Raw genomic sequence first — 137813 nt, 5'->3', positions numbered from 1 at the left:
GATTCCTAATTCTCGTCTTATATATATTTTTTTCCTCGTCTTATATTGTTTCACAATATACTTTTATTTTTATAAAATCAATAAAGAAAAATTTATACTATAGCAGTGTTATAGTGTATAGCACTATTTTCCTATGACTCAAAAGTCTCATACAAAATGTTGCTTCGCTTTTTCACGATTCAAGTATTCTGAATAGTTTCTAAAATATTTTAACAACCATAAATTCAAAATACTACAAAACTGTGGTTACACGGTATAACGTATAGCAAGATTGCTCGTAAAAAGATATCAGTTTATCTCACATAGAAGCATACAGTGAATGCATACACGTGAATCAACAACATAAATACATAACAATTGATCATCACCGAAAATGATATAATCAATATGGTGAATTGGTGATTCGTCTGATGTTTAATGGTTTACGTAACTATGTGTATATCTTAGGTTTTTTTTTTTTTTTTTTTGACATCATGTATATCTTAGGTTTAAAATACGAACCAGACTAACAAAAATAAAGTTGCATGACAGAGATTTTAGTTGTTTGATGTTTTGTAGGCATTTTGCACGCACAGAATATAAATATACAATATGTCAAGTCATCGCATACGTATGATCCCATCGCATACGTATGATCCATCATAGGGTTTATGACCTTTCACACGTATTGGCTTTTATTGTTTAATTTCTTAGGTACTATTAATGTGTTCATCAGACAAGATAACTCATGAAATCGGATCCCATTTTCTTAAAGTAAACGAGAAAGTAAAGTATATATTTTATGGAGTGTGATTGGAGCTGAAGTGAAAAGGGTAGCCAATTAAAATATGGCATATCCTCGGAAGATTCCCAATTCTCAACCCATCATATTTTTTTTCCAAATATTAAATATTATCACATTTTACCAAAAAGTATTATCACATGTATGTAACTTTGCTAGCGTAGAAGGGACATTATAGATGTATGTATTTGTGCAAGTCTATAAAGAAAGCACAAAAGCATCATATGAAACCCTCTCTCCACAGCACCGAAACATGACGGTGGTGTTGGCTCTTGTCGTAGAGCCTCAGGAAGAAGAACCCAACCAGCGGGTTCTTCTATATATGTAGATTTGGGCAACTCGATCTGATCCTTTGGCATTTCCTCTATCTGATTGAAGAAGAAGGAGAAAGAAGATTATGCGTATCTTCTTCTTACTTTTGGGAGTTTTGTTCAACTTGTGTTGGTTCATTGTTTGTATAATTTGTGGTGTTGTGTCTTTTGATTATCTCTCTATCTGTGTGTTTGTAACCTTGATAATTACTATCCTATAGTTTTATGAGTTGATGCTGAACTCTATCGTATCTTAATACTGTATTTCACATCTATGTTACAAAAAAATTAATGATGAGATTTTTGCATAAAGGATGATTTCTTTTTTTGTTGTAGCTTTGCTTAAAACTCAGGATTAGAATGTGATGGCATGTAAAGATTTGAATTTAACACAAATCACTCAAAACCTAATTGTGTTGTACTGAAAATATATATGATTAAATTGATTCCACCAATTATTAGTTTTAACACTATTTTTTTAGAAACCTAAACCATACTATCATTAACCAAAAGATAATAACAGAAAAAATTGTCTACATATAACAAAAGACTAGATTTTGATCCGCGCTTGGAAGCGCGGAATATTTTACGATAAAAAATTCACTAATAATATAACAAATATTTTGGTAATTTTAAAGAGTGAATTTAGAATATTTTTGCATTTAAATCAGTGTTTTTTAATTCAACCCGATTGTGATTATACCGGTTAATCCGGAGATCTGACAATTCAATTTTAGGTTTTTAAAATATTCATATTAAAAAAAATCATTAAAATCCGAGACTAACCGATTGAACTGTTGGATGACCGATATGTAATCTAATTTAATTTAAATTAGAATAGTTTCATATTTGTAATCTTATAATCCAAATTTTAAATTTTATTATTTTGCAATTTATGAAATTATGACGTTTCTACAAAATTTTAAAGAGAAAATGATAGATATAAAATAACTAAGATTAATTATTGTATTGTTTGGAAACATTGATAGTAGTATAAAAAATATTTGTTTGGAAACATTGATAGTAGTATAAAGAAATAAGTATATTGTTTGGAAACATGAATAATAGTATAAAGAAAGGAACATTAATGATTTAATGTAGGTTTAACTATAAAGTATAAAAGTATATTTAATTTAAAAACTTACAAAATAAATGTTAAGTCCAACAGAATGTTTCTGTTTTAATAAGATAGATATGAATGAATCAATAGTGAAAAGATCACGAAAGAGGAAAGAAAACACATAATAGACAGTTAAGATCTTAATTAAAACCATAACATTATCTAACATAACATGAAAGAAAACAAATCAAACAATAGCAGAACATGTCACATTTTTATCATTTTTTAAGAAGAGAAATGTACTAACATTTGAAAATAGAGTGAAAGAACATTGAAGAACAAATCCAGAAAACAAATGTATGTTCCTCAACCGCTTCTGCCAAAGCTGTTAACAAATAGCAAACGGCAAAACATATAAACGCAATTATGTGCGTTGTAGTCAATCCGGGCCTTATTGGGCCCTGCTTTAGTTTCTTTAACAAACCACCCTTGTAAAAAATAATAATTACAAAAATTGCCACTGTAACTTGCTATCTTCTTCCCCCAATGGCTGCAAAGAGAGAGAGAGAGAGAGAGAGAGAGAGAGTTTGGTTTGGTTCATCTTCTTCCCTTACAGATCAGCCTCCCCCCTGAACCCTAATTCACTCATCGATTTCGAGATTCAAAATCAGATGCTATATCTCCGCCGATTCGTAACCAACCAGTCGTTCTAAGACTCTTCTAAGGTTCGCTTTTATTCCATAGTTTCTCCGATTAGGTTTCCATGAATCTGTTTCCTTCTCAATTAATCTCACCTTGATTCTCCTTTTATGCAGATTCGTTGCGTTGCTATGAAGGAAGAGTTCGCGCCCGGCGGTGGCGGGATCAGTTCGGTTAAACGGATGGCCTTAGACGGCGACGGCGGCGAGAGGAGTAGGAGGATTAGCTGTAAGCGAATCAAAACGACTCTGGTCAATGGTTTCATCGTTTACACCAGAACGAGGAGGACTAAACTTAACAATACTGTTGTTGAGAGCTCGGCTAGTCTTAATGAGTCGAAACCTAGCGTCACTGAGAGTTATTGCGTTAAGAATACTGTTGTTGAGAGCCCTGTGGAGAGAACTGCTGCGGAAGAGCGCTTAGTTACTGGCAGCTTAGCTGAAACTAACATTGCTGAGAGTTCTTGCGTTAAGAATAGTGTTGTTGAGAGCTCTGTGGAGAGAACTGCTAAGGATGAGCGCTTAGTTACTGCCATCTTAGCTGAAACTAACATAAGTGAGAGTTCTTGCGTTAAGAATACAGTTGTTGAGAGCTTTGTGGAGAGAAGTGCTAAGGAAGAGCGCTCAGTTACTGGCAGCTTAGCTGAGATTATGGCGGGGGATAAGTTCAGAGAAGTGGATAGTACTGCGAGTGGCAGTAGTTGTACATTATTTGATGTTGTGATTGATGATATACAGTTTGAAGAATTGTTACATGAAGCTGTTCCGGTAGAGATTCTTCCGGAAGGGAGTTTGGATTTTGAGGTGGCGAAAGACAGAACCATGGGAAACCCTTATTTGGCGTGGAAGGCGAATAGAAATGGATCTTTTAAGCGTACGAAACAGATTTATAAATCGTTTTCGAGACTGAAGAAGGTTAACAAGTTAGTGCCTAAGGATGCAGAGGTTCTGGCAGAGTCAGAATTGGATAGTGAGGGGTTGGATGAGCAGAATCGTTCTATGAGTCTGGCTGGTATACCCACTGTAGTCCGCAAAAGGCCAGATACAGTGAGGGAACTTTTTGAGACTGGTATACTTGATGGTGTGTCGGTGGTTTATACGGGTACTGCTCAGGTTGGGAAATTCTGTTTTGTTTTTGTATTTTGTGACCATTTCATTCTAGCATAATCTAAGTAGTTATTTTTTAATGTTTTAGTCTCAAGGCTTTGGTCTACGTGGCATCATTACAGATGGTGGAATTTTGTGTTCGTGTTCCTCCTGTGATTGGTCTAATGTAAGAATATGTTACTCTGCAACTCGTTATGCAGGTTGACTATTATAATCTCTAGTTATTCTGTCAGAAATATTCTGGTGTACATAAACACGTTCTTTTTGTAGGTCGTTACAACTTCCCAATTTGAGATTCATGCTAATAAGCAATACAAACGAGCATCACAATATATTTGCTTTGAGAATGGTAAGAGCCTGCTAGATGTTCTGAAGATTTGTAGGAACGCTCCTCTACATTCTCTTCGAGCAAAAATTCTTGATGCTGTTGATAGTGCGTCTAAAGAAAAATGCTTCACCTGTAAAAGATGCAAAGGTGAGTGTCATATTATTTCTCCCTAGCGTGTTCTTAAATGTAACGATTGCTTTGATTATGTGGTCATATTGAACTTAATGCATGTGGTTTCTAGGCGTGGGCCATTTTTCCTCTTTTGGCCATAGAGGGTTACTGTGTTTGTCATGCTCAGAGATAGAAAATTCTCAGACCAGCCCTACTGCTAAAAGGACCCCAACTAGTGCGCCTGCGTGCATAACATCTCTGGCTAAGAGCAAATGGAAGATAACAAGAAAGTTGGTAACCTTTATTCTATGTTCTCTTAGTCATAAGGTGTCTCTTCTACTATTTATATTTCCATCTTATGTGTAGGGAATTTTATTTTATTTTCTTCGGGTATCATGCATTAGTATAAATACTCATTCTCTACTGTCTTGTTTTGCTTTTTCAGACGATCAGAATCCACATTGAAGTCGCCTCTATCTATATCACCACTGGGAAATAGCACTCAGGAGATCACAAGAAAGTTGGTACCATTTTGCTGGTTTTTTTATGTTTGTATGTATTGCATCTTCATCAACCATTGCATTGATAGGATTCTTTTTGCAATTTTGTTGTCGCTTAAGCATATGCTATATTGTAATGTATGTCCTTTTTCCTTGAATCTGGTCATCAAAATTTAAATTACCACCTGCGTCTCAGGGCATTACGTCAAGCATTGGTTGGAAAGGCGCTCAGTGCTTCTACAAATATAGCTTCACATAATAATTGCAGATCTGAATTTAAGATGTTGGTATCTTTACTTAATGATGATATTAGCCAAACTAACGCTGCTGATGATAAAGAGTCGTATTTTGACGTGTCTGGTTCCTTGTATTTTTGAAGGTTAGCCCAACATTCTGTGACCCCCAAGGCTTTAAAAAGCGTGCCCCTTTCTGCTTCTTCAAAAAAGAGGAGTTGTAGAACAACGAGAAGGTTAGTATCTTTTATTTGTAGCAAACTTCTTTTGTTTATTTTTCTGCTGGTTTCGAACTATTATGTTTTACATATATCTCTTTGCATGCAGGGATCAAGGATTGCATAAGTTAGTGTTTGAGAGAGAGGGATTACCAGATGGGACTGAACTAGGATACTATGCCCGCGGACAGGTTAGCTACCTTATCCTACGTGTGGTTATATATATCTCTGGACCTGACCTTCTCTTTTAAGACGTAATATCACTGTGGGCAGAAATTGCTTGGAGGCCACAAAATGGGTGCCGGAATTTACTGTTACTGCTGCAAGTGTGAGGTACTTGATATTATACACTGTACATCATGATTCAGGCATTATCAATTCGTTCTTAATCTTGCATTTTTTCGTGCAGGTGAGCCCATCCGTGTTCGAAGCTCATGCAGGCTGGACATCTCGCAGAAAACCGTACGAATTTTCTCCTATCTCTTTTCTATTGGAGTTTTGCATTCCTTCAATGTCTTATTATTCTCTATTTATTGCAGTTATTTTTACATATATACATCTAATGGTGTGTCGCTTCACGAATGGGCAATGACTTTCTCACAAGGCCGGAAATATTCTGCTAATGAAAATGACGACTTGTGTGTCATTTGTGCTGATGGTGGAAATCTTCTGCGCTGCGATAGTTGTCCAAGAGCCTTCCACATAGGTAAAGCTGTACTTAAAACAGTTTTGCAGCATGCATTTCACTTTCTTTCTTTGCCTCTTGAATAACTTTTCCTATAGTTCAGTATCTACACTTGTTGGTTACATATTGCATGCAGCATGAGTTAATTGTATGATTATTTACTGATCTAGAAAAAGTATGAATATATCTATAGGCAGGATCACTTCGAAAAACCTTTACAATTTTAACTTCTTTTCTGTATGTCAGATCATGTCTCTCAAACAGTAGAGTCTGTTGATATTCTTATGTTTTGGATCATTCTGTTGAAATTCGATTATTTTTCTCAACTTATCTATCTGGTGTCTGTGTAGAATGTGTTTCCCTTCCAAGTATTCCTCGTGGTAACTGGCATTGCAAATACTGCGAGAAAAATTCCAAGAGCGAGACTGTTGGAGAGTACAATGTTAATGCATCTGCACCTGGTCAACTAGAAGGAGTTGATCATGCTGAGCAGTTAGCTGGACGATGCATTCGAGTTGTCAAGAACATGGAAGCTGAAACAAATGGGTGTGTACTATGCAGGTAATTATTCTGGGCCGAGTCTAATTTCTTCTTCTTTTGAATGTGCGGTATGCTTAAAATTATTTAACTACCATGTCCTTCGATTTAGTTGGGCATTACTAATATGTGCACGAACCCAGTATATTAAACATCTTAACTTATTTTTGTCCGCAGTGGTTCTGATTTCTGCAGATCCGGATTCGGGCCACGGACAATCATTATATGTGATCAGGTATTTCATCAATCGTTGCGAGATCCTTAATTAGATTATTTGCATGTCACACTAATAATAACTACTGTTACTTGTATTTACATTGCAACAGTGTGAAAAGGAGTACCACATTGGATGTCTGAGTAGTCACAACATTGTGGATTTAAAGGTGGACGGCATAGCTCTATCCCCAGCTTATAGCTTCTTCGTTCTTGCACATATTAGATCTTCCAGATTTTCAGCTAACACGATATAATATGATTTTCTGACAGGAATTACCTAAAGGAAATTGGTTTTGCTCTATGGACTGTACGAGGATCAACTCCACTTTGCAGAAGTTACTGCTTGGTGAGGCGGAGAATCTTTCAGATTCGTCTCTGGAAATAATACGCATGAAGCAAGGAAGAACTGATGTTGATTCCGTCAGTCATCTAGACATCAGATGGAGACTGATCAGCGGCAAAGTTACTTCTCCTGAAAGCCGGATGTTACTGTCTCAGGCATTGGCTATTTTTCATGTAAGCGGCTTTGCAGTTGTAACTTTATTTCTTAGCGATCCTTTTTTTTCCAATCTGATAAGTGGTACTGTAAGACAAAGTACGAATTGGCATAGCTTATTGCTACTTCTCTTTTCATTTAGTATTGGTTAGAAAATTATGGGGCAGGGTACCTAGCAGAGTGAAGGAAGGTTGCATAGGTCTACATTATCTTTAGTATAGTTACTTAAAAACTTAAATCATGTTTATTTTGTTTCATCTTAGATTTGGTTAGTATCTACGAACATCTCTATTTGTATATCTACAAGTTAAAAATAAAGTAAGGCATAACCTTTGTATTCCGTTGCATGGGTCATCGTATGACTAACGTTCCTTTAGTAAAGTTCCTCAAAACTTATACCATGTGAATGCTTTCTTTTTTCAGGATTGCTTTGATCCTATAGTTGATCCAGTTTCTGGACGTAATCTTATTCCAAGAATGGTTTACGGGTAAGGACTCTTCCATCATGCCTGCTTCAACTAGCCTGACTTTTGATTCCAATAACACTTTCATTAACAATCAAAGTGCATTTTTTCGTTTAGGAAGAGTATGCAAGGACAAGACTACGGGGGAATCTGCTGTGCTGTTTTGACTGTGAAGTAAGAAAGATCTTTTCCTCGATTTTAATATAAACCAGAAGCCATATATTTATTTTGCTGCTGCGAATTTATGTAGTGAAACTGTTGTCTCTGCTGGACTAGTACGAGTATTTGGACGAGAGGTTGCAGAACTTCCACTAGTTGCAACACGCATCTGCAGCCGAGAGAAGGTAAATGTCTTATTGTCCCATTTACAAATCATATCTAGAAGATTAATTGTGTTTCCTGATTGATGGACCAGTGAGGTTCCTTTTCCTGCTTAACCGAGTTTCATGGTTTTATGTAACACAAAACAGGGCTACTTTCAGTTGCTATTTTCCTGCGTTGAGAAGCTACTCTCGTTCCTGAATGTCGAAAGCATCATGGTTCCAGCAGCTGAAGAGGCAGAGCCCTTCTGGATTAACAAATTTGGGTTCAGAAAACTCGCACCTGAACAGGTAACCCCCCCCACCACAATGGATATTATTCATTTGTGAATTGTGTAGTTTCTGAAATTTGAATCTCATAACCAATGAAACACTTTATTGTTACAGCTCAGCAAGTATGTAAAGGTGAGCTACCAAATGGTGAGGTTCAAAGGAGCATCCATGCTGCAGAAACCGGTTCGTTCGCACCAGATCACTGACAAGAAAACCGAGGCGGAAGACAATTTTGATTTGAAACAACCTAAGGAGTCGTTAAAGATGGATGAAAGAGTGGATGAGTGAGTTTTCTTACGAACAATAGAGACATGTGTATATTTTGTAGATTAGAAACGAAACTCCTTTTGTTTTACCTTTTAGATTCAGATTTTACCTTCTGTTCTTACTGGAAAGAAATATTTTAAGAAAGCAAAATGTTATAATTTGGATTTTACATTAACATTGTTTCTTTCATTTTCTGCTCATTGTAGTCCACGTTTATTCAAATGCTACACCATAAGTATTGTAAAACAAAGTAATGGATGTGAGTTATGCGTTAATGACCACAGAATCTTATAGCTTTTGTTGAATAAAAAAGATCAATAAGGAAGATAGACTCTCACTCTCCAAATTTGGATAATGAGATGGTGATTTTATAGAGTTCAACTGCAACTTATCTTCCTAGAAACAATGGAATTTATGGAAAGAGGGTTTAGAGTCTAGGAAGATGGTAAAATTGTAAGGACAATCTTAATTATTGCATTTTCTTTTCATTTATGGAGATGGGTGAATAAGATGCAAGTTTTATTGATCAGATAAGTAGACTTTCAACTTAACAAATCAAATTTTTTGCCTCTCAAAAAGTGATCAGTACCAAATGCACAATTTAACCACCACACTTAAAATTTTCTATGAAGAGATCAGATTTACTTTAGGTTCCGAGGTCATTCTTCCTTACAGCTAGCTACAAACTTCTAACCTCTATTTTTCTCTGAATAAGCTAAGAGAAACAATTTTGACCAAAAAAAAAAAAAAAAAAAAGCTAAGAGAAACAACACAATTCATGATGTCAAGTGAACTGATTTTGATCTTCATTTCTTTTCTCTCTATCAATTCATGATGCCAAACCTTACACACTAGCACAATGCTTCACTTTTTCTTTACTGCTAGACAGACTCACTCTCCAAATGAGAGTTGGTATGAATTGCTAAAAAAATCTTTTTATAAAAAATAAGATGTATTGGAGTGGATCTATAAGTAGCCAATTTTATTCATTGGATGAGTATATTAAGTTTCATCCATAGCAATGGAAGATGAGTTTACTATGTAAATAAAGAAAAATATATGAGGATTCAAAATATAACAACTTGAAAATGCAAGCATGAACAGAGTCGTGTCCATGTGTTAAAAATGATAACCCGTGCCCAGAAAATTGCTTCAAATATCATAAACTGGCTACTATTTAAAAAATACATTTAATGATAATTATTTAGGGTTTAATATTTAGGAGCTGAAGTTGGATTTTTAAACCAATATATATTTTATAAATGATTCTTAAACATTTATAAATGATTTAGAATGACTAGATTAGTCGTTTTTCATCACAAATTTAAAGTATTTATAAAAATAATTCCTTTAAGGATAAATGTTAATAGTGATATCATATGGTAAAATTTAAATTCTTCCTTAATTTTGGGGCCCCTTCTCTTCCAATCAATTGATTTTAAAATACTTACATATCTACTTCTAGTAATAGTTTTCTGCAAATTTAATTGTCCTATCTTTTTCCAGTCCAAATTTTATATATAATTTTAGATTTTAAATATTCACTTATTTATATTTTTATGTATATGTTTTATTTTTCTTCTTATATTTATCATATAATCTTCTAGTTCATTTGGTATTGTAATGTTGAATAATTTTATAACTTTGCAATTACAGTTTTAATTTTTTTCTTATTAGCATAGGTGTGAAATTTTTGGGTCATAATTCTTTGAATATATGTAAACAATCTTAAATAAATAATTTTCATTAACTATTTTCATCCTTTTTTGTTTATTAAGTTGTCTTAACTCGCAATTAACTTCACAATCAGAAAACATTTTAAATTTCATTAGATCTCCAATTTTTAGAATTGCCTTAATCCCCATATAGTTTACGCACGGCACTTAACATGACTATACAATTAGATAAATATCAAACTGGAAGCATGTTGGTTACATCATAGATACATTGCTCTAAATTTGAAAGAAATTTGAAAAGAAAACTAGTTGAACAAGCATAAATTAGAAATTAACGAAGGAAAAATAAGCAAAATGTAAGTAAAATATAAGTAAACAAAAGTGATAACAATATTGTAAAACTACAATAACTGATAGTTAACCCAAATAAATAATCAAAACTGTAAGAGTATTAATTTTGAAACTATATGTCAAAATTTGGTATAACAATTTTCAAATTGTAAGTAGTATTGACGATTAGGTCCTTAGCAAAGAAGAGCACCTCATAGATTAGTGGATGTATTACAGCTCAGGATAGAACAACAGAAGATGAGAACACCTGATTTTCTTTTATAAAATGCAAGATATAAGGAACCGGTAAGGTGCGGTTGGGACGAGTCTGGAGAGCTTACGCTACTGTTGTCTTCTCCAACACATACATGTCTGCAGTAAAATCTGCAGATGGATGAAACGATATGGGAGATCCAAGCAACGACAAATAAGTGGAATACAAATCTCTTCTCAGATCAGACATAAGAAAATATTTCAAGTGATGTTCAAAATGTTTTTGTCTTCCAGGAAGGTCTATTTCGGAGAGGATAGATGCTTTGGAGATGGAGCAAACCACAAAGGCAGAGATTCATACAGTAAACAACTAACAGATTCTCAAGCTTCTCATTTCACCAGCGTATCATATATAGATGGTGATCAATGGCTCCATTAAACTAATGTACTCTACAACTTTTAGAATCCTGAGGTTTTGAGTGATTTGTACTAACTCCATCCCTATTGGTGTAGAAGATTCAAGCGCAGATTCTTTTCTATATACAAAGAGAATCAAGCACCAATATTGTTAGCGAGTAACTGAACAAGTCTACCCTCAGTGTGATCTTTTAAACCTCACAGCCACCGGGCATTGGCCTTTAAATGAAATTCTAGGAACATAAACACGAAGATAAACCTTCTCTCATTCTTTGTTGTCATGACCAGGTAACTATAATCTGAATGCTGTGGAAGTTGTGCATGAGAAGTTTCCAAGTTCGCCGTCTCTGTGTCTCTAGTAAGTCCCATGGAACAAATTATCACACTGCATATTATAAGAAACCAAATCAAGTATTAGTAAGAAAGACAGAGCAGGAAGCAAAACAGATAAGCAAGTCATAAATAGAAAACATAGAAGACCTCACAAGAAAGACCCAACCGGAAACTATATCACACATGTCTCTTCATCAGTGTGTATCAACTAAATAGGAAAAAATCCAAAAAAAGCAAGAAACTTGAGTACCAAGTCAATAAGCAAACCAAATATGAGTTTACGCGGGGATAGTAGAACTGGTCCAACTGGAATTATCCGCTTTGAATGAACTTTAAAAATGTTTAACTTGTTTCTTCCGGGACTATCCGAACTATCATGTGTTATCACTAGAATGACTCTTAGAATCTTACAGAAATAAGTTAATAAATCTATATATATTATAGTTTTTAATAAAATAACCATAAAATTAATTAGTGATCTATAGAAATATTTTTCTTTCTTTTCTAAAATAAAAGAAACAGAATTACCTACTATAACTTAAATATATATGATAATTAATGATTTTGAAAATAAAAATTTGATAACAATTTGTGTATCCTCTTCTTTTTGCTTAATTTATATTATAAAATAAATTAAACAATAAAATTTAGAATTTTTGTATATAATATATTTTAGATTTTAAAAACAAATAAAAATTAAAAAATTAAAGTGTTACATTGATTTTTTGTGCTCAATGGCTTAAATTCATAACAATATATAAATGATCATAAAATCATATGGTTATATAATTTCATTAATATAAGACTTCAAAATTTTAGTGATCAATGGCTTAAATTCATAATAATATATAAATGATCATAAAATCATATGGTTATCAAATTTCATTAATATATATATATATATATATATATATATATATTTAATCATTTAAATTAAACTGTATACCATTAAAATATATGTTATCCTATTTTGTATGCCTACAATGCATGTGTCGTTGAGGGATTCTTCCTATGTATCTGTTTAGACTGTTTTTTTTTTTTGAAGATATATCTGTTTAGACTGTTGACAGTGCAAACTCTCAGTAAAAGCAAAACAGAGTATTTCTATGTACTTCAGTACCAAGATTCTTATTAACAAAAGCTCTTATGCATTCTCATACTTATCAAAATATATATACATTTACATTGCAATTAGTAATTAAACAGCATTTCTGGAAAACTATGGTAAACTTTGTATGTTTAGGTAATCGTGAATGAGTAATTCTATAAATTCAAAAATGTATTTACTACGATGAATCCAACTGTTTCTTTCAGTTTCTTCTCATGTGGTCCACTTTTGTTCAAATACTCCATAAGGATTATAAAACAAAGAAATGAATGTGAATTATGCTACAATTCATGATGTCTAAACTCATTTTGTTTTCGGTTTATCATCCTCTCCATCAAAGGTTTACAAGAAAGATGTTTTGAGAATGGAAGTTCTTGTATAAGCTTAGAATCTTGTACCATGCTTCCATGCTTTTTAACGTTGACACAAATGGCTGTGGAAACTTCAACAGTATTCAGAGTGCTCTTGATGCAATCCCTGAATCAAGCCTTTCGACATCTTCGTCGATCCGAGAGTTTATTTTCATTGGTTTTTCTCCATCTATATAGTTAATTTTCCTACATTTGTCGCTTATGTTTCTACGTCAATAACCAATGATCAAACTTTAACAACACAAGCAATGTTCTTAGGACAACAATACATGATTTACGGAAAAATATGTCTCAAATAATGGAGGCCATCGTCGAAACTTAGAGACTTGTACAATGCTTCACTAAAAGAAATCTAGTTGAACAAATTTAACAAAAATGAAGAATTAATGAGGAAACAATAAGCAAATGTAAGTAAAACATAAGTAAGCAAAAGTGATAAAAATATTTTAAGACTATACCATAACTGATCATTTATTCTTAACCAAACAAATAATAAAAATTATAAGAGTGCTAATTATGGAACTATATGTCATTTTAGTTAAGAAATGAATTCAAGGCAATGATGCATTCAAACTATAAGAAGGTGTTATTGGTTTATGTATTTTAATATATTTGAAAGTTCAATTTAAAATGGAAAATCATGTTATAAAATAAATTTATGGAAAAATTATAAATAGAAGCATGTTGACTTTTAGAATATTCAATAAAAGCTTTAAAATTACAGTATTATTGATCTAATAATTTAAATAACTAATATATCATAATTATAATTTTAAAAGTATTGAATTACTCAGCAAAAGATGTTATAGTGAATTAAATCTGAATAATCTCAACAATACAGAAATCATAAATGTTCTATATAATGGTTTATGCAGATCTTAGGCAGAAAATCGTTTATAACTGAAACAATTTTCTTTAAACTTAATTTATGCAACTCTAGTCGATTTAAACAGTTCTAAACCAGTTAATATGGTTTAAATCAATATAAATTGACATAAACCCCTTAATTCAAGTAATAGTATTAGTTCAAATCCATAAATTTTACTAGTTTATTTTTGTATTTTTTAATTTTTTAAACCATCAAAACAAAATTTGTAATTAAACCTAATAACTAAATATCTAATATAAAAATAAATAAATAATTATTAATTACTAGGTCCTACCTAAACTTCTAATAATCCGCCTAGTTATTACTTCTCATTAAAATGCCTAACTACTATCTAGCGAGTTTTGAACTATGATAAAACTAAACTTAAAACTAAATTTTAGTAGATTTAAAATTTAGAATACTGATTAATCTTATTTTTCTATTGAGTAATATATTTAAATATGTACAAAATATTGATTTTAATATTTTTGTCTAAAATTAATTAAAAATAAATCTAAAGATTTTTACAATGTTTATCTTTAATATAATGATTTTAGATTATTAAAAATATTTTAAAAACTTTTCAAAATATCTAAAATGAATTATCCATGTTACTATAATCTAAATATTGTATACTAACTTTTAACTACAATATTTTTATTTTTTAAGAATATGGGAATGAAACTTTTACAAAGTAATATATTTTTGAAATATATTTTTGTCAGGATAGGTTAAATTTTGAAAATGCAAACCACATATAGTTTTACAGAAAATATTATTTGCAAAATTCAATATATTATAAATTCTAGAATATAGAGCACTTGTATTATTTACAGTATATGGAAAATTTTAATTATGAGATATAAATTTAAGAATGAAATGTTTTCTTATAATCTTACCATTTTAGATAGATTTTCATTATAAACATAAAAATATATATAAATATTAAAAATAATAAATAAATTTAATTTCTTTTTAATTAACTTGTTCAAAGTGTAGGTTAATATGAATTCCTTTTTTAATTTAAATTATCTTATTTATATCTTTAATTATGGTAATAACTATATACATAATATTTTAAAATGACAAAGCTAGACTTAGTAAAATTGAAAGCTACCCGTATATTGTTCTTCTTTTTTCTTTTTTCTTTTTTCTTTTTTTTCTCTTAACCATGTATGACGTAAATCTATAACATAATTTTGTTCACCAAAGAAGAAAATGATAATCTTTATCGTTCATTTTTTATGGTGAATCTTGCGTGATTCAAGAAAATTCTTCCACTTGGGTTCACGAGTAGATATATACTGAAGAAAAGTGGCAAAGTCAGTGTCCATGTACTGCGGTTGATTATATTCGTCAATGAGTTTTGGCGATGGCTTCACAACAGAAGTCAAAGGGAAGCTATGCAGTGATGCCACCGATATCCTAGGCTTTGTGGAATTCACCAATACCCTATGTAACACGCTTTTGTACCTCCCATTGCTAAATATCTACATATATAACGACAAATTGTTTAATTTTGATTATTCAGTCAAGCTTAGAATGATATGAAATTATTGTGATATGAAAAATAAAAATAAAAATATATTTAATGAAAAGCAGATTTTTAGATAGCACAAAAAATATTTATGGCAAAATAACACATAAATATAAAAATCTCCAAATTCACATTAATTAAAGAGTTAATGTTTCAATTATTCCAAACTCTAAATTTTTACATGATCCACCTCCTGAATCTTAGTCATTAGCAAACCCAAATATTAAATAAATATATAAATTTTTGATTACTGATATTTTATAAAAAAAAACTTTATTTCTTGAATAAGACTATGTTTTTAGTGGTAAAATATTTTTATTTAATGAGTTTAATTTCATAATTTGGTAAAGAAAATAGATAAGACAAGCTTTGTAAGAATAAGACAAGTCATACCTCGAGATGGTCGCCAACGTTGATGACAAAAGAGCCAGGGATGGGATCAATAGTGACCCATTCGTCACGGTACAGAATCTGAAGCCCTTCAACGTCGTCTTGAAGAAGAAGTGTCAAGAAGCCGTAATCGGAGTGAGGTGGCATCCCCAGCGTCAGCTCCGGCTCTGGGCACGGTGGATAACAGTTCACCACCACCATCTGACTACCTTCTTTCAACTCCTTCGCTGCCTCGTTGCCGTCACCGTCTATCTCAAGGCTCTCCATGATTGCTTTCACCATCATCTCGAACATGTCCTTCGTCTCTTTCGCGTAGGTAGCCGCCAAACTCCTGTTTTCATTTTTTAATGTTATAAATTAGTCATAAGTAATTATTTTTACAATATTATTTGCATAGATTTCAATTTATACTACACGTGATTTGTAACCCGTGACTGCTCTTATATGGTGGCGGTATACCTAGGATAAGTAAGTCGTAATATATTAGACCTTTTCTTTGTTATTTAGTAGTTTTTTATACCTAAGTAAAATCAGTTTTTTATTTTAAAATATTTTATTTGTATAAATTTTATAACCAAAACATAAGTAGATTGATTCAAAAATAAGAAAGAAACATCAACCTTGTTCCTTCAAAATCAAAAGAAAAAGTAAACACATCTATCGATAGAAATAAAACCAAATAAATGAAAGCATAAAGCGAAAACCAATTACTCATGAAATGAGAAATATTGTTCAATGAAAACAAAACCAAAATATAAAAACTTTAAACTTCAACCGCAATCTTCAACCATAAACTTCCATGTTATAAAACCTCCAGCCTTTATGTAATAGATAATAATTTAGATGTTTTTTTATATCTAAGTGTATTTTGGATACATATCAGGAATTGAAATCATGTTTGGTACAAGATTTTTTGGGATTTTGAATGTTTCGGGTTCTATCGGATATCCATTTAAATTCGGGTTCGGTTCGGATAATACCCATAACCCAAAATACCATAAAATAAGATCCATTCGGTATTTATGTCGGGTTCGGATCGGTTCGGATTTGTTTTGATCGGATCGGATTCGGTTCGGATTTTCGGGTTCGGTTAATTTGCCCAGCCCTAATTCCACCCATCAACTGTTTTACTAGCCGCCACTTACATATTTATTATAAAAATAAATCAAATAACACATCACCTGCCTGAACTTAGTTAATTGGGTGGTATTTCGTGACCAAAAAAATATTTTTTTAATATAAAAGCCTGCGACCAAAATATAAGAATTTGGATGTATATGCAGTTTCAAAGATTCTAAAATCGTGTCTAGATTAGTACTATTTTTTCTTTTTTTTTGAATTATACAGAGGTATCCTGGTCCTACAGAAGTGGTCCAGACTAGTCACGTGTTACCACATGTCGGTCCTCTGTCCCTGGCGATGCCGAAATGTTAATTCCCCAGTGGCCGGGATTCAAACTCAGGTGGCGGAACTCACAGCTGTGAACCCTTTACCAACTGAGCTAAAAAACCCGGTTTAATACTATTTTTTCACTTTTGACTAATTAACCAATTTTCAGATATATTTAAAATACTCATGTACTTAATATTGAACAACCTGTTTTTGAGTCTAACATTTGAAACACGCATGTGCTATATGTATTTTTGTGGAGTTTCTTGACTGAATTTCTAGTTTGAAATATAGATTTAGGGAAAAAAGCAGATATATGACGTTATAAAATTTGGGTAAGATCACCTGAAATCGGATGGAGAAGAAGGCCAATAAGGAAGATAATCAGGAAGAGGATGTGCAAAGAGCTTCAAGAAGTCTCTCCAACAAAAGACATTGTCTTTGTTCTGGTTGAAACTGGTACCGTACCGTACTGGAGCCGACATGTCTGACGACATGTACTTTGATCTCTCCTCGTACGGAAGCTCAAAGAATTTCTTACACACTTCTATCATGTTCTTGCTCACATCTCCCTCCATTCCATGATTTACCACCTGCATGCCCATGGCCATAGCTTACTTGCTTAGCAAGCGAGTATTATATATATATTTATATATATATATATATCAATTCATGTACTTAAGTACTTTAGGGTTTTGAGAACCAACCTGGAAGAATCCGTAGGTTTCACAGCCCTCGGCTATGGTTCGTAGGACATGAGGCCGGTTGGGTCCAAGGAGCTCAGCGAAATCTATGATGGGAAGCTTTAGGTTTTGCTTTGGTTTGATGAGCTTTTCGGATTTTGTAAATATGGGTCGGTCAGATTCAGGCCATATATATTTGGTTGGCACTTTGGTCAGACCATTGTCACAAAGATGTTTCACGCCTTTTTGGTATATCTTGTTCTTCTCTTCTACCACTGGAGCTATCATCGACGGCGACATTCTTCTCCGTTGCACTGCAAATGAGACATTGCCATGTATATCCGTCATGTAAGAAATCAATATATACAAAGAACTTTAAAAGAACGAAAACTCAAGAGATGTAGGCAATTTACCTGATGGATCTTGATGTTCTCTTTAAAAATATGCAGATATTAAATTCTAGGAATCGATGTTTCAGGACTTGGTAAGTTGTGGTGGGTTTTTCATGTTGGTGGGTGTAGGTATTTATATATACGTGTTTGATGAGACGTTGAAATGAATAGTCTAGAATTGATAGATTGATATTTTGACAAGTTAAACCAGCTTTGGTATTGTTCTGAGTCAAGTTCTTCGAGACTGACTTCTTCTTCCTAACTCGTCTCCTCACCAAAAACCGTTGACATATTATTAGTATCATTATTCTACAGTTTCTGGACGATAAGACCACGAGCGATTGTAGGGTCTAGCTCACAAGAATATGAAACATTTGAAAATGATAGAGAACAAATATTAATATTATTACAAAAGTCTACCTAGTTTGTGTATTTTGGAGTTGCCTCCTGAACTTTCATACAAAAAGAAAGAATTTGATATGTTTGTTTAAGAGAAAAATTATTGTATATAATGTTTGCTAAAAATGATGGACGTAGCGAGATCTTATATTAGCTTTGTCAAATGCGTAACAGCTATTCTAATGGGATATGATAATATAATACATGTAACTATACTTATTTACTCTAATTATATTAAGGCTCAAAATAAAATTATATTTAAAAATCATAACAATTTATCATAATTACTAAATGCCAAATGATAGTTTGATAATTGAGTATGTAGTGATGATTAAGATGATCTTCTAACAAAGTAAATTTAAAATACTTATCCTCGTTTTATTTTGGGCAGGAAAATAAATATAGAAGTACTATTTAAAATGATCCAAATTCAAAATTAACGCACATAATTTGGTACTCATATAAAGAGTACTACTAAAAGGATATATATTCAGTTTCATAGCAGGCATAATTATAGAATCTGTAGAAGGTATCATTATAGAGATGTTTCATAATATTATATCAATTAATCTCATGTTGTATTCTATACAAATACACATACTTTAAAATTTCAAAAATATACACGAAATATAAGCTTTAAAACTATTTAGATTTTTTTCTCAAAAAAAAACTATTTAGTTTTGACCGACAATTTTGACTACACTATTACTTCATAACTATCCATCTGTCTTTGTTAAGAAAATAGAAGAGGCTTGAGAATTCTGAAATTCTAACCTAACATAAATATTGCAAAACTTCATAGCATTTTACGGTAAAAGTCTAAAAGATCTAATATGGCGCGAAACTTCGTTGCTTGGGTCCCGTTGGGGATTGCGTCAACTCAATAGGACTTTATATATGTTGACTTTTGCAAATTTTGAAAATATAAAATTTTGCTTTAAAGTAAGTCTTTTGATTATATCTTACTATTTTTTTAAAGATATTACTTCTTATTCGATTTATCTTTTTGTGTGTTCGTCAGATGTATAGCAAGTCTGGACCAACCAGCAAATACGATCCCTCGGTTACACCTAAGGCATTGTCATAATGCACATGTTCTTTGTTCTTCGAATAGATATATAGAACATATGATATGATTAATTTTTTGTACAATAATAATAGATCATTCGAAGATTGTATACATAGTGGGCATGTATAAATTGATTTGTCAAAAGAAATGTATCTATATTGATTTCGCAAGAAGTTACCTATAAACATTTAAAACATGTCACTGGGAACAGGACCTAGCAATATTTACTAAATTTAAGTTGTAGGAATCTTTCTTAAACGTAAATTTCTTTTTGAACCTTAACTTAATTTTTTTTTTTGCGTTATGGATTCTAAGGTGTTTGTTTGTATCCGGTTTACTAGGTTATAGTTTTTCTGTCCAATTTTATTATTTTAATTATTTAACCAGTGCCTTTAGATGAATATTAATTAATATAATATTTTCTGAAAAAAATTATAACGTAGAAGTCAGCTTCCGAAACAGGACACGAATTGTGAGATGGTTTGGGCGGTATAAAAGAATTTAAATGTCTAAACAACGCTGGGCAATTGCTAGCGTCCAAGGGATTACGTGCACAAGACGGCCATAAAATACAGAATTAATGTAGCTAAATAATATATGTGTATTAAAGTTTATTTAAATAATGTTTCTATATTTCAAAATCTTTAATTTAAATGTTGTTCAGTTGTAAAATAGCTACATACTTACATATTTATCCATCTTAGATGATTTGTAAGATTGTGTTTTATTTATTTTATTGTTACTATTATATTTTATAAAATATTATTATGTACACTAATATTTTATAAAATATTATTATGTACACATTTTTATACATCTAAAAACTTATCTATGAGATTCCATGTAGGTGTCCGCATAATAAAACAATTGCAGTTATATTTATAGAACTAACTATTTATAAGACTCGTTTTGTGCTATTCTTAGATTTTCCAAAAATAGTACTGGAAAGGAAAACGCATGTTATAGTAAAAAAAACCGGTTGGACTTAAAAAAAGTAATAACTACGTATTGAAAGTCATATGTTAGTCCATATCCTAGTTTTAAAACTAGAGCTGTGGAAAACTTACCCATAATTAGAATCTCTTTCTTTTTTTTTGAATTATACCTAGATATCTTAACTTCTACAAAATTGATGAGTCCAAATTATCTACTAGTTAAAAAGCTTATATTTTCAGTTCACGTGTCGATTCCATATTTTCGATGTTATCAAATTGTCAATTTTCCAGAGATCAGGTCTCAAATCCTTATAATTTCACTGTATTTAATTTTATCCTCAAATTAATCACCACCAAAACCACACTCTGGTTTATAGTTAGAATTTCAGTAAGAAAAAGAAAAACTTACTTATAGTTTTTATAGCAATAATTATATATAATTTTATAAAACCGATCAAATGCCAAATCGGAATAGTTACAGGTGGTTTCGAGACACTGGAAAACAGCGACTCTTAAAGTTTCGATTTACAGACTAAAGATGAAAAATAACGATTCATAGGATTTCAATTTTCTGTATTTAACCTACTGAGTAACTCGTAGTTGAATACGTAAAAATGCTTACTAAATGTTCCTGTCAAGAAAAAAATGTTTTATAAGGAAATTATAATATATAAAAGTCTGATTCGATGAATCTTCCAAAATATATTAAGATTTAGTTTCATCCATGCATTCCAGTGGTTGATGATTTAGTACGTAGTTAAGATGAATACAGAAGTCAGCATGCAAAGAAAAATGAAAAGAAAAATTCATATGATCTTTTTGGCAGATTGTTCGAAGATTAAAATTTCCCTAGTAATGACAACGATATACTATATATTTCCTGTTTAACTATCAACATATAATATGTCTGACTTCAACGGATATTCTATTAAAGTCAAACAACATCTTGTACAAATTGGTTGGTTTTACGAAATCCATGTCACATCTGTCTATGAGCACGTAGCTAACTAGACTATTGGACGTAAGATAAAGCCATAGAAAAAAAAAAGATAAAGCCATAGAGTGCCCCTTGATGTTTACTTACTCTCTGTCATATATAAAATAAAAGTTCCGCAATATCTAGTATGAGACTCACATAAGTAATAATAGGAAAACGGAGTGTGAAACAAAATTCTCAAATCAAACATAAAAGTTTTATCATTCACGTGTGAAACAAGATTCTCTATAATCGTTAGTTGATTTCATTAAAATAAAAATAAAAATTTTAAAGAGTATTAAACATTTTCTGATTTTTTTGAAGTCTTTATAAATGGAGATGCAATTTTAGACATTTCTTCCCACGTGGAAATTTTAAGGCAATTTTTTTCCCTTTTTCGTAAAAGACTTAATTTTTTTGAAACTTTCCTAAAGACAAGGAAAGTGTATTAAATTATGTATGTAAGGTGTTTGGAAGTAGTTGTTGTTCAGAAAAGATCAATGGAAGTGATTTAATTTTCCACAAGGTTTAGATCATTTTGGATCTTATGAAAGTTACTAAAATTTTATTTAACTATTCCATCTAAAACTGAGAGATTTAAATTTATCTTTTTAGCTAAGAAACTGTACACAAACAATGTAAAATTAGTGAACGTCTTTTATTTGTAGGTGACGACATCCTCCTACTAATGCCGGGTAGTAATTGCATGTATTTAATTTGTTGAGTCCAACTGATCTATAGATTTGAAGTTGTTTAAATACATCATTACAAGGCAACTGATATATATATATGCAGATTAACAAATCATATGAATTTGATCGGATGGCAACTACATAAAATAAATGTGGAGTCTAGAGAAATTAGGAAGTTTAATTTATTACAATTTCAAATTATTAAAGTTTAGAAGACAGTAAAACTTGCGGAAAAGCAAGGAGCTGAAGGACGACCGGGCCTCGAAGTCAAATACAAAATCCAATATATTAATAGAATTGAAAAATAAAGTATATGCATGCATTTCGTCTTTTCCTCTCCATTCGTTGCATTGGCATTGTATGACACGTCAGGCTCTTTATTTATATAGATTACCAGTCCTTCGCATTAAATGTCAGCTTTTCACACAGAATAAAATCAGATCACGAAAAAGGGAGTAAACATTCAGATTTTTGTTTTTGGCATGTTTTACTCGTAGGGGTGGGCTGCGGGAGTTTGGATACTCGTTCGGGTTCAGATTGGTTATTTCGGATTTTTAGGTATTTCAGTATAGGAGTATAATATCCGTTCGGGTATTTTTCAATTTTGGATCGAATTTGGATACTTTTAGTTCGGGTTCGGTTATTTCGGATAGGGTTCGAATATTTAGATTTTGAAAGAAAAAATTTAAAATTTTCATTTTAAAGTTTTTGTGTTTAAAAATTTAGTTTCCGATTAACTGACTTTTTATTTCTTAAATAGATTAAATTATTAATAGATTTGGAAGTAAATTTCAAAAATAAATAGACATTCATTTGGATATTATTTTAAGAATTTGGATGTAACTTTTGTTAATAATGAAACAAAAAGCTTGATATTCATTTTAAGTAATATCAAATAATTTTTCTCCGTAGTTATATGTATATTATATAATCTTAAAGTATTTGTGACATCAATATAAATATTTTAAATAAAATGAGAGATGAAAACTAAAAATATAAAGGTAAGTATATATATATATATATATATGTTCGGTTATCTTCAGATATCCATTCGGGTTCGGGTATTATCCATTCGGGTTCGGATATTCAATCTCTCCTAAATCAATACTCATTCGGGTATTTTGTTACTTCGGTTTGGATTTCGGTTCGGGTTTTTTGGATCGGGTTCAGATGCCACTTCGGATATCGGATAAAGTACCCACCTCTATTTACTCGTATTGTTCTTTATTCTAATATTTTTGACTAAGTTTATTCTAATATTAAACTAGAACTTTGTTTGATCCGGGCACTTGTATGATATTTATTTTAATGAAATATATATTTAACTTTTTTGCAACACAAAAATATAATGATTGCACGAACATATATTTATATGAATATTTATTCAATTTGTAATATATAACATTTGTAATAGATCGACGATTTTTAATTGTATGTAATTTATCAAATTTTCATATTACTGTTAGATACAAAACCAATAAAAATAATATGTTACATAGCATATTTCTCAACTAATATTTTTAGTAATAGTTATTATTTTTAATTTATTTATTTATGAATTAAAACATCAATTATAATGTTTATGTATATTAATAAATTTATGTTTCCAAAATTAAATGAATCTTTGTTTTAGTGAGATATATGTTTATTTTTGAGAAAATATTAAATGAAAATTAATTTGTTTTATTCTTACTAACATATATTTAAAAATAACTCTATATGTTTTATTAGAAACATCTAAAGTTTATATTTGTATGTAACACTAAATAATATATACATGAAGATATAATATTTAAAGTTTGTAGTCATATTTAAACAATTTTTTTAGGTTTGTTGTAAAATTTGGTTAGAGAATAATCTGGTTAAAAATAATCATGAGTTTGGTATGTTTGGTTAGCGAGGAATCTAACAAAATAAATGATTTGTAATAAATAAATTAAGTTTGATAAGTCTATATTTATGTGCATGGGGTAGAAATGTTATAGTAAAGTAGTTATATGAAGTTAAAAACTAAGCGACACTAAATGTAATACATTTTATTATTTTAATCTTAATTTATTATTTTCACATAAACTATGCTTTTGAATAATGTGTCTGGCTATATATTTTTTACCGATTGAAACCAAAATATTTTTTTAGTAAAACAGATCAAACAAAAGTTTAACATATGCAAAATCCAATTATTTTGATTTTTATAATTAGCACAAAATTGATATTGATTAACTAATAAATAAAATCTGTATTATTATTATTATGGTAATATAATTAATGATGTATTATTGATATGGTAATATAATCAATGAAGGTGTTAAATTAAACGAAGAATGAAGAATGACAATTAATATAACAATTTGTTAAAAGAAATTCAATTTCTATTTTATACTTAATTTTAAATAGTATAGATTTTCTAAAAAAAATTTTCATATTAAAATGTATTGGAAAAAAATAATAACATATTTAGGATAATGACTAGTTTACCCGCTATAATCTGCAAATACAGTTTTTGCGGTTGATATTGATTATTCACATTTTGTAACAATTATAGAGAACGGTATAAATCATTTTAAACTGCTCTAAACATGTTAATTCAAAAGCTTGTTCCAACTAGCATTTGTGGTTATAGACGATCAGAAAGATAATTAAAAAAAAACAATTTTTTAAAAAAATTGATTTAATAGAAATAATAAAATGTATATATTATATTTTAACTATATTATAAAACTTTAAACAAAAATATTTTTTATAATTTTACAAATTAATAGTATAATTTTATATTTATTATATTATTATAATTTTAATACTGTTATAAAATGTAAATATTGTTAATTTATTATTTAATAACTGGTGCATTTGGTAATTAATCAGTTATAACTATCTCATAAATGTAATAATTTCTAACCGTTATACCGTTGTATAAATCTCTTAAAATACTTAAAACCGCAGTCACCTACATTGATTGGTAAACGCCTATAACCGCATCCGTAACTTTTGGGATTAAACCACACCCTTAAGAATTGACATCTATTTAGCGAATAGCTAATTAAAATAAATGTTTAAAATAATTGAAAATTACAAAAAAGTCAATACAGTTTCATAGTTATAAATTGACTATTATTTCTTTAATCAATTAAGCGTTCAATAAGATATATATATATATATATATATATATATATATATATATATATAAGGTGATACTTATCAACGATAAATTGGGATGTAAAAAAAAATCAACGATAAATTGGTCTATGATTTAGCATAAGGAATTGGAATAGTAGTTCGATTCTCATTGGTAAAAATTCTTTACACCATATCATTAAAACAATAGAATTTGGTCCTAATTCCTCTAGATTAACAAAAAATATATTACGTTAATTTTGACTTCAGTAATTATAAAGTTGTAACAAAAGTGGTAGAAGTTGTAAAAAAAGTTGTAACAAAAGTGAGAGCTATATTTTTAACATTTAGACCAGAAAAAAGCGGTAGCTATCTCCATTCTCCCCCATCGTGAGAAGATTATGAGACATCGACACCTGTATTAGTTGAATTAAATTAATGCACATTGTGACTTAGCATCCTTCAATTTTAGAATAAAATAATTCATGGACCTTTCCAAGCCCTGTCTAACAACAAAAGTTTAAATCGTGTATTTTAAAATTATCACTAGATTTTGACCCGCGCTTTTGAAGCGCGGAATATTTTACGATGAAAAATTTCACTAATAATTTAACAAATATTTTGGTAATTTTTAAAGAGTGTATTTAAAATATTTTTGCATTTAGATCAGTATTTTTAAATTCAACACGATTGTGATTATACCGGTTAATCCGGAGATCTGACAATTCAATTTATGTTTTTAAAATATTCATATTAAAAATCACTAAAACCCGAGACTAACCGATTGAACTGATGGATGACCAATATATAATCTAATTGGATTTAAATTGTAATAGTTTCATAATTTGTAATCTTATAATCGAAATTTTAAAGTTCACTATTTTGCAATTTATGAAATTATGACATTCCTACAAAATTTTAAAGAGAAAATGATAGATATAAAATAATTAAGATTAATTATTGTATTATTTGGAAACATTGATAGTAGTATAAAAAATATATTGTTTGGAAGTATTGATAGTAGTATAAAGAAATAAGTATATTGTTTGGAAACATTGATAATAGTATAAAGAAATAAGTATATTGTTTGGAAACATGAATAGTATTATAAAGAAAGAAACATTAGTGATTTAATGTATGTTTAACTATAAAGTATAAATGTGTATTTAATTTAAAAACTTACAAAATAAATGTTAGGTTCAACAGAATGTTTCTGTTTTAATAAGATAGATTAGAAGTCAAATAATATAAAACGGACAAGAGTTAATGACATTTAGCTGACGAACCGTTGCATCCGTAACGTTACTCAAACAATATTATAAAAGTGACAGGATGCGAAACTAACAAATTTCATGTTTGAGACTTTGCTTTCAACTATTTATGCTGGTGCCATCTTAGATAAATGATATTTAGCTGTCAATTTGATAATTGAACGTAAATATACTAAAAGTTCCTTAAACTACACACTGAAAAGTTGCAATTAACTAAATGGATTTCATTCCACTTGATCGATTATTGTTGTACTAAAGTAATTACTTAATAATGTATATCTAAACTAACGAAAGCCAGGGTCGTTAATTGTGTCACCATCACTACCATTACAACAAAACGATACTTAATTTGAAATTGTTTGTAAATTATGTCTGAAATGAAATTAATTATCTTTCTAAATTAGAAAACTAAAAGTTTAACAGAAACCAATATATTTAGGATTGTTAGATGACAAATGTTAACTTTGATCATAAAAAAAAAATCGTTTCATGGAAAAAATTCGTTGTGCAAAAATCACAATAATAGCATGCAATGGTTTCATTGAGTTTGACATGGGCTAGGTTAACAATCCAATACATGAACAAATATGTGTATTATACGGTAAGTTCTTTTTGGGTTTAAGACTATTATTTTGTCCCAAATGATTATTGATACGATCATGATATATGCTTTTATATATTTGATTTTATAATTAAAAGACTGAGTATGAAATTTGATATTGTTCGAATGTGGGATCGGGCTAATTAAACTTAAACGAGACTTAGTCATGTAAAACTACTACGCGGTGTTTAAATAAAAACAAAAAACAAAAAGTTACGCGGTGCTAATGGTCCTAATCGTAGCTAAACCGGCGTGCTGTTTCGGAAAATCAAAGAGTTGACCGTTGAAGCAGACAAGGTCTCCTGATTCATGGAGTGGTGTTTTAAAGATCTGGCCATGTCCGTAAGCGGAAATAGTGTACTTGAGTTGAGATGTACTTTGTGGACCCTTCGTGCTCTTCTTTCTCTGGTCAACTCCTCCTGTTCACTAAGAAATTGTTTTTTATTAAGAAGCTCAACGTAGCCTCTCTGGCTTTTGATTATTTTATTTTGTTGGATATTCTCTGTATGAGTTTATGTTAAGAAGTATTGACTTGTGGAAGGTTGAAGTACATTCTATAGGTATTCACGAATCTCCATGTCCCAAATCCTCTGTGCGTAAATACAGTTTATAACTAGAAGAAGTAAGGCTACTCGAGGGTCTTGCTTGTTTTGTTAGAAAAATGTTGCATCTAACCTATAGACTAGCGTGCAAAAGAGTTAAAAGATATAGTTGATATCTAAATACTTGATCCAATTCACTGATGATTGCATCTGCACTACAGGAAGCTCTTTTTTTTTTTTTTTTTTATATCAAGAGGTTCCAGAGTCCGTAATCTTCACATGCTCAATACCATATGTAATATTAGTTTCGTCTCAAATGTTACTCGGCAATCTTTCAACTTCTGGATTTTGTCTAAGATGTTTTCTGGTTGAGTTAACGACACTTGCTAAAAAGAGTTCCCATCAGCGAAATATCTTAACCGACAAAACAAACATGGAAAATCTCATTTGAAACTCTAGCTCAAAAAAAAACATAAACAAACAAGCCAGTGGAAATGATTATAAAGTGAAGTGAACCGGGCTTCACTTCGTAGTCTGGTAGTAAAAATCTCACAGTTGTGAGTTCGGCTACCTAAGTTTGAGTACCGACTACTGGTGAATTAACATAGGGTCTTCCTCGATGACTTTGGCGGGTTCTATGGAACATCTGGATATAAGGGTCATAAAAAAAAAGAGTGTAGTAGGCTGGTTCGTTTATAGCATCTCCAAATATTTCTCCAGAACGTGAAATCTCATTAATATATATGTATCATGAAATCTCTAACAAGCTATTTCATCAAAAGCGTTAACACGTGAACCTATGGCCTAACTAAACGAGAGGGTTCTAAGAAAAGCTATTTCAGTAAATTTAAAACAGCTGGCTAAAGCTTGATGGGGAGGGCAAACCACAAATGAATAATTGCTAGAGTCATCAAAACATTAAAAAGCCAATGATAGAAAAAGTAAAACACAAATGAATGAAATTGTCCTAAAGAAGATGATGCAAAATATACATGTTAATGAGTAATCACATTCTTTCCATTAGCACGTTTGGTTGGTTGGTTTGCAGTTGCACTAAGCTTGGAAGATATGAAGCGCACACCAGTGGCTCACAATATCTTATACGAGGATAAAAATCATTCTCGAGATAGGGAGCTTCTCGGATTCTCACAGATTTGAAGTATCCATCTTGTCCGATGACGTGAGCAGTTTGGTAACAACATGAATCTAGAACGAAAAACACAGCAAGTTTCTTCTCCTCGTCAGTGAAAAAGCTACCGGAATAAGGTCGCAAACAATAGTTAGTGACGAGTTTAAAAAACTTTGTCCAAGACACAACATCAGGACCAATCTTATCCGTCACAATAATCTCGACCGTCCCACGTGACACCCGGTGTTGATAAGACACGGCGAGCTGCTCCTCTCTAAAAACAGATAGAGACGTGAATAAGCCTCCTCGTTCATACTGAAACGGTAGTGGCAGAAGCGGTCCAAACCTCTCTGTTGTTAAATCAAAACAAAGGACTCTTCGTCTCTCTGTCCATTCTTCACTTGTGTTCTTATGTGCAGTAAAATAAGCGTTTCCTTTTAAAGAGACGCTGCGTACATCAGACAATATCTCCCACTGGGGAGCGACATCATCAAGAACCTTCCAAGAACTCGAGCTAAACTCGTAGAGTTCGAACCCGAAAACGAGTCTATCTGCAACTAGATCAATCTCGAATATCCTCAGGATCTTGTGGTTAAGGTTGTTGCTGTCGTGTCCGATAGCAAACCTGTCATCGCGTTGGAAACTGTGTCTGGGTTCGATCCACCTCGTTTGCCCTAAATAAGGATTCCATACCAAGAGCCTAGAGCAGTCCTTAAGGACGCATAGCAACAAGCCATTACACTGAAACACCTTAGATATCTCGATTTGATCGAGTACTTTTACTTTTTTTATAGATGGACGGTCTTTGCTGACGTCGAAGTTCGCTAAACAAATCCTCGAGTCCATCATCATGAACCGCTTCTTTGCTTCTGCTGCTTTACCAAAAAGGATCCGATTTTTACATAAAACGTTCCACTTTCTGCATGTAGACCGCACTGATCTCAGTGATGTCATCTGCACCCTAGAAAGTATCTCATCTACTATCAAATCTTCTGGAAGATCGAAAATTGTTTTCATTATTTCAAGCTTCGATTAGGGTTTCTTTCTCTGGCTCTGCTCTGCCTTGTTGATAAAGTCAGCTTGGTCACCGTTTTTTCTCTTAATGGGCCTATAAATATTTGATGTTGTTTGAACGTGGAATCTTGCTAATTAAACGAGACTTAGTCATGTAAAACTACGCGGTGTTATAATCAAAAAACCAAAAACAAAAACAAAATTACGCGGTGTTAATGTTCCTAATCGTAGCTAAACCGGCATGCTGTTTCAAAAAGTCAAAGAGTTGACCATTGAAATCCGACAAGGTCTCCTGATTCATGGAGTAGTGTTTTAATTTTTAAAGATCTGGCCATGTCCGTATGAGGAAATAGTGTACTTGAGATTTACTCTTTGAACCCTTCGGGCTCTTCTTTATATGGTCAACTCCTCCTCTTCACTGAGACATTGTAATTTTTTACTAAGTTTTTTTTTCTGTAAGAAGCTCAGAGTAGTAGCCTCTCTGGCTTTTGATTATTTTATTTTGTTGGATATTCTCTGTATGAGTTTATGTTAAGAAGTATTGACCTGTGGAAGGTTGAAGTATACTCTATAGGCATCCACGGATCTCTATGTCTAAATCCTCTTGTGCGTAAAAACAGTTTATTACTAGAGAAAATAAGGTTAGTGGAGGAGGGTCTTACTTTTTTTTTGTTGTTTTGTAAAACATGTTGCATCTAACCTAGAGACTAGAGAGCAGAAGAGCTAAAAGACATAGTTGATATATAAATACTTGATCCAATTCTCAGATGATTGCTAAAGGGATTCTCCCATCAATGAATTATCTTAGCGGACGATTATGCAAACATGGGAAAGCTGATTGTATCATTCGTAACACTCTAGCTCAAAAAACATAAGCAAACAAGTGGAAAGATTATAAAGAGTGTAGTAGGCTGGTTCGTTTATAGCATCTCCCAATATTTCTTCAGAACATGAATGTTTCTTAGTTATATGTAGCAGGAGTTTCTAAAAACCTATTTCAGTAAAACTGAAATAGCTTGATTGGGGGGACAAGTGACGACAACAGAAGCTCCCAGCCTATAAATATGAAACCATAACTGAGAGGCACAACGAGCACAGTAATCTCCATGTAGCCATGGTGAGTTTCACTGAGAAGATGTACAAGGCTTGACATAAAGATTTTATTACATATCACAAGGGACATGTAAACAATTCGAAAAGAGTCCAAAACATTCAAAAGACAATGAGAAAAAGAAAAAAAAAAGCAAAACACAAATGAATAATTGTCCTAAAGAAGATGTAAATAATTAATGTATAATCACATTCTTTCCATTAGTACGGTTGGTTGCCTTGATTTGTAGTAAGCTTGGAAGATATGAAGAGCACACCAGTGGGGCACAATAATTCAAAATATCAACATTCAGAGCTTCTCCGATTCTCACAGATTTGAAGTATCCATCTTGTCCAATGACGTGAGCAGTTTGGTAGAAACATGCCTTGCCCAGTTCTAGACTGAAAACCACAGCGACTTTCTTTTCCTCGTCAATGAAAAGGCTACGGGAGAAAGGGTTAACCCAAGAGCCAATGAGCAGCTTCAAAAACTTTGTCCACGACACAACATCAGGACTAATCTTGTCTGTAACACTAATCTCGACTGTGTTATCTAACTGTTGATACAACACAGCGAGCTGGTCTTCTCTAACACAAGACAGACAGATGGAAAATCTTCCATGTTCAGGCTGAGACGGTAGAGGCCGAAGCGGTCCGAACCTCTCTGTTGTGAAATCAAAACAGACGAAGAAACCTCCAAAACTTTTTATCGTATTCCCCTCCGTTATGATCTTTTGAGCAGTAAAATAAGTGTTTCCTTTTAAAGAGACGCTGCGTACATTAGACAATATCTCCCAGTGGGTATTGACGACATCAAGAAACTTCCAAGAACCCGAGCTAAGACAGTAAATTTCGAACCCTAAAACATGCCTACTTGTAACTGGATGAATCTCATCGAATATCCTCAGGATCTTGTGGTTAAGGTTGCTGTCGTATCCGAGAGAAAAGCTGTCTCTGAATTGGAAACTGTGTCTGGGTTCGATCCACCTCGTTTGCCCTGAGTAAGGATTCCATACCACGAGCCTAGAGCTATCCTTAAGAACGCATAGCAACAAGCCATCACAGTGGAACACATTAGAGATCTGGATTTGATCAAGTATGCTTTCTTGTCTTATAGACGGGTTGCCGCCTTTGCTGAGATCGAAGTTCATCAAACAAATCCTCCACGAGTCCATCATCAAGAAGTGCTTCTTTGGTTTACCAAAAAAGATCCGATTTTTACATAAAGTGTTCCAAGTTTTGCAGGTATATCTCACTGATCTCAGAGATGTCATCGGCAGCCTAGAGATTATCTCATCCTCTACCAAATCCACTGGAAGGTCGCAAATTGTCATCATTGTTCCAAAGTCCAATTAGGGTTATCTTTCTCTGGCTCTTCTCTGCCTTGGTGATAAAGTGAGCTTGGCCACCGTTTTTTTCCTAATGGGCTTTGATGTCCAAAAAATTAAATTAGATTTAATACGTTTTAGAGATGCCCTCGATCATGTCTATATGTATTTAGTTGTAACGATGTCTTTTTGTAACGATGTTTTTATGCAATAATGCTATATCATATGTTAACCATGCACAAGAGAGCTTGTAACAGCTCAAGCGAAGCTCAATGAGCTTGACAATCAAAGAGAAAGATCCTCAAATTCTACTTTTCGTCCTCTCTTATTTCATAGAGACTTAAAATGTGAAACATTAGTTTCTCTTACAAACGTGGTTAGTTCAACTAGAAAAATATCATATGCGAAACCCATAGATCATAGCGTGTGGCCTTTATTCTCTGTAAACTCTTGGTTCGTTTTTACTTTCATGTTCAACATATAGGCTATACATCAACAATCAGTTAGTTGTAAATTCCTCGCGCAGCTCGACCGACCATCAATACTTGCTTATGTCTTAAGTCAGGACCATGAAACACTGAAGATCCATGCATGAAAGGTCCACGTGCCATGGTACATCCCAAGAGGATAAACGGTCTATACGTGTCACACCAAAAGGCTACTTGGAAGGCAAGAAGAAAAGAAGTTTAAAGAAGCAAATAACGTGGCAGCTCTTGCGTCTGCCTATCTACCACGTGGAGTTTCTACATAAACAGAGCATTTACTATAATAAGCAACAAAAACACCTCAACTAATAACACCAGTCAAAAATATTCAAAGAAATCCACAAATCACTTGAAACTTTCACAAATCCGTAACACGGTTTTACTAGTTCTTAAGTAGAGAAGCGAAGCAATGGCGTCGGAGAAACAACGAAAGACGGAGAGAGCCGAGGTGGCGGCTAGGCTCGCAGCTGAAGACTTGCACGACATAAACAAACACCGTGACGATGACGTCACGTTGTATAAGGTAACGGAGAGAACAGTCGAGCATCCACCGGAGCAGGAGAGGCCAGGGGTGATAGGATCGGTGTTCAGGGCTGTGCAAGGAACGTACGAGCACGCGAGAGATGCTGTCGTCGGAAAAAGCCACGATGCGGCGGTGGCGACCAGCGAAGGAGCTAAGATGGCTTCAGAGAAAGCTGCTGGAGCCAAAGATGCAACCCTTGAGAAGGCCAAAGAGACAGCGGATTACACGGCTGAGAAGGCGAGAGAGGCTAAAGATAAGACGGCGGAGAAGGCAAAGGAGACGGCGAACTATACAGCGGATAAGGCGGTGAAAGCCAAGGATGTGACGGCAGAGAAGGCAAAGGAGACGGCGAACTATACGGCTGATAAGGCCAAAGAGGCGAAGGACAAGACTGCTCAGAAGGTGGGTGAGTATAAGGATTACACGGTGGATAAGGCTATTGAAGCAAAAGATAAGACTGCGGAGAAGGCAGGAGAGTATAAGGACTACACGGTGGAGAAGGCGGCTGAAGGGAAAGATGCTGGAGCGAGTAAGCTTGGAGAGTTGAAGGATAGTGCTATTGATACGGCGAAGAGAGCTATGGGTTTCTTGTCTGGAAAGACTGAAGAAACCAAACAAAAAGCTCTGGAGACCAAAGACTGTGCTAAGGTAATTTTTTGGGAACTATGTAAATACGAGACTATACATGATATGAAATGTTTTTGACGTGTATATATACGTGTATTTTGGTTGATAATATATAGGAGAAAATGGAGGAAGCTGGAGAAGAAACGAGACGTAAGATGGAGGAGATGAGATTGGAAGGTAAAGAACTCAAAGACCAAGCTGGAGAGAAAGCACGTGAGGCACCTCAAAAGACAAGAGAGAGTACTGATTCTGCAGCTGAAAAAGCCCGCGAGACTAAAGATTCTGCTGCCATTAGGTAAAACAAAAGGAAGTAAAATTTATTTACTGAAGGATGAATTTGACGTTATATAAATGATATGGATATAGGGGTAATGAAGCGAAGGGGACAATATTTGGTGCACTAGGGAATGTGACGGAGGCGATAAAGAGCAAGCTGACAATGCCATCGGACATTGTGGAGGAGACACGTGCGGCACGTGAACATGGAGGAACGGGGAGGACGGTGGTTGAAGTGAAAGTCGAAGATATAAAGCCTGGTACCGACGTTGGAAGGATGGATGAGGGTCGGAAAGACAAGGGAAAGCTCTAAAGCTCGTCGATCGGATGGATCTGTGTGCTAAGCAGACTAGCAGTTGACGTTTTCTGATTTTTCTCTCTTTGTTGTTTGTTGTTGTTGTTTTCTTGTTTTGGAAGGGAGAAATCTTTATATTTATGCAACTTATTTTAAGACTAATTTTAATGTGTCACTTGGCTATGGAAGCTAATCTTTATTTTGAATCTTAGAGGACTGATCATCAACTGGAGTAGCATTTACGATGGACTCAAAGCGCTATCTTCATCTGTCTCTGTACTGATTCATAATTTTTACATTCCTGATGATTCATAAGGCGTTTTTCTTCGCTAACTCAGAAGTGCAAGAGGTACTTCCACAAAAGTTTGAAGCCATCTAAGATTTTACGTGGATTGCAATATACCGAAAGCAACACAAAAAGGTCAAAACTTTCATGCTTAGTCCCTTGTTCTACTGGACAGTGATACTAATTTTTGTTGTTTTTTTCTCATCTTTTAGTCTCTTTCAGGACGCTGTACATGAAGCTGTGAAGAAGAGAAAACGTGCAACCAAGAGGATTTTGATGTTTCTAGTGATATTAAGGAGAGAATCAAGAAGACCAAGGACGAGAGAAGAAGACAAAGAAGTCAGAGTTTGCTTCGAAGCACAGACGTCTCAAGTGAAGGGAAATTTCCCCAAGTGTTGCACCCAAGGCTGCTAAAATGGGTGGTGGTGGTGGCAGACGTAGAATATAGGGTTATAGATCCTTTTGCTTTATGTTTTATCTTCGTTATATCTGATACTACAGAGTAAAATAAGAACTTAACTACAGTACATTGTTGATCTAGTTTTATGATCAGTTCATGGCTTGTAGTGTTCTTAAATGGCAATGTATTTGAACCGAGGGCATTTTATTGTAAATAACGTAAACCAATACCAAAAAAAAACATGGTCTGACTTTGGTTTATACCTGCAATTCTGTACAAGTCTTGAGTTGGAGTCAAACTGATATTGTCTGGCTGCAAGCTTTTTAACCAGTTATGCTTCTTCTTGCTCGAACATTCTCACTTATCAATCATTGTTTTCAGTTGTATAGGCTGTAAAAAGGGTGAAAGGATCTCAAGGTAAATGTCAATAATTGTGTACTGATGAATAAGATACATCAACACCTCTTCTTGTACTAAATTTTCAACTTCTTGCAAGGTTAAAATGTAAAATTTAAAAAACATAGGGAAGGAGATGAAAAAAGAAAACAGATGCACACCCGGTGGGACTCGAACCCACAATCGTTTGATTAGAAGTCAAACGCCTTATCCATTAGGCCACGGGTGCTTTTGTATATTTATCAATTATGTAACAATATATCTTGTGTTATTTTATTATGACTATACAACGTTATATTTAAATAAATACAGTAGCACATCTGTGAAATCTCTCTTATTAAAACAGAAACATTACAACTTCTTCTAGGTGGATTTTAAAGTTGGACCTTATGTAATTAATGCTATATTTTTTTTTTTAACCCGAAGAAAGTTGAGATACATAATGTCGATAAGAAATTAAAGACAAAGAACATAAACCAAACAAAATGAAACAAAGACATAAACAGAGCCTAAAACCCATATATGTCCACAAGTCTATTCCTTCCACCTTTCGAGAAGAATTCGATATCAATGGAGCTGACCTAAAGAACAAATGTCTTAAGCAGTCCCAACCATATCAACCAAATGTAATTAATGCTATATTAATCTACTTATTATTAAACATGCTTTTTAATAAATAATTAATATCAACCATTACCATAGTTTTTCACTTCTTACCTTATTATTATATCCACTACGCATGTTTCCTTATATTGCATATATTTTATTATAAGCTAGATACATCCACTAGCATATTATACTATAAGATAGATTATTAATAATATATCTACTAACATATAATACTATACGACAGATTACTAATAATACAATATATTATCTGTATTCATTAACTTGCATCTATCAATATTAGCAATACTATGAAGACGACTAACTCTATACTTTGAACCTATAAACCATGATATACTAATTTATAACAAAAATAATATTACTTTTACAAATTAGTTTTTATAAAAATTATTTATAGCAGTAATTTATTATATAAGATAAATTTAATCAAGACCCAAATCTTTTTTTTTCCTGTTCAGAAAAAAGAAACCTACGAATATATACCATTAAGTTAGCCAAAAATCTTCCGAATAAATAGTAAATCTCACCAACCCATAAAAATGAATTAAAAATATAACAAAAGATATTATGTTTGAAATTTAGCTCACTCGGTCGGGTATAAATTTGTTCATTTCATGTATGAGTTCTTCGAGTTCTCAACATTTGGATCTAAGTAGGTATTTGATTTTTTTTTCTCCGGGTCGATTTTTTTTTTGGTTCCGGATCATTCTAATTTTTTTATATTATAAATCTTAAATAATATACAACATGTATATAAAATATGTGAATCAAAAGATAAATCCGCGCAGGCGCGCGGGTCATGATCTAGTTAATAGCTTACAATCGAAATAGCATACATTTGAAAAACACCACCTTTTGAGTAATAGAACAGAATAGCTGTTCGTTGTAAAACAAAAACATACGAGTAATAGATAGAGAAACATAAAAATGGTTTTCTCAAAAAATAATCCCATAAAAATGGCACTTGTATGGAAAAAGAGATGAAGCTCTTATCCAACCTTCTTCTGTAACCTGGACCATAATGGACTGTACTAGCACAGTAGCAGGGGAGTAATCTGATCCAATATAGTTTGAGTTTATAGTACCGCAGCCTCATCTCACGGTGAGAGTGAAGTAGTTGTGATTGCAACAAGTGCAGTTATTGACGTTTATGTAGCCATAACCGGAGCAATAGGGCTAGTAGTAGGAGGAGATACTAATCTATGTAACGTCTATAACTTCACATAATCAGTAACAACAGTGGGGACTGGAGTAAACGAATCACCTGGATCAGTAGCATTTGGTGGAAGAAGAACTAGACATAATTCTTTGTGGTCTAAATGTACACATCTTTCACACTTAGTTGGAATACATGCATACTAAGCAGATACAACTCTTTATAGTTTTAACAATCTGAGTTTTTTTTTTTAAGTCAGTGTTTTAAGATCATGAGTCTTGCTAATATGTTGGATTCAGCTTTCCGACATTTTTTTTGTTTAAATTGCAAGCATATTACTAAGATGATAATACATTAACCTTTGTCAAAAAGAAAGAATTGTTAGTACACACTTTTAATTGATTTAAGGCTTAGAGAATTGGACTTGTTAGAATTTACATGAAAAATGGAAAATGAGGAGACTACCTCGAAAATTAAACGGGAAAATGCTCTTTTAGATCCCCAACTATTTGAAATCAGCACTTTTAATATCCAACTATCACTTGCGCAGATTTATTCCTGAAGTTATTATTGACTGCGCAAAATCAGACATTAAAAAGTCAAAATTAGTTATTACACAAAAAATTAAATTATAATTAAATAAAATATTGATTTGGCTTTCAAAAACCTAGAAATCTTTAAAATTGCTGCTATCTAAGTGACTCCGAGAGAGAACAAGCGAATATTATTGTTGAAGAAAAAAAATCATTTTCTTTATTTTCAGTATCAAATTTTTATATTTTCACTATAATTTTCTTTATATCATCGAAAATATAATTTTCTTTATATCATCGAAAATTATCTGAACTCGACGAAAATCTCTTTCATCATATTGCATAATTGATTTTAAGAATTTATGGGTTTTTAAAAGTCAAACCGATGGATTTTTCTAATTATAATTCATGTAATAATTAATTTTGTTTTTTAATATCTGATTTTGTGCAGTCAACAATAAATTCAGGAATAAATCTGCACAAGTGATAGTTAGGTATTAAAAATGCTGATTTTGTTGTAAACCATCCGGTTTAAGAATGCTTATAACCGACTTTGTATCAAACCGGCCATCCTTATGTGGATTGGGCCTTGTCTTATTTTGGTTTAATGATGGCGACTTCTCTTAATGTTTAAGAGAGTCCCACATTACTTATGAGACTTGTAATAGACGGTCTAAGCTCCATATATAAGGAGCCTCTTGTCTTTGATATTGAATAACACAACAACACCTTCACATCTTATTTACAACACGTTATCAGCACGAGACTCTAAACCCTAGCTAAAATCCGGCGACCACAAAAACCCTAATTTCGGCCGCAACTTCAAACCGCCATATCTCCCTAACCGTGAGGATCCAGACGACGAGCCACCCACCAAACTGAAGCTCTTGACGAGACGAATCCAGCGCCGCAGACCACGCAGTGATCGGACTCCAGACGCGCCGTCACCTTCCAGTGAAAGCCGCGCCGTCAACAAACTTGGAGATCATCCCAAAACCCTAGCCGCCACTTCCTCTCTCTAGATCTTCTTACATCCGATTTTCTTTAATCTTGATACTAATTCAACTTTGAATATTTCTTTGTTGAATAATTAAGGTTTCTAAGAGAGGAACCAAGGAGAAAATATCGGCAAAGATTAAGGTAAGATCTCAAGAACCCTAATCTTTACTTGTGGTTCAAGCAATTCGGATTCAAACTTCTCTTCATCTTAAATCCGATTTAAAAGGTTTTTCGATTTGATTTGGTTGATTTTAGTTCTTGTTTTATTTTAAAATCAAAACCCTAAACCATTGATAGTTTTACATGACTTTAGTTTTGTATGGATAACAAGTGATACCCCTTTAAGGATGACACGCTATATGTCCAAACAAAACTTAAGGTCAATGTTTAACCTAATCCTAAAACAGATTTGAATTTTAAAACCTAATCCTTAAAGTTTAAATCCGATTTTAAGAAACCATAAACCCTAAAATATAAAGCATGTGATTACATGACTTTCGTTTTGTATGGACAACAAGTGATACCCCTTTAAGGATGACACGCTATATGTCCAAACAAAACATAAGGTTAATGTTTTCCACATCTTTTGGTCGATGATGCACACCATAGTGTGGCTAGACCATGATTTTCTTTTAGGTCAATGATGCATACCAATAGGTATGACTAGACCATATAAAGTAAAGGTCGATGATACGTACTCTTAAGTACGATTAGACCATAAAACAAAATCAATGGTCGATGATGTTCACCCTCAGGTGCAACTAGATTTATCACCTGTGATTCACGGTGATCATCCACGATGATCCGCGTTGATCTATGATCCATGATGATCCTCGATGATCTTCGATGATCCGCGATGATCTACGATGATCAGTGATCCAAGGTGATACACGGTGATCCTCGATGATCCATGGTGATCCACAATCACCGGTGATGGATGATGCGCACCACAGTGCAGCTAAATCACGATCCATTTTATTTGGTCGAGGAAGTGTACTGAATGGTACTACTAGACCATTAAACCGCATGGGTCGATGTAGCATACCATATGGTATGGCTAGACCATGCACTCGTCCATCCCACTATTTTCAAGGGATTTATAAATCAAACAAGTTGATTAAGAGATGGATGAGTTATGAGAAAGTAAATTTCTAAAGAGAATGCAAACTGGCCGTATGGCCCTCTTATTTGTTTGCTGGCAGTGTGATTTAATTGTGTAATAGCCGAATGGCATTGGTCACACAAGCCATATGGCTTTATTGTTTACATACTGGCCGAGTGCCTTTTATTTCTTGGATAGCCAATGGCATCAGAAATTGTATGTACTAACACAAATCATTTTGATATGATTCAGATGTCGAGACTCCATCACTCGGATTACCCAGCCCTTGATCTCAATGGAGACAATTACCTTGATTGGGCGATGAACACTTCAGCCGATTTAAAGTCTAAAGGACTTGGGAAGTGTATCAAATACGGCAATGATACCCTTGCATATGAAAGGCGTAGAGCTGTTTTGATAATGAGAAAGCATCTCGTGAAGGATCTGTATGATGAGTGCAGTTACATCAACGATCCTTACGATCTCTGGTCGAGATTGAACACCATGTTCTTTGAGCCATTACTATATGAGTCCATGAAAGAATGGAAGGCTCTGAGGTTCCAGGATTATGAATCCGTGGATGACTATCACTTTGATCTTATGAGAATCACCTATAGTCTTAAACTATGTGGTGAAGTGATAACAAACTATGACTTGTTAAGCAAGACTCGTGACACGATCCATTCAAAGGAAGTGTTGTTATCACAGAAGGCTAAAGGTTTCACAACCTATTACGACCTTCTCTCATACCTTTCAGCTCTTGAGGAAAAGAAGCAGAAAAGGAAAGTCAACCTCGACAAACTCGACTATGTTATGGAGAGAAGTGCCGAGTATCAATGTGAGATGATATACGGTGATGCTGAAGAAGCTAAGAAAAGAAAATTCGGGTGGACTCATATAGATGATGAGATTGGTTTATTCATTGAATAGAAAACCAAATGTGAGCCACGTCCAAGATGTTATTATGGACTGGCTGGCTATTGTTTAAGCCTTTTGACATTCTGATTTCATACTTATGATTTGGTGTTTTGTTTTAAATATAATTTGTCATTCAAATTTCATAGCATTAATAAAAGTTTTTCTTTTATCTTGATTGATTTGCTTGAAAAATATTTTTTTTTGATTGACAAATGAGAATGAAAACTCGAGAAGAGTATGTCTAGATCACCACGCCTAAGGCATGGCCTTAAGAGGCACGAAATTTATAACCTAAGACCCATTGAGAGAGACCCAAAATCCTCACTGGCCGTGGACAAGGATACCACAATAACCGTGGTTGTAGATCCAATCATGGCCGAGGAGAGAGTAAAGGTCGAAATGGCATTACAAGCCACATCAAAATGGTTTCAATAATAAACCAATGGGCAAAGCAAAGAAAAAGGAAATGTTCCTTTAGCTTATGAAAATCGCCAAAGGCATACATATAAAAGAGGTCGAGACTACATTCTCCCTACTGATCTAATACTATGCTAAGGATCAGTGTGATAAGGCATAAAAGCCTAGGTAACCAGTAAGGTTCACCAACAAATTTATACACTTTATGGCATGACCGGATTAGCCATCCTGGTCCGAACTTGATTAATAAGGCACAAAGAGTTATCCCATAAGATCTCACGTTGTGAAACATGTACACAAGGGAAACTCAGTAGGCTTCATTGTTCCAAGCAACACGAAAGTATAATCTGATCATGAGGGTAGTGAGGACAAAACCCGTGATCATGACCAGACCACAAATTCGTGTATCATGGTCTAAAACCATGATGGCCGTCCAAGCATTACGTTTAAGTGAGGACAAACAAACGTATTTTATAGCATGTTCATGAGGGGGAGAATAAACACTCCGTGTGGCCCATGACCATACTATAAAACCCAAACATGATAAGCCTGGCCGAAGGCCATAAGGCATTATAGCTTGGCCGTATAAGGCATAACCTATAAGGTTGAGCCTTCAAAAGTCTATAAGCTTGGGTACACCACAAGAATACATGTATGAAAGATAAGATACATCAGACCATATAAAGTGAGCATAGATATTCCCGTCTAAAGATGATAAAGGGTCATAATCCAGATATAGACCATCCTAAGACTTTATGGATAAACCACCACATACCTATGTGCCATCTAGGATGGAATACCTCATCTAAGGATGAGATGAAAATCGGGAATATATGTTGGATAAGAGAACATGATCTTTCTCCCACGAATTCAATGAGACCATGAGCCAAACAAAGGTGATCATATTGTGGCCAAGGTACACGGATTACATACAAGATGAATCTGACTATCCAACATCATGGAGAAAGCTATAAGCTGGTAAATAGAAAGTGAAAATGGAATGGTTTAAACCATCCAAGTCTTGGCAAAGATCCTCGGACCAGATATATATGAACTGGACATCCATAAACAAAGAAAGAATGATAGCCAGACAGACCCGAAAGAATGACTAAGTCATACCAGCTTAGCACCACTATATAAATGTCCTAGTAGAGACATAATCAAGTTGCTGTAGAAGTCTATACAAGATAGACCAGTATGTTCCATATATAAGGAACCACGGATAGAAAAAGTTAAGGTGCTCATAATGATAGATCCGGGTTCATGAAAGAGAAACCATACTAGACAATGAGATAAGACCGGCCGGTCCTAAGGTACAGGTATCATACAATGTAGCCTTGCAAACTACAAAGTATTCAATGATCCTGATAATAATAAAATCTCAATCGATTGTATCATGTCTAGAACGCGAAAGAACGCGAGGGAACATAATATATAAAGTGTCGACACATACACACACTCATAAGTGATAAAGAGAAAGCACTTGAGCATAAGAGATATGCGAGGATCACTAACCCACGTAAGAGTACTCATAGAGAATAAAATGGGACGTGGAGTTAAACCCAAAGAATGTATGAGATGGGCGTATTGGCCAAATACATAAGATAGACGCCATCTAACCAGTGAACAGATGAGTCTTGTGAGGAAAAGAAAATCGTGAGCAGTAGAACATGAAAATACAGACAAGTGGTCGTACATGTTGCTACATAAAACATTCAAAAGGAATGGCTTGATCACACAAGGATACTCACAGGGACTAAGGAACAAGGAAATAAATTCCTAGGTGGTGAATGCTACTACCCAATATCGAAATTAATAAAGATCTGGACATCTAAGAAAGATGTAGTAGACATTGGATATATCACTGGATATAAAGGTAACATAAGATACCTTGAGAAATGAGAAAGAAGTTCTCATAGAACAACATCGTTCCTGCGTTGTTCATGGACTGAAATGCAGCTGCATGCGTATATGTACACACGATATGATAAGACTAAGTGATGCTTAGTAGAAAGTTCTATAAGAACGTTTCTGATCAGTCCATATAGTAGTCAATATATTCCTTGTGTTTATACTTAAAGAAAGGATGATTAAGATGATTGATTCTTGGAAAGGCTATGAAGAGACTATGATGATCTATAGTAGAGATCATTAGCCGTATATGAATGTTGGGATCTATGATCCAACGTACCAAGAATAGATTGATCAAATGGTCTGAGAATCCATCAGATTCACGACCAAAGGGAACCATACCGACTAGGATCATGTCCGACCTAGTTCGACCTTAATCATCATTGGTCCCGACCAATCCATCCCGTCCAGCTTGTTCCGACCAGTTCCTCTAGGTCTTAAATCCGACCTAAACCATCCAAGTGAGAGGAACGTCCTATTGACCAAAAAGTGGTTTAGTTTTGATTAAACTTCAAACTATAATACAATAGCCACTTCATGAACAGACCGTGGACATATACTAAAAGTTCATAAAGATTTTTGGTCAAAGAATATGAATAAGATATATAATGGACAAGAACATAATCCGGATGGATTATGGATGATGCCATGATCCGGATAGATCATGGACATACAAAGACATTCATGGTCGAATTTATCTAAGAGAGATAAACCATATGATCCGAATGGACCATGAATATCATGAAAGCATTTTGCTGATGCAGGTTACCAGTCCGATCCACACAGTGCTAAGTCCCAAACCGGCTATGTTTTCACATATGGAGGCACGGCCATATCATGGAGATCAGTCAAGCAGATCATATCAGCCACATCATCCAATCACTCGGAAATATTGGCAATCCACGAAGCAAGTAGAGAGTGTGTCTGGTTGAGACTCATGACACACCATATTCGGACAGCATGTGGGATCACAGATGGTAAGGATGGGCCGACCATTCTTTATGAAGACAATGCGGCCTGCATAGCTCAGCTCAAAGATGGATACATCAAGGGTGACAAGACTAAGCATGTTCTCCCCAAGTTCTTCTTCACCCACGATCTTCAGAAAGAAGGAGAGGTCAAGGTACTCCAAGTCAGATCCAGCGAGAACTCAGCCGACCTCTTCACGAAGGCATTACCAACTTGCACGCTCAGGAAGCTTATGTAGCAGATTGGTATGCGTTCACTGAGAGACCTTCAGTGATATTCACTTCAGGGGGAGTAATGCGGCTGTACTCTTTTTCCTATCCATGGGTTCCCTTTTACCACATTGGGTTTTGGGTTTACCATGGAAAGGTTTTAACGAGGCAGTATACCAAACGCATTACAAGCCCTAGATGGTTATGGCATTCAGGGGGAGTGTTGTAAACCATCCGGTTTAAGAATGCTTATAACCGACTTTGTATCAAACCGGCCATCCTTATGTGGATTGGGCCTTGTCTTATTTTGGTTTAATGATGGCGACTTCTCTTAATGTTTAAGAGAGTCCCACATTACTTATGAGACTTGTAATAGACGGTCTAAGCTCCATATATAAGGAGCCTCTTGTCTTTGATATTGAATAACACAACAACACCTTCACATCTTATTTACAACAGATTTCAAATAGTTGGGGATTTAAAAGTCCATTTTCCCAAATTAAACACATAAAAAGCCATTTAAGTTAAATATGGAAATTAATTGAGTTAATATTGGAAAAGTTATCTATATTCGACCCACAAGAAGCATCCAGGAATCGGTTCTTGGAGTTTTTGTGAAGATTTTTCTGATGAACTAAATGAAGAAGTATACCACTCTACTTAAAGACACAGAGTTTATTTTTCTATTTCTTAGGTCATAAACTAAGTTTATTCAGATCGAACTCAGTTCTGCTTCGTCTCTGTCACATGTGTATTAATCGTCGCTATAATCTTATCCAGTCAAACCTCTCTCTTGTTCTTTTCTTACGACACAGTAATTGTGAATATAAATTAAGAGGGTCAAGCCATTTCAAGTAGGTGGCGAGTTAGCAACACGAGATCAAACCTTTTTTATATGCTATGATTTCAAAGGGCATCCAAATGGTGGGTCAAAAAGGTTTTACCCTCTTAGATTCATAATCATAGTTATTGATATATAGGATATAACAAAATGATGGTAAACGACGAAGGTTCATATTTATTATTAGAAACTTATATTGTGAGTGATCGTTATTAAGCTAAAGAACTGCGTTATTGAAAATAAAAGTTCACGAAACATATTATCATGCTAGATAGGAGACAATCTTTGAGACCTTGCGGTAGAAGGACCAGTCAGGATGAGGAGAATCAATCATGAATTGTCCGAAAGAGTTCTCTTTAATATAAGCTTGCACGTCTGATGCATTTGCCAAATCATCCAAGTAAGAGCCGAACTCTCCTTCTGGATCTAGCGTGTGCGTAATCAAGTCACAAACAGAAAGATAGGTCATAGGTGATAAACATCAAATCCTAAAAATTGGTTGCATACCAAGAAAATCATCATTTTTTGTCTGTAGGATCATTTTTTGAGCAACAGAAACTTTATATTAGGAAATCAAACGAAGTGGGCTACAGGAGCTTTTTGGATACAAAGCTGGGCTTTTGCGATCGAGTCCGCAGGCCCATTAAAAAGCCTAGAGCAAAATGAAAAAAGACAGAAAGAGAAAACAGATGAAATCGACGTCCGACAGAACACCCTAGAGGTCTGTCGGTCTCCGCTTCGTGTTGATCGCTGCGATGAGTGCTTGAGCATCTGATCGAAGCCAGATTGAAGTGATCCCGAGGGAGAGGACGTGGAGGAGGGTTTCCCGTATAGCGAGAGCTTCTGCCATGATTGCCGAGGGTACACGCAGGAAGGATTGACCCCCTCTTCCAATTTCAGAAGCAGCGGATACATCAACTGCTTTGATGATCCAGCCAACACCTGCGATACATGAGGAGGAGAGCCAAGCCCCGTCAGTGTTACATACGAAGGTCCTCGGTGGAAGATCGGGACTCGGTGGGATCATAGCGGATCGCTGGACCGGGGGATCGGGTGGAGGTTGTGCTCGCTCCCATTCCTGTGCTGCCTGAAGCGCCTTTGTAACGATGCTACGCGAGCTTGAGAGTCGCTTTTCGAAGATAAGTTGATTCCGGTTCAGCCAGATGAACCAACAAATCCAAGAGAAGATGTTGACCGTGATGCCCACCGGTGGGAGGTTACGCCTAGTAGTGGAGTGAAATAGCACCTCCGCAAAGGAGTTGCTCAGGGACGGATTGAGGGCTGTTTCCCATGGAGCCAACTGCCATACTTCCTGCGCAAATTGACAGCGAAGGAACAGGTGATCTGTTGTTTCCAACTCCCCACAACGAGGACATAGCGTATGTGCTAATAATCCCCTCTTATGCAGGTTCTCTCCTGTCGGCAGCGCTCCTTGGATCATAAGTCACTCGAAACAGTCCTGTATTGTCCTGCATTCACAAAAAGATTTATCAAAGTTGGAAGTAACACCTAAAGTGATATATAACTTTATTTAAGAGATTTGGAGTATCTTACAGGATTAATAAGAGCTTTGAAGGGTTCATTATCAATGAGAATAGTGTTTGAAGCAGAGAACTCTTTGAACTTTTGAAACACTTTAGAAAGATCCTTGAAGAACATTTGCTCATCACTGTTTTTTAGTGTCTTGAATCCACTATTAGTACTATGTTTTTGATCCTACAGTTAACAAAGAGTGTAAGATAGTATATGCATACATGAATAGAAATATATCAATATTTACTGATAAAAAGAGTCTTACCCACACAAACAGAAGCTTGTTTTTCAGCTCTCCAAGAACGACGTTAAGGATCATATCGACATTACTCCTACAATCAAAACCATGAAAAATAAAATAAAAGTAATATAAGCTTACAGAATTTAACTTATATACTTATAAAGTTGAGAAATGAAAAGAAAAACTCGTTAGCAGATGACCATATCCCAACTTCGAATCTCTCAAGGCAAAACTTCATGAATTCTCCTACAAATGGCCTCTTATACACTAATAAACAACAAACAGAAAAAATCAAAAATAGAACATAAATTAAAACATGGTAAAATTGTAACCAAATAGCATTGAAATGTTATGTTACCAAGATTTGGCCCACAAGTTGCATCTGGAGATCGGTTATCCGGTTTCCTTCGCAAATTTTGCATATGGACTCTGTGTAGAAGTAGACCATTTGGATTCAAGATCAAGAGTTTCTTCCTCTCTTTCTTGGATCCTAAGCTAAGTTTATCTAGAATCGAACTCAATTCTGTCTGCTCTGAATCTTTCTCACTTGCGTACTCATTGTCGTCACTGTCATCAGCCGGATCAAAACTCTTAGTAGAATTTTCTCCTGCCATTTTTATTGCTAGGAAAGAACGTCAAGACTAATGGTTGTAGATTTATACTGTTATTAAGGCTGAAGATGGTTAAGGCATTTAATTGGTGGCGATTTATCTTCGCGAGGTCAAAGCCCATTTATTTGGCGTTTCTCTTCATGCAGTTGTTTGGTTACTACGTGTCATAAATTAAAACTAGTAACCAGAGGTCTTTCACAAAAAGAAAAAAACTAGCTAGTAACAGAGGATCCCACATGTCATCTGTTAATAACGAAACTCACTAGCTTCCTATACTTCTTCGTTTAAATCTGGAGTTGTTACATTTAGTCACTTACACGGTGACACCCACAGTACCAAACGAATGGGCTTTCACATCTACATGTCCAAGTCCAACAACCAGCAATGAGAGACCTTTCTCACTATGTGAACCGAGGTTTGGTACAAGTCATTTCAAGTAGGTGGCGAGTTAGCATCACGAGATCAAACCTTTTTTATATGCTATGATTTCAGAGGTTTTATCATCTTAGTTTCATAATCATAGTTATTTTTTTTTTGAGCAAATAATAATGGAAAAGACTTAGGTTCACCCTCTATGGTGAACCTTTAAATTCACCACACCATTTATGATCAATGAAAATGACATGTAGATAATTAAATAAAATATTATAAATTTATTTTAAAATAGTTAAAAAAGAATAATGCCAATTCTAAACCACAAATCTTAATTTTTAAACCCTAAGTATTAATTTCTAAATCCAAACTCTATACCCTAAACCAAAATCCTATACCCTAAACTCAAATCTTTGACCCTAAACCCAAACCATAAACCCAAATCTTAGACCTTAAACCCAAACCATAAATCTTAAATCTAAATCTAATACCTTAAATCCAAATCCTAGACCCTAAACCCAAACCGTATACCCTAAACCCAAATCCTAGACCTTAAATCTAAACCGTAAACCCTAAAATTTAATTTAAATTTTAGGGTTTACGGTTTGGATTTAAGGTCTAGGATTTGGGTTTAGGGTATACGGTTTGGGTTTAGGGTTTACGATTTAGGTTTAGGGTATAGAATTTGGGTTTAGGGTATAAGGTTTGGGTTTAGGGTCTACGATTTGGGTTTAGGGTACTTGGTTTAGATTTAATGGTTTAGATTTAAGATTTATGGTTTGGGTTTAGGGTTTAGAATTTGAGTTTGGGTTTAGGGTATAGAATTTGAGTTTGGGGTCAGGGTCTAGGATTTGGGTTTAGGGTATAGAATTTTGATTTAGGGTATAGGGTTTGGATTTAGAAATAAATGTTTAGGGTTTAAAAATTAAGAAATTGGTGGTTTAGAATTGGCATTATTCTTTTTTAACTATTTTAAAATAAATTTAATGTGTTTTATTTAATTATCTACATGTCATTTTCATTGGTCATAAATGGCGTGGTGAATTTAAAGGTTCACCATAGGGGGTGAACCTAAGTATTGTCCAATAATAATCATAGTTATTGCTAAGATATAACAAAATGATGGTAAACAAAGAAAGTTCATATTGATTATTAGAAACTTATTTTGTGTGCGATCAAATAGTAATCTAAAGAACAGCATTATTTAAAGAATTTTTTACTCTCTAGCCCACTTTCTTACTTTGTTATATCATCTGAAGCTACTTCTAGCTGGAGACATACTTTATAGTGTGACAAAGACTGTAGTGCCCTCTGATTAAAGAAAGAACCAACTTCCTGAAACTTTCTTCTTTATTTTCATTTTACGTTTTCAAAATTAGTGGACCCATATTTTTCTATCTGTTTACTTTATTATTTCAAAATCAACTTTCAAACCCTTATTCCTTATTTCATCTTTTCTCTCAGCCACCGAACTCATCTCTCTCGAAATTTTTTCTAATTACGATATTCCCAATCAACGCTTCATTGATTCTCTTCTTCTCTATTAATCACAGATTTGCTTTGCTTCCGAGTGTGGATGAGCTAGGGATTCGACGTCAGCGAGATCGGGTAGATGCAGTGGTGTTTCAGAGAGTGGATGAACTTGGGATTCGCAGTGGGTGAGCTCGGGATCTGCCATGGGTGAGCTCGGGGTAGCTGTGATGGAATTTCAGAGGGTGGATTGATGAGCTTAGGATTCACCGTGGGTGAGCTCAAGAACATATGTGAGTGAGTTATGGATCTGTCGTGGGTGAGATCGGGAAATGTCGTGGTTGGAGTTTGAGAGAGTGGATGAGCTGCAGGGTTGTTATCTCTGATTTGATTTGTCTAATAATCTTTGTCCACACAACCTTGATGACAGCTGTGGGCATGTGGCGACGAGGCTGTTTTCTCTGTCGTTGTCTTGTCCATGGATGACTTCAAGAGATGTAGTAATCAAAAGGTGGAGACGAGACTGTGACGAAAGGAAACAGAGTCTCCCCTGTAACCACCATGGTTGTGGAACCCCTCAATGCTGCGATTCAGATTCATCAATTGTGGGAACAGAAACCTAGTTCATTACTGATAATGGCGGAGAGCCAGAGACTTGTGGTGGTTACTCGTTGGCTAAGTACTACACATCATTGGGTTTGTTCGTTATTTCAGTTCCAGATCTTTGGTCTCTTATCAAACACTCCGTCAAATCAAAAAGGTTCGAACTTTGGTCTCTTACTCTGATTCACCATCAAACTCTTGAAACCAATGTTTGGATTTTTTTTTTCCAGATAGTGAGGAAGACCTTTGTTGTCAGCGATAGAAAATGAGTTAAGAAGGAGCCAAAGCAAGTTGCTTGAGAGATTTTTTCTTTCTTCACAAGGAAGAACTTCAACATCACTGATTGGGAGAAACAATCATGTAAGCTCAATCAGAAGAAAGTTTCAAATTTTATTTTAATAGGCCATGTTCACACATTTTCTTTCAAAACCTTGTCCACAATACATTTTATGCATCTTGTCCACAATTCACTTTTATTTTAAAATATTGATCTTTAGAAGATCATCACCAATATTTCTCAGAAGTGTACTGGAATCATCAAATCACTTTCCAATAAACAGCTAATTGAACTTACCGACTAATTGTATAATAGAAAATCTTGTCCACAAAGTTAAATTAAGTACTCCCTCTGTTTTTTAAAGATGTATGTTTTGGTGTTTTCACACATATTAAGAAAACACATTAACTATACATCATTTTTAGAAATTATTAAATTCCAATGCATTTTAACCAATAGTCTTTCAATAAATTTAATCAATTTTATTGAAATTTGCAATTTTTGTATAGAAAACATAAAAAATACATCTTTGTGAAACAATTTATTTTTCTAAAACATCTATCTTTAAAAAACAGAGGGAGTATATGTTTAGTCCTTTACAGGTTGTGTTCTCGTCTATAACTCATTTTTGTAACATTTGTCTGTCTATAACTTACATGTCCACTATTCTGTTGTCCACTTTTTTTTGTATCCATAATGTTCGTCCGTCACATAATGGTCGTCTACCCACATAATGTTTATTCATTTTTCTCCATCCACAAATCCGAAAAACCATAACATACTTATATGGACATGAAAGCATTCACAACCATTGAACATGTATTTGTGGACGCGATAGCATCCACATCCATGAAATATATGAAATATGGAAGCATGTCACATGCTATACGCTGATTTTAATATGAGCCGTCAGATTAACATTTTTTACGATCTTGTGGTCCTTATAAAAGTCTAACTTTCAAAAAACCTCGTAAATGTTTAAAAACTAACTCAATAAAAACAATACTAACAAGTGGGAATGGCAAAAAAGTCCAGAAGTTCTCTCAATTTCCGTGAAAATATGCTACAAGTGAGAAGTGGCTTAGGATGCAAACAAAACTCAAAAAGTGGCCTATTAAGTAATCAACTCTTATTTAAAATACTAAACTTCAAGAAACATTTTTTTTTTCAAGAAACATATTAATATTATCATGCTAGACCGGAGACAATCTTTGAGACCTTGCGGTAGAAGGACCAGTCAAGGTGAGAAGAATCAATCTTGGGTTGTCCGAAAGTGTTCTCTTTAATATAAGCTTGCACATCCGATGCATTTGCCAGATCATCCAAGTAAGAGCAGAACTTTCCTTCTGGATCTAGCGTGCACAAAATTACATAACCAAGTCACAAAGAGAAAGATAGGTGATAAATATCAAATGCTAAAAATTGGTTGCATACCAAGAAAATCATCATTTTTGTTTGTAGGAACATAAGTCACTGGAAAGACTCCTGTATTTTCCTGCATGCACATCAAGATAAATCTAAGTTCGGAGAAGCACCTAGAGTGATATATAACTTAATTAAAGAGATTTAGATTATTTTACAGGATTAATAAGAGCTTTGTAGGGTTCAGGATCAATGAGAATAGTGTTTGAAGCAGAGAACTCTTTGAACTTTTGAAACACTTTAGAAAGATCCTTGAAGAACATTGGCTTATCACTGTTCTCTAGTGTCTTGAATCCACTATTAGTACTATGTTTTTGATCCTACAGTAAACAAAGAGTGTAAGATAGTATATGCATATATGAATAGAAATATATCAATATTTAAAGATAAAAAGAGTCTTACCCACACAAACAGAAGCTTGTTTTTCAGATTTTCAAGAACAACGTTAAGGATTATATCGACATTACTCCTACAATCAAAACCATGAAAAATAAAAATCAAAGTAGTATAATCTCAAAGAAATTAACATATATACTTAGTGTTGAGAAATGAGAATACTAACTCGTTAGCAGATGACCATATCCCAACTTCGAATCTCTCAAGGCAAAACTTCATGAACTCTCCAGCAAATGGCCTCTTATACACTAAATAACAACAAACAGAAAAAAATGGAAAATAAAACATTTGAAACAAAATTGAAATGTTATGTTACCAAGATTTGGCCCACAAGTTGCATCTGGAGATCGGTTCTCGGGCTTTCTACGCAAATTTTGCATATGGACTCGGTGTAGAAGTAGACCGTTTGGACTTAAGATCAAGAGTTTCTTCTCTTTCTTGGATCCTAAGCTAAGTTTGTCTAGAATCAAACTCAATTCTGTCTGCTCTGAATCTTTCTCACTTGCGTACTCATCGTCGTCACTGTCATACGCCAGCACAAAACTCTTCTTAGATTTTTCTTCCGCCATTTTTATTGTTAGCAAAGATTGTCAAGACTAATGTTGTAGATTTATACTAAAATTAAGACTCAAGAGGCTTAAGCCATTTAAGTTGGTGGCGATTTAGCTTCACGAGGAGGTCAAACCCATCAATTTGGCGTTTCTCTTCATGCAGTTCTTTGATTACTACTTACTACATGTCATAAATTGACTTAGAATTACCAATCAGAGGATCCCACATGTCATCTGTTAATAACGAAACTCATAAGCTTCCTCTTCTTCTTCATTTAAATCTGGTGTTGCTACACAGCTTTTACCCGACGACACCGCAGTGCCAAACGAATGGGCTTTCACATCCACATGACCAAGTCCAACAACCATCAATGAGAGCCCTCTCTCACTATCTGAACCGAGGGTGTAGTCAGCGTTAAAACCCGAACTTAACCGGTACTCTCATCTCGTCCTCTTTTAAGATTGATTTTAGTTTTATTTTTCTAATACTAATTTATTTTTATCACAAATTATACGAAATATGAAAAAAAAAAAATTTATAACCGACATGCGTTCACGTTTAATGTTTCTATCTTCAGTTATCGTAAATCTCTTAGGGGCTGTATTCAACCTAGAGTTTTAGGTGATTTGTATTAAAATGACAAATCCACTGTTATTCAAATATAAATTTTAAAAACTCATTTAAAATCTACTGTTATTGAACTTGACATTTCGTAAAGTACTCTGAAATCCACTGCTATTGAAAATATTTTAAGTTGTGGAGTTTTAAAGTTTTGAGGTGATTTTAGAGTGTTTGGGTGGAATTTCTTAGTTAAAAAAATTAAAACTCAAATCCCATGGTTTTAGGTGATATTCTAGAGTAGTTTAACAAAAATCACCTAAATCTCTGCAACTTATTAAAATTATTTAAAACTCCATTAAAAATCAAATCACATCAAATGTTAAATTGAATACACCCCCCTTAATGATAATTCATCTGATGGTTCTACTTTTACTATGGAAAAATTTCTTTCATTTTTTTATGTTTTAGTTAATAACTAAAGTTGAACTCATTAATCTATAACAATAAAGTTGGGAAATCTGCCTTTTCCTGCGTCCACATCAGCATAGAAGAGGGGGCATTTTCCGCCACGTGGCTACTCTCGGCAAAGGCTATTCCATCGTTAATGTATCCCAAATGGGCTGACTTATTTTTCTAAACATTTTAATCTGAATTAAAAGTTCTACTGGGCCGACAACATATCGGGCCCAATACTTAATCTCACATTCGGTTGTCGTAATCCATACTAATAAATCTCTATAGATGATCCCACCCGTTGAATATCCTCCATCTTTCTTCTAAGCAGCTCAACCGTCGAAACCAAGTATCATCCGAGACTGTTGGTTTACCCAGACAGCCGATTCACCATGAGTAACGTCTTTCCATTCATTCAATCCAACCCTATAATGATCGCATTTATACCATTCCTCCACTCTTTTGCATTCATTATCTTACCAACTCCTCCAACGTAAAGTAGAAAACCTTTACCTATAAATACCATCGCTGGCTCCGATGAAAATCACCAATCTCACCAAATCATTTGATACTTTCTTTTCTAAGCCCAGATATCTACGATGGCCAAAACATGCTTATTTCCACTAATTTCAAAGCCGACGGTTGTGTAAAAAGCCCATCAAGGTGCGTCTGCTCAGGTTCTGGAAGAACATAATGTGAAAAAAAAACTCATGGGAATGGAGACGCTCTTCCTGGACGAACAGGTAACTCCGGTGACGTTACACAGTTTCTGATTACAAATTTATGATGAATTGATCCCACCGACCTCATGGTTTCATGTTTATCTCTTCAAACAGGTCACGCTTATCCAAGGTTCCATCAAATCCCACACTTATCCAAGGTTCCGTCAAATCCCACGCTTATCCAAGGTTCCGTCAAATCCCACAGATTGAACACTTTCAGTTCAGGACCTGCTCAAGGAAGGTTCAATCTCTCGATAAGTGGGTTTGACGTGTAACGGAGCAACAATAACTTCAAACTTTATAACTCCCCTCTTCCCATACGCTTCAGTGAGCTAACTGCATTCGAAGAGACACAGTTGCGGACACTGCCAAGCTGCTCCTAGAAACTTAGGCCCTGTCAATTCACATGAACCATGTAATTACAATGATTTATTCAATCTTTTTATGATATCTAAACACAAAACTATCATGGTACAATTGGAACCTAGAGCCAAAACAATAAACTAGCGGATACTTTGGAAATATGGTAATGAACTGCGGAAAAATCAAGACTAAGATCTTGGACTAAAAATGCTATGGACTAGACAATAAATTATCAGACCGCAAGTATAATGCTTATTTTCTTAGAACTTACATTAATGAGTTTATATCTAGACATCTATGGACGTCATATGAAGATTTATACAACAATGACATCTAAGTTCTTGGACATAGTACTCAAGAGGTAACAAATCATCAATGCTGTTTTCTTTTCAACAAATACCACCTCAGAACTATAGCGAACTGTATACGAAAGCATTAGACAAAGTCTCACTATTACATTGTGGAATATTTGCATGTTGAAAACAGAAGTTAAGCGGAGTAAGTACAATAATTAGTGGTTTAATCTATGGGCAGTTTAATAACAACGAAAAGTACAATAATTAGTGGTTCAATCATATGGGCAGTTTAACAACAACAACAAAAAGTACAAGAATTAGTAATGCAGTTTTGAAAGAATCTAACCATAATCGGATACAAAATGCAACGACCACAACCAAAGATTGGCCCATCCTCTAACTATATTCAAAAAAACAGCACGTGCACTATTGGAAATGATCAAGCACTATCAGATTCAAATTGTTGGTTTTTCCATCAGCAAGCTAAAGGCTTTAAACATGACCTCTCGAGTTTATTTGATTTCAAAAATATCATTTACAGCAGGTAGCTAATTGAGCTTGTGTCTCTCTTATTACCAATCTAACACCAAACAATCACCCCAAACATGATATGAGTCATTGTTATATTCCTCACCTAACATAGATTAGACATTAGACAAAATCTACAGGAAGAGACATAACACATAATTATCAAAATCCAATAAGAAACCAACCTTGATTAACCCATGTTGATGTTCCTGTGAAGAACTCTACCGTGACCAGTAACTCCGTCGTTAATCAGCTCTCTCAAATCCAAACTCTTCGCCTACTCCTCTTTTTCTTCCTTCTTCTTATCTGGACTCAGTAACAATGTGATTGTAGTATTTGTTTTTCTTAATAGGGGGAGAAAGTAACATAACAACTAAGAACAGACTATGTTGTTACACCAAAAAGAAACTGCTAGATGTGTTCACAATGAAAACAAAAACAGCAACAATGAACCACTAAAACATAAGAAAATGATGTCAGTAGACACCATAAAGTGAATGATAAAGAGGAAACACATGATAGTGTTGGGGTGAATTTTATTATTTGGTTTAAAAAACTTTTGAATAAAAAACATTGCTAGAGACACTTATAATCACGAATCATAAAATATATTCAGATATATTACAATTAACTATAAAACTCTAGCATACAATTAAAAAATACTAATAAAATACTACATATATAATCTCATGCGAGAAAACAAAAAATTAAAAATAATAATCTCATGCAAAAATATAACACAAAAGAACATATTCCCACTAAAAATAAAACTCGAAAAAATACTGAAAATAAAATAGTATAATGTCATAAAATTTAGTTGATAAGAAACAAAAATCAAAACATGCAAAAAGTTGTAAGAAAATGCCAAATGTTAATAAAATAAATATATAAACTAATTAGAAAATAAGTTATATTTATTCTACTTAATTTACAGTAAATTTAAAATATTTTGTAAAACTAAAATATATTTCAATATAAAATAATTTTAATGTAAATTCACCCGCCCGTAGGGCGGGCCGACCACTAGTATAAACATAATACATGCTAATTATAATTCTCTCGATTACATTCAACTTTGATTTTGACACAATATATTTACAATTTTATTATGTTCAAATATATAAAACGTCCTACTTTAGAAAATAGACAATACTATATATTCAACCGAGAGTTTCAGGTGATTTGTATTAAAATGACAAATTCACTGTTATTCAAACATGAATTTTAAAAACTTATTTAAAATCCACTGTTATTGAATTTGACATTTCGTAAAGTACTCTGAAATCCATTGTTATTGAAAATATTTTAAGTTGTGGAGTTTTAAAGTTTTGAGGTGATTTTAGGGTGTTTGGGTGGAGTTTCTTAGTTAAAAAAATTAAAACTCAAATCTCATTGTTTTAGGTGATATTCTAGAGTAGTTTAACAAAAATCACCTAAATCTCTATAACTTATTAAAATCATCTAAAACTTCATTAAAAATCAAATCACATCAAATGTTAAATTGAATACATCCTCCTAATTCTATTTTTTGAATATCAATACAAATGGAAAATAGTATATACGCAATTGAAAATGAAATAAAACTCTAGAAACCAAATATTTATTACTTGTTCAAAAGTCTAAACTAAACTAATCGCAATGATCATTACTTGGACAAGGATCAAAGGAAAATAAAAACCTCTGTTGACAAAAAAGGGAATAAAGCCTCTTATTATATTGAGTTCATATATTATATAATGTGGACGAATATGCGTATTACTGTTATAATATTTTCGAGTCCACTCTACTATCATATAAAATAGAATTTAACCAATCAAAACAAGACACGTAATAATTCTTCTCTTTAACTACACTATACCATATGGCATTATGGCAATTGGCAACTGCAGAAGGAAAAGAAAAACCTCCTGTTTGACTAAAAGGGCAAATAAAAACCTCTTCTCGTCTGCAAAAGGCGTGCAGCACATCGTTTTGTCTTCTCATAATCCAACGGCTGATATAAAAACAAATCCGACGGCTGTCCCTTGCACCATTCCTCTTTATATACCAAACCAGACCCACACATTTCACCAACTACTCGTAACCGTTCACTAAAACCCTCGAGCTCATCGCCTATCTCACTCTCTAGATCTAACTCGAACCATGGCCACTATCACCGTTGTTAAGGCTAGGCAGATCTTCGACAGCCGTGGCAACCCCACCGTTGAGGTTTGTTTCTTCTCACTTGGCTCTTGTGGATCTGTTTGTATGATTGAGTATCTGAGCTTAGGTGAATGAGATTTGTGTTTTGATCGCGATTTGTACTATAGATTTGCGTTTTGATCGCGATCTGAACTATATATCTGCGTTCTGATCGCGATTTGAACTATATATTGTGTTCTGATCATCATCGATCATCGCCTGGATTATTGTTTATGTGATTTGTTGCGATGGATCTGCTTTTGTCTTATAAGTTTTACGATTTGGATATGTTTCCATCGTTGGATCTCACGTTACTTTGTTTGTTGATTGACGTATATTTATGTGATGATTTGTTTAGGTCGATGTCCACACATCAAATGGTGTCAAGGTTACAGCTGCGGTTCCTAGTGGAGCTTCCACTGGTATCTACGAGGCTCTTGAGCTTAGGGATGGTGGATCTGACTACCTTGGAAAGGGTGTCTCTAAGGTGAGTCACTTCGTTTGTTGTCTTTTTGATTTTTGTGAATGAAGTGTTATGTGTTTTTTTTGTCTGATTTGTTTTTTTTTTTTTTGCTTGTGTCTATAGGCTGTTGGCAATGTGAACAACATCATCGGCCCAGCCTTGATTGGAAAGGTGAGTCTCTCTCTTTGATTAGTTAGTGCTTCAAATATTTTTCTTAAGCTGTCGTTTTTCTGACGTTCATGTGTCTTTTGGTTGTTTCTTACAGGACCCAACTCAGCAGACTGCTATTGACAACTTCATGGTCCATGAACTTGATGGAACCCAGAACGAGTGGGGTTGGTGCAAGCAAAAGGTGATTCAAGGGAAATTACATGTTTTATGTATTCACTCAATAATGAAAATACGTGTCTGATCATCTTGGTTCTTCTTTTTTTGTGTACAGCTTGGAGCCAATGCTATTCTTGCTGTGTCTCTTGCTGTTTGCAAAGCTGGGGCCGTTGTCAGTGGCATTCCTCTCTACAAGGTAGGATGATCTTGCTACACTAGTTAATAAGACTGTTGATGCTGCTTTGGCTTTTTTTTTCTGGTGCTAGATGTTCTAAGCTCTTACCTTTTGTGTGGTGTTTGGGTGCAGCACATTGCCAATCTTGCTGGTAACCCTAAGATTGTGCTACCAGTTCCTGCGTTCAACGTCATCAATGGTGGTTCACATGCCGGAAACAAGCTCGCTATGCAGGCATGTTCATTGTGGTTCTTTTTCGATGACATGTCATATTCTAAGCTTCTTCATGTTTTTAATAATTCTGATTGGCTATTGTTGTTTGCAGGAGTTTATGATCCTCCCTGTTGGCGCTTCATCATTCAAAGAAGCCATGAAAATGGGTGTGGAAGTTTACCACAACTTGAAGGTAAAATTCAGATTAATGTGGTCTTTGAGACGCCTTCATCAGTGAATACAGCTTCAGTTTATCCCGTTGCACTAACTTGTTTTCTTATGACTTTCTAGTCTGTGATCAAGAAGAAGTATGGCCAGGATGCCACCAACGTTGGTGATGAAGGTGGCTTTGCACCAAACATCCAGGAGAACAAGGAAGGTCTTGAACTGCTCAAGACTGCCATTGAAAAGGCTGGCTACACTGGCAAGGTCGTCATTGGAATGGATGTCGCCGCTTCTGAGTTCTACTCAGCAGACAAGACCTATGACTTGAACTTCAAAGAAGAGGTATAACTTCTACTCACTTACTAATCGCTTCCTCAGGATAAAACGCAAGATCTTTCCTAACTTATAGATCCTGCTCTGTTTGTTTCTCTGCAGAACAACAATGGTTCTCAGAAGATTTCTGGAGATGCACTCAAGGACCTATACAAGTCCTTTGTTGCTGAGTACCCAATTGTGTCCATTGAGGACCCATTTGACCAAGATGACTGGGAGCACTATGCCAAGATGACCGCAGAGTGTGGAGACAATGTTCAGATTGTTGGTGATGATTTGTTGGTCACCAACCCCAAGGTTTGTAACATAACCAGATGGTCTTACCACTTTTGACTGTTTTCATTAGATTGTCTCTTATTCAAAAGTGCTTATATCTCTGTTTTTACTGTTTTCTTCCTCCAGAGGGTTGCTAAGGCAATCGCAGAAAAGTCTTGCAATGCTCTTCTCTTGAAGGTATTCTCCATCCCAGATTATAATCCTAATTCAGTTAAAAAATAATTCTACAGTTACTGACTTAAATCTTTGGTGAACAGGTTAACCAAATCGGGTCAGTGACAGAGAGTATTGAGGCAGTGAGGATGTCGAAGAAAGCAGGATGGGGAGTGATGACCAGCCACAGAAGTGGTGAAACCGAGGACACCTTCATTGCTGACCTAGCTGTTGGCTTGTCTACTGTAAGTTTTAAACCGTTTGAAAATCAAACTTCTAAGCAACAAATCCTTGTTGTCTGATCCTCATTTGGCTCTCTCTTTTCAGGGACAAATCAAGACTGGTGCTCCTTGCAGGTCCGAGCGTCTTGCCAAGTACAACCAGGTAAAAGCATCAGCAAACCATAATGATCTTTGTATGCTTAACAAGAATCAAGAGCTTAGATTATTTTTATTGACTATTCTGTTTGTTGTAACTATTGACAGCTTTTGCGTATTGAGGAGGAGTTGGGATCAGAGGCAGTTTACGCTGGAGCTAACTTCCGCAAACCTGTTGAGCCTTACTAGACAAGTGCCAGCTTTTCAGAATCGAAGTGCTCTTCTTTGTGATGAGAAGATCAGAGTTGTGTTTGATCATTTTGCTTTAATAAAAACACTACGTTTGCTCTTTTTTTTTGGTTTATTTTGCGAACTCCCCTTGTTTGGGAGTCTAGTTGCTTTTTTTGTAAGAAAAAAAACTGAGATAGCTCTGCCTTTAAAGGACAGTAGCTGTTCTTTTATAATCTAATTTCGGCTTTACTCTTAATTACTCGTGTGATCACCAGTGACAACAAAGAGAATTTTACTGTTTGCTTTGAAGGTATACTTTTCCAAAAGATAACTACGCTCATACCAAACTGGATCCACCAGAATCGTTCGTCTTCCTTGTATCCTTCACGTAAACGTTCAAATAACCAAGCAAACTGAGATAGCTCTGCCTTTAAAGGACAGTAGCTGTTCTTTTATAATCTAATTTCGGCTTTACTCTTAATTACTCGTGTGATCACCAGTGACAACAAAGAGAATTTTACTGTTTGCTTTGAAGGTATACTTTTCCAAAAGATAACTACGCTCATACCAAACTGGATCCACCAGAATCGTTCGTCTTCCTTGTATCCTTCACGTAAACGTTCAAATAACCAAGCAAATGATGAATGGCTCGATTCTTGAATTTAGGCTGTGGTGTTACGTTTTTTTAATTAAAAAGCCCGTGGTAAAAAATGGTGTCTATATAAGGCATCTATACTACTAATTCAACAAGCAGGTTTGCCCGAGTGGTTAAGGGGGAAGACTTAAGTTCTTCTGCACATAAGTGCGCGTGGGTTCGAACCCCACAGCCTGCAGTTTAACTTTTGTTGTGTTTTTTTGTGAAAAAATAATAAATATCATTATACATGAACTAGTTTTACAATGGTTAATGGAAAATGGACAAATAAAACAATTTCCATTTTTAATATTATCATTTCTTGGAACGTTTCAAGTAAACAAGAAAACCTAAGCTCGTCAAGACGACAGCCCCAACCACAACTCCAGCCTGCCACCAAACCGAACCACAACCTTCACCACAACTTCCCTCAGACAAATCTCCACTTCTCTCAACACTCACCATTTCAGGAAAATCCACATGCAATCTCAAAATCTTTTGTCCCAAAGACCTAGCGAAACCAACCGCAGCAACAACATCACTGTCCCTACCAATCAAAACCTTGTCACCTTCATCATCCTCGTACATTATCTGTACCCCTACATCCCCATCCCCATCACATCTCTGCACCACACCACTCATCACCTCCTCAAAACTCTCACCCGTCGACTCAAACCTATGCACTCTCCCTTTACGATCTTCAAACTTAAAAGCAAACAAACTCACGCTTCCACAAGACTGCAGCTTCCCTGAGTCTACTCCTCCTACTCCTCCTCCTCCTCCTCCCTCCGAGTTCAACAACATAGTAGACGACAAATCGCTATGCGTCTCGTAATCCTCCGGTGGATGAGGGTCTAACGAGAGAGCCGAGTCCCAAAACTTTTGCATCATGGTGTTCGCCATGTCGCTAACAGCTCCTGGACTGCTCTCTACTGTCGATATAGCCGCGTTAGTTATCTGCAACACGTCAACGCACGCTACTACAAACCCTTCTTTGTCTAAAACCGGAAGGTGTAGAAACTTCCCGTCATGCATGACATGCAACGCGTCGACTATCGTTGTCTCCATACATGCAGTTTCAGGGTTTGGTGTCATTACTTTCTCAACAAGAGTTAACTCAGGGGAGAGATTCTTTGCCACGACTCTCATCAGAATGTCTTTGGACGTTAGAATGCCTTGGATCTTGTTTCCAACGGCTATGATCACCGAGTTAACACGCAGATCACGCATTTTCTTGGACGCTACGAAGACGGGATCCGAGGGAGACACGATGGCGACTTTCGAGTGTTCTGTAATGATCGTGGACAAGGCGGGCTTGAACATACGGTCTCTCAACGTTTCGACGAAAGGATACGGAGCGGAGTTGTTGTTGCTTCCCCATTGACGCTCCACGTCTTCAACAGCAGCGGCGGCTAACACGCTCCCTTGCTCCGCTGCTTTCTCCATGCGTGAGATCGCATCGTAGAGGCATTTCGTTATGTCTAAGAGAGCGATGACTTCGCCGTTCTCCACGACCGGTAAGTGTCTGAACTTCCCTTGGACCATCTTCTCGAGAGCCTCGATGGCGAGAGACTCCGAAGTGACGAAGATAGGGTTTCTTGTCATGACTTTGGAGACGAGAGTGTGTTCTGTTCTCAGCCCTTCCGCGATCACCCTCGTTGCTATGTCCTTGTCGGTGACAATGCCCGAGAGAAGAGCGCTTGAGTCGGTTAGAAGAACCGCGTCGACTTTTTTACGAGCCATTCTTCGACAAGCGTCGAAGACGGTGGTTCCCTCGGGGATGGTGATGGCTTTGGATAAGCGTAGGGTCTTGACGGTTCTCTCGGTGGTAGAAGAAACCGGTTCGGGGAGAGGTGAACCGGGTTTGGGGGATGGGTTCTCATTCAGGCTGCTGCTTCCGCTTTCTTGGGGTTGGAGAACTGGTTTCTTGGAAGATGATGATGATCCTCGCCTTATGCTTCTCTTACCAGATGAAGTCATGTTTAGGAGTATGTAAAGAAGGTTACCTTAATCACACATCAATCTACAAAACCAGACAATAATTTATAATTACAAAAACGTTGCAAGAATATGATTAGCTTAAAGCAAACATTTTTCTTAACAATTTGGATTAGATTTTCAATGACGGAGACAAAATAACAAAAGGAATGTATGTGTCCTTACATGCCATTCGGTGATTCAGACCAATGGATTAACGATGAGAATCCAATAATAAACACCAGATGATGATGATGAAAGGCTTCAGATTGATGTGGGTGTAATGGATATTTGGTAGGGTTGGTGTTCTTTTTTCAAATCAAACGTGGATGTCAAGTTTCATCTTCTATGAGCAAAACCATATTAACAGATTACAAAATTTATATGTTTGATCTTGAGAGAATCCATAGAGGCTTTCAATTCCAGAAATAAGATTATTTGTTACCTGTTTTTTCTTTTCCTTTTTAGCTATTTTCTATTTTTCTTAACAACTCACCCTGAAAGAAAGAAGAAGATCAAGACCATAATTCTGTTATTATTGTTAATCTAGCTATGTCAATATATTTTGGGTGTACTGATTGATGAAAATAGTAGATAATTAATTTTGGCTGACTTTGTTTGTCATGAGGATAACATTATGAGATGAAAGGAAAGGATAAAATTGTGAAAATAGTCCATATTTTATTTTCATTTTATCATAAATATGGTTTGTATAAAATAACTAAAATCAAGAACTTATTATTTAGTGAACTAGGGTTGGCCCGCCCTACGGGCGGGAAGTTATAACAAAAATATTTTATAATATACATTAATTTTTGAAATATTTAAAAAATCAGTGTAAATTGAAAACGATATTATGATATCATAAAAGAACACATAATGTTTAGAATTCTGAAACCATATTGTTATTTTTAATAAAATGTTTGTTCTATACGTTAGTTATTTCGGTGATATTTGTTTTTAGTTTTAGTTATATTGTTTGATTATATGTGTGAATTATAAATTTTCATGGGATCTTTGCAGAATGTAAGGAAATTGAATCTTAGAATCGTTGCATTTGGCTAAATTTATATATGGTACTTAAAATGGTTTGAAAGAAAGCAGTGTTCAGTTTTGATTTATGCTGGTAAGATAATTTTATTTGTTTCTTTTACTTTACGTTATAAATAATCATGTTTCATTTATGTATTTTTTGTCTTGTTGCTGTATTTTTTTTCTTTTTACCGAGTTCTTCCTAACTATGCAAATATTGATCTTTTTACTTCCATTTTTATAAAAGAATTATGGTAGAGTTCTTTTTCCCAATTATTATACTGTATAGATAAATGTCAACGTCATACAAAAATTATTGATGCTTGGCGAGATATTGTATCTACATGTCCGTGTTGTTATAATGTTTAGTTGCTCTTATTTTCTTGCTATAGGTTGTTTTTTTTGTTGCTTAATAGATTGTAGTAACTGAGCTAGTTATTGCTTAACCTACTATATATTTATTTTACAATTCATTCACTATGTTTGTGTACTTAACAGTGCTTTAGGGTGTGGGTTGTCAGTTGTTCTTTGATGGAGTGTTTTCAATGAGAAGTCTGTATTGGTGAATTACACGTCTATGGAATAAATTGTTTGATAATAAATTAATAACTTTTGCATATTTGAGTTTGATAATAAATTGTTTCAAAAATTTGCACCTAACGAAATCTATGGATATTTAATGAACATAGAACTGTAAAAGAAATTTGGAGAAAATGACGTGAAAAGTAATAGTTTGAGAACTCAGACATTGCTAGAATAACTATTTGCATTTAGGAATAGTTTGAAAATGACGTGAAAAATAATAGATCGATATTTACATTCTTAGCCAAAAATAATAATAGATTGAGAACTCAAACTTTCTTTTTGTTGCTTGAGTTGGGTTGTTTCTTTGTTTCTTTCAATTTCCAGTTGTAATAAGTTGCTTGCAACACTCAAAAGTTCAAAATGGTATAAATTTTAACATTTTACAAAAAAACACTCGAACATTGCTAGAAGGGAAAAAACTCTTGTTTAGCTACTTGGCTGTCTTTCTTTTGATGTTGGGCGAGAAGTTCTTTTATTTTTTTGGACTTTGTAGTTAACCAAGCAGCTAAGTCTGCAAACTTGTAACTCCCGTTATGAAACTCGAATTTCAAAAAAAAATTAGTTGCATTTAACAAAGTAAAAGAGTTTGTCTAGCTACCCGGTTTTCAGAAGTTTGGACACTACAACTTTGGGAACTTTCAAATTTCTCATTTCTCTGTGGAACTACAGCATGTGTCCAAACACGTTACTTAAAGGCTTTCTATCATGGAAACTTTATATACGAAGTGTACTTGAATCCAGAGATTAGGAACATGATTCCAAACCTGCAACTTGTCCATTTTTTAGTGTTGTGGTAAATGGGTTGTAATATATTTATCTTTTAACCATCGCCTTTTGCTCCATAGCCTTTGAAACAATAAAACATGGAGAACACAGAGAATCTTAGCTAAAGTGTTTGTGTATGTGTTTACTGAAGAAGTGGTTCAATAGCTCCCTCTATCTTCGCAAACCGTGAAGGTCCCGCTGACACATTCATGGATTGTTGCTCGTGTCGTGTAATTACTCTTTGTGGAAGGGTTGTCCGCTGTTAATTCTCTTCTCTTTTCTTTTTGTTCATCATCTCAAACAAAAGGCTGCACTGTGTTTGAGGCCAGACGTTGTTTGAGTTGTTCTCAGCTCTAGTCTGGGTGATGACTCTTGATATTAGCAACTGTTCTAATTTTTTATGAAGGTGATCTGCAGCATAATCAAATTCACTCTCACATCAACCGTATCCATGCAGAGTTGTAACAGTTTATAATTAGCTAAACTCCATTGACTAACCCAGAAATACAAACTTAAAACTTTGAAACCAAAGAATTTGGCTACCGTACCCGTGAAGTTGGATTGCAACTATTACACGCCTGATACTCATCTGCATGATTAATTTTAAACAAATGGTGACTCGGGAGGCGATAATTTCCATCCCAAAAAGTTAAAGATTAATAAAAACATGAGAAGTATGACAAATCCAGCAAGTCAACGTTTGTATTAGCTAAATCCATTAGCTGAACCTAAACTGCTAAGTCGGGATAAAGGCTGTTGTATCAGTAAGCTGGACAAACTTGATCTGTTCGTCAAAGCGAATAGAACCTGGTGATGCCAAAAGTTTGACGTGGCTATTGCTTCTTACGACATCAAATACGCTCAGTTCATTGACCCTCTGAACCAACGTCGACTGATAACTAAAAACCGATTCTCAGGTGGCTACTTTCGGAAAATGAATCACTAATAGACTTAAATTAACGAATGAATTTACAGAATAGTTACCTTTTCATCGAGGAAACCCGATCTACACCCATGAGCTCTCCACCCTTTTCACATTTGTAGCTTCCCAAAACCTAAGAATACGTGTTACGACGGTCTCTTATTGCAATGACCAACCTTCAGACCTGATAATTGGATCTTAGTGATCGCCATTCCTGGATATTTTCTGCTTGATATTTTGCACAACTATGATTTCACGAAGATTGTGAATTTGCTCTAGGATCTAGACATCTTATTATATAGTCAAATCACTTGATAGTGGATGTGAAAAATACGCATTGAAGAACATGTAGTGGAGTGAATTGATTGCCACCATGCATTAGGGAAAACTATGTGTATTTTTCACATCATCAATAAACCATCCATTAAGGAGACTGAAACTTATACTCAGCAAAAAGTGTAGATAATTTGCTTTCTTTCTTTCTTACCGGTGCATGAGGATGGTTGAATCGGCACTTAGGTCCATAGCTACACCGCCGAGTTTGTAGATATTGTCTACAATCTCTTGCACCTGGATAGGGACTCGGTTGCACCATTTCATGTCTCATCTGACTACTCTCAGGAAGATGTGGAGAAACTGGATAGGGACTCGGTTGCACCATGCCATATCTCATCTGATTTCGATGTACTAAAGAAAATAGACAACAGAGGATATCTTGAAACTAATAAGACACAGTAAAGTAATCTTTCTTTGTGTTTCCACTCACCGGTGGATGGTTGAATCTGCAACTTAGTCTAAAGCCACAACGACCGTTTTTTAGGTAATAGTAACTATCTCCTACACCGGTGCGAGCTGGATATTCACTCGTCTGAGTTGCATTCTCCTGAGAAAACCGTGTCGACACTTTTTTATCATAATGATAAAGAACAGAGCAGTGAGTTCTTGATCAGTACCTTTACCATCTTTTCTCCCGAGGATCTTGGATCTCTTTCTCGTCTCCGATCAGTCCTTCCATAAGATTCCCTCGTCCTCAAATCCGTAGCGTGTCCCTGAGAATCGAAATTAATAACAAATCATCAACCTTCGCAAGATGTAGATAGTTCAACTTTGTTTCCTTGGTGACTTTTACTTCTTCTATCATCGAATCTTTCTCTATATTACTATTATGAGGACTAACACCGAGTTCATTCATCGTATCAAAGAAGAGAGCAGATTATCGTTTAGATTCTTTATCTTACCTCTGTTTCTTCTATGGATGTCGACTCTGTTCTTGTATCAGTTTTTTTAGCCTCTTCGATTTCCATCACCGAGTTCTCTCCATCGCTCATTTCTGTTCTTTTCTATTGTCTCTGGAAATCAAATCGAAGAATGGGGGTGGGGGGGGGGGGTTTGATTCTTTAAATCCAAGATTGTTTCCTTATTAACTTCATTTGTTTTTTTTTGTTTGACATCACTATGCGTTACTCTGCCAAACTAATTGCAGAGAAACAGATCCGTCGAGGGTGACGCCTGGTTTCACAAAAGAAAAAGTAACGCAGATTGTTGGTGGGCCCAGGGAAAACCCAGCATAAACAAAACTTACAATCTATTTCTCAAAGACACATATAGCTCAAGATACAGAGTTTCATTTAATCCTATGTGTCACGTTTGTAGAGCTTCAGTTTATGACCTGGCATCCCATGTGGACATCCCAGGAGAGATTAAAACTCTCTTTTATATATAAAGATTCAATTTAGTATAACTGCGATTAAAATGTTCTTTCGGTTACTTATATCATCATGACGTTATATATGTAATTTCTTAAATATTAGCTTAAATTTATATTCCTTCAGTGGTTTTAAAGATGTATGTTTATGTATTTTTTAAAAGCACTTCTGAAATACAAAAAAACATACTAAAATCATATAGTAAAATCAAAATCATATGTAAATGTAACTTTATGTTTAATAATCTAAATACAAAAATCCATACTAAAGTCATATGTAAATTAAAATTATCTAATAATAAATATACAAAATTCATACCAAAATTAAATAGTATAAGTTATTTTTCATTTCAAAACTTTAAACGTAATAGTTACATGCAAATATTCAATTTTTAATAATATATCCCCCTATAAAACTAACACTGTAAATATATAAAATTAAACTAAAACCATTTATCTCATGTCTATTTGATTATTTCAAATAGTTAACATGCTAAGAGCATCCTTAGAGCAAGTGCAACGGTGTGCCTTTAGAGGCAAACCCCTAATAATAACTTTTAGAATATTTTATTATTTTTTTTTTTTCGTCCGAATTATAAAAAAAAAAAAGGATTGGCTAATCACGGATTCCCATGCGGCGGCCGAGCCTGCGCTCAGTTAAGAAATTGGCAGAGGATCAATCATTATGCAAGGGCTTTTTGGATTTAATCTGTCACGTTCTCCAACAGATTTAATATTTTAATATTTTTTTTTAAGGATCATGTTAAGGATTTGCCATTGCACTTGCTCTTACTGAGATAACCCTTAATATGATCTCTTAGCTAATATATATATTTAAAAAAAAACAATAAAACATAAAAGAAAAGAAGAAAGAAAGAGAGAGAGAGCGAGAAAAAAAAAAGAAGTTGTTGCTGCTGTGAAGACATGTTGTTTATATCTCTTAAATAAGACACATCATTTGTGTCTTTTTACTTTTTTTTTTTTTTTTTAATTCTACGGAACATTTAAAGGTGTTCCCGATAAAGATGGTCTAACACTATATACTAGAATCATATCAACCATATTGTTGTCATTTGCTTATATATGGTAGATTTAGTTTCTTTTATGAAAACAATATCATTTGCGTTGTTATTTCTTATTGTTTGGAGTTGTTCCAGTTTACAGTCACGTAAAAGGAATAGAAAACAGCGAAAGAAAAATAAATTATTTTTACAGTTTTAGCTTTTCAAATTTTCAAAATAAAATTGAAATTTACGAGAAAAAAATAATTAATCAAGAGACATAGATAAATGACCATTAAGCTATAAACTTGTAATTTTAAGATTGATAGATGAAAACTGATGATTACATTATTATTTTTCCAAATCATCTTTCCTATTGTCCAAAAGACTAATATAACAGAATTATTTATTTCTTATATAATTTGGCAGTTTTTAGTGCATTTTTAATTATATTAAATAGTCACAAGAGACAACTACTAACACCTCCAACACTGAAGTTCTCGATAAGTATCTAAAACAAAGATAATGTTTCTGAAAACATGAAAGGAAACACATGAGTATCTCGATCAATAATTTGGAAATCGATCTTCTATCATCTATCTATTTATCTCCCCCTATATTTATTTGTTTTTTTAAAATTAATTGTTTAACTCAATATAATAAAACACCAGCGTTTTATATTTTAGATTATCCAATTTGTTATGCTCGTTAATTTTTTTTGATAATTACATAATTAAATTTCCTACTTTTAATGTTTGTTCCCTTATAATTAGATTTTTTAGCATGCGTAGCTTCATGTTATGTTTAATTCAATTCTGGCATTACAATTGAACTGGTACATATTACATACCAACCAATGCCGATTTTTAGTAGGTGATATGTTGAGATCTAAGAGTGATTCACATTTTTAATTTTTTTTTCTATAATTTTAAAAACTTCTAATCATTTTATATTGATATTTTAAAGCTACATACAACAAAATAAATTAGACGTAGAAATTTTACTTACTAGATTTAATTTTTAGACGGTAGAAAAATATAAATATTTCCCATTTTTTTACCTTTTACAAGCTCAACACACACAACTATAATAAATACATTCACAGCTCAAATTGTACAACAAATAACTTAAACATACAGTCCAGCCCAATAGTATTTCACTATTTGCTATTGGTTACCTAATCAAGATTTGGTTCTACTGTGGTCAGTTTCAGATCACTAATGGGCCACTAACTGGGCCTAATATTCTCGATACCAGCTCCGATCTCGTCTCTTTAAAAAATCCCCAATTCTCAACCCTAATTGATCGGAGTTCGTCCCAATCTCTGCCATTTGTAACCGTTCCTAATCTTCACCACCTTCTTCTCAGACTCTCATCTCAGCTCTCTAGATCGCATTCTCGTTTTTTTTTCATTCTTCTTCTATTGATTTGTATTTCAAGCTACTGATTTGCTGTAATGATCTGCCTTCCGATTAGCGTAGTTTTTTTTTAATTGATATAGTCGTTAAGATGGAGAATTCGCGTAGACCTTTCGATAGATCCAGAGATCCAGGTCCTATGAAGAAACAGAGGCTCAGCGATGTGAATTCGAACGCGCGGCAGAGAGCAGCGATCGGTGCTACGGCGTCGTCGTCTTCGTCGAGGTTTCGAGCTGCTGCGGGGGGCAGAGAAACGGAGAGTGGTGTTGCTAGCGATCCGAGCGGGGAGGCTTATCAGCCGCAACCGGTTCATCCGCATTACGAGCTAGTGAACCAGTATAAGTCGGCTTTATCGGAGCTCACGATCAACTCGAAGCCGATCATTACGAACCTCACGATAATTGCTGGGGAGAATGTTCATGCTGCCAAGGCCGTTGTTTCCGCCGTTTGCAACAACATCCTCGAGGTGAAATCATGCGCCCCACTGTTGTTATTTGTTGTTTTACTCTTTTGCTCTCAGTTATTTATGATTTTTTTTTGTTTGATTAATTGTATAATAATATTAAGGTAAATATGGTGAAAGTGGTGATTGGGATTGTGATCTGTATACGAGGTTTAATGAGAAAAAAAAAATCCAATTTTGAAAAGTAACTCTTTGTGTCTTTTCTGAATTATATATATGCTTTCTTTTATTCCATCCCGTTCTGTAAAGTATCTTTGTTCCCGACAATATGGTGTTAACTAACTCAAATTAGTTGTTGCTCATGCAACAGTTTGGTCCGTAATTTTTTTTTTTTTGAGAATGCATATATAAGCTACTCATGTCCTTGTACTGAGTTTTGCTTATAGGAGTGTGTTGTCGTTTGTTCTGTTGTATCTCACTTTACCATTTGACAAAGAGCTCTACAAGCTCTGTTTTAAGTAAGGTTGTATTTTCTGTTAGTGGCTTCTGATTACGGATGCTCCCCAGAAAGTGAGAACAACTTTTGTTCATCTTTGGATAGCAGAGAAGCATTGGAGCTTGGCCAGTCAAGTTGGTCGGTGGGAAGACAAGGATTACTATTTTACTGCCTGTCACTTCAGCTTAATTGACACTTGTAATAGTGTTCCTCTGCCAATTTTTAGGCTTGTAGACTTTGCTGATGTTCTTTGATGGCTTTCTGTATCCATCTTTAGATTCCTTGATTGTCAGGATATATGTTAGTAGTAGCTTGAATATTAACATATTTATTCTTTAAATTCTAGTTAGGATAAGTTACTGATTTTTAGTTCTTAACCTTAAGGGCCCCTCAGGGTGGGAATCCTCGAGGTTACTCTCTATGTGATCAAATTGCCTTTTCTACTGGTTATCTGATTTGAAGTATATTATGCAGGTACCAATTGATCAGAAGTTGCCAACATTGTACCTGTTGGACAGCATTGTGAAGAACATTGGAAGGGATTACATTAAGTACTTTGCTGCCAAGCTGCCTGAGGTTTGTGTTTTTTTATTGGTAGTCATGGTTATATAATTTTTTTTTTCTGTAAACGACATCTCTGATCTTCCTCTGTTTTTTCTTATACTTCTGTGCAGGTATTTGTTAAGGCTTACAGACAAGTTGACCCTCCTATGCGTTCCAATATGCGGCATCTCTTTGGAACCTGGAAAGGAGTCTTTCATCCGCAAACTCTTCAGCAAATTGAGAAAGAACTTGGTTTTAATGCTAAAAGTGATGTCTCAGCTGCTGTTGTTAGCACAGGCAGAGCTGAGCTGCAGTCTCAGCGCCCACCAAGCAGCATCCATGTAAATCCCAAGTATCTAGAAAGGCAACGCCTTCAACAGTCAGGAAGGGTAAGCAATGTAAACTTGCTGCCACTGAAGTTTATATCCTGATATTTAACTTCTGTAAAAGTTTCCTGAGTTTCTATTATTATCATTTTTTTTTTTTTGAAATTTTGTGCAGGCAAAAGGATTGGTTACTGATGTCCCTGAGATCGCATCCAATTTGACTAGGGATTCAGATAGACTGGAGAGAGTTTCAAGCATAGCATCTGGAGCCTCGCGGGCAGGTCCAGTTAAAGTAAATGTAAGTAGATTTTTCTTTGACATGGTTACAGTTTTTAACCTATGTTTTATGTACTGATTGTGTGTTAAATTCAGGCCATTCGCCGGTCTCAAAGAGACTCACTCAGTGAACCCCTCTACGAGAAAGATATTGAGTCAATATCAGGTGAATATGATTATGCTTCTGAACTACCGTATAATTCTAGATCAGTGATTAAGAAGGTTGGTCCAAGGGTTACTGATGATGTGTATGAGGACCAGTGGTACGAAGCTGTGAGCAGGGGTCCTGATCAGATTTCTGACCAGAGGGATGTGTTACATACCAAAAGCAGAATTTCCAACTACGCGACTGCGAGACTAGAAAATTTGGAATCAAGTGGTCCTAGTAGAAACGCAGGTGTGCCGTATGATAGTTGGAAAAACTCTGAGGAAGAAGAGTTTATGTGGGACATGCACTCGAGGTTATCTGAAACAGATGTGGCCACTGTCAACCCAAAGAATGAGCTTCACGCACCAGAGGAATCAGAGAGATTGGTTAGCAATGATAGTCATTTGCATTACTTTTTATTATGAAGTTTTCTATTTAGTTTCTTGGCTTTTTAAACATTTCCCATCTTGTAGGAATCTGAAAATCACCTCTTAAAACGACCAAGGCTTTCAGCTCTCGACCCAAGATTTGATCCTGTCAGCGAGCAAATAGATCCAAGTGTTTTTGGCCGCTTGACGTCTTCTCCTAGGACTTTGCATGATCCAGAAGCTTTTCCTCCGACAACCTCTAATGCAGCTAGAAAGGGAATTCAGCCTCAATCTAAGGTGTCAGATAGACAGTCGCCTTTACATGATTCAACTTTTAAACAGAGTGTGGCCAAGCAAGATTCTAGAAGACCCCATTCCCTCCCTCAACGTGATCCTAGGGCTTCCCGGTTTCCAGCGAAATCTCAAAGTGTCCTCAGGGATGACTCTGTGCGGCCTCAGTTTAGAAAAACGAATGTGATTGAACGACATGATACATTGCAGGGTGAAAAGATTGACTCTAAGTCAACTATTGCTTCACAAACTACAGGACAACCCAACATGAGTGATTTGCTGGAATCAGTCATGAAGAGTGGAATCCTTTCTAATAATTTAACTAATGGTGCAAGCAAGGAGGAGAGTTCCCAGGTTAACCCAAGGGCACAAACTCTGTCAGCAGCCGCTAAGCCTAAGACTTCGCCAAATTCAGTGGCTGCTAACAAGTTATCAGCTCGTTTAAAAGTTGAACGATCCTCTGCTCCGCTTGGTTCGGGTGCAGTGTCTTTTACCGGTGTCACATCAGCACAGACATCAAAAGAGAGTAGTAAGGCCTCGGATCCTATTTCGTCTCTCTTGAGCTCATTGGTTTCAAAGGGATTGATATCTGCTTCGAAGACTGAGCTGCCATCCCTTGTACAATGTGCGGCTGCACCTTCTATATCGCAAGACCATAGTCCTGATCATTCTACCAATAGCTCTACGTCTGTATCTGTGGTTCCGTCTGATGCTCAGCCATTGGTTTTGGTGAAGAAGGAGGTAGCACCAGTTGAAACAGCAATTTCAGAACCCGAAAACCTCATAGGAGTTAAGTTTAGGGCAGATAAGATCCGTGAACTTCACACCTCGGTGATTAGCAGTCTCTTTGATGACCTTCCACATCTCTGCACCTCATGTGGCGTTCGCCTTAAACAAAAGGAAGAACTTGACAGGCACATGGAGCTTCACGATAAGAAGAAGCTTGAGTTAATAAGTGTCACAAACAGTAAATGTAGGGTTTGGTTTCCAAAGGCAGATGATTGGGTAGCAGGGAAAGCGGGAGAGCTAGAACCTGAATATGATGAAGTTCTGAGTGATCCTGAAAGTGAGGAAGGTCCAGCCGTAGCTGCTGATGAGAACCAGTGCGCGTGTATATTATGTGGAGAGATGTTTGAAGACTGTTTCAGTCAAGGAACGGCTCAATGGCTGTTCAAGGGAGCTTCGTACCTTACCATTCCTCCATCCAAAAGTGAGACAAATGGAGAGATCGTCCATGCAGTTTGTTTGACAAAAAGTTCTTTGTCGAGCTTTGGAGTTGAGAATGCAATAAAACAGGTATAACAACTTAGTACTGTTTTGTTGCATCTCTTAGGCTCTCTGATATCAAAAATCCGTTCTTTAATCCAGCGTGAATCAACCTTTATGTGTTCATTTTTCCATTATGCTAGGAAAATTATTGAGTAGAATATCCTTATGAAGGCCAAGAAACCTATGCTGGGGGAAGCGTTGGCGGCATCACAGGGGAAGCAGGTTTGATCCTCGTGATGCCTCTCGTTTTGTAGAAAAGTGTCAGTCAAAAGTTTTGAGTTGAGCAAAAAAAAGATGTGCAGTATTTTTAAAAATTATTAACATGTAATGCTTTTGTCTCCTTTTTTTTTTCATTCTATACAAAATACAAAAAGAGCAAAGAGGCTTTCCCAACATTGCACATCACATATACTAATGCTTTTCTTTCATATGTTACAAAAGAATATATGAGGGGGCACTGGATTTTCTTTCTTATGAACACAGATTTTGTCAGGGTACGTTTACGTGGCATGAACATCCACAGCAACACTTGCAACATCTTTGTACCTTAGCAATAAGTCAATAACTAATTTATGTTGAAAGATTGATTTATCATATTATCTCATTTGTGAGTGTCATCATGTGAATCCACCTACTAGAATGGAAGTTGGCCTTTGTCAGGGCTCTGGGTTGAAGTAGTGTTGATGGGCCTCTGGGCTGTAAGTAGTCAGGGCTCAAGTAGAGAAGAATGTCGTAGAAGTTACCCCCTCCTTGTAAGTCCTCCTCATAGTACATTGCCATAAAAACCGTTAAACTAGCCGCGGTAATAAGAAAACCGCCATCTCGACCCACCATCCAACGGCTGAAAACATTTTGCTTGGAGAAAGAGCAAAAAAAATCTCCCATCTTCCTCCTTAAAATAAACCTTTTTCTCGAACCTTCTCACCACTTGAGCTCTATAATAAAACCCACTTTCATCTACCATCTTCCTCAGTTGTCTCTCTATCCAATACTTTCCCCTCAAAAACAAACCATGGCTTCCTTCACTAGCAAATACGCCGGTAAGCAAACCTCAAGTCTCGTTATGCGTTAAAGTTGATAATCTTTTCGCCTTTTCTTTAAACAGTGTCTGTCTTGATACTCAAAGAGAATTTTGATAGACTTATCTGTTTACGTGCCTCAAGTCATAGATCAGTCATGCATCAGTTTGTTATTTGGGTTATAGGCCTTACGGTTTAACGATTCATGAGGTTTATTTATTATCTATGTTACATACATCACTCTGTAGCTTTTGACATAAAAAACTCTGTTCGGTTGTGTTCGTAACCGTCAACTACTCTACTTACTTTTCGGATCCGAGTTTTCGAATCTTGTTTCGGTTCAGGCTCTTATATTGTTTTGGAACACTCGCAGATGAGCTGATCGCTAACGCCGCCTACATCGGCACACCCGGAAAAGGCATCCTCGCAGCAGACGAATCAACCGGCACAATCGGAAAACGTCTCTCCAGCATCAACGTCGAGAACGTCGAGTCCAACAGACGCGCTCTCCGCGAGCTTCTCTTCACCACTCCTGGAGCTCTCCCTTGCCTCAGCGGCGTCATCCTCTTCGAAGAAACTCTCTACCAGAAGAGCTCCAACGGTAAGCCTTTTGTGGATATTCTAAAGGAAGGAGGAGTGTTACCTGGCATCAAAGTCGACAAGGGAACCGTCGAGCTACCCGGAACCAACGGCGAGACCACCACACAAGGTCTCGACGGTCTCGGAGACCGTTGCAAGAAGTACTACGACGCCGGTGCTCGTTTCGCCAAGTGGCGTGCGGTTCTCAAGATCGGCTCAAACGAGCCGTCTGAGCTGGCTATCCAAGAGAACGCTTACGGGTTAGCTAGATACGCGGCTATCTGTCAGGAGAACGGTCTTGTCCCCATCGTGGAGCCTGAGATCCTCGTTGACGGGTCTCATGATATCAAGAAGTGTGCGGAGGTGACGGAGCGTGTCCTCGCGGCTTGCTACAAGGCACTGAGCGATCACGGGGTCATGCTGGAAGGAACGCTTCTGAAACCGAACATGGTGACTCCGGGGTCGGAGAGCGGGAAAGTTGAACCAGAGGTGGTGGCGGAGTACACTGTTCGTGCGCTGCAGAGGACGGTGCCGGCGGCTGTTCCGGCTGTGGTGTTCTTGTCGGGAGGACAGAGCGAGGAAGAGGCGACGAGGAACCTGAACGCGATGAATAGGATGAAGACGACGAAGAAGCCTTGGTCGCTGTCGTTTTCGTTTGGGAGGGCGTTGCAGCAGAGCACGCTGAGGACGTGGGGAGGGAAAGAGGAGAATGTGAGGAAGGCGCAGGAGGCGTTCTTGGTTAGGTGCAAGGCTAACTCCGAGGCTACGCTTGGTGTTTACAAGGGTGATGCTCAGCTTGGTGAAGGTGCGGCTGAGAGCCTTCACGTTAAGGACTACAAGTACTGAAAGGATCCGTGGTTGTTTCATATCATCGTTTTGTGTTTGTGTTTCCCCTTGAAAACTACCACTACTTAATAATCTTTTTTCAGTCTTGTGTGTTTTGTGTTTTGTTTAAATTAGTGGTAACGTTTACAAGTTAGCTGACATGTCAAGGTTTGCTACTACAGACAATCCACCTGCTATGCTTTACATCATCATATTATACACAGTGCTATTTTGTATAATAGTGACACCAGCCCTGAGCCTAACCACAAGTTACTTTCTAAAACCTGTAAAAATGAATGTTTTCCATGTAAAATGTGTACAGTAGCCAACTATAAGCTTTGGGCGACTGAAACTATTGTGCACGATGGTGAATTATTTTTTTTCGTTATGCGCCTCTTCACCACTAAAGAGTGGCATGGACAAGCAGAGCTAACATTAGAGTGAAGTGTTTCCAACATTACTAACCACAAAATATCATATCTATAAGAAAAAAACTATAATAATGTGGAGCCTGACGTTAGTGTTGAATGTTGATGGGTCGCATGATATCAACAAGTGTGCAGCGGTGACAGAGCGTTTCCTTGCAGCTTGCTACAAAGCCCTGAGCGATCACTGTGTCATTCTTGAAGGAACGCTTCTGAAACCAAACATGGTTACTCCAGGTTCAGAGAGTGCTAAAGTTGCTGTTGCACCGGAGGTCATAGCGGAGTACACTGTCCGTGCCCTTCAGAGAACCGTTCCAGCCATACTGTTCTTGTCGGGAGGACAGAGTGAGGAAGAGGCGACGAGAAACCTGAATGCTATGAACCAGCTGAAGACAAAGAAGCCTTGGTCTCTGTCGTTTTGCTTTGGAAGGGCGTTGCAGCAGAGCGCGCTTAAGACTTGGGGAGGGAAAGAGAAGAATGTGAAGAAGGCACAAGATGTGTTCTTGGTTAGGTGCAAGGCTAACTCTGAAGCTGCACTTGGTGCTTACAAATGTGAGAGCCTTCACGTTAAAGACTACAAATACTAAAGAGTAAGACCACCGGTACTTATTTTTCAGTTTTAATTGTTTGTGTGTTTGTTTTGTTTACAAGAGTGGTAAAATGAAATGCCCTTGATAAACCTTTCACAGAGGTGTCTTGTTTCTCGTGAGACCTTTTATAAAGTGAATATCTTGTTGGGATTTGAGGTACTGTGTTTGTTTATCGCAAAATATCATATTTCTAAAGGCGGTCATAATAAGCTATTCACAAAGTTTATCAAACTCGTGAAACCAAGTATAAGAACTTGATGGGCTATTGCTCAAAAAAAAAAAAAATTTGATGGGCTTACAACTTAATTTGGAGCCCATGCTGTGAGCCCATAATGTAATTTACAGGTAGTTGACATGTCAAGGTTTGCTACTGCAGGCTACCTGCCATACTTGGCATATAAAAATACTGATAAGTAATAAATAGTAGACCTTTTGTTTTTTTTTATAATCCAGTATCCGACCACTAAGCATGATCGACTAGCCCACCGGGCTTATGTCCATGCCATTACAAGATTTTTAAGCGTCCACTTAAGGGTCCCTGGTTACGCAAAGTGGTCTGGAGGGCGAGAGGAGTCCGGGTAAATCCTCTCGTGGTCAGCGCGGATCGAACCCAGGACGGGCACTTCAGCCGGAGTTCCTTTACCACAGACCTTTTGTTATAACAGAGCAATAAGAAATAAATATTTCCTTTTAATTATATTTTAAACCTATTCTCATCATTGTACTTGTTTTATTGATCTCTTAAGCTAATGCATTATATCAAACTTTAGAGAAAATCCAAGATGGACAGGAATTAATAAGTTATGATGTTTTGAAACTCAGCAAAGGAACTGGGCCATGTTCATTTGTACATCTGAAAGATGCATCGAGATGGTCCATCTAGATGCCTTATCCAGATGCTCCATCTGGGTGTTGTTCGTCTCTGCATTTCGTTTATCCATCTAGATGAATCATTTCAATGCAAGTACGTTTGTTTTTTTTTTTTTCAACTTGCATCTACATCGAGATGAACTTGTTACTAAAATAATTAAAATAGACTTGTTTTAAAAAATTTGGCAGAAATTTGCATTTTCTAAATTCTGACGGAAAATTACGTTTTTCCGGTTTTGGCGGAAAATTGTATTTTTTCGGTTTTGACGAGAAATTGTGTTTTCCGGTTTTGACGAGAAATGACGATTTTCGGTTTTGGCGGGAAATTGCGTTTTCCCGGTTTTGGCGGGAAATTGCGTTTTTCCGATTTTGGCATGAAATTGCGTTTTCCCGATTTTGGCGGGAAATTGCATTTTCCCGGTTTTAGCGGGAAATACGTTTTCCCGGTTTTGACGAGAAATTGTGTTTTCCGATTTTGGCGGGAAATTGTGTTTTCCGGTTTTGGGGGGAAATTACATTTTCCCGGTTTTGGCGGGAAATTATGTTTTCCGGTTTTGACGAAAAATTGTGTTTTCCGGTTTTGACGAAAATTGTGTTTTCCGGTTTTGACGGGAATTGGTGGTTTTTGATTTTGGCGGGAAATTGTGTTTTCTCGGTTTTGCCGGGAAATTACGTTTTTCCAGTTTTGGCGGGAAATTGCATTTTCCGGTTTGGGAGGGGGGCGAATTGCGTTTTTCGGTTTTGGGAGTGAAATTGTGTTTTCTTGGTTTTGGCGGGAAAATGTGTGTTTTCCGGTTTTGGCGGAAAATTGTCTTTTTCCGATTTCGACGAATAATTTTGGCGGGATATTGCGTTTTTTTCGATTTTGACGAGAAATTACGTTTTCTGGTTTTGGTGGGAAATTACATTTTCCCGGTTTTGACAAAAAATTGTGTTTTTCGATTTTGATAGAAAATTGCATTTTTCGGTTTTGGCGGGAATTTTTGGTGAAGACTCACCTTCACCCAGATGCTCCGTTAAGACTCACCCTCATTTGAATGAGAATTTGAGCTGAATTTTCATAAATGCAGTTGGGTGATCCATCTGGATGTAGCATTTTAATGTACAAAACAAACATCAACTTGCATCTTCACCCAGATGGATCACCCAAATGAACAAACGAACAGCACCCTGGTGACTAGAAATTTACGAAGGTATTAGGAAATGCAAATGTAATAGATGATCGTTTTGCAAAATCTGCTAGATTAAGTCTTCAGAACTATGTTGTAACTTGGAATAATTTATGTATTTTGCAAGTTCAATGGAAATATGGAGACAAAAAAATCTACAATGCATTAGAAATGTATATACTAATTTAAGAGAAAAAATATCCGAAAGAAACGATTGTATATGAAAAGTTGTGTTATTACCTGTTTGTATCAGTTGAATAGTTTTGAGCTACTTGCAAACTTGTAGGTTGGAATCCTTAATTCCTTTTACATTGCCATTATTATTTTTATTTAGAGAGGATTTACCGACTGCTTTAATAAACACACTCTAGCTTTTAAGAGTAGTGTATAAACACATATGCATGAGAATTAAGATCAAATGAAAATTATTACAAGACAAGTCGATAACAGATGTATATTAATTTTCTCCAAATCTAACCTAAGTCAAAACTTAAAACTTTTAAGATTATTGGACTGACCGATGTCGATAGAGCTCAACCCACTTTTATACACAGAAAAAATGAGCGTGTTATTCTAATATATAAATCAGATTGGACTATTTTGAGTTAGAACACCTCCTCCAACAGATGATTCTTTCAAAAAATATTTTAATATACATACATGTATATTTATATATAAATATTAGTATTTAATTATAAGTTTCTAAAAACTACAGGAATTTTTCTTAAGTAGTCAGCCTTGTTTTTTTTTTGATCAAACCTTTTGAATTAATTCATGAAAACAAAGTTCAACACCTAAACGGTGGTTACAGGAAACAGGGAACAGGCTGATTTAGCAAGACAATCAGCCTCAGAGTTATTGATCCTAGGAACAAAAGAGAAAGAGATAGATTCAAAGGAACTACTCAACAAGAATATATCATGGAGGATTCCTTGAATTTCCACGGCTGAGCCGTTACTTGATAGGAGGGTGACGAGATTTTTTGAGTCAGAGAAGTATTCCAGCCTCTCAAATCCCGTCGACTTGGCAGCAATAAGAGCTGTCTTTACCGCTAAAGCTTCAGCCATCAGGGCCGAGCCAATGAATTTGCGGTTTGAAGAACCCTGTCCCACGGTGGAGCCAGAGCTTGATTTGAAGATCCAACCTAAGCCACCCACTTTCGTTCCAGCCATCCAAGAGGCATCAGTGAAATATTTAGTAGCGGTGGAGGTTATGTGAACAGCAGAGGACTTGACTTGTCTGTCTGTCTGGAACCTTACTAGGGGATTCTTTTTGAGCATTTTGCCATGACCTTGCCTCTTTTACTGCTTTATCCATGATGTCCTGAGCTGGAAAGATTCTATTCTTAAACACCAATTTATTTCTACAAGTTCAAAGGGACCAAAGAATTCAAGGATGGAGAAGAGAGACCACACCAGAAGGCGGGAGGCAAGTAACCAGTCTACAGACTTGGAGAAGCGTATTAGTTGTTAAATTTCTTTAATTACAATCGTAGTCAGCCTTGTTTAAATAAGACTTATTAGTTGTTAAATTTCTTTAATTACTACAACACTATACATGTTTGATTTTCTTTTTTTAAAATATGATCGAAATCATTGGTGTTCAACCTCTCAACTCAGATGTAAAAAATGTCACATAGATATTTGGTAGCAGCCTTGTAGATCAAGTGTCAACCCGCACACACCAACGCTCCGTACATGGTAAGAGAACATTTTAATAATATATATGGTTGATGCGCGGACAAATATTCCACGCCATACCGACACGTGAAGTGGATTTCTTACCCTTTTCGATTTGACATGCTTCAATGAGAAAAATCTAGAAAATCTATTGCAATATTGTAATGTTTAGTGGAGTGATAAAGCCTCAAAGAAATTGACCTAAACAGCGATCACACAGACACACACTAAATTGTTCTAAATAGCATTTCTTAAACACTTTTGGATATGTGATTATTATATAATTATCTTTCCCGAAGTCAACCATATATTCATTTCCATTATGAAATAACTATTAACCACCAAAGTAAGCAATACATAGGAAATGCATATATACATTAATGTCTGATTATGACTTCAAATGAGAAGTCGTAACTATGCCACCACAGACACGGAGTGGAGATAGCAAAATAAATGGATACGTTGATGAGCTATACAAATACAGTTTTACCGCAAGTAAATTACTCTTACACAAAAATGTGCCTGGAAACATGATTTACTCCTTTGTTTCACCCCCAAATTAAGGTTTTGATATAACAATTCAAAGTGTTAATTACATGATTTTGTTCAGTAGAATTAAACCATGTAAACTACATAAAACCATTATGCAAATTTTGCTATAACCAAGCTGCCACATTGAAGCGTTATCTACCTCAGTTTATTTTAAGCAAAAGTATAACTAGTCCAATATCTAAGTGATGTCAAGATCATGACTAAACATATATATTCACGAAACTGAGATGAAGAAAGCGACCACTTTAGATAAAACATATATACATGGGCGACTTTTTGGCCACCACCCAAATAACGCGATTTTACAACCAGTGAAGCAATTAAAATATGTCTTTACAGCTTTAACTTCATCACCTCCGAGCTGTAATCAATCCCCCTCCCAAACCCTAACCTCTTCATCCTAACTGGTTTGCACTTTCTTCACTCCTCACTACTTCACTCCTTAACTAACTTAACTCCCTCCATAAAATGGCTTCGACCCCTTCCTCTCATTCATCAAACTCATCACTAATCTCTCTTCAAAACCCTACTTCTCATTATCAACATGCCGGGAACCTCCAAAGAAAATGGTGGCCGACACCCTTTGTACAGGGGAGTGAGACAACGTAGGAACTCAGACAAATGGGTGTCCGAGATCCGTGAACCGAGAAAACCTACCCGTATCTGGTTAGGAACATTCTCGACCCCGGAGATGGCGGCAATAGCCTATGACGTGGCAGCTCTAGCTCTCAAAGGAACAGAAACTGAGTTCAACTTTCCAAACTCAGTCTCATCTCTCCCTGTCCCAGCCTCCATGTCTCCAGGAGACATCCAAGCCGCAGCCGCTTCAGCCGCCGCTGCTTTTGGTGCTGCAAGAGATGCGATTGTAAGGACCAATAATAACAACGCTTCAAGCAGCAGTGTGGAACGGAGTAATGTGAATACAAGTGGATACATGGACGAGGATTTGATATTCGACATGCCTAATGTGCTCATGAATATGGCTGAAGGAATGCTTCTCAGCCCGCCTCGTCAATCTACCTTTGATGCTGCTTCCGACGCTGATGGTTACACCGGAGGAGACGATTACTTGTGGAATTTTCAAACAAAATAATTACGATAAAACTATATGTGATTACGTGTGTTTCTATATATTATATAATATATATGTATGAAATAAAGAAACGGTGTCTAGTGATGCATTGCATGCATTGTTAGGCCCCGTTAAGACCGTAAGATAAGATCATACTGTATTAAAGTTTTTGTTCTTTAAATTAATGTCTTTTACAATCTAGTCTGATGTCTAGCAAATGTAATCACAGTCAATGACTTGACTGATACTCATTTGTTTTGTTTTACTGATGATAAAACTTTTTATAGAGTTGGTTTAATTATGGTTGATGTAACTGGTGTTAATTTGTTATAGATATTATATATCCCCTTTACTCTTTTCATAAAAGCATGAAACCATTCTGAACCGTGAACCATACAATTTATAGACCTTTTGTTTGAACAAAAAATCACATAACAGCCTTCAGTGCCATTGAATAATTCAGCTACGGTCATGAAAGGGACGAAGTTGCGTTGACTATAAAATCATCCTCTCTCTTAAAGCGAATAGGATGATCGAGATGATTCTCCTTTTAGTCAAGTGGAAGATCCCCACACTCTCTTTTCCGTGAGATGAATCTCAAATCATCAAAGCCTTTCAGACTAATCCTTATATCTTGTATAAGATGTAATTTTAATTTCTGCTTAGAAAGTCAAATGGAAATTTTTGTTTTACTCACTTAAGTTATTCTAAAACAAGTAGCTCACAATATTGCACTTGTTTCATTTCCATGTGTATATATTCTAGTATTGTGAGATATCAAACTATGTTTCATACTGGAAGATTAAACAAAAAAAATGTCTAATATATTAAGAGAAATTTAATTCTAATTCGTACGAGATATTTTGGGAAGTAAACTAAAAGTAAATCTATGCATGTCAATTTATTAGGTCTAAAGTGGATAATATCGAATCAAATAATGTAGAGTTGGATATAGGCTCAATAATTCTCAACAATTTATATCAAAACGGTTTGATGAAAAATTTATAAAAAGACAAAAATAACTTTTGAAATATGAATGGTACCTTTCGAATAATAAATGGGGGTATATGGCAAAAATCAAGTCAGAAGATCCTAGAAATCAGTTGTGAGATACGAGATTAATGTGGTTTTTAGTTTGAGGTGGAGAATGTGAGACATCAAACTATGTTTCCAATGGAAGATTAGACAAATAGTGTAATATATAAATATAAATATCATTCTAATTAGTACGAGACTTTTTGAAAAAAATAAAATAAAATCTATATAGACCAGCTTATTAGAGCTAAAATAGATAATATTATACTAATCAAATAATATAAAGTTGGATATGAGCTCAATAATTCCTAACATAGCAACCGGATAAAGAATTAAGAAAATATTTACGACAATTCTTTTTGGTTTAATTACCAGAGGATGCCTAGCTAGTCAGAAGACTGAAAAAGGTGCTAAATAGGTTTGGTGAGGATAACAACACACAAGCTGATTATTAGTCTTAATCGAATCATAACCTTGCTGATTTTTTATTCTGTGACTTATATTGTATAAAAGTCTACTTGAGACAGAGATATATTTAACTTTATTCTGATCAGTTATATGGTCCATTCAACATTGATAAAACATTTTTGTATTTTGACAACCTATAATTTGGAATTATAAATGCGGAATGCAAAAGAAGAAAAATTTATTTCAAAAATTAATGGATATTATTTTTAAAATATTAGAATTTCATTTATTTTTGCATACTAGTATAATCATTTTCTTAAAGTCCAAAGAAGCTAAGAATTTATATTTGTAGATAAAAGAGTCCAAACAACATACGCTATCTTTCCAGACAAATAGCTTATATAACTTAATACTTTACACAATTAGAACACTTTTATGTGGAAGAAATTGATGATATGATATTTTGTTTTGGAGAAATTCACTTGAAAATCCTCCAGGCTTGTTCTCTACCGCAAACACAAACACTTGGCAATTACTTCATCCTTATTCTTTTCAGGTTCCTTGGTTGAAATCAGTTTGGTTCAGCAATCCAAAAATATGTCTTCCTACATTGGTTTGGAATCGTTTTGTAACACATTTCATTATCTCCTCGATCCTTTGGATTTTTAGAATATTGTTGGTTGGTTTTTTTTTAGTTGCACAAAAAAATAAAAGCAAAAGAATATTGTGGGTTGGATTCTCTCTTCCATTCCATGTAAAAAAATTCAATTTGCTATGCAAGCTAATCCTCCTAGCAGTGATTTATTACTTATGGAAAGAAATAAATTCAAGACTCCTCGCGTCAACACCATTGACAAGCAAGTGAGAAAAGGATTGCCTTAGCAAAAGGAACAAGCCTAGAATGTACCAAGGAAAGTGATCTCCAAGTTTGGTTTGACTTACAATGAAGACCACAAGACCATTTATAGTATTTCAATCTAAGCAATTTATATTCTTTGAAAACTCTTGGTAGCAAATTTTCAATCTTGGTACAAAATGATTTTTTCTGGATTTGATTAAATTAACATTTAAAAAAAAATTCAAGACTGGATACATCCATCTCCAAACCGGCAACTCTTTAAGGGACAAGACTTGGGTTCACCCCCTATGGTGAACCTTTAAATTCACCACCTCCTTAATAACCAATCAAAGTGACATGTGGATAATTAAATAAAAAGTATTTAATATATTTAAAAATAGCTAAAAAAGAATAATATCAATTCTAAATTATAAATCTTAATTTTTAAACCATAAACATTAATTAATTCATAAATCCAAATCCTATACCCTAAACTCAAATCCTAAACTCTAAATCCAAATTCTAAACCCTAAACCCAAACCGTAAAACTTAAATCTAAACCTTAAACCCAAATCATAGACCTTAAACCCAAATCATATATTCTAAACCCAAATCTTAAACCCTAAACCCAAACCATAAATCCTAAGGGTTTATAATTTGGGCTTAGAGTTTAGGATTTGGGTTTAGAATATACGATTTGGGTTTAGGGTCTATGATTTGGGTTTAGGGTTTAGATTTAAGGTTTACGGTTTGGGTTTAAGGTTTAGGATTTGGATTTAGAGTTTAGGATTTGAGTTTAGGGTATAGGGTTTGGATTTATGAATTAATTAATGTTTAGGGTTTAAAAATTAAGATTTATAATTTAGAATTGATATTATTCTTTTTTAGCTATTTTTAAATATATTAAATACTTTTTATTTAATTATCCACATGTCACTTTGATTGGTTATAAATCAAGTGGTGAATTTAAAGGATCACCCCAGGGGGTGAACCCAAGTCTTGTCCCTCTTTTAAGTAAAGGAGCTTTAATTATCCCAAGGGCTAAACTTCTTGGGCTGTATAGAGAAACTTTATCTACCATAGACTACCACCTCCCAATCATATTTGGAATCATTTCTTCACAATGGAAGGAACATCAGCTACCATTTTTTCATATTCTTCATTCACTGCTTCAAGCATGGTCGTTCCTATTAGTCACGTATTAATTTTCATTTTTTTTTTTGAATTTTCATTTCTTTAGTTTAGTCTGTTATCTGAACGGTTTTTTTTTTTTACTAATGAATCGATATTCAAAATCATTGTTTTTGGATTCCTCTTTTATTAAAGGCTCGACTTTCTAAATTCTCTAACTGTTCTTGGTTTGTATTTGCATAAGATATATCTCTTTTTTATTGAGAAAAAAAATTGATGCATACACATCACGTTTGAAAGATCTAAACATATTTGAATATGTGTTTTTTTGAAACTATAAAAACCATGAAGCCCCAAGATTCGTGATCCCTTGCAGGCCCATATATAGGCTTGAAGATACAAAAAAATAAAACACTTTAAGAGCTCGACAAAAGAAATGAAGAGCTATTGACAGGTAAAGGTCTTATTGGTTAGGAATGAATGAATGAATTCAATTTTTTAAAGGTCTTCATTTCTTTTATTTCTTCTCTTCATCAGCTTCTCCTCCCACCAAGATGTTAACCGTACGTACTTTGAACCTTTCAAGCTTTTCAATGACCTCCTCAAGTAGACTGCCCCCTCGAGCGCGTGTCCTGTGAATATTAACGCCAGTGTGAAGCTTAGATTTAATATGTTGAATCATCCCTTGATTCTCTTTACGATCTAATATGCTGTCTAGTCTTCTAGATTTAGAGACCAACGTTTTGTCACTCATTACTGCGTTCGTGTAAATCGAGAATGATTCACAAAATAACGATCTTGAAAGCAATAGAAGGGAAATATCAAAAAAGAAATATGTATTTTGTTTGGTAATCAATGCGTAAAATGTATGTTGAATTGCTTGTTTATGTGATTATATATATGCAGTTGGGGGCTTAGGGCTTAAGGCAAGCTTTAAAAAAACAAAAGGAAAGGAATAATAAAACGACGACCGAGTCTTCTTCGAGAGATTTGGCCAAAAAAAATATCAAACATATATACTACAGACGTTGAAATTGTAAAGACCTTCAGTACTCGTACTATAAATTTCTGTGTTCCCCTCTTCGCACGTTCTTGTTTTAAACACCACTTAAAATGATTATATAAATATTAAATGATGGACAAAAATATTAAAATGAAAATAACATACATCCAGTCGTCCATAGACTTCTAGATATAAAAGTGAGTATAAAAAACTACATTTTTTAAAAAAATATTAATAATTATAATCTATATTCAAAATATATATATAAATTCTAGATAAAATCTAAGTACTAATAGGAAAATATTTTACATAAATGATTTTTTTCTGTTTTGCAAACACCAAATTCTTATGAATTTTGAAAAAAAAATCTTTAACAGAAATAGAAATTTAATTATCAGCATAAAAACAAATATCAAAGATAGCTCTGAAAAATTATTATAATTCTTATAATATTAGTTAAAATTAGGTTTGAACTCACTTGTACTTAACTATCCATGTTATATTCATTTTCATGATATACTTATGCCTTCCTCTTGTAGCTCGTCTGGTAACCGAAGGCGCAGTAATGTGAAACGCTACTTGTTCGAAGCTCGAATACAGTAATGTGAAACGCTACTGGTTGGAAGCTCGAATAAGGCACAAAACAGAAGAAGAAAAGAAGATATATATAATATCAGTAACACATTATCATGATAAATGATATTTTCCAAAATTCGATATTTCATATGGTTAAAAGTATCTCCAATTCATTTCTATTTTTGTTTCTATAATAACATTTAGACACAAAATCATTCTAACCTATCTATATTTTTTATTCTAAAATAGAAATTAATATTTTTTCTATTAAAAGATGAATAAGTAGTATTTTTTATATTTATTCTATATTTGAAGATTTCTATTTCCAAAAAATATAATAGAGTAAAACTCATTTCTATTAACAAGTTCCTATATTTTAAAATTTAAAATAGAAAATACATTGGAAATGGTCTAAAAGTATACACGAACTAGGTCAACTACAATCATACCATAATGTTTTCAAATACTATTAAAATAAAAATGGGTGGTATGTTTTTAGGTTATTACCAAGTCTATGGTTTTTACTACTCACTTTGATCGTGAAGCCTAAGAGCATCTCCAACTCCACTCCATAATTTATTCCAAAATTGAGAATGGAGTTAAAAATGGAGTGGAAAATGGAGTGATGACCAAAAAATAAAAGCATTACTCTATAAATGGAGTAATGCTTTTATTTTTTGGTCATCACTCCATTTCCCACTCAATTTCCAACTCCATTCTCAATTTTGGAGTAAAATAAGGAGTGGGGTTGGAGATGTCCTAAGCTATCATGTCGAATCAGTTGGTCCACGGAGCAAAGAGACGTTCGTATAAATTTTCTATTGAATTGACCATTTCCTACCGTTATGCTATCAAACATCTTGAATAGTTGTCATTTATATCAACAAAAACAAAATTCTAGATGCAATCTCGTCTGTTTCTCAATAAAACAATAACTTAATTCGCTGTTCCATGAAAACTATTAGTATACTCTGTATATATCATGACTCGAACACTATTTATGCATGTTTGGACATTAACACTCAAACAAACAAAACTATTGTAATTAGATACACTCATTTCACCACTCAACCATACACAAACAGATTTGCTGATTTTCAATATATGAAAATTAAATCTATCTTGGATAAACAGTGAAAATTGTCTGGACAATAGACAATATCAAAAGAATAAGAGCAGCAAGAGCAGAGATAAAAGACCAAGGAGAACTAAAATAAGTGTTCTTGAAACTAGCCCATGTAACGTGCCGACTATTATTGTAATACTCATTCACTTCTATAAACAACTCTTTTAGATAACACTTTTCTATGTCGAACGCAACGTCTCTGCCTAGAGTGTTCACGAATCCAGCAACCGCTGACTCTGTGCCAAAGTAGTTCTCTATGATTTTTTGTTCGCATAGATACTCAACGTCTTTGTTAATATTCATCAGACAGTCTAGTAGTGTCGCGTAGGTAGTGAAATGTTTTGAACACGCCACGTAGCACTGCTCGTAAGCCACGCAGTTCGGAAAGAAACTTCCCATGAAATCGTCGACTACGATGCGCGGCATCTCTATCGCTCCATGTCTGAATCTCACAACGAGGAAGCTCTCTTCGTCTTTCAGCTCCCTGATCTTGATCCCGGCTTGCCGGAGCTTGGATATGCTGTGGATGATGTAGGACGGTGTCTTCTTCTTCTCTGGATTAGTTGTCCGCTGTTGTTGTGAATAAACATGAATAAAAAAAAAGAAAATATTTAGAGAAAAAGCACTATTGAAACTGAGGCAAACATACTTAAAATATTTGTATATTGATTATGTGAATGTATTATCTACAATTTTTTTAGACTTATATTTATACAGTTTTAAAAACTAATATCCTTTTTTATCTAGTTCCTAATCATAAAGATATAACACCAAACGAATGTGGGTTTTTACTTTTTACTAATGCATAATGCGTTGAAATTTAAGTCACTTGTAGAATTAACATTACCGATTTCGCTGGAAGCTTACTCTCCGGGATTAAGCTTGACCGGACAAGGTCAAGGAGGTGTTTGGCTTTTAGGTCTTTGAACCTGGCGAGATCTTGTTCTGGTCTATCCATCGTGTTGGTAAAGAACGCAAAGGCTAGAGACTGTAAAGAACTGTTGCTCTGTCTTTCGTCATCATCGCTTCTTGTGAGGTCAAACAAAGCTTCAAGAACGAAGAAAGGGATTTGATTCTCAAGACGGAGAAAATCTCTGTTGAAGAAAGGAAGAACCCAAGCCATGGTCACGAGTGGATCATCCTGTTGAAAAGGAACAACGTCGCTGACTTTACGAAACAGCTCAAGAATGAAACAACCGTCAAGAACCATCATCTCGTTGAACTCATCAGAGTCCATGTGGATTGACTCGGAGTAAACCTCTCTCGCAGCTTCCTCAACATTCTTCGCGGTTTTCATGTAATCCTCTAGTGTCAAGGATTTTGTTTCGTGGGTTCGAGTGACAAGAGCATTTAAGTAACGCCACTTGTGTTCTTCCATCATCTTGAGCTGAGTTTTGCCTCGGTGGTATGGTCCCACCGAGACAACTCGTGGCTCATAGCATCTACCGTTGGAATCAATCATGGTTTGAGGTACCCGGAAGATCGAGCAAGTTGATTTTCCGGCGGTCGGGCTTAGCAACCTTGGTGGCTCCTTCAGCTTCTTATGCATCCTATCAATACGGATCTTCAGGAGGCTTTCTTCTCCATCTTGTACGGAGGCATTAGCCGACTGCTCCATTTTCATTGGGGTGGGATTGATGAGGAGGTAGTTTAGGAACTTAAAGAGTTTGTGATTGGTATTTTTCTCATGCTGGTCCACCTGATCCTCTCACAGCTCATGTTATGGAGGCTAGTCCATAAATATTTCAAATTTTTATTTGTCTTTTCCAATGAAGGTTTAATTAGCAGCCATGACATATGACTTGGTCCATCCATTTGATCTTTCCCCTCACCGAAGTTCCTCTGAAAAACTAGTAGTGATATTTATTGATTTTACTTTGCTATAACTGGTGACATAGTGAACCAAGGGGAATGATCCATTCTCATTCATTCCTTAAAAATTACACCATTTATAGGGAATTTTTGTTCCGTCTAATTCCTTGTCATTCCTTAAATTTTAAGGAACCATAGAACAAAAGTATTCCTTATCAAAATTGATATGGAACAAAAGTAATAAATATTCCTTTTAATTCCGTTGATTTTATTCCTATTCATTCATTTCCTACTCATTCCTATTCCTAATTTAATGGTCACCAGTTAGAACCAAAATGTACACGCTCGAGAAAATAAGATTTCCCATGAACATTATATTTAATAAAAATACTACAGAAGATACAAAATTAATATTTGGAACTACCGGTTGGTGTCAGTGTCACATAGGTCATAGGTGCCAATCTTAGTTTGCCACATTATTATCAGAACAACTTTGGAATTGATGGTAATTTTAGTACATGAAACATCGTTAAATAGAAAAGATATTTTGTATTACCATGTTGCGATCAAACACATGGCTTGCTGAAACATATATACACATATATCCATATATCAAACTGAAATCTGTAGAAGCACCATGACATATTGGTCAAGGTTTAAAGGTTTCTACACTTAAGTCTGGGGTTCGAATCCCACGCAACGCAATTTTTACAGGAGGAGGAGTACGGGTTTAAAAGAAATCTTCAGAATGGCGCAATGAGTACGTCAGAAGTAGATCTCACAGAGGCGACTCAGGGTAATGCAATGTAACTCGGACGTGGATTTTTGTTTTGATAAATATTAGATTTATTCGAAACAAAAAAAAAACATTTTTACAATGTGTCTTTTTTACATCAAAAGAGATGATATGAACAAAAGAAAACCAACCCTATTATATCAAGAGTTTGAAAGAGCCATATCGCCATGGTTCCTTCAAACTTTGTGTCCTGTCTAATCTAAGTATAGAAATTTTGTTTCGAATCTGTTTTTCAATGAGTTTTACTAACTGAATTGCACTTGTGGGGGCTTCTCCATGCCTTGGTCCATTTTTCTCTCTCCAAACTGAATGAAAAGTAACTTGAAAAGCATATTGAACCAGAAACAAAGTGGTTTTGTTCCTTGTTGAGTCTTGCAGAATGTCCAGAATATTATCCCAAAGAGCCGTATAGTCTGGATCCAGAAGCAGCGCCATCAGTCCCTCCCAAATGGTCTCGGAGGACGTGGATTCATTTTTTAGTCCTTCAATGTGAGTACTTTTAATTAGGTTTAAAAGTTGGATAGCTATGATCCGGTTGGTTTGGAACAATAAGTTTTTCTCAACAACTCACATAGATCAAACAAACAGAGATTTTGAATCCAGATACTAATGTGGTGTCAATATGAGTAAAAGCATTAGATTACAAATTATAGTTCAGGGAAACATTGGTGTGATAAAACTTTCATGCAATGTTATTACTTATTACCCCCAACTAAAGCAATCTATTGGAGAATTCATATAAACCTCATTTAATTTGAAATTTCTCTTCTTATCTTTGATGTTCATCTGTAGAGTATATTTCCAGTAAGAAAAGTTAACCATATGTAGGCCCTTCTCAAAAAAAAAGTTAACCGTATGACATTTATAATTATAAGCGTTCGAAGGGACAAGAAATGAATAAAATTTAGGATTTAAGTTATATAGGTTAATTCGGTTTATCAAGTCAAAGACACCTAGAAATCTACTAATTTTCCTGCGTCTAATAAAATTCATTTTCTGTTCAGAATGTTGGAGAAACAAGTTCGTGGGAAAATTCATCAATCAAGAACAAGAAGATAGAGAGCTCTAGATCAGCGACGGCCTCCTCCACTTCTCCACTGTGTCTTGTCCATTCTCCGGCCTCTTCTCTCATATCTTTTTGCACCACCGCGTCCACGTATTCATCCGCGTCCATCCCTACCCTCCACGCATTCATCATCCTCCACTTCTTCTGCCTCTCCTCTTGCATGCATCCGCTCTCTCGAGCCATAGCTTCATCCACGTCCTCATATTCTTCATCCCAATCATAAACCCTTGTGTTTCCGTCTTCCTCGCTCTCCTCCTCATAGTCTTCTTCTTCTTCTTCTGACATCTTCCCCTCAAGGTCTACTGGATCCATCCCTGCTAACTTTTCGAATCTACGAAGCTTCTTGAGTAGCCGCCTTTTGGCCCCTGTTTAGTCCAAAATACAACCATTTTTTAAAAACCCTTTTGGCCAATTTGATGTGATGGTAAATTAGTTACTCACGTTGTACAACTTCAATGCTGCACGAGTGGAGATTGAGATGGTCAGGCTCTAGTTGGTGGTGGTCCTCATCGTCCTCCTCTTCCTCAAGAGGGTCAAGTACAGAAACAGGGCTACATTGTTCCTTGTCTTCCTCTTCTTCTTCTTGTCCTCTCACTTTCTCCAAGCTCTCTGTCTCATCGCTATCTTGGTCCTGTTACAACTCATTTAATACACTTTTGGTTTCACCGTTTTTTTGTCGCTTACTATTTCTAGCTTTGGATCTAACTAATTTTAGCTCTTCAAATTTATATCCATGAAGGTTGTTTTTTAAGCTATACAATTGCATTCATTATTCTTCAGTTATATTTTTAACTTTGTACTGCCATTTTCTTTATACTGTAACCACAAGTAGGGTAAAATTTACATTTGAATTTTGTGAACATACGATTTAATACTTCCCTAAAAGGATTGCAACTTTTTGACAAAACCTTGATAGTTGTTGATGCTGACTTTGTTTAGCCATTTTAGCTATTCAAGATTATATCCATGAAGGTTGTATTATATGCTATTCTCCTCAATTAAAATTTTGTACCTTTTACTATCATTTTCTTTGTACTATAACCACAAGTAGGGTAAGTTTTACATTTGAATTTTGTGAACATACAATTTAGTACTTGACTAAAAAGACTGCAACCTTTTGGACAAAACCTTGATAGTTGTTGATGCTAACTTTTTAAGGCAGCCTAACACAGAAGGTTTGGTTTATATTAAAGTCTAAACCTACTGGATTAAAAAGGTAGAAAATGTGTTTTAGGTGACTTGTCAGAGAATTAATTGGTTGGAAAACTTTGAAGTTGAACTACCTAGTGAGATGCAATATTTGTCATAGTGTGGAAAATTAAATGACATAAGCAACCCAACCACACCAAGGCTCTACGACGTGTTAATTCGATGATTGGGGCGAATCTATCACTCTGAAGTAAAACACTAAACATATTTACCGTACTCCTGAAGAACTTACATGATTCAGTCATATCAACCAGTCATGTGTTTCTGTTTCAATCAGAAGATGTTTTTTTTTTCAGTGTTTCCATAGAATGTTTTTTACATTTTCTTTTAGTGGGTGGTAATTTATGACTGGTGTAGCCGTGTAGGTTAGTTGGCCAGTGGATTAATTTATTAATAATTGAAAAAATCTAAAGATTCAAAATAATAAGTTGCTAAATATTTTTCAAACAAAGGAAATATTCCATTTTATTTGTAATTTACCATTACAATTTTAAATATCATGGTTGTAGTTTGGATTTTATAATTTAGCATTGAGAGGACAGTTTGGAGTTTAGGGTTTTAATTTAAGAATATTTTGTTAATATGACATAAATTTTAGGCTATTAATAATTTTTTGTAACTTAGCTATTAATAATTTGCAGGCTTTAGATGTAAATAAATAATAATTAGCTGCGAGATTGAGACAGACCTCCGCACTGCGTCGCTCCGGAGAAGTAGCCGTCGACGTGAAGTGGGGAGTCCGGTGACCGGAAGTAGAAGGAGTTGTATGGAGAACGAAATGAAAAGGGCTCTCACAAAAGCACTTATCACCAATCTCCACAAAACGCTCTAGCCGACTGCTACCGCTACTTGTCGGTTCCGACAAAACCGTGGTTCCATCAGCGTTGTCCAAACGCGGTTTCTCTTTACGGTTAGTCAACCGCTTCAAAATAGACCCTAACATACCAAACGCGTTTCCTCTGTTCCGTGCTCTGTTTTTGCTCTTATTACTAGCGTTCTCCGTCTGCTGCTTCTGGATCCTCGCCGCCGATTCCAGTAGAATTGCGGCAGTTCTCGACGGAATATGAAGACCGTCGCGAACCTTCTTATTCGCTGGAGACCGTAGCTCAAAGAGAGGAGACTTGTTAGTATGAGTCGCGAAGAAACAAGAACTCTCGCATGAGAATAAACCATGAGGTAGAACGGCGGCGTTTTCGGACTTTCGTTTCTTGACACGCAAATCAGAGCAGCCCATCTGAGACCTAAGGTCGGAGATGTAATGGTTGAGATGAAAAGGTTCTTGGTCATCTTCAAGAAGCTCGTGTAAGTGTTTTTTCTTCTTCTTCTCAGCAGCCATGGAGACAAAGATACTTTAAACTTTTATTCGTTCACTTTTTATTTCTCTGTTCGTGTGGAATTCAGAATCATAGAAATAGTAAAACGAAGGAAGCTTTTTGCTCTTTCTTATAAGAAAATAGAGAGATTCGGTGTGGAGAGTGAAAGATGAGGGACAGTTATAGACAAAGGGTAAGACATTGGATAAAGAGTGTCAATGCTTGGATTTTGGCTATTTCCTAGCTTCTTGAAAAATATAAATATAAATATAAATACAAATAAAAATACAGTTTTCGTCTTTAATATTCTATCTTTCTAGAGTTAACTAGCCCAATATACCAAAACAAACCCAAAATTAATGATCTACCATGTACAGTGTAAAATTGGGCCGAGAAAATAAAGTGGTGCTAGCGAAAATACCGAAAAACCCTTTTCAACAAAACTATTATGTTAGGTTAGTGGAGCTCGGGGGGGGAGGCGGAGTCGGGCGTAGTGAATTGAGCGGAGGCAGCGATTGAGACGACTGAGACGGCGTGAGCTAGCCCCTACTTCTTTTTCTCCTCTCAAATCCTCCCCTCTTATCAAAACTAAACCCTAACCCCCCTATGGATTTATAAACCCCTTGGAGACGAAGCGGTTCGAGCGGCGGCTGGAGAAGTCGGAGAAGTCGGACTTGAGATGACGGCGCGGGGGTGGGAAGGGACGCGCTGCGGGAGCCATCGACAGTGGTCGGGGTTGAGTTGTCGGGGGCTCCGGGGATGGGTGTTGGTGGTCATGGACGTCGGGGTAGGGAAGAGCGGAGGGAGGACAGAGAGGTCTCGATGTGGAGAGGAGCTCGGGGGCGGAGCTGGGCGTCGAGAGATCTCGGCCGCCAACGATCTTGGTGGGTGTTGGTGGTCATGGAAATTGGGGAGGCTTGACGGGGGTGGAAGTCGGGGTAGGCTTGACGGCAGAGGAGTTTGATGGAGATTTAAAAGCGGTGGAGTTTGATGGAGGATTTACGGTGGTAAAAACCAGAGAAGGTTTGAAGGTGGAGGAAAGGAAGCAAGAGGAGGAGAGAAAGAAGGAGAAGGAAGAAACATAATAGGGATATAGTGGTCTTTCTATTTTGTTGTACAGTAGATAACAGTTGCATATGGTATATACCTAATTATGACATATGTTATAGGTAGACAATGCAAATATACATCTTTCTAATCTCAGTTTTTTTTCATACCTCAACAATAATAATAAAAATAGACCATACACTAGTTCAAATAATGTGCTAATAAATATTTAAATTCTCTGACAAATTTATTTAAATTCATTCTATTATTTAATTTATACCAAAATATTTTAATTTTATATTTTATATTTTATATTTTATATTTGATTCTAAATTTTTACATATACTATGTAATTATGGTAATGAAATATTTTTTAATCAAAAATGTATTTGAAATTTTAAACAAAAGGACATTGGTAAAATACCAAATCAAAATGAGATTAAGAACAATGTGTTAAAACTTAAAACCCATAAAATATATATTATCATTGAATAAACGTTTTAGACTAAACAATGTAATATTTTAGTACATGGTATCTAGATTCGCATATATATAAGTAAAACATGTACCACTGTTATAATCAAGTATGAAAAGGTAAAATTATTTATTTAGATATGAATTGAGTAATATGATATAATAAATGTAAATATTTATTAGCACAACATTTAAATTGGCATAAAATCTAACGTTTCCGGGAGGAAAAAAATTAGAAAAAATTGGCAAAATGGACAAATCGCAAGTTTTTAATTTGACAGTTGGGCGACCTCAAGTTTAAATTAGTCAATTGGGCAACTTTTTGCATTTGCCCATGTAAACTTATGTCTAAATATCCTTTGGGACCTTTGTCAGATTCATTATTTACATCTTTGCCATTTTAATTAAAATATATCTAAAATAAATTTTATCACATCATCTCTCTCATTCTTTTTCTCTCTCATTCTTTTTCTCTTTCCTTTTTTTTCACACCACCGACCATCATCTACGAAATCATCTCCCTCTTCTTCTTTTCCTCTCATCTTCTTTTTCTCTCTCATTCTTTTCTACACCACCACCTTTACAGTTAAATTAACTGAAGAAGAAGAAAGTGTTTTTTTTTAACTGAAGAATAAGAAACCATTACGCCCATGTGCACTCCAAGCCCCTGTTTATGAAATTTATACATATGCAACTCCTAATGACACCTGAATACAATATTTATACACTAAAAATGATTAAAATGAATGCTTAATATCATACAAAAATAATATATATATCATTGATTAATTATTAAAAGTATAAATACTAAAAATGTTTATTAAAATTTAAAAATTGATTTCTTAAAAGTAATCTGATGGGAAAAATTATCTAGGTTAGATTTCGATTTTATTGAAATTTATTGTAACTATATTACATATTACATTCTCTTAATTGTTTGGTTTTAAAAAAAAAATCTTTCATTATATTTCATTATCTTTTAATTGTTTAAATTACATTTCATTATCTTTTAATAATTTAGTTTTTAAAAAATCTTTGAATAATACAATATAATATAAAATGTCTATTTTCTATTAAAACATCTTATATCCATCTAAAATTCTAGTTTTCATGGCTGTGATTTTATTGAAAAAAATAAACAATTAATAGAAAATGTCTTTTTCTATTAAAAACTATCTAGATTTTATTTCGATTTTTTGATTTTTTTTGTAACTGTATTATATATTTCATAATAAAAATATGATGTATTTTTTTTAAATAAATATTTCATTATATTTTATTTTAGATGTCTTTAATGTCAATTATTTATTGTTTAATCTTTAATTTGTTTAGTTTTTTTAATTGTTTAGCTTTTTATTATAAAAAATATTTAATTGTTTAGTTTTTTTATTATAAGATGTATTTCACTTATTTATTTCAACATTTCATTTCTAAACAATCTTAAATTTTATATGAAAAATTATGTTGTCTAAATGAATGTGCTTCACATATATGAAAACACAATCAAACTAATATGTTAATTTATTTTATTGAATTTAATGAAAATATTTTGGTATATCAGCTTTCACAAATGAAATGTTGTTATAAATTATTTGATTGTTTTTACCACCTTTTAGTTAATTAGATCATTTATTATATTGAGATTGACAAAATTTTAGATTATAATACCAATAGGTTATTAGCAAAATATTTAAATTTTATATAGAGTAAAATGTGAGTTCTAAATAATTAACGTATAATTGTTTTGGAGAGCACTGTGCTCTCGTTGTATTCGTAGATGTATTTAAATTTTATACTTAATATGTATTTAAACTCTCCAATGCCATAAGGGATATAAACAAAAGGTATTCATAGATGTTATGTATTCGTACACCGATGTATTCGTATACCTTAAATATATGTATACTTAAGTATTCGTACACCTTAAGTATTCGATGGATTATGTTGGTATTCGTACATTTTATGTATTTGTACACCTTATGTATACTTATGTATATGTACACCTTATGTATTTGTACATCTTAAGTATTAGATGGGTTATGTTGATATTCGTACACCTTATGTATTCGTACATCTTCTGTATACCTTAGGTATTTGTACACCTAAGGTATTCGTACACCTTATGTATACTTATGTATACGTACACCTTATATATTCGTACACCTTAGATATTCGTACATCTTATGTATACGTATACTTATTTTTTGAGTTATAGTGAATTAGATTGTATTAAACGTTAGGCATAGGGTTCCGGATTTACTTAAGGGTTCCAGATTGTTTTGGATTCTGGATTTATCCAATGGTTCTGGATTTACCCAAGGGTTCTGGGTTTAGGATTCAAGGTTTAGAGTTTAGAATTTTAGGTTTAGTGTTTTGTTGATGATTTTTAATATTTAAGATAAATATAGAAAAATTTGTTCTTCCTACCATTTTGACAAAAAATGAAAGATCCATGTAGGTTTCCAAGTTTATTAAATTTATCCAAATTTATGAAAATTACCCATAAATTTATATAATTTTATGAATAATTTATCATTTATTTGGGTAAGTTTCATAAATATGAAAGTTTCTTTTATGAGTCAAAATGTATAATTTATTCGGATTCTGGATTTACCCAAGGGTTCCGGATTTACCCAAGGGTTCTGGGTTTAGGATTCATGGTTTAGAGTTTAGGATTTTAGGTTTAGTGTTTTGTTGATGATTTTAAATATTTAAGATAAGAAGTTTATGCGAGAGAATTTGGTCAAACTCAGGTTGAGTCTTAATTTCTTAAGACATAAAAATCACTAGATACTTGACATGGAGGTACCAAATTATCCTATATTTTTTGCACTTATTCTTGGGTTCACCCCTAGAGTGAACCTTAAGGTTCACCAACTAATAGAAATCATTCATTTCACAATTGATATCTTTTAAAAGAGTAAACAAAATATTGTCGAGTTATATTACATTTTCAAAATAAAAATATTAAAAAAATAAAAATAATAATATATGCAAAAAAAGATTTTTAAAAAGATTTTAATTTCGTCAACAAAATACTAAACCCTAAACTCTAAATCCTAAACCCTTGGATAAATACTAAACCCTAAATTAAAAACATTAAACCATAATAGTATTTTTAAGATTTAATGTTTTAGTGTTTAGTGTTTTTGATTTAGAATTTAGGATTATCCAAGTGTTTATGATTAATCCAAGGGTTTAGGGTTTAGAATTTAGGGTTTAGGGTTTAGAGTTTAAAATTATCCAAGGGTTTAGGGTATACCCAAGGGTTTAGGGTTTAGGATTTAGGGTTTAGGGTTTAGTGTTTTTTGACGATATTAAAAATAGTTTTCAAAAAAATCATTTTTTGTAACGACTATTATTTTTATTTGTTTTTATTTTATTTATTTTAAAAAACATAATATAACTTGACAATATTTTCTTTCCTTTTCTAAAAAATATTAATTATGAAATACTTGATTCCTATTGGTTGGGTGAACCTAAATGTTCACTCTAGGGTGAACCTAAGAATAACTCTATTTTTTGGGGTTAAATAGCATTATAGCGGATATCTTTTTCAATAGACTATAAGCACGACTCTACATATGACTAATCAAGAACTTGGGATGATTGGAAATCTGCAGGTTGTACTCAATATGGGATTATATTGGTTCTAGCAAGTAGATATGATCCTTGAAAATTAAAGCTATTAGATTACTTCATCGTGAAAAGTGTAGGGTTTGTCATTTTATTAACAAATTTGTCATTTCATTAACAATTTTTGTCATTTTATAAACATAAAAATTATAACGAATGCACTTTGCTGCCAAATCCCAATTTGTCATTTTATTTTTGGGAAAAAAATGTAGCATTTCGTGAGTGTTTCTATTTTTGGAAAAGCAAAAAGTGTGAGATCAATTTTGACCAAAAATGTAAGATTCACGTAGGTTTCCAAATTTATTAAATTTATCCAAATATATTAAAATTAAATGTAGACAAATTTGTTTTCCTGCCATTTTGGTAAAAAATAAAAGATTTATGAAGGTTTCCAAGTTTATTAAATTTACTCAGATTTATGATAATTATCCATAAATTTACATAATTTTATGAATTATCATTTATTTGGGTAGATTTCATAAATATGAAAGTTTCTTTTATGAGTCAAAATGTATAATTTATTGGGTAACTTTCATAAATTTTAGAGTTTACATCGATTTTATATTAATTCGTATAGATTTATGTTGACTTTATATATGAAAAAACATGTATTATATTAAAAGTAGTTGCTCATATATGATTTTTAAATATTAAATATGATCCATAAGTTTAATGAATAAAGAATGTTTATGGGGTCTACAAAAGTTAGTTGTTAAAAGTTAGTGGAAAAAAAATTATTTTTTATAGGCAAAGTGGATTTTGGGTCCCACGAAATTACTTTTCCAACTTGCCAAGTTTAATAGGCAAAAAGGTTAAAAATGTCATAAATTTATTCTCTCTCTACTAGATTGTCCAACAACCTAATAAAAACTTGGGCTTGCCCAATTTTCTAATTCAAACTTAAATTTCTAATTCAAACTTAAAAGTTGCCTAATTCCCTAATTCACCCACAAAATTATAGTCGACATATGTCTTCGTGCAAAGGTAATTTTGTTTGTTAAAGAAAGTTTAGTTGGCATATTATTTTCAGAGTGGGCCTTTAAAGATAATAGAGTTTCCGTGTAAGATTCGAAGAGTATATTAGTTGAATATTTTAGGATCCTGACATTGTTCTTCAATCAACTTTTATCAGCCAGAGAATTTCGACAAAGCAGTGAGTTCAATCAACTGGATAGTCTGGATTGTATGTAATGTTTTCATGCACTCGAGTAATGTAAGTACAATCAATTTCTCATAATGAAAGAAAAAAATTATGGTCATGATTTATGTACGTTCGGTCCATCTGTTTGTAGGAAGACGAGATTATGATTATTGGTTGCTCTTTTCTTTTTCTACATGTGTCTTCTTATGTTTTATCTGAATCTATGACTGGTATTTTCTTTTATTGGTAAGAAAGCAATATATAATACAATAGTTTCGATGTAAGTATAATCCACAAGAATTAATGCCTTCAGTAAAAAAAAAAGTATAATCCACAATGCTACTCAACGTGTGCTAGGACAAGAGAAGAAGATTTTGAGTTGAACTTATAGTCTTCTAACAATTTATAAGGGACCAATTTCTATATGTAATAAGATTATATTTTCCCAGTTCATCGTTCTTTTAGGAGCACCATTCTGCTACAAGAGATACCACTAGCATTTTCTATGATACTGAGCTTTCTAACTTTAGCTCGGAGCTGGTACGGGAGTATACATAGTTCAAACAAATTTTACAAGTTAGTGTTTAGTTTTCGTATTATGCATATTGAAGTCCCTATTGAATTATTAAATACATTGTTTTCCATTTTTTTTATAAATGGACTGACGTTAACTGGATTTGAAAGCAATTAAGATATGTTTTTAGTGTTAACAATTTGATTGGCACTTGACGTAATCCATAATCTGAAATCTTATTCAGTGATAGATAATTAATGAGGACAAACACACCATGTTCTACATTTATATAACGTTACCGGGCTTAACACGAAATCTCTCGTTAATTATTTATTTCAAGAAATCTCAAATAACAGTCGCCGGAAATTTAACTTATACTCATTCGCAAAATAGAATCTAACGATGTTGAAATCAAGAAAATAAATCATACACATAGTATATAAATATAACGGACCTTATTCTATTTCGTCTTCAAATAATTTTTGAGTAATGAACAGGTCTATTTTTGTCGTAATATATGTATGATTGTTATTCATAAATGATTACATTATCTTTGATCATAACAAACCCAAAACAAAAGCAAAATACTAGTACTTTATTTATTAAGGCAACTGTTGGCAAATGGCAACTACTAATCCAACCACTGATTGTCATTCGTGCACACGGTTCATTTGTTTGTATACGCCTCCTCTGAGTCGTATCTCGTATATAGTCAACACGTGAATTATATACACACAAGATAATACGCGTATATGTAGATCGAATTATCTTCTCCTTGAAAACTGAAATTATACAAATGAAATATAGTACTAGTTACTATAAAAATACATTGGGCAGGACCAAAAAAAGGTTCGCACCATAAATGAGATGATAAAAGTTGTAGGCTTTACAGCTGGGGCACCCTTTAATTAAATTCTCAACATCTGTGGACTTTAGGTTAACATATTTATATAGTATATGGTCCGGTGATATTTTTTTACTATGGTCCGACCTATAATTTCAGGTGACACCTGCTACAGTTTATTAATTGTTTAGTTTTGGCTTGAAATTTTAAAATGGATTTGAAGAGTTGTGGAATCATATGTTATATATAATTGGTTTTACTGTTTATCCACTCATACCTATTTTCAATTATTGGCAAAGCTGCGTATTTAATATCGTTGCTGCCCTCACAGTGAATGGTTTTCATAAAAAGCGAAGTCCACTAATTACCACCACTTTTATAAAAATAACTAATTGCAATTTAGTCATATATTACTGTGTTAAACATATAAAGAGCAGCTTGTAGGATGTAGTAGGCCAGTGGTTAGACGTATCTGTTGTATTTATAATTCGAACTAGATTTTGACCCGCGCTTCGAAAGCGCGGGTATTATTTTTCATTTTATGAAATATATTATTTGTTTGTAATTATTGAATTTATTTATTTTAATAAAATTTTCTTTATAATAAATTCGACACATAGAGTGTCTCTAATAAACTATATATTTCTCTAGTTTTGTTTTATTCGCTCTTCAATCAACATATTTATTTGATTTGTTGTTAAAATAAATGACTATAGACTTTGATCTCTGCACTTCCGCGGATGTATATTTTTAAAAATATGATGATATTTTGTTTTTCATGTAATTATTAGGGTTTGGCAAAATGAATCCGAGGAACAGAACTGATACCAATCCGTAAATATAGTACCAAACCTGAACATAAATTGATTAAATATTCGAATTATTCAAAATTTTGTTAGTTAGAGAATCGAATCGGATCCGAACCGAAGTATTCGTGTACCTGAATTTATCTAAAAATAGATTTATATATTTATATATTAATTATTTTTATATTTAACGTATATAAAACATCAAGAATGATACCTTTAAATTGGTTTAAAATACTTGAAAATATATATAGATAGTCAAAAACAAATATCTAAAATAGTTAAAGTATATTCAAATCACCAAAAATACTTAAAATAATTATTGATTTCATATCCAAATTTTTAAATCAAACCAATTGATATGTTAAGCTTAGGTATTCTGACATATGTTACTTAAATTTATAGGTAATATATTACTTTATTTATAGATTTTGAGAAATTTTAAATATATAGTGATTTAAAACTTTAAAAATAATTTAAATATGTTATCCAAACCCAAACCAAACCCGTAAAGATCCAAATCAAACTCAAACAAAAATTTAGAAACATCCTAATAGGACTGAAATCTTTGACCTCGAAAACCCGAAACGCAAACTGATCAGAACCAAACCCGTATGGATGTCTGAAAACCCATCCTTAGTCATTATTATATATCGTATAATTGCATCATATAATTAATCGTATTTTATATGTACCATCATATAAGTAATCATATAATTAATAGTATTTAATATGTATCATCATATAAATAATTACATATATTATATTTTAAAATTTTAATATGAAATATAAAAACCATGATTTGAGTTGGTATTTCAAATTGGGCTTTGTATTGTATTTTTCTTATATATATTGATAACATTCTTTTATAATGGACTTAATAACTTAAGCCCATTACCTTTTCTATTTAATACTACTATCTTTGTTTCCAAACAATTTTTTTTTTAAAAGACTACAATCCATGTTTCCAAACACACCAAATTTTTTTAATACTCTTATCCAAGTATCCAAACACACCGAATTTGTACTTCAGCTTTAATAAGATAGACTAGATTTTGACCCGCCCTTGAAAGGGCGGGTATTATTTTCACTTTTATGAAATATATTATTTGTTTGTAATTATTGAATATATTTATTTTAGTAAAATATTTTTTATAATAAGTTCGACATATAGAGTATTTCTCGTAAACTATGTGTTTTTGGCTTTGTTTTATTCTCTCTCTAATAAATATATTTATTTGGCTTGTTACTAAAATAAATAATTTTAGAACGCAAAATGTATAATATTTTAATATTGATATTTTGTTTAAACAATGTGACATATTTCTATATTAATTAAATTATTGTATTTTCATTTTTTATACAAATAAAAATATTTGTGTAGTTTGTTGTTAAAAAAATTGATTTTGAATGCAAGTATACAGTATTTTTATATTAATATTTTGTTATGTGCAGCCATTATATTTTGTTCAAATATAAATCATTTTCAAATACTTTCGTTATTTGAACATTTTTAGTTTCCTATACATTAGAACAAAATTCATACAGACCCGGGGGATTCAATTTGAAACTCACACATAAATTTATATCCAAAAATGGCCTAATATCAAAACCAAAAAAATCTATACCCGAAAAAATTGACCAGTACTTAAATGGGTACCCAAATATTTATTTCTAACGGATTCCGTAAACAAATAAAAAATATTTTATGTGTTTGGCTAAATTAAGTGAAATATAAAATTTTATTCAGTAATATTTGTAAAATATTAATAATGATCAATATATGAATATCGATTTGTTTCAGTAAGTTTTGGAATTGTAATTAATGAATTTTAATTGATTTGAAATGCAGTGGTATAATCTGTAAATAAAAAATACAAAAAAGGAAGTACCTAAAAAGAAATATCAAAACCCAAAAAATATATACCCGAAAGAAACGACCCGTACCTAAATGGATACATGAATGTATATGCCTAACTGATTTTGTAAACAAATAGAAAATATTTTTATGTGTTTGGATAAATGAAGTTAAATATAAATTTTTATTTACTAATATTTTTACAATATTAATAATGATCAATATATGAATATCGATTTGTTTAGATAATTTTGAAATTTTAATTAATTAATTTAAATTAATTTTAAATGCAATGGTAGAATCTATAAATAAAGAAAACACAAAAAGAAGTACTAAAAAGAAATTTCAAAACCCAAAAAAACTATATCCGAAAGAAACGACTCGTACCTAAATGGGTATCCGAATGTTTATGTCTAACTGATTTTGTAAAAAAAAAATATATATATTTTTATGTGTTTGGTTAAAATAAGTGAAATGTTTTTTTAATAGTAATTTTACATATTAATAATGATCAATATATGGAGACATCAATTTGTTTAGATAAGTTTGGAATTATAATTAATTATTTTCAATTGAATTTAAATGTAGTGGTAAAATCTGTAAATAAAAAAATTACAAAAAGGAAATACATAATTTTTTATAAATGCAATGACTAAATCTGTAAATAAAAGAAAGTAAATATACTGCTATTCCTTTTTCCAAACAATTCTCATTTAATATTGTTATCCATGTTTCCAAACAAACTTCCTTTTTAAACTCTTATCCAAGTATCCAAACACACCGAAATTGTACTTCAGCTTTAATAAGATAGATGGTGGAAGAAGTGTTTTACGCCATGTCGTTGATAATGATATCAACAAAGATTGATTCTTGAGAAACAATTAAATTCAGATCTCAAACTTCTCCTAATTAACTAAAAATGTTTTTTTTTGTTAAAAAGTGTTGTTCCAATAAAGTTGTAAAGGCGAATGGCAGTAGAAATAATTGATTATCAAAACAAAAATAGAAATACATTCAAATAGTTATAAATAACACTGTGTTTCAAAAATACACACAAGCAAAAGAATTTGTAAATAATATTTATTAAAAATAAAATTATTTTTATATAATAACTGAGTTAAGAGTCTTGTGATTAGAATTTTAAAGTTTCGTATTTAAAGACTGAAATCAGGATAAAATTTTGAATTTAGAAAGATTTAGTTATTTATCATTAAACGTTATTTTAAATTTTCAAATCTTTTTGAACTAGTATTTTTTTGAATAATATTTTATGATAAAATTAGAAAAAAATGTATAAACATAATATGCTTACATAACGCAATTCGCGCCGTACCGCAATTAAAATTTTTACGTTCCATATAGTTTGAGAAGATACAAGGTTTAGAAAACCATATCAAAAGAAGAAATTCAGATAAAATCTATTTTTAATTATACAAAATAAAATAATACGATCTGTTTTTTTGTTCTCTTTTGACAATTTTTCCTAGATTATATGGCCTATTCGAAAAATAAACTTTATTTTGAAATTATTTGAAACCAACTTTTGTCGGCAACTATTAACAACCACCGTGTGCATGTACTCGATCTGCAAACCTACTTTGTTTTTGATTGTTCTCTCATTACTTGCAGTTGATTGTACTTAATCTCCTTCTGTACTTATCTTAGTGCTATCTTATAAAGAAAATCTAATTGGTGGCTATAAGAATGTTCTAGTTCATTAGTATATAAATTAACAGTAAGAGAGAACTTCAAATACTCAAGTTTAAGCTCTTTAAAATTAAAACAATTGGTAAGTGTAGAAAAAATGAAAATATAGTACTCAGTATTTTCTACAGAACTAGTCTTTAGTGTATATAAAGAGCCATCGATATTAAGTGACAACATGTTTTTAAATGAATGTAACACTATCACTCATTCAAAATTAAATTTAACTTATCCATGGTTCTTCAGAATTTGTCTTACCATTAGACCGGACGGTTGCAGATTTCTTTCTTAGCATGCTTCCTTGATCTCCATGCTCCCTTAAACTACCATGCCCATTAAATTCATATTAAATGTTATCAAATACAATATTTTATTTATTTTGTTATAAAAGAAAAGAAAAAGTTATACATGTATTCTCATGTAGTATTTAGTAATAAAAATTTCATTAGTAATTAGCAAGAAAACAGTAGCCAAAATCATTTAGAAAATACTTTATTAACAAATAGTATAACGGAAAATTGTAATACAATAGCTTTTGGATAAAGATTTGGGATTGACTCGTATCTATAGATACTAAATAGTCTACTTTCAACTTATGGCAAAAATGATAGGTCGGTGAAAATTATGACTGCCTAGTTAGTGAACCTGTTTTGGAATTATTATTAGCTCGACACATTGTTGCCAAACTATAGAGTTATAGACGGTCCAATGATTCTAATTTGTTGGATAGTCCATACATAATAAAACATTGATAAACATATGGAAATCCATCTTCGACGTTTAATTTTGGTCCACATTTCAAATCATGACATCTTCAAGACTTCTTTTTTTGATCAAACACATTCATTCATAATAAAGTCTACACTCCATTACTAGAGAAAGATGAATTTAGTAATAAGAGAGCTGACTTTGCCACCTAATCAGCCAAAACATTACTCAAACGTGGGATATAAGCAAAAGAAACAACATCAAAGGTATAAGATTATCTTCAAGACATCTTCAGGACTTCATGCTCAGAAGTATAAGATTATTTGGGAGTTATCTGTCTTACCAAGAAAAATACAAAAAAATGATTTATGTTTCTTTCAAGCACCTACCGTCTCATGATACCTTAATATTCTGCTCTCAAGTAAGTAGAAATGTTTGAAGGGTCAGGAAAATCTTATTTAGTGAAAAAAGTTTGTCTTGAAGAGAGAATAATTGACATCAACGTAGCAGCCAAATTGTCAATTTATTAGAGGCGACCAAAGCATAAGGTCATGAGATTCGTTCAGAATCCTAAGGACAGGTTCCTTTTGACATGAGTGTAAATGGCCTAACATAACAATGTGAAATAAAACGAAATCATACTTTTATAATGTGCCAACATAAATTTAAAATTATAAAATCAAGTTTTTCTTAGTATTTCAAAATTACAGAAAAGGTGAAAAAAACATGGATGAAAGCCTGGAGTTTTGTGAGATAAAATTCCAAATAAGATTGACCAAAAAAGAAAAAAAAATCAAATAAGACAAATGAGTTTAGTATCACTTCACCTAGTTGACAGATAACCCAAACAGGTGTACATGGGATTTATATCGAAATTGCATCATGGCGAGAAGACTCTTATCAACGAGTTCAGATGGACTGGCAAATCACAGCCAGATTTCAAGATTTTCCTGCTCATCTATTGTTCCTCTGGGCATACAAATGTTCTACAGACGTAGGCCTTGGTGAACATGTTCCATTCTTTTTTTTTTGGTGTAAATGTTAAGAACCATTATATTTATCAAAATGATCATGTTTCGAAACTGTAAATAGACCTTTTTGTTTGTTTCAAGCGTGAGTTTTATACTCAACTGAAATGAAAACATGGTAGTTTCTAATCCTTTTGATTGAGAATAATACAGTTTTAGCTAAGTGACAACAATAATCCAGGAGTTGTCTCACGTAACAACTGTAAGGTCGTTCCGACAGCTTTAGATTCAAAAGCGCACGCGGGATACACTAAATTCTTGGAAGAAAGAAAAGACAAATTCAGAAAAAATTACCGAGAAGCAAGAACATAATGAAAAACAAATTCACTGTGATGAGTTTCAGTAACCTAAAGAATCTCCCATTTCACACTCCCTAACTTGGTTAATCAAAAAATAAGACAACCCACAAATTTTACAAACCAGCCCCCAAAGATTTTTCAAAACTAACAAGATAAAAATCACCCACAATCACACATGTTACAAAATGAAGAGAAAAAAATGTAAAAGCTAGGTAGGTACACCACACAAAGAACCAAGCCGATCCTAAACCCAATTAGTATCATAAACCACATTCACACGGTTTCTTCAATGCTCTTGCTCAGCTCCTCCAACTTCTTCATCCTCAACTTCTCGCTTTCTCCTACCAACTGTTCCATCTCCCCAAGGAAGAAAACCAAACACCATTTATGTATAACATGCGATAGAAAAAACTAATCTCTGCTAATCAAGAATCTAAAGATGAGAGAGAAAGAGAGCTCAGAACTAACCTCCATGAGTTTGGTGATCAGCTGCACTTTCTCCCTGTTCTTCTCGTTGAATGTATCAAGCGCTTCTTTGTATTCCCTTTCCTGTTTTATCCACAAATGCACAAATATAGTAAGTTGTTAAAGTTTCTGGCTTTAAAAGATCAAATCTTTGGTGTGTGTGTTACCTTCTTTTGAACAGTGGAACCTAAAGGTTTGAGTTCTTTGTTAACACTATCAATCTTCTTACGTACCACAGATACTTCCTTCCTCATAGGATCTGGCATAGACTCAAGCTCCTGCATAATAAGACCCCCACAACATAAAGTAACCATCTTTTACATTAACCCACATCAAGACCAAACTGTTCATGTCCAAAAGTCAAAACTTTGACCAATCCTAGATCTTGAAAACAGAGAAAACAGAGCACAGCAAAGCAGAGCAAAGCAGAGGAAACAGAGTATCCAAATCTCTAAAGAAACGTAAAGGAGACAACTTTCTGTAGAAAACTAACCTCGCGAAGGGTGGAGAGTCGTCGGGTTTCTTCCTCGACCCGACCCAACTGAGCCTGGATCCGTTCACGAACCTCCATCCTCCTCTTCTCAATCTCATCCTCTTTAGCCCTAAAAGCAGAGAGAGCAGAACGAGTCATCTCCTCGTCTTCTCTCGACATGTGGCTGCTGAAGCTCAAGCTTCCCGTGTGCAACACCATCTCGTTTCTCTGCGGCTGAGGAGGAGGAGGAAGCTCCGTCGTCGTCGCGGCGGCTCCGGTTGAAGCTCCGGCGTTGGTCTGAGTCATCTTCGGTTTCTCCTTGGTGCTATTCTTCTTCCTTAACCCAAAGCAGGAGCTCGAATCCTCGGGGGAGTTACGGTGGGGCTCTTCGAGTAAACCTATTGTCGCTGATTCGAAGAAGAAGCTTGTGTGGTGTTTTAATGGCGGAGGCGTGTCTGGATTTGTTAGTGGGTTTGTTTGGTCTTTGTGTAAAGGTGGTTTCTGTGTTTGGTTTTAAATGATTAAGCACACCGTTTAATTGCATTATTAACCTAATCTTCTTTTTTTAATCATGTTATTAGTCGTCTTACGACCGTTTTTTAAGGAATCGAATTATATTCTTCGTTAGGATATTTTAGTTTAATGGAATTGAAATATACTATCTTTAGTAAACAAGAGAGACGCCTGTAAAGCAAATGATGAGTAAAAAAAAAAAAGATTATATATAAAAATTTTGATGGTATTTTGGAATATAATTTGCTATCTATCTTATTAAAACAGAAACATTCTGTTGGACCTAACATTTATTTTGTAAGTTTTTAAATTAAATACACCTTTATACTTTGTAGTTAAACATACATTAAATCACTAATGTTTCTTTCTTTATACTACTATCCATGTTTCCAAACAATATACTTATTTCTTTATACTACTATCAATGTTTTCCAAACAATATACTTATTTCTTTATACTACTATCAATGTTTCCAAACAATATATTTGTTATACTACTATCAATGTTTTCAAATAATACAATAATTAATCTTAATTATTTTATATCTATTATTTTCTCTTTAAAATTTTGTAGAAACATCATAATTTCATAAATTGTAAAATAGTGAACTTTAAAATTTCGATTATAAGATTACAAATTATGAAACTATTACAATTTAAATCCAATTAGATTACATATCGGTCATCCATCAGTTCAATCGGTTAGTCTCGGATTTTAGTGATTTTTTAATATGAATATTTTAAAAATATTAATTGAATTGTCAGATCTCCGGATTAACCGGTATAATCACAATCGGGTTGAATTTAAAAATATTGATTTAAATGCAAAAATATTTTAAATACACACTTTTTAAAAATTACCAAAATATTTGTTAAATTATTAGTGAAATTTTTCATGTTAAAATATCCCTAATAATATGTAGTTGTTAATTAAGCAAAGCCAAGAAATGATCTAATCATATGTCAAGTGACAACCATGTCCGACCAATCATATGTGGAACTTTTGTTGTATTTTTTTGCATACCTGTAGTTTATAGTATAATCAAATGTAAAATATTCTCTTGATTATCACCACCAGAAACCAAAATATCTTAAAATCGGATTCTAGTCGAATCACTTTTGTTTGGATTAAACAATAAACGTCATAGCTGTACATACAAAGCAAGCACGACTCATCAAATCCTATTAAGCTTTTTTAAAAAAAAACTTCAACTACTTTCCATCTCATCAAAACAAAGCTAAATGTTTATTAATCTTTTTTTAACCACACTATAAACCCAAAACATAGTTTCGACTTTCAACTAAAACAAAAAAATTAAAATACATAACATATAAATGTATGCTTATTCTAAATACATCCCATATGTAGGCTGCTTCTGAGCTCCCACAATATTCACACACAAAAAAAAAAATTAAGCAAAAAAAAATATATATATATATATATTCACATACAAAAAATTCCACCATTTGGTCCATTTTTATCGTACAGGACTACAAGTCATTGATATTTATTTTAAAGCTAATAATTTGTTAGCTGATAAAAAAAAGAGAGTTAATAATGTGTCTACAAATCATTGAGAATTTAGTCTCATGTCCTACCATTGACTTGACCATAGCTATTGCGTCCAAAGACTTCTCGTACAAAATTCATTGCTTGTCAAATATGATTACATCTCGTATACTAAATATCATATTGATGGACTATGCTATATTCAAAATTAGAAAATTTGTAAATAAATAAATCTTAACTAAACAACAATTTAAAATTATGTAATTACCAAAAAAAAGCCAGCTTGGTTAAGTACATTTGTTGGGCCATAACAAAGGTTCTATTGGGTTCGAGGAGATAAACATTTGTTGGGTTTACAATTTAAACGTCATGGACAAGAAACTTTTCCTGCTGTCGTATAACGGATAAACACAAGCCCATAAAATGGATGACACATTTTGTATTTAATACCTGATAAGTGAGAACATTCTGATGGCAGTATCTAGAAATCCAATGTACTATGCTAGTTTAGATTGCTATATGCCAGCTTGGTTAAGTAATTTTCACATAGTTTGTGCGAAAACGCTTGCTCGTATGTACCTAAGTGTGAAGGCCACGAAAACTTTCTCGCTAGGTTTGGTTCCATTTGTTATTGAGATGAACAAATAATTTGTACCTATGTGGCTATGTGACTATGTGTATGTATTTATCGATTAAGTATGCATAATAGCGTATAAGTTGTATCGCTAGCTGGACATTAATATTAAATTCGTTCTAAGCTACAGTGAAACTTAAATAAGATAAATTAATTTGTTTGTTTGCATGGGGAAGACGACTGAAACATAAGTAATATCCATGAAAAGGTGCTGTGAAGATTTATGTAAGAATGACAACTTTTTTACATACAAGTATGCAGTATTTATAAATTAAAAACACACCCACAAATTTCACATTTTTACAAAAGAAGAGAGAAGACACATCACAGTTCACACAATGAACCAAGATCCAAGTTCTTGATTTATCTTTGTCATGCATGTGTGTTGTGACATTCTAAATGCTCTTGCTCAGGTCTTCAAGCTTCTTCAACCTCAGATTCTCGCTTTCTCCAGCCAACTGTTAAGAAAAAGACCATTTATGCAAAATAGGCAAATCAGTACCTTCGATAAAAGCAAGAAACTAACCTCCATGAGTTTTGTGATCAGCTGAATTTTCTCCAAATTTTTTTCGTTGAATGCATCAACTGCTTCTTTGTATTCCTTTTGCTGTTTCATTCCCATACAAGACAAGACAAAACAAATATTTATGGGGTTTATGGTTTAGTTTGGTGATTTTAAACCAAAGTAAAATTGAACATATAATCTTAAACGAATAATTAATGGTTATTCACCTTCTTTTGAACAGAGTAACTTAATGGTTTGAGCTCCTTGTAAACGCTATCAATCTTCTTGCGGACAATCAAAACTTCCTTCCTCATGGGATCAGCAAGAGATTCAAGCTCCTGTACAAAACACCATCGTCATTCATTACACAACCGACACAACATAACGTCCTTTTTATAAAACATAGACTAACCCTCCGAGTATGTAGAATGATGTGTATTCATATCATTTTAGGCATCTAAGAGGGCTAACGAACATAATTAAAATGATAGTATAATCCACGAGTCTTGGTCTCGTGATTTTATGATGAGTCTTTTAACTATTGGACCAACTTATTGGTTCATAAGGGTCAAACTTTTATATATAGGAAAAAGTAAAGAAACCTCGCGGATTGTGGCGAGGCGGCGGGTTTCTTCTTCGACACGACCAAGTTGAGCTTGGACACGTTCACGAACCTCAAGCTTCCTCTTCTCGATCTCACTCTCTTTAGCTCTAAACGCGGAAAGCGCTGTACGAGTCATCTCCTCGTCTTCCTTTGAAAAACAGCTGCTCGCGCTCTGGCTCCTATTAAACATTATTTCGTTGTTCAAAGGAGGCTCTGCCATTGCTGTGGCTCCTGCTCCGTCTCCGCCGTTGGTCTGAGACTGAGTCATCTTCACCTTCTCTTTGCGAGTAGTACTATTTGTTTAGATTATTTGTCTTTAGAACACCTTAGCTTTTCAGGAGGTATATAATGGCCGAACCAGCTATCGGGGTGATTGCTTGTTACTTGTTAGAGCATCCACAACGGTAGATTCCATTGTGGAGTCCTTAGGATTAGTTTAGCATTAATTTTTTTTGTTTTTTGTTTTTTTGAATAGTTAAGGACTTAATCAAAATGATCAAGTCCAATGGTGTTACTCTAATTAGAGTCCTTAGCTAATGGCAAATTTCTACTACCAACAAAATCCAAACCTAAAAGTTTCATCTTTTGGTAACAAAATGTAGAAAAAGCAGAGAGATGTCACCGGTTGAATAGTGAAGCAGACTTGCGATAACATAGAAGACTAACCAACCAGAACAAAAGAACATCAAAGCCACACACAGATGCTAATTTACTAATTTCAAACAAGAAGTCCTGATAATGTTTAAAAACCAAACGACATCATAATCATCAACAAGCAAAAGAGTCATCATGACCTTTAAAAAAACAAGAAACAAACTAACAATTCCGAAAGGGACGATCGGTTCTTTGTGCTCAGAGCATGCACTCAGTTCTTACAGGAAGCCTCCTGAAGAAATTGAGAGGAACTGACGGCAGCCTGTACCTAAACCTCGGATGTCTCAGAACATAGATCCCAACCAAAAGCGCCACAACCTGAAACGGCGTCACATACAGAACAACCGCAGCGATCAAACAAAACAATACAAATAGCGCCGTTGCACGCGGATCACGCCGTTGCACACCATTAAAGTATACTCAGTCCTCGCATTGACAAACCGCCACTGAAGATAACGGGAGGAGCGGCGGTGGCTTCCTTCTTTTTTCTGCTGGGAAGGGAAAAGGCTTCGCCTTGGAAGGAAACCGAGAGGCTCCTGGTGGAGGTGATGAGCATCTTCGTGGCTGCGGACATTTCGGTGGCCGGGGAAGGCGAGGGACGACGGCGGTCGACGGATTGGGAGCGTTTAGGGAGAAACGACGGCGGTTTGTTCGAATTCGTCTCCATCTCTCCTCCAATCAAAAGCTGTAAAAAATCAAAAATCCGATCGAATAAGTTCAAATCGACGGTCAGAGGAAGAAGAAATTACTCAAAGAAGAATCAAAGAGGAATCAATTTACGGTGATGGAGGGGGAGAGAGAGAGCTTATCTCCCATGGCTTCTTCTTCTACGGCTGAGTTTGGTGAGAGAGAGGAGAGAGGAGAGACGATTAGTTACGCGACACGTGTACTAAGGACTCGATCCTTCTACACCTTATTTACGGACCGATCCGTGATAATCTTGGCTCAAATATTAATATTATATTTAAAAAATTCTAAGGATTTGGGCTATGGACTCCTCTTGAACCTCTGTTGCAGATGGTCTTAGTTGTTAGAATGAATCATTATTTAATGAGACTATTTGCCTTCTTCTAATATTTAGTTTAATTTATAGAAAAGAAGACAAATCTATATTTGAAAAAGGATTAGATAGTTGGACGGGCAAAATTATTTTGTAATTTTTTCTCTCTCGTGATTTTTATAGTATAAGATAAGATCTTTATTTATTTTCAATAAGAACTAAAGGTTTATGAAAAATCCATAAAGCAAGGGAAACAAAAATAAAGTTGTAGAACTTTGATTAAATAAGATTTGTAACATGTTCTATCATAGCATAGCATAGCATGGCATGACATCGCATATCTCTTGGCATAAAAGAAGACGCTGTAAATATTAGCTATATTTAGCTTTTCTTTTCTTTTTTTTTTCTACTAAGAGAATGTTTAAGAAGCAAAACTGATATTCATAGTTTGTTGGACAGAAGAAAGCTAGAAAACAAAAGTAATAAGAACACTATATTGATTAAAACAGATAGTCTAAGTTTTGCTGCTTTACTACGGCATGTATTATGTATATGCAAATGCTACATATCACTGTTTGCTTTATTAATTTAGAGAAGGCTAAAATGAGTGAACTAAGTACCAAGTGCCACCCAATCATAACTACCTGATTTGAAAACTTTAATTGATTTTGGTCGTCTTTCTCCAATTAAATATACATATAATACAAACAGCTTCAAATATTTAAACATAGGACATGGAATATCAAGAAAATTTGACAATACATACAAATATGAACGTTGGCAAAAAAATATACAATATGAACTTGCTGTTAACATCTATTCTTCACTTCTGATAACGAATCCATGTCACCGCCAAAAGAGAAAAAAGAACATCCCCTCAAATGCAGTGACATAATTTATAGTTTTATACATTCACTAATTGCAGCACCAAAAGAGAAAAAGAACATCCCCTCAAATGCAGTAATATATAAATCCACAATGGAACACATCAGCACCCTCTACTCACTAAAACAAGTCATACTGACCTACTAGAGCGATGGAAAAATTTATACTCACATTTTTCCAATTATGATAATTTGTTACTTAATAATGTTTTCACGAACAAAAAAGATTAAGTGAAAACAATATACTCGATCGCCCACTTGGTGAGAAAGAAACCCAGCCCCTCTGATGTAGAGATCATATTCAAATAAAACAAATCTATAAACGATCCGTGAACATGTGGACAAAATATTCTTAAAACGAAAAAGACTACGATGACTATACAACGTAGAAGAATTCGGCTGTAGAAGGAGCCAAACAGAAACTTCCAAACATCTGAATTATAATTGGACGTTTATAATGATAGCTCAAAAAGGATATCCCAAGGCATTAAACAACGGTCTTATTGCGGATTACGACTAAGCTTCGACAGTAATACTATTTTGTGGACTGGGCTATATAATGCATGTTCACTTATAAACCATATGGTCTGTGAATGGGCTGAAAATGACCACTCATCATTAGCAATCCTATAACCTTAAAACCCAAATATGCTTTTATCATTGTTTAAAAGAATGAAATAAGCCGGTCCAGATCATTATGGTTTACACCCAAATAAGTTTTTACCATATGGTTTATGCTATCATATCATATGTTTTTGGCTCAAATTGGTTGCTGCACAGAACATTAACCTTCTCGAGTAAATTGTTCTGTAATTGTATTCGTGACATGAATTGAATACGACTCATGACATGCCGCAGTTTGACAAAAAGCTCGCAATGTAATTTTCACTCTCTAACCAATATTCGTAAAGCTTACAATCGAAGTAAATATTCTTTTATGTACATAGATTAGTGTGTTTTCCAAACATAGTGCATATCTTAAGTTCGACGTTCGCTGATACATAGTGAATTAGTTAACATGTTTTTGATCCTTGATCTTGAGGAATTACGGGTCTAATACGTTAAACTTCTTGTGTAAAACAAAAGAAAACAAAAAATGCTCTTTTTGGAATAAATGCACATGATAATTTTGATTTATATAACTCTCAAGTAGACCTACTAGATGGTTGATCTCTTTGCGAAACTACTTGTTTTTTCAATAATACACTAAACAATTTGCAAGCATGAAGGCAAAGTAGTCTTTTTAGCATTGGATTCTTTTTAGTTTTTTTTAAACATAAATAAATATCAAAATATTAAAAGATCACATGTTAGCACTTTGCATGTTGACACGTGCGGTCATGCCCTTAGATACCTTGTGTCATGTGTGTGTATACTCTCACCGGAAAGATCTATTCTTTACTTTTTGTTTCTTTTTCTCTTTCAAATTATTAAAAAAACAGGTTCTGGTCCAAGTTTGGTAAAGCCTTTTTATTTTGTATGTGTGATTAATTTATATTAACAAATAGTCGATATTAGGATTTACATTTACATTTACAAATCTAGGTATATGCTTAGGTAATGTTAGTAAACACAAATGTTACTCCTATTTATTTGCAACCATGTGATTCTATAAATGAATGGCATCAAAAGTATAAGTGGACCGCTAGAAATGTTTCGCAGGCGTCTAGATTCGTCTTTCATAATATCATATTTTACAACACGTGAGAACGAAAACGAAGAAGATAGCAGGTAACATTAGTAAAGTAAGAGAGAGGAAGAAAGAAAGAGAAAGTAGATCTAAGCTTGGGTCCGGCGAACGGCCGGCGCGTGAGCGTGCGTGCCGTCGCCGGAGCCCCTCCAGTTAATGCATAAGGTTGGTATACGCTTTCATCTCGTCCCCTCTCCTCTCCGCCTTGCTTGAGCTCTGGAAATAGCGCCCCCGCGGTGGTTCCAAAACTGGAGTAATGGCGCGGTTATGGAAGGTTGGTGCGGTGAAGTTTCGAGTACGGCGTGATGGTGTTTTGTCTCCGAGAGGCGGAGGCTCCGACAGCTTCGTCGCCGTCGGTTTTTGTGCCCGCGACGTGGAGGCTTCGTCAGATCCGTCGTCGTCGGTTTTTGTCGCCGGAGGGTTAGGGTTTCTTCAGTCTAGCGCTGTCGGTTTTAGTTGGTCCGGGTTTCGGTGGACCTTAAGGGAGGGCGTCGTTGGCCCGTCGGTAATTTTCTCGGTTCTCGGTTCGTGGGTTATAGAGACCACCGGTTGGTTTATCTGGATGAAGCTCTCGAGTGATGAGAAGATGCTCTCCGGTGAACGATGGTGAAGCTCTGAAGAAAGTTGGTGGTGCCGTCGGAGGCTAGTCAGTCTCATGAGCTCCGACGGGAAGAGGTGTGCGGTGGAGTAGGTCCGGCGACGGTTTCCAGGTGGTGTCGGTCGAGTTGAAACTACAGTGACGCGTGTCGTCCAGCCGGTCCAGATCCTTACACGCGTCCGGTTTCCTCGACGGTTCGACATGCGGAAATCGCCCGGTTTAGTCTGGTTTGATTTACAGACCCACCGGTTTAATCTTGGTTTGGCCCTTTGTTGTTTTGGTTGGGTTCCAGCTTCATGGGCTTTTGTTGTTTCTTTTAGTTGTTGTAACTGGGCTTGACCCTTTTTATTTAATATCAAAATCTTGACGGAAAAAAAAAAAGAGAACGAAAACGAAGAAAAAAAAATACAAAAATTTTAACTTTAAAAGATGAATCAGTAATTAGTTTCGATAAAACTGAAACTCTTTACTTTATCAAACTAGAAAAAAAAAAGCAAAGAAAGAGATATAGAGATAGAATAATAAAGCACGTGGGATCACGTGAGGCCTCGCGTGCCGGCGTGACTTGCCTTTTACTACAAAAGTAATTAGAAAAACTTATGTCCAAAGAAAAAAGTAGGACCAACGTGGACTGACTCGGACCCTTCTGTTTTTATAATATTAATACTATAATAATATACGTTTCTTTCTTATACAACAAAACATAAAATATTAGTTTTTTTTTTGTAACAGAACATAAAATATTAGTTATATAAAATAAATTATATACAAAATAAGTTCTGACAGATTGTGTCAGGAAAACGTATTTGTCTTCTCTTGAACATGTGAACTCTCGCCCTCCTTTGCCTCTTCTTTCTTATTCTGTGTCCTTCTTCCTCAAATTTTTATATATTTCGATTTCGTTTTCAGATATATCATATAACAATAATTTGTTTTGTCAATTTTAATTTAATATACCAATTTTTAAAATCAATAGATTAAATCAAATCATTGACGTTAAAAAGAGAGGGCTACTTTACTTTCCCGAACTTTTTTTATCTGAAATCAACAAATTTTTTCTTTTCGTTTTTTCAGAGAGAAAATTTTTTTTTTTTTTTTCCTTAAACCTTCCAGAGAGAAAATATTGATTGGTTATGTTTTTACTTCGGTAACTTATATAGACGATATAATTGCATGAGCGTATTTTATAGTTGAAAGATCTTTGTTTGCACCATAATAAGAAGATCGTAAGATGGGGAAATGTAGAATAAACCCTAATGAAAGAGTTGATTAACAAACAAATATGAATGACGTTAGGGATATGAATTAGCGAATAATTTTATATTTTTGGGTGGGAGGGAAGTGATGTTAAAAGATTTAAACAGGTAAAACTAAAGAAACAAAGGGGGTAAAAATAAAAAAGAGTACTAAGAGTAGTCAAATCAAAGATGAGTCACAGCAATAGAGAGAAACCCTCACCACCCACTTGTTTACTACTCACTTTTATGCTTTTTTCTCACTTCTGAGTTTTCTGACACAGCCACCTGCGTCTTCTTCTTTTTCTCTTCCTCATTATTATTGAGTCGAACCGATTGTACAACCTAACTAAACCCCCCCAAAAATTGAATTGTATATAGAAAACAAAATCAAACCGTTGACAAACCCCGGCACAAAATGAACCAAAACTTTGCCAAACTTTTAACCTACAATGTTGGTTTTGGTTCCAAAAATGGCAACTGCATAAAGAGTAAGTAACTTACATAACTCACATAGGGTAGTGTGAAGCATTCTTATTGAATAGTTGTGATCATCGAGTTTGAACAAAATAGATAAAAATTTAACAAGTAATCTGGTTGGAGTTTTCAAAGTCCATACAAGGATATGGCTTTGCAGTGAAGATGCTTTGCTTGGGTCCGCAAAAGAAAAAGGTTGTCTACAGCATATAAGCCTATATGGTTTCTCACTAATAAATTTACCATTGGTTCGATCTTAGTACTCTTGTTCGAGAATTATTTTAAATATTTGGTGTTTGAGATTAGCCAAATAGATATCCTTTCATCAGTTACAAAATATAAACAACCGGATTTTGTCTCAGAGACCAACTTCAATACTATTTTTCTTCTATAATTTAATATATTTTAAACTAATTCTATTATACAGTAATTTTTGCTTTAAAAATATTATTCTATAGTATAATTAATCTATTACAAAGTAAAATACAAAACAATATTTTTATTTATTGTAAAATAGAATAAAAAATATTATTTTATATTTCAATCTATAATAGAATAGAATAATACTATTGAAGTAAAATTTACTTCATAATAGATTTATTATATTTTATAGTAAATTATATAAAAATAAAATGTCACTGGAGATGTTTTAATCTAAAAAGATTATAGATTTAAGTCCAATTTTTTTTCGAACTAAAAAAAAATCTAAAGAAGCGAATTTTTGATGTAGTATTTCACCAAGTTTTTTTAACCAATTTGTTTTGGCTTAGTGGTGAACGAAATCACCTGAACTCGGATTTCCACGGTTACAAAAAAAAGATTTTGCATGATCTTAAGTTTGATGCCATCCTATACAACCGACAAATTTTTCTACGACAATACATCGTCCAAAAGTTAAAATTTTCAGTCGGTGAGATCTTTTTTCTTCAACAATCTAGAGTCTAGATCTGTGGATAGGAAACATGGACTAGAGAGAGGGTACGCAATTTAAAGGTCAAAACTAGATTTTGACCCGCGCTTTTTAAAGCGCGGGATAAGTTTTTCTGACAAATTTATTAATCCGTTAGTTTTTCACTAATATATTTAGGTTTGAGTGTGGTTTCAAATTGTTTTTTTTTTTTTGGTTTTCGGTTCGATTATATTTTGGATTTCTGGTTATTGGTTCATGAGATATATAAAATGTTCGGTTATTTATGAATTGAATTTGATTTTGGTTTGATTATTTTAGTCCGGTTTGATTCGGGTAATAATGATAATAATCCGATAAAATTTCAAGTTCAGTTATTTTCTGGTTTAGTTTTTGCTTTTGGATAATCTCAAATACAAAATCATATTTTATATAAAATGTTGTATAGCTCAAATAAATTTTAACATACGAAGAAAGAATTCTTGTGTTTCAGTTCTTAAGAAAATTAGGATAAATTTATATATTTCGGGTAAAAGTAATATGATACTCTTTTTGGATAATTTGGTCTATAATTAGGATTTTTAAAATATTTGATAAATTTAAAACTAAAATATAATTAATATTTTCGATCAAAAAATAAAAATAAAATGAATATTTAAGATACATATAAACTGTATTTTGGATCTTTAAATATCTATTTGGTTCTCGATTTGTTTCTGATTTTGTTTTAGGTTTAGTTTTTATTTTTATTTTTTGTTTCTTTTTTTTTGTTCTGCTTCAGTTCGGTTTACGGTTCTTGATATTTCGAAACTTAAATCTTTTATACAAATATATCTTGGTTTATAGAAATATATCTTGTGTTTGATAACTGACTGATTTAAATATATTTTTAATGATAGATTTATAAATAAAATATTATGATTGTTATCATCTTAAAACCGTTTTAAATATACACGATATTTAAAGAATAAATGAATGAGATATCATGAGTTATAAATATGGTGGAAGAAAAAAAGAAAGAAGAAAACCATACAGATGTTAACATATTAGATTGTGTTTTAGTAATTTCCATGACTCTTTGAACTAAAACTCTTTTTTATTAAAAAAATAGAAGTCTACGAATTAGAGAAGAAAAGAATTTACTTATTTGATAGGCCTTTTATCGTGTGTTGCAATTTAGTTTCCTTATAATTAGGAACAAAATCTCAAAAATAATTCAAAGGTCCGATTTAAATTAGATGGCAAGTAACAATATGCTTACCTATAATTTAGGAGTGGCACTGTTGTAAATATTTTAGAAAATCATGGGGATGTCAAAAAAATGGCTGCTGTTTTAATTGTATTGATACACACAGTGGAAAGTACATTCAGTTAACAAATTAATACCATCTTTGACAAAAAAAAAAACAAATTAATACCATCTCAAATTTAAAGTAATTCGGTTTGTCGTCACCAATGCAGTTGCAAATTATATCTGACGTAACGCTCTCACTCATTTAAATAATCTCTGAACAAAATCACTTTAACATATCAGATATCTCATTAATGACACCATTATTTTTGTTAAATAAACTAATTAAAAGGAGAGCATACTAATTATTAAAGGGAGATAATTATGCAAGTGGTATTTCCAAGACAGAGAGACAGAAAAACTGCAGGTAATTAGCTCTCCATCTTCATATTACAGTGTGGTTCTTTCTGGGTTTCCTGACTTGCTTTTAATATATAATTAATAAAATATGAGATTGATGAAGATTAATGAACCCAATTAATAAAGTTATATTCTTGTTTACTGCATAGTTTTTCTCCCCATATGTCTTGTCTCACTGTCTTTTTCTCTCTCAAGTCCCTTAATAAAAACCTTCTTTCTTCCTTCTCTCTCTCTCTCTACCTGCAGAAGAAGCTCAGATATACAGAAACTGACTACAAAGAACAAAGCTGAGAGGGAAAAAGTTGTTCTTTTCTTCTGCCAGTCACAACCCCAACAAGACTTTGCTGTTTGTTTTGCATAGGCTATTAAATCATACCCTGGAACACAATACAAAAAAGGTTGAACCACCAATAATCTCAAAAAGCAGCCAACTCTCTCTCTCTCTCCCATGGATTTGCAACTGAAACAATGGAGGAGCCAGCAGCAGCAGCAGACAGAGCCAGACGAACAGCCTTCTGCAGCAAAGATACCTAAACATGTTTTTGATCAGTTTCAGTCACACAGTGCAGCTTCTACTGCTCTTCCACTCTTTACCCCTGATCCTACACCTTCCAAACTCTCCTCTCTGTCGTCTGATTCTTCTGCCAGGTTCCCCAGTGAGTCTTTCTTGAAACTTGGAGATGGACTTTTCACTCGATCTTATGATATGAGTGTTGTTAATTTTGAAGTGTGTTTTTTTTTTTTTTTTTATTTTTTTTTTTTGAAGAGATGGGGAGCTTCTTTAGCTGGGCACAGTGGCAAGAGCTTGAACTACAAGCACTGATCTACAGGTACATGTTGGCTGGAGCTGCAGTTCCACAAGAGCTCCTTTTGCCCATCAAGAAAAGTCTTCTCCATCTATCCCCTTCCTACTTCCTTCACCAACACCTCCCTCATTACCAGCCTGCTTGTGAGTCCCTCTCTCTCTCTCTCTCTCTCTCTCTCTCTCCCCTTCTTGGTTTCATCTCATTTTTTTTTAAATCACTTCTCATTGTTTAAAGAGAAAGTTAAATATATTTTATTAATAGGATGCATGTGTTTTGTGCTGTTGGAGTTGTGTTCCCAAGATTCAGACTATTGATTTAGTATTATCTTGTTTTTGCAAATCTTGAACAAGCATGTGATGGGTTCTTGCTTTTTGTCTGACATGGTTTGTGTTCTTGATCTGATCTGTTATGTGGGAAAACAGGGTATTTGGGGAGGGGGGCTATGGATCCTGAGCCAGGGAGATGCAGGAGAACGGATGGCAAGAAGTGGAGATGCTCCAGGGACGTCTTCGCTGGCCACAAGTATTGCGAGCGCCACATGCACCGTGGCCGCAACCGTTCAAGAAAGCCTGTGGAAACTCCAACCGTCAATGCCACCACCACCACCACTACCATGGCTGCTGCTGCTGCAGCCGCACCCGCCGCAACAACAACTTCGTTTGCTTTTGGCGGTGGTGAGGAAGTGGGTCAAGGAGGATCTCCTTGTTTCTTCTTCTCTGGCTCTTCCAACTCTTCATCTGAACTTCTCAACCTTAGTCAAAGGTAATAAAGAGACACTGTTTTTTTTTTCTTGTCTGTTTTGAGTTGTTGGTCTTGTTAGTCAAAAACATTAAACACATAATAAAAGACTTGAGACAGTTTGTTTTGGTTGAGACTTGAGACAGTTGTGTTTGAATGAATGATCACTGGTTTTCACTTTTAAAGATTTAAGAGTAAAGCTATTATTAACTACGATGATCAGGATATCACTTGGGGTTTGTTATGTTCATAAGCTGAATGTGAAGTGTGCTGTTGTGGAGAGAGGGGTAATGTTGGAAACTGAGAGACATCTTTTTATCAATTTTAGGGTTTTTGTTTGTTAGCTTAAGAGATAATGATGACATTGGATTTGATAGAATCTATTATTTCAAGCTAGCTGTTGAGACTTTTCAAACAGAGAAAATAGAAAGAAAGAGAGAGAGAGAGAAAGAGGTACAGTATTAGGTAATTAGGTACAGAACAAAGGAGAATGGTAGGACCTTAGTGAAAGCTGACCCATATATGTCTCATATCTTTGCAGAAAAGTTAAAGCTTTTAGATTCTTCTGCTGCACCCACCTCCCCTATCCACACACACACACAGACACACATCACATTCATACAAAACTCATAAATAAATATCTATGAACTACTTGATCAGCTTTTGAAAACTTTTTTTTTTTAGCTCTTGAAAACTTGCATTAGAAAAGTGCTTTTGAGTCCTAAAAACCATTTAAAAGGGTTTATTTAATTTATTTTGCTTTGTGCTTTGTTTTTCTTTATGGGTTTGATTTTGTTTTAACAGTTGTTCAGAGATGAAGCAAGAAAGCAACAACAAGAGGCCGTATGAGTCCCATGGATTCGGCAACAACAACACATCAGACGGAGGCCACACTTTAAGGCACTTCTTTGACGACTGGCCTCGTTCCGAAGCCGACAACAGTTCAACCCCTATGACCTCGGCTACTTGTCTCTCCATCTCCATGCCCGGAAACTCTTCCTCAGACGTCTCTCTGAAGCTGTCCACTGGCAACGAAGAGGAAGAAGCTAGGACCAATAATAATAATAACAATGGGAGGGACCAGCAAAACATGAGCAGCTGGTGGAGCGGTGGTGGAGGAGGGTCCCATCTCAACAACAACCACCAAATGGGTGGACCGTTGGCAGAAGCCCTGAGATCTTCCTCCTCGACTTCTCCAACCAGTGTTCTCCATCAGCTCGGTGTTACGACACAAGCCTTTCATTAAACAATGTAACAACCAACAACACAACTTTGCAGATTTTTTTTTTTACTGTTTTGTTTTGGGTTCTTCTTATCCCTTTTTCTTTTAAGCTGTCCACTGTATCTGTAACAGTTACTCTACAGATTTGTCTCTAAAAAATTGTCAGTTTATTTGCAATGACTGAACAAAGAGTTATCGTTTCTTTGTTTAGTTAAATGAGCTTTTTACAGAGGTGAAGAACTCAGCAGAGTCGTCTAGCCGATTGAAGCCATTGAATAAAGAACAATAAGAGTACAAAACGATCTTGTACTCCCCGGGAACAGAGCAAACCAATACGGTGGTTAGAGTAACTGTTGGTCCAGTGGAAGTTGAATGACAAAAAGACCAAGTTTACCTCTCTCAATCACAGTTTTGTAAATTGCATTCAGTGGTAGTGCATATATAGTTTTGAAAAAAGAAAAAAAAATATTCCATAGATCAAAAGCATAATTTGGTAACGTAAGCTGTTAAAATTGTTGTTAACTGACCAAATAAAAACCAATATGATAAATATAAGAAAATTTACATGAATTTCAACAACGTCCAAAACACACTATGCTACAAATGTTATTTCTTCTTCTTCTCCTCCATCATCACCTTCTTTGAAAGTTGAGGAACTTGATACCATAAGCAAAGACAAAGACAAACAGCAGTATCCATCCGATGTGGACAGCAGCTACAACCGGCAAGAAGTCATGTTCGAACCCGAACCCATCTTTCAGCAACGTTCTGAGGCTCATGTCTCCAACACCAGCGATCTGCACCGTCGCATCTTTGTCTCCTACTTGAGATGTGATGATCCCGTACAACGTCCATGCCACTGGTGTTGCCCAGTAGTACCATCTCCACCATATCGGTATTTGCTGCGTTTGTCACCAAAACTTAAACGTTAGTCAAATAGGCTTAACTCTAAAATGACATGTTAAAAGTATTAATACTATATTTAAAAATAATAATATAACTAGATTTTGACCCGCCCTTAAAAGGGCGGGTATATTTTTTGTTTTAAATTTAATTTTTGATATTTGTTTTTTCTTTCCGATTATATTTGCATGTTTTTGTAATCATATTTGTGTATAAATTTTAATCAAAATATATTTGATTAAATAATAGCAATAAAATTGATTTGGTATACGCACGGTTAAGGGCTGCGGGTCAAATTCACCCCGCTGACCCGCCAACCCGCGAGTTATAGAGATATTGTCTTAACAAATAGAATTAGCATATCATTATAGAGAAATATGTCAATAATGTATGTTTACGTAATTATATAAAATAACATGTTATATTAATTAAATAAAAGGTTAGAATTCTAAAAAGTAAATATATTTTGTAACATATAAAAAGAATAGAATCAGTTACGTGATGCAAAATACTTATTAGCATATCTGAAAGTGGCAAAATTTTCAAAGAACCATAAAAGATGGTTATATTTACCTTCCATTAGAAATATAAAAAGTAAATATATGAAATATATAAAAGAAATATATGTTGTTTAACAAAAATAAACACAAAAAAAAAAAGTGACCACCGAAAGTTTTGGTCATGAAGTTACTATTGGTGGTTATGAAGACACGGTTTGTTTAATTTCAATGCAGTTAGTAGATATATAATTTATTTAAGTAGATAAAATGAAAAAATAATTGTTGGACCCAACTTCATATCAATTGGACATGTTGAAGAATTAATAGAATAGATTTTAAAAGTTAGTAGTTCCGTTTATATGTGCTTAATTTTTCTTTTGAAATTATAGACCAAATTTACAAATATAATAACATAGTTTAAAGTGCTTTGATAAAAAAAACACATAATTTAAAGTGCTCTGGTTAGTTAGACTTTCTTAATTTAATTATTGGTTATGTAAGTTTAGGTGAAGAATGTTACCGGTCTTGGGATGAGGAAACCGGAGAAGAGATTCCAGAGACTGAGGAAGAAGGACATGCAGATCCCAGCTATTTGATAGTTTGGTGTCAAGGCCACAAGCATCATACCGTATAGAGTGAAGTAGATGAAGCTTGTCAACATGTAGTAGTAGAACCACAAGAACCTTGCCACGGTCCAGTCATATCCAATCATCGAGTAAAGGATTAGCGTGTAGACTGCTGTTTGTATCGTGTTGTACATGATTTCCACCGCCACCTGCATGCGCCAATTTTAAGCCCTTGATCAGTTTCTCATTGTGGTGTTAACAAAACTTTAAGATATAATAACATAAGACAAAGAGTGTTAAAGAATGGTTAATTTACCTGAGAGATTGCATAGGGTATGGCTGAGTACATTCCAGCTGCTTTCTCACGGTAGAACACAGTTCTCTCAATGGCTATTGCTGGTTGAACTGTTGCAGCATTGGTGGCACCGAGGAACAATACCGCGGCGAACATAGCTCCAAAGAAGTTATTTAGGTCTTGCTCTTTCTCACTGTTTTTGGTTTTTTGGGATGAATCAGTGACGTTTTTTGATAATAAGGATAATATAGTTTAATAATGGAGCAAAATGAAAGAAAACAATTACTTACATTTTCGTTCCTGTTTGCCAAAAAATCAAACCAAAACAGACGCCAATGACTATTGTCATGAGAAACCTGATGGCATTGTACTGAGGGTATCTCCAGTTAGACCAATACTGTTTCCAGAAGCAAGCTTTGATTTGAGTCGAGAACGGTTGTGAGTACTTAGTTGGGAAGTAGAGATCCTTCGATCCTGCTGGTGGAGTACTTAGCTCTTTGATGAGTTCTTGATTTCTCCTGAAGTTAGATATCAACGTTCAGATTAGGACAGTGTTAAGTAACATTCTGTTCTAACGTTATTCTTTTAGCATACCGATAAAGAGAGGAGTTGGCGAATAGTTGAGCAAAGTCCAAGTTCATTTGTGACTCCATTGAAGGAGTAGTAACGTCAAGCATCCATGTCGCAGGATTGTATCCGTCCTTGATCTTTGGAACCCCTTCAACAGCCTGCAAAACAATGCTTTTAGTTTAGTTCAATGTTCTAAAATCGGTATAGCTGACGCCTAACCGTCCACCTAGGCGGTAAACCGGCATAAGGATTTATTTTAAAATCGCCTAACTACTACCTATAACAGTTTTATTATCATTGGTTTGGTCACTTGAATGGATATCCAAATTCATATATATATGGAAAGAAAAAAAACAGATGATTCACCTCAAAGTATTCAACAAGTTTTTGTGAGTGATGACCTAAACTTCCAGCATATATAACTTGACCTCCACGTTTCATCAACAGAAGCTGCATTAAACCAAAGATAATACGTTAGTTTCATTCCACAACAGTTTCCATGAGACCAACCAACGGTAGGAATCCAAACCTCATCAAAGGACTCGAAAATGTCGATGCTAGGCTGGTGAATGGTACAAACAACAGTTCTCCCTGTATCAACAGTGTTCCTAACGGTACGCATGACAATGGCGGCAGCTCTTGCATCAAGACCAGACGTAGGCTCGTCCATGAAGATTATAGAAGGGTTAGCAACCAACTCAACCGCAATAGTGAGCCTCTTCCTCTGTTCTGTTGAAAGACCATCGACCCCAGGAAGTCCAACTATAGAGTTTCTTAGAGGTTTCAGCTCAACCAACTCCATCACTTCTTCAACAAACATCTATCAATCAAACACGAGTAGGCCAAAACAGGTCACCTCACTACTTTTATAATAAGACAAACAATGAAACTTTGTGATTAGTAAATCACTTACCTCTCTTGTCTTAGCATCTATATCTGCTGAGAGACGAAGCCAGGCTGAGTAGATGAGCGATTCATAAACGGTAACATGTGGAGAATGGATGTCATTCTGTTCACAGTAGCCAGAGACTCTAGCGAATGTTGATTGGTTCTTTGGGTAGCCAGATATGCTAATACTCCCTTCCACGTATCCTCCTGTTTTTCTTCCGGCCAAGACATCCATTAATGTTGTCTTGCCTGCACCACTCACACCGACCAATGCAGTCAACACCCCTGGCCTGAAAGCTCCACCAACGTCTCTTAGTAGCTGCAGACGATCCCCTTCAACCCCTTGAGCCTTCATTTCCTGAAATGTTCAAAGAAAACAATGATTGTAGCGAAGTCTAACATAGAGAAAGATGTATGAGACGCAGTTTACTTACTGCAGGCATGTCCACGTAGTAGTTCACATTTTGGAATGCAAGAGAAAGTGGTTGGAAAGGTAAAACCATTCCCCTCTTTGGTCCACTACTTGAACGGTTACTGAGTTCCACAATAGAACCTGCAGCTTCACACAAGAGTCAGAAACATATATGTAGAGACCATTAGTGGTGAAGTAAAAGAGTTCACCTTCTGTTCCACGGCTATTCCCTCTATGTTTGTCTTTAACTTCTTCCACAGCTGTAGCTTTAGAGTCACCAAGAGCTGGAAAAGAAACATTATTCAAGATCTTGTCAGCTACAAAATGATTCTTTGTCGAAATTTCAGAAATAAGAGGAACACTTACGGTTCAAATACATCAAGGCTATGATGTAAAAGAGATTGAACAACAAAGAGAAACCAAGAAGCGCCACAATACAGATCCAAAACCAGTGTGGCTCTGTAAAGAATCCCCTGCTCTTCAGAAGGACTTCTCCAACTGTTTTCGCGTCGATGCGTGTATCATTGTTGGGCTGTAACATGTAAACAACAGGTTTTTTTTTTTGCATCAGAATAGGCAAAAGAGAAGCAAAGAAAAATGAGGACTTGGTGAATGAGAAAACTTACAGCTCCCCATCTCTCATCAAGAAACTCATTCATAACAATAGCAGTTTGTCCATACATCATAGGGGATATGTAATAGGCCCAAGTCATCCATGATGGGATGTCATCTGTCCAAAAAAAAAAAGGAATATTAAATATGGGTTACAAAAAAAAAATATGGGTTTCATATAACAACCTCATAGAGAGCAGAGTATAGTTTCTTGTTTTTTGCTTTTACCTTTAGCAATAATGAAGCCTCCAAGAGTAAACACAATGAGCAATGTGAAGGTACCAACCGAGTTGGAGACGACTTCTGTTCTTCCAACCGCTCCAAGGAATCTAAACAAGGAAAGAGCCATCTGATTCACACAGAAGTATGCCAGCAACTGTTTGAAAAACCTAAAAAATGGACACAAGTTTTGGTTTAGTTCAAGAGAATATAAAAGAAGGTTTCATTCGTAAGAAAATGTACCTGGAAGCAGCAGGAGCAAAACCAACAGTGTAGTATGTAAGAACAATCCATATTCCAGACTCAATAAGAGACAATGGAATCTTTAGAAGCCAAGCTGGTAAGGCAAAAGCCCATGGAGGATAGAACAAGAAGTCCCTCTGCTTGTAGAAAACTGGGAGCCTCATCACTGTGAATGCTAGTTCAGCCATACCATTAAACATCACATTGATCAAGCTGAAGAACAAAACACCATAGAACTTTTGACCGTCTTGCACCGTGCCTACGTGCATCTCTGTCCTGAGATAGACCGTCATAGTAATCAAAGACATGATTGTGATCTGGACGGTCTTGAACACATACACAAAGGAGTTGCGCTTCATTAGCAGCCATTCTCTGTCAAAGCATGCCTTGAAGAGCTCCCAGTTTGATATACCATACTTTTCTGTCACTAACGCAGCAGGATGGGTTTTGGATTTGTCATAAGGAGTCCTGATCTCTGAAGCGAGTTGTTGTCCGGTGTGGAAAGATTTGAAGCCGTTTGAGAAATCACTCACTGAGACGTAGCTGTAAGGTTGTTCTCTCCTGTTCCAGTACTGTTCTTGGTCTTTCTTTGAGGTGACTTCTTGCAGAAAGTCTGCAACACCTTTCCTTTCAGGACATTGGAACCCCATGTACTCAAAGAACTCAAGAACATTGTCTCTTGGGCCCTGGTAGACAATTTGACCCTCTGAGAGCAGGATGATGTCGTCGAAAAGCTCGAATGTCTCCGGTGCAGGTTGGAGAAGGGAGATGATCATTGTAACATCTGAGATATGAACTAGTTGCCTCATGAACTTGCAGATCTGGAAGGTTGTGGAACTATCCAAACCTGTCGATATTTCATCCATGAAAAGAGCTGTTGCTGGTCCTACCAACATCTCTCCTGCTCAGTTTAGACAAGAGTCATCTGAGTTATGGACATTGTAATGACATCAAAAGTAGTGAGCATATGTAATACTTTCAAAGTTTTTTTTTACCTGTTGTTAGACGCTTTCTTTGTCCACCAGAAACACCTCGTCTCATCACATCACCAACGAGTACGTCAGCACAAATGTCAAGACCAAGTATCTGTCAAGTTAGAATTTACCAAAAATGAGCACAAAAATACTTAAAATACTTTGTTAGTACTAAGAAGATGAAAGAGAAGCTGTACCTTAAGTACATAATCAGTAACCAAACTAGTTTCTTGCCCTGCTATGGCAATAGATTTCATGAATGCATCAATTTCAGGGTCTGGCTTTATTCCTGCTTCTCTCTCCCTCCTTGAGAGCTCAGTCAGCAACTGGTACCGTGTCCCAACACCTAGACAGCGTCCAGAAAAATCCAGCGTCTCTCTTACCGTCATTTCTCCAAAGTGAAGGTCATGTTGACTGATGTATGCACATGTCTTTTGAGGAACAAACTCTCTGAACTCATGACCACAGTAAGTTATCTTCCCTGACATCTGTTTAACACTTTCAATGTTAACTTAACAACAATGAGCGCATATATATAAAAGATAGAGTCATAAAGAACAAACCTGGAGAGTGTCATCAAGCTTTCCAGCCAAAACTTGTAACAAAGTTGTTTTCCCTGAACTTGGTGGACCAAGTAGTAAGGTCATCCTGTAAAATTTCAACAAACAATGTAACTCATGTAGTCTCCTTCCTCTAAAAGTTTCAAATATAATTATATACCAAAGATCATATTGTTGCATTTTGGTTTAATATTTACCTTGAGGGTTTAACAATGCCACTTATATCTTTAAGTATCTGAATCTTCCTCTTTTTAGATGGAAGGAGGTGGCACATACCAAGAATGCTCTATATTTACAAAATAACAGAAGTAAAACTTCAAAATCAACCAACAAAAAAAAAAGAAGAAAAAAAAAAGAAGCAAGTTGGCAACAAAATGAATATAGTATCTCATAGTCGTTATTATTACCTCCATAAAGTTAAACATATGTACACATAAACTTTGAGTTTTTTTAAAAAGAAAATATTCTAGTTTTGGACCAACCAAGTTTCATCCCAAAAAAGGAAACATTGATGTCCAAGAAGCAAGCCGCAAAGTTAGGTTTTGACTTTTTGCTGAAAGTTAGATCTTATTTTCTCAAAGACATCGAACAAGATAAAGTACGAACCTCGAGTGTATTCAAAGTGACGTTGAAGAGAGTAGGAAGCGCTCTGCTTGCACTACGCACATCTCCTTCCACTGATATGTTCTCATATCTTACTTCAATCTTCGGAACTTCGATTCCCACTCTGTTTTTAATTCAACAAAAAATAAATAAAATCAATTTATTTTCAGACAGTGACATAAAGACAAAGAGATTGAGATTTGTAATAACGATGTTTTTGTAGTTTTGTAATAACTAAAAACCTGTCTGTTCTTTCTCTCAACCGACGGAGAAACTTCTCGTTGTCTTCTTCGACGAACTTCAAGATCATCTCCATGAGATGTTTCTTCTCCTTAGGTGCTAGATTCGCCAAGTCAACCTCCTCAAGCCTACCCTTCCCGTTCACCGTCGTTTCTTGCGGCAGCATCCCTTTCCTCAGCCTATCGAACGTCGGCAGCCTCTCGATCGCCGCCCACCGGAGCTCCACTTCATCGTCCTCCCTCCGTTTGCTGCTCCCGAAAACCTCGTCTGCCGCCGGAGGAGCGAACACGTCTCTGAAGCTTCCGGGTAAACTCCGGTGACTTGTGGAACCTAAACTCCCTCTCCCGCTCATGGTTCGGACATGCAGATCTTCGTCTCTTCCTAACATCGCGGAGACTGTTGAGTAGTCGTGTGTTTTGAGATATGAGTAGAGGAGGTGGAGAATGGTTTAGTTGAGATCCGAAATCTCAGGCCGATTCAGTTCCGTCCGGCATTAAAACGGAGAGAGAAACTTTGAGAGGGGAGACAAGAGGCGGGTGAAAAGTTTTGTGGGCTTTCTCTATTTAACATTTCTTTTTTTTGAAGATTGAATTTATAGATGAGGATTTTGTAATAAAATAATATGCTATAGTGATCTGTTATATAAAACTTCAGATATTGTTAAATATTAACTGAAAGTGAAACTAACTGCGACTTTATTATTCCGAGTATTTTATTATCTATTCTAATCCTTCGCTTTTATAAAACTGCATATTTAAGAAAGAAAAAACTGGTTTAAAAGATACATTTTTATTTCTAATGCATTTTTACCGCTTAGTAATAATTAGTCGTAAACTATAAAAAATTAACTAAATTTTTAATATTTTAATAGTTTAAAATTATACTCTTTCCGTTTCATAAAAAAGATCACTTTGATATTTTTCACACATATTAAAAAAATTATAATATATTTAAATTTTATTAATTACATATATTTAACCAATAATATTTGAGACAAATTAAATTATTTATAAAATCATATTAATATTAAGATCAAATGTATTGGATTAAAATGACAATTTTTTGTAACAAAAAAATAATGTTATAATGACACTTAGAAACAGATGAAGTAAGAAATAAATAATAACAAAGTATACATTTATAACTAATTTTTTAAATATATTTTATTAATATGCGTGAAAGTTTATAAACATTATATTATTTTAAAAATATAAAGAGTATTAAACATTATTTTCTACGTATCATTTTAAGTGGTGTTTAAGGTTTTGTATGAATATTAAAAATACAAATTTTTATGTGGTTACATAAAATAACACTGAACAAAATAAGTCAACCAATAAAAAACTATGGTATTTTTATTGGTCACAAATTTCTAATGATATTAAATTTTATTTAGAATATTGATAATATTATATGAAACAAAATAAAACATTTGAAACACCATTTAAAGTGACACGGAGAGAATAGTAAAATCTAGAAAGATTGGTGGATAATTAAAAAGAGTAGAAAGTATCTAAAATAATTTTATTTAGAAATATTAGAAAGAATAACGGAAAGCTGGAAAAAAAAGAAACAAAAATTGGACTTTGATGGATTTTACTAGGATTATAATAACTATGTGTAACTCTAACCTAAATGTTACATTTTCCCATCACTGTTGCCACATTTGTAATTATGCAAAAACAAAGTTTTGAAAAAAGTTTTGAAATATAGGTAGGAATCGGATGGACTTTTGTGGTGTATATATATAATTGTTTTTTTGGTGAAATGGTTTTGAGGAATCGTTTGATGTAATTTTTAAGCATCGTACGAGATTATTTTACATCATGAACGAATGTTATAATCATCATTTATAATAGGATTCCAAAATATTAAAGAGTGAACGACAGTACTAATTTTGCGATCGCCACCATAACATGTTTGTGACTTTGTGATAAACATTAATAGTAATACATTATCATTGCGGACATATCACATCTCATTATGTATGTGTCCACATCTCACTGCATTTTCCGTCAATGGTGATCCGTGACGGTGATAAATAATTATAAAAACTTTACAATTAGGTGATAATTGTTTAATTTTCTGTACTGATCTTTTAATTTATGGTCCAAATCAAATATGTCAATATATACGCAATGAACGTGTTTGCAATATCCGGGGTGATTTACGTACGTGCTTGTGTCATAAATCAAAGAGATCAAAATAAGCTGAAAAATAAAGTAAAGTCAAATAAAAACAATCAAAGCCTTTGCGTACATCATTTGGATTATCATGTGGCCTTTTCAACAATATTTATTGTTGAACTACCACGATTATACAATTCTACATAAAATAATCATGTCACAAAATAGTAAGAAAAAGTGATATGGGACAATTAGACTATCTCCAATAGAACACAAAAACTTACTCTATAATTGACTCTAAAATAAAGTAATTCTATTATAGAGTTAGATTTGCTCCAATGGTTCACTCTATAATAGAGTTACTAGAGTGAATTATAGAATAATGTTGATTTTCACTCTATATTTGGAGTGGAAAAACAACATTACTCTATAATTCACTATATTTATAGAGTAACTCTATTATAGAGTGAACCATTGGAGCAAATCAAACTCTATAATAGAGTTATTATAAAAAATTATAAAGTAAGTTTTTGTGTTCCATTGGAGATGCCCTTAGAGACACAAAACAGTAAGAAAATAATATTTTACACTGTCAGAAATGGTGAAACATTTTAAAATAAAATAAAGTATCAATGCATGACAGTTTAGTTATAACTTTCTAGTTAATAAGATATGATATTGTTAAACTTTTTTTTTGCCATCTGCTATTTTATTAAACTTCAAATGTATAGCATGGAACCAGAATGTTTGAGAAAATCTAAATATTTTTCTTTCAGAATTTTAAATAAATATACTATTATGGCTTATTTACCACCTCAAAATGATAGAAGTAACCTAAGTTCATCTTCCTTGGACGCCAGACGCACTTGGCAAATCTTGTATAGTTTTCCACATTACGTTTGATATTTTTTGGTTAGCACCATTTCTCATTAATATATATAATAAACTGTTGTCTGATAGTGCATTTGGAAGCTGATAAGTGACAAAAACATGACCTGAAATGCGTTCTCTCTGTTTCAATTGGAATAGAGTTGATGTGTCAAGCTTAAAACATCGCACCTTGACCTTTTGATTTTAGGCAGCCATGCATCGAACACCATTGTTGACCGATTACATCAGTCTTATGGAGTTTGAATCAAAACTGATCGATAAAACCATTCATATATAAACACTAAATGGCAAATCTCTTCAGTTATGTATTCAGATCTTTTTTGTTAACAGTGTAGATTCTGATCTATAAACCCATAATTTCTCCTCATTTCCGGAGTCAATTTTTATGTTTCAATTTAACAAGTAATTCTCTGTCTCGAAAGTGTTTGAACCCATGACACAAGGAAACTAACCTTATACTACCTACGCTAGTAGGGGTGGGCGTTCGGGTACCCGTTCGGGTTCGGATCGGGTATTTCGGATTTTCGGGTATTTCGGTATAGGAGTATAATACCCGTTCGGGTATTTCTGAACTTCGGATCGGGTTCGGGTATTTTTAGTTCGGGATTCGGTTATTTCGGATCGGGTTCGGATATTTAGATTTTAAAAGAAATAAAAATAA

The 137813-nt window shown here is 34.4% G+C and overlaps 21 protein-coding genes, 1 long non-coding RNA gene and 2 other non-coding genes across 41 annotated transcripts; 11 read left to right on the top strand and 13 right to left on the bottom strand.

The window, feature by feature from the left end:
• Positions 1-2711: 2711 nt before the first annotated feature.
• Positions 2712-8780, top strand: LOC108855414 (uncharacterized). The gene is made up of 21 exons (XM_018629225.2): positions 2712-2877; positions 2968-3963; positions 4046-4123; positions 4228-4432; positions 4527-4686; positions 4842-4916; positions 5093-5179; positions 5276-5365; positions 5457-5538; positions 5621-5680; positions 5757-5809; positions 5887-6053; positions 6383-6593; positions 6747-6804; positions 6896-6952; positions 7056-7301; positions 7705-7769; positions 7863-7919; positions 7996-8089; positions 8216-8356; positions 8453-8780. The coding sequence occupies exons 2-21, from the start codon at positions 2983-2985 to the stop codon at positions 8624-8626; spliced, it is 3141 nt and encodes a 1046-aa protein (XP_018484727.1). The 5' UTR covers positions 2712-2877; positions 2968-2982; the 3' UTR covers positions 8627-8780.
• Positions 8781-14935: 6155 nt separating this feature from the next.
• Positions 14936-18445, bottom strand: LOC108851884 (probable 2-oxoglutarate-dependent dioxygenase SLC1). Its single transcript, XM_018625359.2, has 5 exons — positions 18334-18445; positions 17945-18234; positions 17583-17830; positions 15852-16179; positions 14936-15411 (listed from the first exon to the last, which is right to left on the bottom strand). The coding sequence occupies exons 2-5, from the start codon at positions 18218-18220 to the stop codon at positions 15157-15159; spliced, it is 1107 nt and encodes a 368-aa protein (XP_018480861.1). The 5' UTR covers positions 18221-18234; positions 18334-18445; the 3' UTR covers positions 14936-15156.
• Positions 18446-28608: 10163 nt separating this feature from the next.
• LOC108850974 (F-box/kelch-repeat protein At3g13680-like) lies at positions 28609-30128 on the bottom strand. Its single transcript, XM_018624414.2, has one exon. It carries the CDS (start codon positions 30055-30057, stop codon positions 28918-28920), a length of 1140 nt encoding a protein of 379 aa, XP_018479916.2. The 5' UTR covers positions 30058-30128; the 3' UTR covers positions 28609-28917.
• A 1072-nt stretch (positions 30129-31200) lies between these two features.
• On the bottom strand, positions 31201-32529 carry LOC108853341 (F-box/kelch-repeat protein At3g13680-like). The gene has a single exon (XM_057007341.1). The coding sequence runs from the start codon at positions 32478-32480 to the stop codon at positions 31341-31343; it is 1140 nt and encodes a 379-aa protein (XP_056863321.1). The 5' UTR covers positions 32481-32529; the 3' UTR covers positions 31201-31340.
• Positions 32530-33316: 787 nt separating this feature from the next.
• Positions 33317-34839, top strand: LOC108826802 (late embryogenesis abundant protein ECP63). Its single transcript, XM_018600155.2, has 3 exons — positions 33317-34127; positions 34223-34401; positions 34473-34839. Exons 1-3 carry the CDS (start codon positions 33366-33368, stop codon positions 34693-34695), a joined length of 1164 nt encoding a protein of 387 aa, XP_018455657.2. The 5' UTR covers positions 33317-33365; the 3' UTR covers positions 34696-34839.
• A 1076-nt stretch (positions 34840-35915) lies between these two features.
• On the bottom strand, positions 35916-35988 carry TRNAR-UCU (transfer RNA arginine (anticodon UCU)). Its single transcript has one exon. It is a non-coding gene; the product is annotated as a tRNA-Arg (tRNA).
• Positions 35989-38832: 2844 nt separating this feature from the next.
• LOC130510644 (uncharacterized) lies at positions 38833-41117 on the top strand. Its single transcript, XM_057007154.1, has 2 exons — positions 38833-39215; positions 40429-41117. The coding sequence occupies exon 2, from the start codon at positions 40429-40431 to the stop codon at positions 41104-41106; it is 678 nt and encodes a 225-aa protein (XP_056863134.1). The 5' UTR covers positions 38833-39215; the 3' UTR covers positions 41107-41117.
• Positions 41118-45703: 4586 nt separating this feature from the next.
• LOC108850973 (uncharacterized) lies at positions 45704-47829 on the bottom strand. The gene is made up of 5 exons (XM_018624413.1): positions 47574-47829; positions 47398-47482; positions 46996-47158; positions 46858-46910; positions 45704-45875 (listed from the first exon to the last, which is right to left on the bottom strand). Exons 1-5 carry the CDS (start codon positions 47827-47829, stop codon positions 45704-45706), a joined length of 729 nt encoding a protein of 242 aa, XP_018479915.1.
• A 3907-nt stretch (positions 47830-51736) lies between these two features.
• On the bottom strand, positions 51737-52935 carry LOC108850972 (uncharacterized). Its single transcript, XM_018624412.1, has 5 exons — positions 52683-52935; positions 52529-52614; positions 52129-52290; positions 51983-52043; positions 51737-51900 (listed from the first exon to the last, which is right to left on the bottom strand). The coding sequence occupies exons 1-5, from the start codon at positions 52933-52935 to the stop codon at positions 51737-51739; spliced, it is 726 nt and encodes a 241-aa protein (XP_018479914.1).
• A 4955-nt stretch (positions 52936-57890) lies between these two features.
• On the top strand, positions 57891-60931 carry LOC108855429 (bifunctional enolase 2/transcriptional activator). The gene is made up of 13 exons (XM_018629246.1): positions 57891-58049; positions 58381-58509; positions 58609-58656; positions 58751-58837; positions 58928-59008; positions 59120-59221; positions 59313-59393; positions 59492-59707; positions 59801-59995; positions 60101-60151; positions 60232-60372; positions 60455-60511; positions 60613-60931. The coding sequence occupies exons 1-13, from the start codon at positions 57984-57986 to the stop codon at positions 60691-60693; spliced, it is 1335 nt and encodes a 444-aa protein (XP_018484748.1). The 5' UTR covers positions 57891-57983; the 3' UTR covers positions 60694-60931.
• Positions 60932-61425: 494 nt separating this feature from the next.
• TRNAL-UAA (transfer RNA leucine (anticodon UAA)) lies at positions 61426-61508 on the top strand. The gene has a single exon. It is a non-coding gene; the product is annotated as a tRNA-Leu (tRNA).
• A 116-nt stretch (positions 61509-61624) lies between these two features.
• Positions 61625-63324, bottom strand: LOC108853373 (CBS domain-containing protein CBSCBSPB2-like). The gene has a single exon (XM_018626789.2). It carries the CDS (start codon positions 63287-63289, stop codon positions 61625-61627), a length of 1665 nt encoding a protein of 554 aa, XP_018482291.1. The 5' UTR covers positions 63290-63324.
• Positions 63325-65896: 2572 nt separating this feature from the next.
• LOC130494266 (putative zinc finger CCCH domain-containing protein 9) lies at positions 65897-68136 on the bottom strand. 17 transcript variants are annotated; one of them, XR_008944831.1, is made up of 7 exons: positions 67829-68136; positions 67544-67639; positions 67357-67493; positions 67078-67277; positions 66653-66774; positions 66217-66257; positions 65897-66079 (listed from the first exon to the last, which is right to left on the bottom strand). XR_008944831.1 is itself a non-coding variant. In XM_057007830.1 (3 exons), the coding sequence occupies exons 1-3, from the start codon at positions 67916-67918 to the stop codon at positions 67428-67430; spliced, it is 252 nt and encodes an 83-aa protein (XP_056863810.1). In that variant the 5' UTR covers positions 67919-68136; the 3' UTR covers positions 66860-67427. The 17 variants fall into 17 exon arrangements, 2 of the variants coding, with proteins under 2 accessions (XP_056863810.1, XP_056863809.1); XR_008944818.1 differs by having other exon boundaries at positions 67357-67473; XR_008944819.1 differs by having other exon boundaries at positions 66653-66815; positions 67078-67473.
• A 2442-nt stretch (positions 68137-70578) lies between these two features.
• Positions 70579-75229, top strand: LOC108854422 (polyadenylation and cleavage factor homolog 4). Its single transcript, XM_018627979.2, has 7 exons — positions 70579-71180; positions 72088-72189; positions 72288-72545; positions 72658-72780; positions 72855-73292; positions 73380-74861; positions 74975-75229. Exons 1-7 carry the CDS (start codon positions 70806-70808, stop codon positions 74984-74986), a joined length of 2790 nt encoding a protein of 929 aa, XP_018483481.2. The 5' UTR covers positions 70579-70805; the 3' UTR covers positions 74987-75229.
• Positions 75230-75714: 485 nt separating this feature from the next.
• LOC108854423 (fructose-bisphosphate aldolase 6, cytosolic) lies at positions 75715-77411 on the top strand. Its single transcript, XM_018627980.2, has 2 exons — positions 75715-75874; positions 76227-77411. Exons 1-2 carry the CDS (start codon positions 75847-75849, stop codon positions 77276-77278), a joined length of 1080 nt encoding a protein of 359 aa, XP_018483482.2. The 5' UTR covers positions 75715-75846; the 3' UTR covers positions 77279-77411.
• Positions 77412-77553: 142 nt separating this feature from the next.
• Positions 77554-78427, top strand: LOC108854424 (fructose-bisphosphate aldolase 6, cytosolic-like). Its single transcript, XM_018627982.2, has one exon. It carries the CDS (start codon positions 77760-77762, stop codon positions 78267-78269), a length of 510 nt encoding a protein of 169 aa, XP_018483484.1. The 5' UTR covers positions 77554-77759; the 3' UTR covers positions 78270-78427.
• A 4633-nt stretch (positions 78428-83060) lies between these two features.
• LOC108846551 (ethylene-responsive transcription factor ERF024) lies at positions 83061-83861 on the top strand. The gene has a single exon (XM_018619778.2). The coding sequence runs from the start codon at positions 83087-83089 to the stop codon at positions 83633-83635; it is 549 nt and encodes a 182-aa protein (XP_018475280.2). The 5' UTR covers positions 83061-83086; the 3' UTR covers positions 83636-83861.
• A 5766-nt stretch (positions 83862-89627) lies between these two features.
• LOC108849804 (UPF0481 protein At3g47200) lies at positions 89628-91436 on the bottom strand. The gene is made up of 2 exons (XM_018623409.2): positions 90579-91436; positions 89628-90301 (listed from the first exon to the last, which is right to left on the bottom strand). Exons 1-2 carry the CDS (start codon positions 91353-91355, stop codon positions 89723-89725), a joined length of 1356 nt encoding a protein of 451 aa, XP_018478911.1. The 5' UTR covers positions 91356-91436; the 3' UTR covers positions 89628-89722.
• A 1797-nt stretch (positions 91437-93233) lies between these two features.
• LOC108848396 (uncharacterized) lies at positions 93234-96127 on the bottom strand. The gene is made up of 3 exons (XM_018621753.2): positions 95303-96127; positions 93847-94036; positions 93234-93770 (listed from the first exon to the last, which is right to left on the bottom strand). The coding sequence occupies exons 1-3, from the start codon at positions 95948-95950 to the stop codon at positions 93340-93342; spliced, it is 1269 nt and encodes a 422-aa protein (XP_018477255.1). The 5' UTR covers positions 95951-96127; the 3' UTR covers positions 93234-93339.
• Positions 96128-109996: 13869 nt separating this feature from the next.
• On the bottom strand, positions 109997-111229 carry LOC108835714 (uncharacterized). Of its 2 annotated transcripts, none has more exons than XM_018608935.2 (4): positions 110945-111229; positions 110619-110729; positions 110455-110535; positions 109997-110343 (listed from the first exon to the last, which is right to left on the bottom strand). In XM_018608935.2, the coding sequence occupies exons 1-4, from the start codon at positions 111227-111229 to the stop codon at positions 110260-110262; spliced, it is 561 nt and encodes a 186-aa protein (XP_018464437.1). In that variant the 3' UTR covers positions 109997-110259. The 2 variants fall into 2 exon arrangements, with proteins under 2 accessions (XP_018464437.1, XP_018464438.1); XM_018608936.2 differs by having other exon boundaries at positions 109997-110334.
• LOC130510416 (uncharacterized) lies at positions 110343-111540 on the top strand. Its single transcript, XR_008944056.1, has 2 exons — positions 110343-110563; positions 110690-111540. It is a non-coding gene; the product is annotated as an uncharacterized LOC130510416 (long non-coding RNA).
• A 2234-nt stretch (positions 111541-113774) lies between these two features.
• LOC108852327 (uncharacterized) lies at positions 113775-116348 on the bottom strand. The gene is made up of 5 exons (XM_057007296.1): positions 116123-116348; positions 114687-116027; positions 114312-114422; positions 114106-114186; positions 113775-114037 (listed from the first exon to the last, which is right to left on the bottom strand). Exons 2-5 carry the CDS (start codon positions 114954-114956, stop codon positions 113975-113977), a joined length of 525 nt encoding a protein of 174 aa, XP_056863276.1. The 5' UTR covers positions 114957-116027; positions 116123-116348; the 3' UTR covers positions 113775-113974.
• Positions 116349-123963: 7615 nt separating this feature from the next.
• On the top strand, positions 123964-126752 carry LOC108853921 (growth-regulating factor 3). Its single transcript, XM_057008828.1, has 4 exons — positions 123964-124440; positions 124551-124733; positions 125013-125352; positions 126133-126752. The coding sequence occupies exons 1-4, from the start codon at positions 124233-124235 to the stop codon at positions 126572-126574; spliced, it is 1173 nt and encodes a 390-aa protein (XP_056864808.1). The 5' UTR covers positions 123964-124232; the 3' UTR covers positions 126575-126752.
• A 240-nt stretch (positions 126753-126992) lies between these two features.
• Positions 126993-134710, bottom strand: LOC108854779 (ABC transporter G family member 34). Its single transcript, XM_018628436.2, has 20 exons — positions 134138-134710; positions 133899-134019; positions 133490-133578; positions 133296-133380; positions 132930-133220; positions 132754-132844; positions 131759-132659; positions 131525-131685; positions 131311-131414; positions 131051-131216; positions 130894-130968; positions 130707-130825; positions 130298-130630; positions 129914-130204; positions 129751-129834; positions 129409-129542; positions 129105-129332; positions 128836-129007; positions 128474-128728; positions 126993-127452 (listed from the first exon to the last, which is right to left on the bottom strand). The coding sequence occupies exons 1-20, from the start codon at positions 134521-134523 to the stop codon at positions 127183-127185; spliced, it is 4356 nt and encodes a 1451-aa protein (XP_018483938.1). The 5' UTR covers positions 134524-134710; the 3' UTR covers positions 126993-127182.
• Positions 134711-137813: the final 3103 nt, after the last annotated feature.

Source organism: Raphanus sativus, chromosome 4, assembly GCF_000801105.2.
Source record: "Raphanus sativus cultivar WK10039 chromosome 4, ASM80110v3, whole genome shotgun sequence".
NCBI lineage: Eukaryota > Viridiplantae > Streptophyta > Magnoliopsida > Brassicales > Brassicaceae > Raphanus > Raphanus sativus.
This window is presented reverse-complemented; position numbering and strand designations above follow the sequence as displayed.

Excerpts from the sequence above, each read along its gene's own strand:
- LOC108855414 (XM_018629225.2), top strand. The coding sequence starts at position 2,983 with ATGAAGGAAGAGTTCGCGCCCGGCGGTGGCGGGATCAGTTCGGTTAAA. Across the intron at positions 4,433-4,526 it reads CACCTGTAAAAGATGCAAAG|GCGTGGGCCATTTTTCCTCT; the intron begins GTGAGTGTCATA and ends TGTGGTTTCTAG. Across the intron at positions 6,594-6,746 it reads AATGGGTGTGTACTATGCAG|TGGTTCTGATTTCTGCAGAT; the intron begins GTAATTATTCTG and ends TTTTGTCCGCAG.
- LOC108851884 (XM_018625359.2), bottom strand. The coding sequence starts at position 18,220 with ATGTCGCCGTCGATGATAGCTCCAGTGGTAGAAGAGAAGAACAAGATA. Across the intron at positions 16,180-17,582 it reads TCTTCTCCATCCGATTTCAG|GAGTTTGGCGGCTACCTACG; the intron begins GTGATCTTACCC and ends AAATGAAAACAG. Across the intron at positions 15,412-15,851 it reads ACGTTGGCGACCATCTCGAG|ATATTTAGCAATGGGAGGTA; the intron begins GTATGACTTGTC and ends TTATATATGTAG.
- LOC108850974 (XM_018624414.2), bottom strand. The coding sequence starts at position 30,057 with ATGAAAACAATTTTCGATCTTCCAGAAGATTTGATAGTAGATGAGATA.
- LOC108853341 (XM_057007341.1), bottom strand. The coding sequence starts at position 32,480 with ATGATGACAATTTGCGACCTTCCAGTGGATTTGGTAGAGGATGAGATA.
- LOC108826802 (XM_018600155.2), top strand. The coding sequence starts at position 33,366 with ATGGCGTCGGAGAAACAACGAAAGACGGAGAGAGCCGAGGTGGCGGCT. Across the intron at positions 34,128-34,222 it reads AGACCAAAGACTGTGCTAAG|GAGAAAATGGAGGAAGCTGG; the intron begins GTAATTTTTTGG and ends GATAATATATAG. Across the intron at positions 34,402-34,472 it reads AAAGATTCTGCTGCCATTAG|GGGTAATGAAGCGAAGGGGA; the intron begins GTAAAACAAAAG and ends ATATGGATATAG.
- LOC130510644 (XM_057007154.1), top strand. The coding sequence starts at position 40,429 with ATGTCGAGACTCCATCACTCGGATTACCCAGCCCTTGATCTCAATGGA.
- LOC108850973 (XM_018624413.1), bottom strand. The coding sequence starts at position 47,829 with ATGGCAGGAGAAAATTCTACTAAGAGTTTTGATCCGGCTGATGACAGT. Across the intron at positions 47,483-47,573 it reads AACTTGTGGGCCAAATCTTG|TGTATAAGAGGCCATTTGTA; the intron begins GTAACATAACAT and ends GTTGTTTATTAG. Across the intron at positions 45,876-46,857 it reads CCAAGGAGCGCTGCCGACAG|CACGCTAGATCCAGAAGGAG; the intron begins GAGAGAACCTGC and ends CTTGATTACGCA.
- LOC108850972 (XM_018624412.1), bottom strand. The coding sequence starts at position 52,935 with ATGGCGGAAGAAAAATCTAAGAAGAGTTTTGTGCTGGCGTATGACAGT. Across the intron at positions 52,044-52,128 it reads ACAAAGCTCTTATTAATCCT|GAAAATACAGGAGTCTTTCC; the intron begins GTAAAATAATCT and ends ATGTGCATGCAG. Across the intron at positions 51,901-51,982 it reads CAAAAATGATGATTTTCTTG|ATCCAGAAGGAAAGTTCTGC; the intron begins GTATGCAACCAA and ends TGTGCACGCTAG.
- LOC108855429 (XM_018629246.1), top strand. The coding sequence starts at position 57,984 with ATGGCCACTATCACCGTTGTTAAGGCTAGGCAGATCTTCGACAGCCGT. Across the intron at positions 58,657-58,750 it reads GCCCAGCCTTGATTGGAAAG|GACCCAACTCAGCAGACTGC; the intron begins GTGAGTCTCTCT and ends TGTTTCTTACAG. Across the intron at positions 59,708-59,800 it reads ACTTGAACTTCAAAGAAGAG|AACAACAATGGTTCTCAGAA; the intron begins GTATAACTTCTA and ends GTTTCTCTGCAG.
- LOC108853373 (XM_018626789.2), bottom strand. The coding sequence starts at position 63,289 with ATGACTTCATCTGGTAAGAGAAGCATAAGGCGAGGATCATCATCATCT.
- LOC130494266 (XM_057007829.1), bottom strand. The coding sequence starts at position 67,918 with ATGAGCGATGGAGAGAACTCGGTGATGGAAATCGAAGAGGCTAAAAAA. Across the intron at positions 67,640-67,828 it reads CATCCATAGAAGAAACAGAG|GGACACGCTACGGATTTGAG; the intron begins GTAAGATAAAGA and ends TTCGATTCTCAG. Across the intron at positions 67,474-67,543 it reads CGGGAGAAAAGATGGTAAAG|GAGAATGCAACTCAGACGAG; the intron begins GTACTGATCAAG and ends CGGTTTTCTCAG.
- LOC108854422 (XM_018627979.2), top strand. The coding sequence starts at position 70,806 with ATGGAGAATTCGCGTAGACCTTTCGATAGATCCAGAGATCCAGGTCCT. Across the intron at positions 72,190-72,287 it reads TTGCTGCCAAGCTGCCTGAG|GTATTTGTTAAGGCTTACAG; the intron begins GTTTGTGTTTTT and ends ACTTCTGTGCAG. Across the intron at positions 72,546-72,657 it reads GCCTTCAACAGTCAGGAAGG|GCAAAAGGATTGGTTACTGA; the intron begins GTAAGCAATGTA and ends AATTTTGTGCAG.
- LOC108854423 (XM_018627980.2), top strand. The coding sequence starts at position 75,847 with ATGGCTTCCTTCACTAGCAAATACGCCG. Across the intron at positions 75,875-76,226 it reads CTTCACTAGCAAATACGCCG|ATGAGCTGATCGCTAACGCC; the intron begins GTAAGCAAACCT and ends GAACACTCGCAG.
- LOC108854424 (XM_018627982.2), top strand. The coding sequence starts at position 77,760 with ATGTGGAGCCTGACGTTAGTGTTGAATGTTGATGGGTCGCATGATATC.
- LOC108846551 (XM_018619778.2), top strand. The coding sequence starts at position 83,087 with ATGCCGGGAACCTCCAAAGAAAATGGTGGCCGACACCCTTTGTACAGG.
- LOC108849804 (XM_018623409.2), bottom strand. The coding sequence starts at position 91,355 with ATGAAAATGGAGCAGTCGGCTAATGCCTCCGTACAAGATGGAGAAGAA. Across the intron at positions 90,302-90,578 it reads GTAAGCTTCCAGCGAAATCG|CGGACAACTAATCCAGAGAA; the intron begins GTAATGTTAATT and ends TCACAACAACAG.
- LOC108848396 (XM_018621753.2), bottom strand. The coding sequence starts at position 95,950 with ATGGCTGCTGAGAAGAAGAAGAAAAAACACTTACACGAGCTTCTTGAA. Across the intron at positions 94,037-95,302 it reads CGGAGCGACGCAGTGCGGAG|GACCAAGATAGCGATGAGAC; the intron begins GTCTGTCTCAAT and ends GAGTTGTAACAG. Across the intron at positions 93,771-93,846 it reads CAGCATTGAAGTTGTACAAC|GGGCCAAAAGGCGGCTACTC; the intron begins GTGAGTAACTAA and ends TGGACTAAACAG.
- LOC108835714 (XM_018608935.2), bottom strand. The coding sequence starts at position 111,229 with ATGACTCAGACCAACGCCGGAGCTTCAACCGGAGCCGCCGCGACGACG. Across the intron at positions 110,536-110,618 it reads GTTCCACTGTTCAAAAGAAG|GAAAGGGAATACAAAGAAGC; the intron begins GTAACACACACA and ends TGGATAAAACAG. Across the intron at positions 110,344-110,454 it reads TGATCACCAAACTCATGGAG|ATGGAACAGTTGGTAGGAGA; the intron begins GTTAGTTCTGAG and ends TTCCTTGGGGAG.
- LOC108852327 (XM_057007296.1), bottom strand. The coding sequence starts at position 114,956 with ATGACTCAGTCTCAGACCAACGGCGGAGACGGAGCAGGAGCCACAGCA. Across the intron at positions 114,187-114,311 it reads GTTACTCTGTTCAAAAGAAG|CAAAAGGAATACAAAGAAGC; the intron begins GTGAATAACCAT and ends GGAATGAAACAG. Across the intron at positions 114,038-114,105 it reads TGATCACAAAACTCATGGAG|TTGGCTGGAGAAAGCGAGAA; the intron begins GTTAGTTTCTTG and ends TTTTCTTAACAG.
- LOC108853921 (XM_057008828.1), top strand. The coding sequence starts at position 124,233 with ATGGATTTGCAACTGAAACAATGGAGGAGCCAGCAGCAGCAGCAGACA. Across the intron at positions 124,441-124,550 it reads TTCTTCTGCCAGGTTCCCCA|AGATGGGGAGCTTCTTTAGC; the intron begins GTGAGTCTTTCT and ends TTTTTTTTGAAG. Across the intron at positions 124,734-125,012 it reads CCCTCATTACCAGCCTGCTT|GGTATTTGGGGAGGGGGGCT; the intron begins GTGAGTCCCTCT and ends GTGGGAAAACAG.
- LOC108854779 (XM_018628436.2), bottom strand. The coding sequence starts at position 134,523 with ATGTTAGGAAGAGACGAAGATCTGCATGTCCGAACCATGAGCGGGAGA. Across the intron at positions 132,660-132,753 it reads AAGAAAGCGTCTAACAACAG|GAGAGATGTTGGTAGGACCA; the intron begins GTAAAAAAAAAC and ends TAAACTGAGCAG. Across the intron at positions 129,008-129,104 it reads TGGCAAACAGGAACGAAAAT|TGAGAAAGAGCAAGACCTAA; the intron begins GTAAGTAATTGT and ends AACCAAAAACAG.